This window comes from Gavia stellata, chromosome 12 (assembly GCF_030936135.1).
Source record: "Gavia stellata isolate bGavSte3 chromosome 12, bGavSte3.hap2, whole genome shotgun sequence".
In the NCBI taxonomy this organism is placed as follows: domain Eukaryota; kingdom Metazoa; phylum Chordata; class Aves; order Gaviiformes; family Gaviidae; genus Gavia; species Gavia stellata.
This window is the reverse complement of record NC_082605.1, coordinates 25,453,694-25,597,417: the sequence shown is the minus strand read 5'-3', so window position 1 is coordinate 25,597,417 and position 143,724 is coordinate 25,453,694. Positions and strand designations below refer to the sequence as shown.

Genomic DNA, 143,724 nt, shown 5'->3' with positions numbered 1-143,724 from the left:
TCATGCTCAGTTGCTTTTTTTCAAACTGAACAGATCAGATAGCAGCTAAGCTGGGGGTTCCCAGTTGAGCAGGCCTCTTTATCTTCTGCCACTTGCTTGCAGGTACAAGGAATTAATCAAGAAGTCTGGGAAGACAGACCTGCCAAGATGCCAGCATTGCCTCCCTAACATGCCAGTCTGCATACCTGCCATTGCTCCAGAAGACTGAAAACCAAGGTGATCTGTCTTTAAACCAGGCAAAGATTAACAGGAAAAAACACTCTTGCCCTTTTCTACATAGTGTTGGAAGCATGGAACAGTCTTTCTCCTAGTGCTACCAGCAGAGCCTTCATCCCAAAAAGGAAGTCAGGAAGAGATATGGTCCAAGCCCATAGACCCCAATTGGTCTTTTGGTACTGGGACTGTTATAGGGAAAACATTCCCTGAAAGTAGACAAGAGCAATACATTTCCTCCATGTTTTACAGGATAGGGAGTGTTACTCATTTTCATTGCTTTGTATGACTGGGTATTAATTCCTTCAGAGCATCCCTTCCTTGTTATTAGCCCAATACCTGGGCTTTTATCACCTGTTTCCACAGAGAAGCAATGCTACCTGCATACTCCAGAGCCATTATCTTGTACCAAATGTGTTTTGCTGTCCTCCTGCCTTCCCCATCCCTTGAAATGTGCCAACCCTGTTACACGCTGCCTGAGCTCTGCTTGTGGGAAAGTGGTTTGGGACATTTGCAGGCCATCTTTGCCTTATGAAATAGTTGCTCACATATTCACAGTCCCTATTTGGTTGGTGTCAATATCTATGGGAGTCTTGCCTTTACTCTCCTTAGCTACTGAATCTGGAGATGGCCCCAGATAGGGCCTTTTGGGGCAACAAAGGGACTTTTTTTAATTGATGAGTAGAACTCGAGATTTTGCCATTCCAGCATCAGAACTTAGTAATAGTGGTGGTTTCATTTGCAGTAGCTACAATGTTTGCTTGATGAGCATCAGACAGAGTGGATCTCTATTTTTAATCATTGATGTTAGTGATTTTACTTTTAGTGTAGGTCCTGATTGCTCACAGGAGGCAGAACACTTTGAAAATCAAAAAGTGCATTATTTTTCATCATATTGTTACATTACACCATTATCTAGAGAATGAGTGAGCCATTCAGGAAACTGTTTGTAAAGCTACTGGCCTGACAAAGTTGAGCAGCACTTCACCAGCGTTAAGAAAAGAGCATAAGCATGCACACACTAAGAGAAAGATTCCTTTCTCTCCTCCCCTCCCTCATTCGTACTGATCTGAAAAAGAATGTGATAATGCAGAAATGAACTGTCCTCCTCGTTCTGTGGGGCCAATAGTGATTTGAGCCTAATAGTCCATTGGTTTATTGTTGTAATTCTACTGAAGCCAGAGAAACACTCTCAAACTTTCCTTCAGCTCAACATCACATGTTTTAATACAGCATCTCCATCTGCAGAGGGGGTTTATCATATTTATCTAGCTCAAGAGCAATGATACGAGGCTGACTTGCTTGGAAATGCTACATGGAAAAGGCTACATTTTTATACTATTTGCATTCGTTACTTTTCTTTTATTAACTTCCTCGGCTGGATTGGAGCACTTACAAGAGACAGAGCACTTTGCAAATGCAAGTACATTATTTTTCATCGTATTATTGCATTACACCATTATCTAGAGAGTAAAGTGCACCCTTCGAGATATAACAAGCTGTAATTTCATTGAAGGCTCCCTAGGATTTCTGGACCACAAGAGCAAAGCTGCAGCAATTTAGTCACAGGAGCCATAAAATCAAATTACAACCCCTTTAATACCCAACTGGGGATATGCTATTTCTCCAATATACCCCAGGTTGGATTAAGTGTTTCTGATATGTTGAAACTGGATGGATTGTACCTTTTAAGGACATTTCATGCCTTAGTAACCATTCAGAGCCAACCTTGGCATCACTGTCCTTTCCTGCTCCTTTTACACAGAGGTTGGAACCAAGAGTCTGTTTGGCAATGAAAGGTGTGTTTTCTTTTGCTCCTTAGGAGGCTGTGCTCTACTTTGTGAGCCATGAGGAACAAAAGTGAAGAAGTACTTAGAGAAAATGTTTTCTGCAATTGAAGGTAGCTGCTGACTTCAAGACCTATGGAAGCAAGCCACTTGCTGGCAGAGTTTATGGGAAGTCGGTTTGCTTACAACACAGTGAAAGAATCTCATTGCTCTACAATGAATGCTTCACATTTTGCAGCACTCCTCTTTGCTTTCTTGCTGGTGTTGTAACTGGGCGCATCTCATTCTCACTATGGTCTCTGGATGACTTGTGTGCACTGATGGGTGTGGGATGCAATGCTCAGCTCAGTTGGAAACACAGAAATGTTATGATACCTGGAGCTTGGTTTGAACTCATGGCTGAAACATAAGCAGCTGGCTCACTGGTATAGTAATATGTCATGGCTCTATCTGCATATCAGCATTAGAATAGTTTCTGGTCTGGGATTTTGTAAGTTGTTGTAAGTGGATATTGTCTACCTGGACTTCAGTAAGGCCTTTGACACTGTCTCCCATAAGATCCTCATAGACGTGCTGTAGGTGTATGGGCTGGGTAAGCAGCCAGTGATATGGATTGAAAACTGACTGAATAGCCAGGCCCAGAGGATGGTGATCAGCATCACGGGCTCTAGTCGGAAGCCAGTAACTAGCAGTGTACCTAGGGGTCAATACTCGGTCCAGTCCTGTTTAACACCTGCATTAATGATCTGGATGATCTCTAGCCTTGGAGATATTAAAAAATCATCTGGACATGGTCCTAGCTGGCTCTAGGTGGTCCTGCTTGAGCAGAGAGTTGGACCAGGTGACCTCCAGAGGTCCCTTCCAACCCCAACCATTCTGTGATTCTGCGTTGTTAAGGAAATTTCTTTAATTCCAGCCACTGGACTTTGAGAAAAACAAGCTCTACATTTTATCCCTCTTAAATTGCTTCCAGTGGTGATTGTTTTATTAGGGCACTTTCTGTTTTAACTTCCATCTTACACTGCAGCTCACGAGACTTTCCTTCTGTTGTAAAGCAACATGATTTCACTGGGCTTTTGTTTAACAGACGCCTTGCAGGCTTTTTTTAATGACACTACAGGAACTTTGTGTATCATGTGGGTGTCACACGCCTCCTAGATGTTAGCCATTGCTGAACACAAGAGGGGAAATAGGATGTGAATCTTTTAAACTACTATTTTCTGGTAGAGATACCCCTTTGATTACTTTACCACACATACAGAACATTTTTAAGAAGTCTCATTAATTTTTGATTCCTTCAGCTTCTTCAAACTTCTGCAACCCTTTCTAAGTGAACAGTCTGAGTGTTGCAATTTCTGTCTTGGCAAAACTACCAGCCAGTATGGAAAGAGTCCCCAGATTTCTCATGCAGAGACTGAGCCAAACAAAATCAGTCATAACAACCACCTCCTCTGCATCAGCCCAGTACATAACAGAGCAGGCAGGATACAGAGCACTCTCTGGGAGGTTCTAGAATTTTGTGGAGCACGTTCTTAGTTAGTTACATCCATCAGTAGACGGTTTTCCATCCCTCTCAAGTTACTTCTGTTGACGTAATGACTGAAAGGCTCAACTGATATCTGTAAAATACTTTGGCTTCATGCTTTGCCAGCATAAGTGTCTCCAAAAGCTGCGACGGCAAGGTAAACTGTGAAGGGTTTGGCTGGCTTTTGGCTGGTAAAGGTGAATTCTGAAGGGAATCTGCAGAAAGATGCAGCACTCATTTCATCCTGTCTCCTGGGAAAGATGCTCATCTTTTGTACAGTCTCATTTTTTTTTCTCTCCAGGGGAGGGTCTTCCCATTAAGCAGTCTTTGCTTCAGAAATCCAGCCTCTGTCTCGGTAATTTACAGGTAATAAATCTAAGAGGTAATGAAGAAGCCATAATTATGCACTATAGGGTGCGTGTACAGCACATGCTAGCAGGATTTATGAGCCAGAGTGTTTGCAGACCTTAAATGTTACCTAAGTCCCACCCAGTCCAGGGGAGATGGCTTTTTTGGCTCCCCTCTCCGCAGTGCTTTCTACACATGCAAAGCCACATGGAAACCAGGCTTCATTTACAGCATTTGCAGCATCGCTGGAGCATGAAAAACAAGATGTTGCCCACCTATACTCCATTCTTTTTTGCAGGGTTTTTCCGCTTCATTGAGAAGAAGTTTCAAAGCAAGGAGTGTTTCTTCTGCTCCGTGCCTTGTCCCCACGTGCAGCATTGCAGCATTATCACTACTGTTCCTGTTCTCAGCACAGGTCCTCCATGGGAGGGCAAGGCAATAGAGGTTCAGTAGACCTCTGTGGGGGAAAATGTGTCCCACACAACATATTAACTGGCCCAAACATAGGGGTGTTTCCCAGTATCACCTCACTAATGCTGTCAGTTCCCCAGCAGCACCACCTGCTGCATGGTGGGCAATGCACAGTGTCACATGCTGGAGCATGCGCTCTCCCCAAAGGCTCACGAATAAACAACCCATGTCCAATTATTTTTCCTTGTTGGTCCCAATTTTGTTATATCTGTAGCCAAATTTGTTGTTTCGGACACTGTTACACAGGTAATTGTGGCCTGGTGAGATATTATTGATACAGTTACCTAGATGAAGGTGGCCTTGCATTCCATCTCACTTCTGACCCTATGGTCCATGCTGTTTATATTACATTTCCATTATATGCCTTTTGGAAAGAATTATCTTACTTTAGCCTTGATACCCCTACCTACTACTAATTAAACACAGTCTGCATCCCAGAGCAATAACATAACCTGGTTAGTGCTCACACCATACTTCTGCTCTTGCAGAGTTTTCATTGCACCTCTGGTTCCCATCAGAGGTCTTAGTTAGCTTTGAAGCCTAATATTCCAGTGGACACTCTTGTTCACAACAGCATTGAGAAGTCATCACTCATTAACCGATTGGCATTATTGATTTGGTCCTGCAGTTTCAAGTGATGCAGTAGTTTTGGTTACTTAACCCATGGTGCCATAATAAGCCTTTGTGTTAGAAAATTCTGTAAACAAAGTTCCTAAAGGCTGTTTTACATTGCAAACCCCAAAATAGAGCCATCCAGAATCCCTAATAGCATTTGAAATTATAAACCACAAAGAATCCAGATAGATAAACACATGGACTAACAGGATTTGTGTTGCAGTGTACCTGACATTGCATCCTTGAAAGCAAACAAAACTCCCTTCCCTGAAACTTGAGTTACATAGGTGTGAATTAAAGATATAAATACTAACTGCAAAATTCAATCCCAGTCAGTTTGAATCCAGTTTGCCCATAGCATTTGGTATCTGACATGTTAGACAATTTCACTCTGTGGGTTCAAAGTCCACATCTAACTTAGAGTCCTAACTTCCTGGAGGTCTTTCCTAGGATACAGTACTGCCCTCAACACTGATCTGAGATGACTCGGTCTCTATCTGAATTGGTATTTTGGTCTTGCTGTGTCACGGTTTCCGGTGGAATAGTCTCGGAGAACTTTATCTCCAATATTATCCAGTCTTTCCAGATTTACCCAATTAACAGGTGTCATTTTGCCATGAAAGCACTGACATCACATGTGTATTTGTGAAAATCCTCTTAGTGAACTCCTGACCCCTGTCCTGCTTTCTATACTTCCAAGTTGATGGCCTGTTTTCAATTAAGCCCTGCAGGCTAAGTATTTTTTTCCTCTTTCCCTTTTTTTTAATGGTGAGCTTTGCAGCTCAGCACTTTTTATTCCTGCCATGATAGGAAAAGCAATGTTGTTGTGACTGCTGACATTTTTTGTCAGAGCATGCCAATGCAAGGTTAAAAGATATGCCAAAGCAGCTGCTATTGTATTTGCAAGCAAGGCTCAATGTTCTGCTTTATTTCTTACTTTCAAAGAATGGATACAGTTTCTTCCTGCTCTTGGGCAACTGCTGGTGTGACTAGAATTTGTCAGAGAGCAATAACTTACTTAACCTGAACAGCTTTAAAATTATTCTCCTGTCTTTCTGTATGCATTACCTCATTGCATATTTCAAATGTACATGCCTAATTTTGTGCTTGCATACATGGGTTACTTGGATTATTCTTTACGCATGCAATATTATGCATGAAACTACATTCACTGCATGCATAGAAGAGGTTTGTGCCCATGCAACTGTACACACCCATTACCATATGAGCCCCTAGAGCACAGACACTGGTCGGTGACCAGTCACCTGTCTAAGAGCAGAAAAGAAAAATGTAAAGATTGCTGAATCCAGGAGGCAAAGTCCAATTGAAATAATAGCAGGTAAGTCAGAGAAAAAGAACATACTTGCCAATTTTCAGGGCCTCTTTCTTACCTGTAAGCAACAGAGACTTTGGTTTTCTTTCTCATGTGAGAGACAGGAATTCAAGCCGTAAGTGTTTCCTCCTGCCATTTGGACAAGGCACCGAGTCTGACAACTCACAGGGCAGTGTCAGATGCTCAGTCATCCAGCATCTATTTTCCTAGACATCTCCAGTCCAAGTACCACTGCTTTCCTTGTTCAGCCTAGCAAACCTGACAAGACCACAGCCCAGAGTAGTCTGGCTGTGAAAGAAAAGCTGAAGTCATTAGGAGGTCATTTATTTTCTGAAGATACCTACCTGTGTCTTACTTTTTTTTTCAGTGTTTTTCAGTGGCAGGTACCAAACAAGGGAGTAAGGGAGAAAAGAGGGAGAAAGAGGAAATCAGATATTGTGCTCTCAGCCAAGTAAAAATTTTGGGATGATTGCACTACTCACTGCGACAGAGTAGTAGTGGTAGAGAAGAGTAGAGTAGTGTGTGGTCAAACCCTGTGGGAAGAAACCTCATAGCCCAGCCCCATCTGTCATCATATCAATTGCAATGTTTCTCCCAGGGCCATCTCCCTGGACTTTTATCATCCTCCAGCTGATGGTGCACCTTTTTCTTCAGGCTCTCCTTGGAGAGACTTAACCAAGAGAGCAGCCTAGACTTATAGTTTGTGCCCTTTAGCGTCTCTTTCCATTTGCAACCTCTGGCGCAGTTCGGATCTTACAGTTTTGGCCAAGGCTTGTGTTTATTTAGTTTTTCCCCCTGTGTTTTTGGCAAGGCCCTTCTCTTCACATAAGTGGCTGTGATGCTATTTCAGTGTGTGATTGAAATTGCATGCTTTAGTGTATAAATCAGCTAGATGAGGAAGAAAATGTGTACAGGGAGATTTCTTCTGTGGCACTATCATATGATAGGCATATGAAATGAGAGTGTGACAGAGTGAGAGCACGTCTTCCAGAGCTTTAGATCTCAGTCCATAAGGATAGCAAAGTGCTCATGCTTCAACAGGGGGTTACTGTGTTTCAACAATCAAATTTCATAGAATCATAGAATGGTTTGGGTTGGAAGGAACCCTTAAAGATCATCTAAGTCCAACCCCCCTGCCATGGGCAAAGGCATCTTTCACTAGATCAGGTTGCTCAAAGCCCCATCCAACCTGACCTTGAAAACTTCCAGTGATGGGGCATCCACAACTTCTGTTCCAGTGCCTCACCGCCCTCGTAGTAAGAAATTTCTTTTACCCTTACTAGAAAAAAACCAGTTTTTCCCTACACAAATTTTTGTATTAGTCATCTCGGTGTGAGCAGGGTAGCCCTTCAGTAGACTGATTAAAGCACAAGAGCTTTCGTACTGTGTAGCACCCAAGGAAGCAGTGTGGGTAACGTGCATATAGTCCTACTGACTAGCGACCATAGGAACTGTATAGGAAGAGAAGCTCTGGCACCTGGCCCATGAGTGCACGCTGCCAGAAGGAAGATGCTGGCAGCTTGGGTGTACCCACACAAGGCTTAGGCAGCTGAAGGGCAGCTGTCTTAGAACTCCCATCACCCATGGGGCATGTGACATCAGGATCTTCACTGGGCCCTGTTCCAACTTGTCTGTGAGCCACTTGAGGCTGCAAGGACAGATGGTAGCAGACTAAATGGGGCGTACTCCACTGAGCTCACCCGTACTGCAGGGGATGTTGTCTAAGCTTTGAGATGCTGGGTTCAGTCACTCTACAAATCTGAGAGTTAAACAACTTGAAAACTTCCTTGTCTAACACTGAAGCCAGAATGTTCACTGCAAGTGGTGGCCAAACAGGCCCATGCTCAGCCTACGTTGAACTGCCTGACATCCAAACCCTATAAAGTAACCCCTTGCAAAACACTGGAAATTGTTTGTGACCCATTAAAAAAATCCTTTTTTCTCCTCTCTTTGCCCAGTATCATTCTGAACCCTACCCCCAGACATCTGTTGGTACATGTCAAAGTAATAATTCCCTCATTGTGAGAGCACTGCAAAACTGACCTATATCACATGGATATAGGGAGCCATCTGTAATGTAGCCATGTTTTCTGATGCTGTGCAAGAAGGAATGAAATTGCCCTGTGAATATAAAGGGAATCAGATTCCAGGAGGACGGCAGTCACAAAACAAACTCATGGTTGTTGCTATAAGGCCTCCCTGAAAGCTGATGCTGAATTAAAAGGTACATTTTTCCCAGGTCAGATCAGCAAAGATTTTTCACCATTCTAACCAGAACTGCCCTCCTGAGCTTGTGTTTTTCTCTGTAACAAACTCCCAGGGTAGCTCATGTCCTTTATTCACCATTTCTGGCAATATAGCTGATGCCTGCTGGTGCTTCTGAAATGGTATCCCAGCAGTCAGGCAGGGTTAGTTTCTATAGTGACTGGAGAGTAAAGAACTAAGCTTTAATCTGAATGTAATTTATCAGTCCATTACATTCAATTCACCTGGTTATTTCATGTCTGTCTTCAGTCTGCTACTTGGTTTCTTCCCAGCAACTCCCTATTGAAAGAGCAAAAATTATACAAGGAGAGGACCAAAAAATCCCCACATCTTGGAGGCACAATGGTTCATATCTACAAGGCTGGGGATTCTCATCTTACTGAAGGGCTTGGCTAACAAACTAAGGGTGGCATCATAAGAACTGACCCGGGTAGTGTAAGTAATGTTTTGAGGAAGGCATAGAAAGGTAAATCTAATCCGTCTACAAGCTGGGTTTTTTTCCCCACAGGAATCAAAATCAATTAATAGAAGCACAAAGAGGCCCTCCCCAGTTTCAGCCCTGTGCAAGCTATTTTCTCTGGTGTTTTAGCCCAGCTTTCATCCTCCTACATTCTATTTAGACCCACAGTCTGTCACAGGACTTCCCTGTGCAAATGAGCATTAAGAGCTGTACTGAATGCCACCAGCTCAGAAAAATAACTGCTGTGCTTATTTTGCATTCACTTTGCGCTGGCACAAGCCACTGTGTTGGACAGAAACCAGCGAGGCCCAAAATGTTTTCTCCTGTGCAAGGAGTGAACTGATTTTAAGTTGGCACATTGATCACCTAAAACTCTAGAGCTCTATTACAGTGATAACTCAGATAACTGTCCAAAGCAGAAGTCTCTGTAGTTAAGTGTTGGCTCCTGTCCACAGATACATGTAGGTCTACAGATCTGGATCGTGCATGCACAAAAACATTGTGCTGTCTGGCTTTCAAAGATACTGAGCTCCTTTGGCTTCAGTTGTTCTGAAAAAACAGAGGAGATGCTACAAAGCTATGATAGAAAAGCCATTACCTGAATATCTATTTGTAGATTTGCAATGTTCCGCTGTTTGAATTAGTAAATGTAAAGGGTTTTTTTTAAAATTAATTACACAGTATAAGATCAAACATGTAGAAATATATTGCAGAAAATACTATTAGAAAGTATATAAAGAAGGAATATAATTAATAAGCCAAAACATCAATACCCAGTACCTGCAGAGAGGGATAATTGTACTCTAATTACTTCCTTGGCTACCTGGTTCATCACTTCTGGGTGTTGTCTAAACCCACAGATTTCCTGTGAACTTTTGAATCTGATATTCTTAATCATATTGTAGTTATTAGACTTATGTGTTTAAAGCCAAATTTAATGTCAACTGGAGATCTAACACTAACAATTTGTTGCTTACTTGGATACTTGTTATTAAAAAAAAAAAAGAATTAATAAATATTTTGAATATAAATGCCACCATGTATGCTGTTTGTTTACACTGTATACTCTGTGAAGTTAGCCAACAAAATTCAGCCGGTCAGGTTCACTTGCTGCTTTTGGTCAGTCTCACTTTCTGTTCTCATGTGCTGACACAAGATGCCAGCACTTGGTTATTCAGCTTTGAAAAAGAGGAGAGGTGAAAAATGGTTTAAAGAGAGATTTTCAAAGATCTCTTACCAGTTCTGCAAAGTGTTTTTTAGGAGATAGGGGAAGGGACAAAGTTCCTGTCAGCTTTAAATAAACTGCCCTCGTTTCCTAGATCCTGCAAATCATGCAACGCCCAGCCAGACCTCAGATAACCAATTGTTTATGAAAAGGCGTAAGGCTTATTTGACTACTGAAGCATCAGAGAAGGCAGGTGGTAAGGAGGGAGAGGCCCTTGACAGATGATACATCCATCACACTCCTCACTCCTCAGTGGAGCTCTGTCAGTGGTGCATATTTGCTTTAGTAGGCAACGCTTCAGCATCTCTTTATCTCCTGCCTTTAGGTTTTCTTGGCATGTCAGGATCCATGTCCTCTCTGCACACCCTGTGACTGTAACTTCAAGCGGCAGTGCTTGAATTCAGCAGACAGCTTTTGCCTTCCCTGTACACCCCAATGTGTCGTAGCCAGGCTCTGCTCTAGCTCCATGACACATTACAGTGTGACCTGGGGGAGGGATAGGGTGAGAAGAGGAAAGATAGCTGGGGGTGGTGAAGAAAGGATTTGAGTGGGAAAGATATTGGCTGGTGTTCATTAATTGTTGAGCTTTACGTGAAAAAATGTAAGAAGTAATGAGCACTGGTTTGAAACAAAAGTCAAGTTGTATAAATTCCAACTTTTTTGCAGCTAAATACATTAATTGCATCAGACAAATAGAGATCAAGGCAAATTTTTCATCGAATCAGCTTCCAGAGAGGGTGCAGCCTTCTAAAAATACACAAGCACAGTCACCCTAGATAACATTGCTGTTCAGATGGAGAGAGATGGTCAGGTCAACTGAAGCAGTGTCTTTGAGATCCTGGTCTTTGGTGTCTTCTCAGAGCATTTCATCTAACTCACTGTTAGATGAAAATGATGGTGGAAAACCAGAAGCAGCTGATCAACGAGCCCTTCTGAAATATGTACAATATAGTTTGACTACTCTAGAAGTTTCTGTATGGTCATCATAACCCTAAGTGCTATTCCGTATGGCAAACTAGAGGGTCACAACCCATTTGCAACCTGATACCTGAATGCTTCCTAGAGCGTATTGTTACATAGAGAACCTCAGGGACTGTGCCACCCATCACGGACTTCAAATGGGAGTTCAAATAACCATGTTGTGGGGATCGGAGCAGTGAAACGCCTGTGCTGAGGTACCTGGGGCAGTAGAAGTTACTGCTCAACACAGACAGCGGAGCTCAGACGTGGGAAAGCCGTTCCCTGTGAGGGTGGCAGTGGCTAAAAAAGCAGGGCCTGAAGGGCTCAGTGGGAGAAGGAACAAGAGAGTGGAGAAAACAAACACTTCAAAAAGGTGCGGGGTGGGGCTGAAGACCTCTTGTCCACAGTTCTGGATGCTGGAAGGATGCTTGGGAATTACAAGCAACGCAACCGTTTACTTGCACCACGGCGGTCACTGACGCAGGGCTGCGCGCACCGCTCGGACGCCAGCCCGCACACCGAGCGTGCCAACCGGCAAAGCCCCGGCCGGTGGGGCAGCCCCGGCCGGACCCCGCGGGCCCCGCAGCCTTCCTGGAGGCCGTCTGCGGGAGGGGACTCGCCGCGCCGGGGCTCCCGGCTCCTGCTCAGGGGCACAAACGTAAGCCCGGTGTTTCCCCGGGGAAGGGCTCGCTGAGCCGGCGCCACGGGGCTGCCCATGGCAGAACGCGGGCCGCGGCCTGCGCGCTAACGGGTGCCTCCCTGCAGGCCGCAGGCGGGCCGGCAGGGGCCCGGGCGGGCCTCGCCACCAATCGCAAAGCCGGGCCACGAGAGAGGAACGGGAGCGGACGGCGGCCTCGCACCGCCGACCCCCGAGCAACGCCCCGGCCCCGGCCCCGGCGCGCAGGTGACGTCCCGCCGCTACCGCCCCGGGGCGGAGCGCCGCTGGGGGCGTGGCTTCGCGGCGCAGGGGGGTGTCGGGAGTAGGCGCGCTCTCTCGCCTCGCCCCGCCCTCGCCGGCTGGCGTCGCCGCGCGCGCCCCGCCCCTCGAGGCTGCGCGCTGACGTCGCGCGCGGGGCCGGGGCGAGCGGTCTGGCGGTGCGCGCCGGGATGGAGCAGCCGCCGGCGGCGCTACTCGGGGCGCCTCCGCTCGGCCGGTGAGTGACCCCGCGGGCGGGCCCCGCCTGCCGCAGCGCGGGGAGCGGCCCCGGTGCAGGCTGAGGGCGCCCCTTCCCCCTGCCCGGCCCCGCGGCACGTGGGCAGCGCGGGCGGGGCCGGGGCCGGGGCTGAGGGGGCCTTCTCGGGCCGGGCGGGGCTGGGGCTGAGGGGACCCCCGCGGGCGGGGCCGCGGCTGAGGAGACCCCCCCGCAGGCGCGGCGGCCCCGGCTGCGCGCGTCGCAGGCGGCCTCACCCGCTTCCAGACCTGTTGTTCGGCCGCGCTTTCCCGCCCCGGTTTTCTGTGGCCGGTTCAGAGCCCCCCGGGAGGGGGCCGCGGCCCGGCCGCTCCGGGGCCGCCCGCTCCGGTCGCCCCGCTCCGGCCCGTCGGGGCTCGCGGGCCTAGTTGCCGGGACCGGCGGGGGAGGGGGCGGCGCAGGTGCACCCCGGCGGGGGCGGGGGGCGGAGGGCGGCCCGGCGGGCGGGCGGGCGGGCGCGCCGCCTTCTCGGCAGCGCCGGGGCTGGCGCCCGCCGCCGAGCTGCGCGGAGGCGCTGCCTGAGCCGGTGGAAGGCGAGAAGCCCCCGCAGGCGCCCCGCGCCTCCCGGGAGGCGGTGGGGCCCGGTGCGTGCGTGCAGAAATGTCTGCAGAGCGCTGCCGGTGCGTGGGTCCTTTGTTTTGGAGGAGTCGGCTGCGTCTGACCTTACTGATTTCTAAGATAGCTAAAGTTTGGGTGTATTCACCTATTCCTCCCCACCTTAGCTGTCTTTTATGAGCTAATTAAGACACTAATTAGTCAATTCTGTTGACATGTAAGTGAGCTCCAATTTTGCCGTTCTAACAATGGATTTTCAGAGACAGGCCTTGGAAGTGGAGAAGTTCAGATGTACAGCACTGGCTTCGGAGCTTTACAAGCACCAAAAGTCACGAGGCCTAGAACTGAAACTATTTGTCAGCTTATCTTGTGTGTACAGCTGCTGTCATTGATGATACCAGAAATACCTAGTGTGCGTTAGTAATAAATACTGTGGCCAACAAAGCGCCTGTAGTGGGTTGAGGCATCACTTTCTCGACAAGATTTGATCAGTGAGTAAATTTAAGGAGGCTTCTTGGTGGACAGAAGGTGTAAAGGTATGAACTGAACATATGAAGATTTGAGTGGAAGTGTAGAGGAGGAGGGTGGTAATGTAACTACCACTGCATCAGAAATGGTTTCCGTCAGCCACAAACCTTAAAATCAAATGTTTCTGCAAGGTGGAAGCCCTTAATAACACAGGTCTGAAGTAGTAATGCCCTGAACCTGAGCCAGTGCAAGAGGATCCTCCTGAGTTTGGGGAGCAGGTGGCATGGTCCTTGCTGCTGGTCCTGTCTTAAGTGGGATTAATGAGTTGCAGGTGACTTTGTGTTTAATCACCAGGACGATGCTGTTCTCAGGGTAGATTCTTTTTCCACCTGATAATGTCTGGAGGTGAGGAAAGCCAGGTGTACTAGCCAGGAGGATTGTTCCTTTCTCAGTGCTGGGGCACTCTCTCCCCTCACTCGTCTGGGAACAGTGGGGCCTCCCAGCTTGCGGGGCTCGCACCGCTCAGCGACCTCCACAGCCTCACAGGGTTCCTGTGCCGAATGGACAAGTTCGTTGGAGTATCCCCTGTGTCCAGTTCAGCTGCCTGATAAACCCACCCAACCGATCCGGAAGCCATTCAAAATATGGAAGCAAACTGAAGATGAAGGAAGATCTACTTTGTGTAGATTTTGCATTAGAAATAAATTGGGACTTCAGGCTTTCATGCCATTTAAAAAAAAAAAAGTTTTTTGCCATTAAAAAGTTTGGAGTTCCCCCCACCATGTACCACATGAAAGTTGCTGGGTTTTGTTTTTCAAGCAGGTCTCTGGCATGGTTTGGGCTTTCTCACATCTTATGTAATTACAGCTAAAGATCCAATAATTGAAAGCTGCATCTAATTCAGATAGAAAATAGAAATCTTTTTTTTTTTCTGTGTGTTTAAAGGCATACTTCCTTTAGGAAATGCGTTGTATCTAGCAAGTCAGCTCCTGTTCTGATCCGGTGAATGGTTGGTACCTGTCTGTAAGCTGCTGGTCTTTGTATTGAGCAGGCTGCTGTGACTTGCACTGGTGTTAGACAAACCTTGTATTAGTATCTCGTCTGCTCTTTCAGAGAATTGCTTTTGAACCATTCAAAAATAATTGGTGTGATAATATCTTGGGCTGGGTTTCTAGGGATTTTTGCTTAGACGTCCGGGGGAGGAGTCTTCTCTCCCCACTCACTTCTCTGATGTGTTTTCCCAGCGTGGTGTGTTCTCCTCAGCCCGTTTCATAGCTGTCGTCTTCTGATGAAAGCTGGGCTGTGGGAGCTGGAATCACTGAGTTTAAGCTATTGCTCAGGTGAGCTGACTGAGTGGCTTCCCCTTGATGGACCTGAAGTCTCCTCACCTCTAAAATACGGCTAGTGGGTCTCCCTTATGTCTGTCCTCTAAGGCATTGTGAAAGCTGATTACTCAGCGTGCTTGGATTCTGCGTGATGAAATGGTGCTTACAGAGAAGGTAGTACCCTCTTGATGAGGCTATGAGTTTCTTTAGAACTAATAGGGGACTCATGTTAACTCTCTAGGGCGAGAGAGAGGGTAGTATTTCAGTATTAACAGTAAGACTAGTTAAAGTGGTTTGTGGGCAACCAGCTCTAGGTGGCCCTGCTTGAGCAGGGGATTGGACCAGATGACCTCCAGAGGTCCCTTCCAACCTCAGCCAGTCTGTGATGCTGTGAAATTGGCACAATGTTTAATAGTAGATTAAACCAGTACCTTTGGAAAAAGTGAAGATACGTGAATGAAATGCAATGTGAAGGTGGGAGGCTAGATGTGATTTGTCAGCACTGCTAGAAAGTGAGTAGTCTGCTATGATTTAAATACTTAAATTCTTAAAACCTCTAAACAGTCAAGACACTGGGTGTTGTCACAGCACAGTGAGCTGATTCTTTAAGCTTGAATATAAGCTCCAAATTCTTAAAATTGTTCCTCCAGCCAAGCATGTTAAAATGGTCACAGAAGGAAAAGGAGGGAAGAAGGAAACAAGTGATTGTATGGAGTTAAATGTTTTTTTTTTCAAAATGAAATCTCTTCATACTTTCAGAAGCATTTTATGATAATGCAAATCTAGCTGACCTTTTTTTATTTGTAAAGAAGAATCCTACTGTTGTACTAAAAGTAAAAAACTTGTATCACAATAACATTGAACAGTTTTGATTTGGAACCTAGATCTGCCATACTATGTGAAATGCAAACACAGACTAGAAGGTCTCTGCCCCAAAGAGTTTATGTTTTATTAACTTAAATCCAAATTAAATAAGTTCAGAAGTATGCCAACACTCCTAAATGTTTATGCCGTGCAGGAACTCCCCTAGTATGTACCTTATATCCATGCTGTGTTGGACTTCCATCACCCTCTGTGTTGGTCCTCGTTTTGGACAGCAGCTTAATTCTTTAGTGTGACACTGGTCACACAAGCATTCCCGTGTGAAAATACGTAGTGAACACCAAGGCATCTAATGAGCTGGGAAGTTTTGTCTGAAACAAGGCACTCTGCAGTGTGGCATTGTGTTGTATGCTTTGTTATGATCAAACATTATGTGAATGCTTAGAGAATTTTCCTCCTTGAGATAATGTATTAGGTTAAAGTACTCAGAATATGAGATAACTTCAGAGACTGCTTCTGATTTTAAGTATGTCAAAGCTAGCAGAAACCCAGTATTTCAAATAAGAGTTAATTCTTTTCTCTGAAGGAATCTCTGAATGTGGTGCTGTTTTGTTGCTTATCAGATATTAATGGTGTTTCTTACTATGCTTGTTAATTTTGGCAGGTCTTTCTCCTCTACAGAGAAGCTTTGTTGCCGAGATTTACTCTGAAAATGACCTACACTACTGACTGCAGCGGTCTGCAAATGTAGAAGCTGATAATTCGTATCTCCTTCCCTCCCCTGACTTTCCTGTTTCCCGTGGAATTTATACTTCTAAGTATTTTTAAAATTAGACCTCTCTTGAAGGCATTTGGATTACAACTGTGAGCGTACCTATGCAAAGAGATGAGCTAACCTGAGCAATTTTGAGGTATGTATGCCTACTATGACTTATAACAAATGGGAAAAAAAGGCCATCTGGTTACAGGGTAAAGAGAACTCTAGGCATACATTTTCTAGATTCAGATCGATCTGCACCATTATTCATGGTTTTAGCAATGGAATATACATATGCCCAGTGAGACCGTATGAGCACCAGAATATCCAGTTGGCATTGTGTGGAGGGTGACCTTGTTTGAACCTGCTGTAGGAATATTCAAAAGATTCCTTTCAGAAGAGCTTGTGTTGTATGACCTGAGCCTTCACTGCACACCCATTCAGTTCTTAAATGCCACCAAGGTCTATAGAGATTTTCTTCTTCCAAGCATTTGACAGACATTAAGTAGTCAATGAAATGCACTTGGGAGGCAATGGTGATTTCTCTGTTTGGTTGGATAAAGCATTCAGATGAAGTTAGGAGATACCTGCCTTGAATTGGAAAGCATCTTCAATGAAGGCTAGAAAAGAAGTAGGTCTTGCTTGCCTTCATATGCACAGGTCGTAGCGCAGTGGTCTTTTTGCTTGCAGAAAGCAGCAGTCTCATAGGGCAGTCTGCCTGTAATGTACAAGACTAGCAGAGCTGGGTGGGCTTTGCTTTGTGACTGTGCAGCTTTGTCCCACCTGGGTAACAGAAGATGGAGGACCTTAGCTGTTTAAGAAGTGCAGAAATTCGCCAGCTTGGACAGCTGTATTTTACCTTAAGGCTATTGCATTCTAAACCTGGAATGAGGAAGTCAGCTAACTTCCTCTGTATGGGCTTAGAAGAGGGCAGTGTGCACTGATAACATCTGTTGACTCTCCTTTTGTAAACTCGTGTCCAAGTAGTTTACATGATTATCTTTTCTGTGATATGGGTGTTCACGCTAACACTCCAGGGCAGTGGCAGTCTTATCAATTAATTGTGGGTTACAGTGAAAGGTAGACAAACACATCTCTCTCTTCCAGAAGAATCTGGTTAATCATTAGGCTTTTTTTTTTTAAAAAAGGAAAACTAATGTGCTGAAAGTAGATACCTGAGTGAATCATTCAGCATGCTACATTGCTGTATAGTGTGTATTTAGCAGACACACTTTTCTTAAAAGCTTTTATTCATGAGCTCCAGTGATTCAGGCTGAGATGATACTGGAGGGACACGGATCTAACCTACCTACCTGTCTGGCTTAGTAGCCTGATGTTGTTGTTCCTATAACAGGAAGGCAAAATGGACTGTGTCTGCAATGATAGTGTAAACTACAATTGGCAGTGAAGTGCTGTGATTGAGAAGAGGATCCTTATCTGTACTGCAGTTATTCCTCCTGTCATTCCCCTATAAGCAGAGCTAGGATCAAGGGGTGATAGCTTGGTAAATTTCTCTGTTGCAAGTGGGCAGAACTTAGTGCAGGAAACTTCGAATGTGTTCCTCAGTCTAACCTGGGCATTGTTATTTGGCTGTGGTAGTATACTAGAATAGCACTGGGCAGAAAAGTATTTTTGTTTCCTGTGAGCTGCTTTCATGAAAACTGGAGAAGTGTACCAGAGCTTCAGGAGTGAAAAGGTTTGCTGAGCTGCCCATTATGATCTTAGTGCACGTTTTAGGTAGTGTACCAGCAACTTGGATTCTGTAACCCAACTAGGTGCCTTTTTTCAGTTGTATATAAGGAAATTATGGTCTCTGTGATTCCATCAATTAAAATTGGTGGACATTTCCCAAAAATGCTGCTGTTCTGTGAAAATCGAACAATTCCTGCAGTAGCTCTGAAAACCTGTAAGAATATGTAGATTCCATGTGTCCCTGACTGTATGTCCCTAAGCAAGGTATTAATCTTTATTTCCTCACCTGTAAGATGAGGTTGATCTACCTTTGTAAAACAATCCGTTTCATGAAAAGCATCATTTAAGTGTTGTTTGCAATAACTGCAGTTTCATTATTCAAACTCATGTGACTAAAGATGAATAATAATGTGTGGAGTGGCAAAGAATTTGAGTATAAGATAAAGTTTTCTTTTGATATAAAGAAACGGTCTGAAGGGTGAAACTGTGTACATTGGAGAATGTAGCCCTAAAACCCCCCTACAAGGTGTCTAAAAAGTTTCAAAGAACATTAAAGGCCACTGAGATGTTGAGATGGATGGTAGTGCCATTGATTCAACTTGTGTGATGGGTTATGGTAAGTTTGCAGATGACTACTTACAGTTTCTTCAGAGACAAATTTGGCAAATTTCAGTATTTTTCAGATTTGTATGAACTGATTAGTCTCCCTTAACAAATTCTTTAGTGGCCTGTCTTTGTCTTGGAGTTGTTGGCTGTTATTTTCCTGGAAGCTAGTTGCTATGGTGATTATCCTGTTAGCAAATAAATGTGTTTTTCATGATCTCCAGGTATACTAGTATGGAGAAAAAAGACTGTGCCTTTTCTGCGGCTGAAAGAAGTATGACACCCAGAGAGGCTCAGTGTTTGTAAATCGCTGCCTGTGGGAGAGCACTGAACAACCATCTTATGCTTTAGTGGGTTGTAGCAGTAAGGTGTAGTATCACTTGTCTGTAAAGGAGCAGTGAGAGTGTGTTACCGTGAGTCTAAGGCTGAATAATGGTTAAAATTGGAGAAATGAAAAAAAGAGTGATTTTTGGTCAGGGTCTGTTGTGACTGAACTTACCTGATTCAGGCCAGTAATGGTTGACTGACTAGTAAGGTGAAAGCGTTGGTGGGAAACAGTCCCTTCACGCTGTGTGGTGCTGTGATCCTTCACTGATGGGCTTTCAGTTGGGACATCTCTAGCCCCGCTGTTCAGTGTTCCTGTTGGAGCTGGGGTGCTATTCCTGTTGCACTGCTGTTTGTTTTCAGCTCATTAAAGCAGGGGCAGTGAGATGTGGTCCCAGCTGAACCTGCCTGTGCCAGTGCTGTGCCATGGGAGCCGCAGCTTGCTGCGAAACCCCTGCACATCTGTCTCCTCATATTCCTCCAGAAGTAGGTCTCAAAAGTGGGGTATGCCTGTGTCATTGCTAAGGGAAAGTGGAGGTTGATGTGGCTCGGTGGCTGTTGATTAACATTAAATTTTTTGCTGGGGAAGAGCATGAACTGGATATGTGAGCCTTTTCTTAATGGGAAGAGCTTGGTTAGTTCACGTTGAATACCTATGAGAAGTTTGACTGTTTGGTCTGCAGAGTGTCCTAGGGTAGAGAAGTGAGGGCTTGTCATGTGTGGTGGGGATGGGGAGGCTGTAACAGCTGCTGCTTGTTGGTCTGCAGAGCAGTTTCCATGCTGGTCATGCTTTTGCTGCCAGTGTTGGTTTTCAGATGGTTTGTTGTGCTGAAAGAGTAAGTTTTGGTTCTGGTTTACCAAAGTCCTTTAAATGTTTCAGGTGCAATTCCAGTTTGTGGGAGAAGAAAAAAATCCAAAGTGTTTCTTGGTTTAGTATTGGTTTAACTTGAGACACTCATCAAGGCATTTTCATCTCTAAAAAGAGTCTGGTCTAGTTGGGACAGTCTAAGAAAAGGACTTTTTTTTTTTTTTAAAAAAAGCAAAATTTATGTTTGTGTCACAGATGACTCTCCCAGAGTCGCTTGAGATTTTAGGATCAGCTTGGATTTAACCCCGGTGCCCAAAAGATGCCCGTTCTAACTACTCAACTCTACTAGCTTGGTGAATTCCTCTGGCTTCCTAAAGAAATGTGCCCATTGAGGCTTCTTTTGTTTTGGCATCTGTCACTTGCTGGGGATGCATCCATTTTCATGGTGCATTCCAACAGCTACTGACTTCAGTCCTCCCCTGCTGAAAACGGGCTCTCTCTACTCTTCTCTGAGTGTGCTGTGTGTATTCTCTAGTAAGCTTGCCCAAGGAAGCATTCAAATATTAATGTAAACAGCAAGTCCAAAAAATTCCTGTTTAGAGAAGTCAGATACGTTTTTTGAGTGCTGCTAAAATGAGTTAACAAATTGTTCCAACTTTTTTCCTGGCTCCCCCTGCTCTGGTTCCTAAGCTAGTTTTTCTTTTTAAAATTTAGATCACTTTAAAGAGCAGAGTTAGAGAATTGAGCAGACAACTAGCAGAATAGAGGGGATGGCAACCTTCAGTGGAGGATGTCAAGGGGAGCAACAACCTTTTTGCTTGTTGCCTGCTGCCAATTTGGGCTCATCTGACTGTGCCCTAAGTTACCCTTCATCTGTAAATAGTTTAAAAAGAAATTCCAGGTAATAGGGTACTTCTAGGTCATTAATGGACAAGCATCTTTAATTGTGATGACACAGTTAGTGCTTGTCGTTACGGTTTAGTGATAAAACCTCACAACTGTGGGTATTCGGGTATATAAGGAAATATTTTCATTCATTTTGCGGGAATGTAAGCTTTTAATGAAGTATGCTTTTTATCCAGGAAGTAGAGTCTTCAGCTTTTTATTTCAGCAAAACCATCTAAAAAAAAGGTAGGACTGCAAACTTCCGCCCAAGGGGAGACAAATAACCTGTAATCCAATGACTTTAGCCATTTCTCATTATTTTTGTGCGTGTGTTAGTGGAGATAACAGTAAACCAGCTGAAGGCAGTCTGTAGTTGACTATGGAGCTGTACCAACAGTGAATTTTGGCCTGGTCTCCTCAGGCAGTCTCTGCTGATCACAAAATAAAACAATACACTTGCACAGTGAATCGCTGTAGGCACTGACGGTTGTGAAACTTAAAGGAGGATCTTTACCCCTTTCAATTGGCACTTCAAAAAAAAAAATGCTTATGTTTTAGCAAACTCCAGGAACTGGCAGTGACCCGCTATTGCTGACCCACCTTTTTTGTGCAAGGTTATTAAGGAAGTGCTAAAATAACATGTGTTTTCTGTTCTGTGGTCATGTTATGAGACTTCGAAAAGATAAGCATGTGTTTCAAAACCTTGTTCAGTTGCTTTGAGAATGGCAGCTTTTAGATTGAGAACCACTGTGCTCCACTGACATCTGAGCCTCCACTCTTAATTCATGAGAAAGTCCAGCGGGTGTGTGTGGTCGGTGTAGGAGCTGTAGCCTCATTTACTCCCTCATTAGAAGACAACCAGAGAACATTTGTTGAACAGACCTAGTGCAATGTTAGCTTCTTACTAGCTCTTGCAGATGATGGTAAAAGACAGGATTATTATTGGATGGCACCATTCTTGGGCTGGCAGAATAATTTCATCTGCTCATTGGTGGGTAATATAATTGCACTGTTCCAATACCTAAGCTAGTCTATATAGTTCTCTATAATACTGCAGTTCATGGTGTGCTTATAACATGCATGTCTATATGTTCAGCAGTACTAAAAAAAGCTACTTGATTTCAGAGACCACCGTCAAAACTCAGTACTGTCTTGCATTCTGAGAAGTGTATTTTTGTCCTGTTAGAAAAGATAAAAGGGAATAGTTGTTTGGAGTGATCTTTCTCCATTTGGAGTAGTTCCCCAGATAGGGATCTCTGTTACTGATGAGGTGGCATAAGAAAGCTCATGATTTGGAGGCATCCTTGTATTACAGTTTGGTGGTTTTTTTTCTCATGTATTCATGTTGATTCTCTATCTGAGACGTTTTGTCTCCATGCTTTGCATCAGGATTGTAATCGAGTATAGCTGTTGGTCCTGTTATCCCTGACTGGATGATCTCAAGAGTGGATATCTGCAGTGTTCAATGAGGCTGTGCTTTAAAATAGCAGTTGATGTGGCTGTCTCATGGAACAACGTTCTTGACTCTGTGCCTTTGGCACTTAATGTCATGATGCACCATCAGGTTCTGCTGATTTTTAATGCCTGAAGGAGCACTCTGAAAGAAATCTGAAAAAAGTTCTGTAGCAAGGATCACAATAAATTGCAACTGAACTTATGAATGTCCTTTGGTGGCAGTGAAGAGTAATTGATAGTATTTACCAACAATTTGGTGTGAAAAATGGTATTTACTGAAACTGGGACTTCCTGAACAAGTTTGATCTTAAGCGGACTTGATCTTAAGTTTCAAATAATTTCTTTCAAAACAGAAATGCTGGAGAAGGGAACCTGTTGTGCAATAAAGGCAAAGATTACTAATTTTACTTGTGACCAGATGCAATACTGGTGTGAAAAAGTTCTGCATTTTTTACTCTGGTGGATGAAAGTTCATTTCTTGGGGTTTTGGGATTGGAGTTACTGATATTTTTTTTTTAGAAAAAAATTTGTTGGAAATCCTGTAAACAGCTGCTATCATGGCCTTTCAGTACCCATCATGTAGCTGCATCTGTGCTGCTCAAATTATCTTTGTTCTTCATCTTTTTTTGTTGGGGATGTCACTACAGAAATGTTTATTGTTTGCCACCAGTGCAGCACTTTTAAAATTCTTGTGTAGGTATGGCTGTCTTACAGTGGTAATTGCTAAGGAAGAGCCAACCTGAGATCACACTACTTAGCTGCAAAACTCCCATCTAATATCTCCAGAGACCTTAGAGGAGGCAAAGGTGGCAATGAAAGTAAAGTTTAAAGCCGCAACATCTAAAGGAAGGCTGACACTCCAAAATCTGCAACTGCCCATGCTTGGGAGAGAAATTGAGACTGTGGTGAGCAGGCTGGCTCCTTCCTCCTATTCTAGGTTTAGGAATTTTCTGGCCCCAGTGTGTGAGAGCTAATTTGTTTAAATCTTCATTACCTTCTTTTTTTCCTCTTTTCAGTTTTACCTTTTTTAATCAGTTGGGGAGATAGTCACCTATAAAGGTGTTCAAATATTCGTGACTATTAATGTTTAATTGGAGTCCATCTGGAAGAAGTGATGGAAGGAAAGCTTCCTGAGATTTAAAGCTGAAACGATGTAGGAAACCTTAATCTCAGTCTTCTGAGAGTTCTAAGAAATTAATTGATAACTGAACTGTAGAGGGAAGTCATTAAAGTTTGGCTTGGGATTGGGATTGGCTTAATATGATTGGGAATAGGCTAGAATATGGGCAGCTTGCAATAAAAATGTATATCAAGGGGAAACTTTGGAAGTGAACCACAACTACATAACCAAACATTACCTTATTTTGTCTTTGTGTTCAAATGCTTACCAATTCCTTGCTTGGAATGCTTGGAAAGCATTCACTTAAGTAAACCTCAGGCATTTTATGACTAAATGGACAGACTAATAAGGATTTGTAAGGGTTAAATTACTCTACCTCTGGAAAAAAATAATTCCTATCCTATAAGAAAAGTCTCTGATGGATTTCTTCTAGATGATAACTGTTTTTCCTTAATTTGCCACTACAACTATACTTTTGATGACTTTTAAAGTTAGGAAGACATCAAGATATGTGGCTCAATAAAATAACTGCTGGCTTTCTTGTTGAGGAACATGGGTTCAGACTCTTTGGGAGACAGTGATTGATGTTGCCTCTCCAGACCTCCTGTAGTAAATTTCTGCCCCTCACTGGGGCCTGTCAGGCAGAATGTTCTCTGGAGCTTTAGGTCCTTTGAGCTTGCTACCCATTTGTGTTTATTAGTGTAATTTTGTCGATCTCCAGGACATGGTGAAGAGCCAGAGTAAATAAGTGAGGAACAGCTATAGCAAGTTCTAGACCAAAGATGTCAGAATTAGTAACTGACTTCTCTAAGAGCTCTTCAATTACATAACTGCCATAGCTATGTATTGATGCTATTTTGTTTTTGTTTTTTAAAAAAAAAGTTTGGTAATAGAATTTGAGTAGTGGGAGAAGTCTCTAAAGATACAAAACTCTTGCATATTAATCGATTACACATAAAACATTAATTAAAACCCTTTGTGTGAACTGTTCTGTATCTCTAGCATGAGAGGGAAGTATGAAATGATAGCCTAGGAGAAGTTGTTGTTTAAGAGCGGGTAATTAGAGTGGTGGAAGGGCTGGGTGTTTTCCAAAAAAAACCTGTAGCTGTTTGGCCTGGTCAGTTAAATATGGCTTTTGACAAGTATCTGGTGATTGCTTTCTTCATCTTGGTCTTTACTGGGAAGATGAGCCTTCAAGTATCCCAGATCCCTGTGACAGTGGGAAGGTCCAGAGCAAGAAAGACTCCTTGGTGAAGGAAGACCATGTTAGGAAACACTTAAAACAAGTTCATGGGCATAAGCAGGTCCATGATACCTGATGGGATGCACCCATGAGCACTGAGGGAGCTGGTTGATGTCATTGCAGGGCCACTCGGTTATTGCGGAAAGGCTGTGGTGATTAGGGAGGGTGCCTGCAGACTGGAAGAAAGCAAGTCACCTTCCCATCTCGGTGAAGGTGATGGAACAAATAATACTGGAAACCATTTCCAAGTGTGTTAAGGACAAGGAGGTGACTGGGAGTAGTCAGCATGGCTTTAGGAAGGGGAAATGACGCCTGGCCAGCCTGATAGCCCTCTATGAAGAGATGACTGGATGGTGGATGAGGGGAAAGCAGCGAATGTTGTTTACTTAGAGTTGAGTAAGGCTTTTAACACATTCCCCCATAGCATCCTCATGGACTAAATGAGGAAGTACGGGCAGTTTCCCATCCACCTCAGTGTCCACATACCTAGCCCATACTTCCTCAGTTCGTCTATGAGGTTTGTGGTCAGAGCAGCATGAAGTCCTGGTGGAGGCCAGTCACTAGTGGAGTACCCCAGGGGTTGATACTGAGTCCAGTACTGTTTAACCTCTTCATTGATGGCCTAGATGATGGGGCCAGGTGCACTCTGAGCAAGTTTACAGATAATACAAGATGAAAGTTGATATACCAGATGATTGTGCTGCCATTCATAGGTACCTGGGTAGGCTTGAGAAATAGGCAGACAGGAACCTAATGAAGTTCAACAAAGGAAGTGCGAAGTCCTGCACCTGGGGAGGAACTACCCTATGTAGCAGGTGGTATACCCTATATGGGTGACCCTATATACCAGTATACATGCTGCGGGCCCAACCAGCTAGAAGGCAGGTCTGCAGAAAGCAACCTGGGAGTTCTGGTGGACACCCAAGTTGAACAACGGTTCTGTAAGGAGCCATTAACATGGGTCTTGCTTGGTTTTGGCTCTGGTTATAAGCCTGCATATCCTCAGTGGTAGGGAAACTTCAGCCTTATTTCAAAGAAATCTGTTCTCCCTTTTTGTGCTGCTTTGGGTAAAGATTTTGTGGATTTTTTTTTTTTCATGTGGGCTCTACCATGAACGTGGGAGGAAACATTCTGATTTTGGCTGAGGCTTTAAATGTATGACTACTTGATTCCCATTGGCAAGCAAGTTGTCACGCCCAATTTCTTTATACCAAAATCACCAAGTTAACTCCTGTCTTTGTGCAGTTGGATGTGGAGGTGGATATTGAAGAGCTAGCATATTTGTGTGTGTGGCTGCTTAGTTGTGCTGTGTGTTTGCAATTTGTGTGTGTTCTCTCTAAAAAAGGCATAATTAGATCTATTCAAAGAAAATTACCATAGGTGAGCATCAGTATTTTTATTGCTTGAGTCCAAAAAGTGTAGGCCTTCATGCCTTTTAAAAGCCTTCTGAAGACTAGTCAGCTAAAGTTGAATGCATCTGACCTTGCAGTGAAATACTCATTATGTCTGTGCCAAGAATGGTGATGAAAAGTAAAATGTGGAACAGTGATCATACTTCTGGTATATCAAAACTTGCACTAAAAAGCTCCCATATTAGTGCACAAGCAATAAAATACACCTCAGCGTGCTTGGCATGCACATGTTCCGTGAACAAAGGAGAGAACTCCAACTCCTGCGTGGTAACTGTTGTGCCTCCAGCTAACACTGACTCCGTTTCCAAATGCATGCTGTTGTGCTGTAAAGAGGAGTTGCGGCTATGTTGGGTTCCTTCCTCAGCACCAGAGAAGCCGCCTGGCAGCGTGCCCATGTAGTTCAGGACAGGTACTTCTGACTCTGCTTGGACTGCGTTCCTGAGGCAGAAGGGCTAGTTTGCTGCTATTTCTACCAGGTAGGGTACATATGTACTCAGTTATGTTGTTCCTTGTCTCAAGCTGTGCTTGAGCTACCTGAGACTTGGAGAAGTGGCTATAACGAGTCAAGTTAAAAACACATTATGCCTGTATCCTATTTCTGTTGGCAGCTGGTAGCAGATTCTTAGGAATGAACGTAGGGTAGTCTTTCACTGATAAGTCCTCCCAGCCTCTGTCAGTGGCCTTCAGTGTTAGCTGAAGGACTCCAAGCAGTGTTTAATGGGCAAACTGAACATCTTGTTTGTAGCACTGCAGGGAGGGACTTGCTAATGCTCAATTAGAAAAAGAGAGTCATTTAAACAAACCAGCCCCAGATTAAGGCCATTACTGTTAAACTAATATAATCTTTTAAGAGTTGCACTTAATTAAAAGCTCCCTGGACTAGCTCACTTGAAGAAAGATCAGGAAGGACAATTTTCTTCTGAAGAGCAGGGATGAAACTGTCACATCATGAATATGAAAGACAGTTTGGAAGTGGTAGCGCAATGTAAGCCATCAGTTTGTTAGTCATGTAAATCTCTGATCAGAATTTGTTTACCTTGCCTGTTTTGTGTCACATTTTAAGCAATACTAATTTAATGAGCTGCCAGGTTTTGCAGCCTGCAAGCAGGTTTTTCCAATGACAGTGGTCTTCAGACAGTAGAGCTTTTAATGTATGCTTCTCAACAGCATGGAGGGAATGATCACAAGATGTGTATCGCTGCTTTGAGTCCAATTTTTATGTCTGTAGAGAGTGGTCAAGGTACACTGTTTACAGCAAACGTGTTAAAGATCTGGGTTGCAGTATGGGGATGGTTACCAGTGTTTTGGATTAGCAGACTTTCCCCATTTTGGGACTGAATATGGTTTGAGTTAGTCTTTGTAAACTGTTTAAAGTCAAACTTCTACTTTGTAACTCATCTGATGCTAAATACCAGTGGAAGGCTTACCTAATACCAAGAGCACCTGAATCAATGGGAAAAGCATTGTGATTTTGCTGAGCCAAATGAAAACTTCTTTTGATCTGTCTTTTAGTCTCAGCAAGTTGAGTCAACACTTCTGAAAGATCAAGAATTAGTACTGGTTTTGAGTCATCAGGGGGAGTATTTTACCACTTTGTGCCAGGTTGCTTCTATCTTCTTCTTTCACGAGTCATTGTAAATATGATACTTTCCAAAATTCGGGACTAAAAGCACATGTTAAAATCACACGTAGTGTGGGTTGGTGGTAGATGATATCTTTCTTTATGAGCCTACTAATTTAACTTGCTTTAACCCTCTTACAACTCCAAGCCTGGAATAAACCTTTCTTTTAGAACTAGAGGTGCTAAATCTTGCCAGCTTCTGTGCTGGCAGTGTCACAGATGAATCTGCTAGGAGTTAAAATGAGAGGCCATCTCTTCTGGTTTTTTGTGACTAGCATGCTTGAAAGTCTCTCTGTAATGCCCGAAATAGCTGTAGTGTAACCTTTTGTCTTCCCTTGGAAATGGAATGAAAATACCTGTATTTCCACATTGTGGTTCACTTGTTCCTGACATTTGAGTCAGCTTTGACACATTGAAAGCGGCAGCATCTCCTGGCAGACAGGCAATAAGGATAAGAGCAGCTTTGATCTCTTCCCCCTGGCCCGTTCCTCTCCTGAGAAGGTCCTGCCAAAATGTTTGGCATGGCCTAGTAATGTTGCATTTTTTCCAGAGGCTGGAGAATCTGATCCAGATAATGCAAATGTTAATAGCAGAACTGGATAGTAGGAGTGCAACTGACCACAAAAACATTTGAGATTCTTTAAGGAATTAAATCTGTTCCAGTGAAAGATTTCTTTAAAGAGGGGGAAGGTGAAAGAAACTGAATTACTCCTTTTCACCTTTGCATGTGTAGAATTCATTTGGTATTTGAAGGTAGGCTTTTATTGTTTGGTACTACTCTGAACAGGCTCAATATAGGCTCCTGCCTGTGAGGGAAATACCTCCACAGCTGGTCTTAACCACATTAATGAAACAACTGTGTCTGCTGCGATGAACCCGGAACATATTTCTGGTGCTATATATGCCTGCAATAGTGAAAACTGATGAAGCAGCTTAAAATGGTTTCTTCAAACAATGAACTGTGGCTTGTTTTAACAAACAGAACTCAGCACTTAAAGCTGCATTTTAAATGAGACAAACGCTTACGAGCATAGATTGCTGTAGCAGTTTTTCCTTGTCATGGTCCCCATAAGCCTGGAGCTTTCCTCATCTCTGAGTTGAGAGGGGAGCAGATTGTGCCGATGAGCACGTTTTTTCTGTTTCTTATGCATTTTCTCGAAACATCACATATCTTAATTGTCTTCACCCTCTTGCCATCCTCTGGGCTGTGGGGCTTTTAGCTTCCCTTTGATTTTCCCCTTAGCCTCAGTGAGTGTGCCTCCAGGCAGCTGGGACGGACCCAGCCATTGCTGCCTGTTTTAGACTGCGCACCTGGGACTGATGTGTCCGTGTCACCATTTTCTCTGCCCTGCTCGAGTCCTTGGTAATCACACTGCAATTGCCTGTGACTTTACTGCATGCTGGAATGTAGAGAGTTAAGTCATGTTATTAAAAACCCTGCAACTAATATGCAGATCTTCATTGTTTGTCTACTCAGCTCTGGCTTCAAATTGTGAGTATATGCAGGCGTCTAGTGAAAAATGACTTGTTGCTAATGATAATGTTAGCCAGTACGTCTGTATTGTAATCTGGATCTATTTGTTCCTTATTTCTGTACATGCAGAGCTCTTTTCTTTGTGGAAGACCCAATATTTTGAGTATTTGCTTAATACTTCTTCACTCTTTTCCTTTAGGGAAGGTGGTTTCTCTGTTTACGGAATGTGGTATTTGAACTGTAAAAATGAAATTATTTTTGTTTTGATGAGTCCTTGCTGAAGCTGATGTGAGTTACTGTTTCTCTAGCTGTTGTGGCCATAGTTTCAGATATGAGGTTTTGATAACACCATTTTGGAGTAATTGTGCTCTGCCTCTGTACTGCCTCCCTTCTTTAACATTATCCTAAAGTTGTTAAAACAAACTCTATGGTCAGATTCTTCGCCCAGACCCGTTTTCCTTCAAAGCTGAGTTAATTTTTTTGTTCTGGTTCACATCACAGCCCCAGAAACAGCTGTGCCTACAACAACTAAAATGGTGGTATGTCATGCTGAACTTTTAAGTGCATCACAAAAAAATTTCTAGAAAATGTGTATGATGTATGTAATCACGGATGTTGGCAAATCAGAATGCTGTAGTTAAATCTTTCTTTAACCTTGATCTAGCTTTATTGAAGCACTGGTCGTATGAATTTGATGGAAAATAGCCTGTGTGTAGCCTTTTCCAGGAAAGGATATTTTTAAAGCTGTTTTGGTAGGTTCCAGATACGGTACTGTACGCTATCTATTCATAAGCAAATCAGAAGGTGGCAGCTGGGAGAGATCATGTAGGTATGACATTAACCTTACAAGGGTAAATTTTAGGTTAGGTTCTCTGCTCCAAAAGTCTTACATAACCTTAAGACAGCTTATTGACCTTTCTATATATGTTTGTGTTTGTAACACTGAGTTACTGGAATGTTCAAAAAGGGATGGAAAAGACTTCAGTGGCAATTGGTTATACTGCAAAGCAATAGAAACATTTCTGAAAACCAGTCACTCAACTTTAAGCCACTGCAGTTTCTTAATAAACAAGGAAAATTACCTAATCTTTGATACTTATGTCTATGGTCTTTACACTGTGAACTTCTAACTTTGCAGAAGAACCATTGGTCTTTATATTCACAGCAATCAATGAGCAGTACTTCTTATAGGACAGCAGTAATTTAGAGGTTGCCCAGGGGGGTGGTATTGAAGATGCTTGATTCTGATGTGAGTGTATTAAGGAAGATGTTTCTTAAAGTAATTGGAAGGAGAAAGGGATCTGTTGCTCATTAAGAGAGTGTTTGTTATCTGCTCATCTGCTACTTGAACGCAATTTTCTCTTATCTACAGGATTCATATTTGAGCTTTCAGGAACAAAAAACTGTGCATTAGTTTTGTTGGTCAGCAGTATTAAATATAAAGTTACAGGAAGGAACTCTTTCAACAGGATGTGGATCTGAGAAGAGGCTGATGTTGAAAAATCACCTTCTGGTATGTCTACGAACATGCTACCCTTGCACAGCATGTGAACCATTAATGGATGTAGGGGTAGAAATGGTGAATACATTTTGGTGTGCCAAAGCATAAAATCCTCTGCTGATGAACCCTCTGAAATGACCATTTGTTAATGTGCATGGGGAAGGCGTGGGAAAAGGTGACCCTCCCTCCCCACTTCTGCTCCAGAGAAGAGGAGGATAATTCCTAATGCCTTTTGAGTGACCTCGGGGATCTGCTCCCACCCCTTTTCCTTGCAGCATACTCACCCCTAACAAACAAGTGGATGGACTGTCTAGATCTATTTTAGGCTTGTGAGGATTCTAGGAGAGAGGTTGTACGTTTCATGTTTTGTATGGGTGCAGACATAGTGCCATTTCTGTCCTTGAGTATATTAAAAAATCTTGTTAAGTTGCTCCTTGGTGATGATAGTGTAATTAATACATAAACACGCTGCCAGCCTCTCTGTGTGGTGGAGCGAGTTTTTGTGTTCTTTGGTATTCATACAAGTGAACTGTGGTTTATTGTGTAAGTTGTGGGACTACTAAATGTCAAGTTGATTTATAGTGCATGTGTCAGTTGACTTAAATAATCCTTTTACCAAAAGAATACAGTTGGCTACCTTTATAAAATTCAGCAGCTTGGTATTCTGAGTGTGACTTATTCTTAACTGATACCTATACACATTGCCTTCAAAGGAATCTTGAGTGTTTTGTACCATTATAAAGCGTTTTATTAAAGTACCTTCACCAGTGTTACCCTCAGTGTTTCTCCCCTTCTTCAGCTCTTTGGGTTTTACATTTAGGAAGACATGAGGCACAGAGGCTGACTTGCTCAAGATCTTTTAACAAGACTGACAAAGCTGGTTTAGCCCAGGATGTCCGGTCTCTCAGCCTGTACTTTAGCCACCAAACTGTGTTCCTGCTGAATCTGTGGTATGAGAAGGCAGAGCAAGGATACCAGAGATGGCATCATTCAACTGACTTCTTTCTTGACTTCTAGATAATGTTGGGAATAGGTTGGAGGATTTAGGGAAATTATGAGGCAGAAATCAGTAAAACCTATTGTTACCCTACTATGTTGGTTTTGCTCTGTAATACAGTACAGTTGGCTTAAAAAATAGACTGCAGGTCTCTTGCTTTGCCCTGTGTCCCTTGTTCCTATTAAAGTGGCAGTTTCTCCTCATCTAGTACGGCCTTTCTCGCTGTGTTGAACGTCGTGGACTCCTTATTCGGAGCACTGTGGATTAAATTCAGTGAATTCCTTGGGCATGCCACCTACCACCTCTTACTGTTTCATCAAAAGTAACTGGCTGTGGGCTATTCCCCTTTTCTAACATCTTAGATGCAGAACCTCAACAGAAATTTGGCTTGCTTTACACATACTTGAAGCTGGTTTCTTTTCCTTCCCCTCATCTCTGAGCTGCATTATTCAAGATGCTGAGTCTTTCTGGTTTGTCTTTCAATTTGCTCTTTCAGCCATACTCCATTTACGTTCTTGCATAGAGTACTGTCAGGGTTGTGGCTGGGTGTGGGGCTTTATAGGCATATATCTTGTCCCTGTTTTTTCTTTCGGATTTCACTAGAATTCCAGGAAATCTTTTCTTGGGTGAATTTTGGAGGATGAGGAAGAATCATTATGTCTTGAAAACTACAGTTATCCTTTCCATTTAAAAATAGTATTTTTTTCTGGTCTTTATTAAGTTTTTTCCCTGTATTCTGCCATCTTACCGATATTCTTTGCACTTAGTTCTCGCCCCAGTTCTCCACTCTGACTTTTAAAAAATTTTTCTGTTTTTTTATAATAGCTAAATATAACTGTTTTTCCAGGTATTGGGTAGTCACGCCACTATCCAGTTGTTCTTTTGGGTCAAATTATTTACTCTTTTACTGTTGTTTTCCTCTTTGAATGTTTTCCAAACTGCAGCCCCCTTGAATTTTACACCCATTCTTGTTTCTCACGAGTTCCTCTTTCTGACAGGATTAGCTGTGAACACCCAGAGCTTTCTCTCCTTATTTGCTCTGCTGCTTGTTGCTGCTGAACAATTATGCTTTTAAAATACTGTAATCCTCCTGCGGCTATAAATCACTTGCTAGGGTTCCCAGTTCCCATAATATGTGGTTTTCCAGTGTGTGACTATTGCCCCTCTAGCCTTTCTTGCTAAACTGTTTGCCTTGATACAGAAGCCATTTTGGGATGAGTTTCTGAAAATAATCTGGGATTTCTCAAACTAAGCTGGGCTGTTTCTTAATAAGAATAATTCTTATCCTGAAGCAACTGAAAAATGTTTTTATTCTGCCAAATAAGAGGAATGGGAAGCATCTCCTACCTAAGATCCCTGCTAACTGTGGACTACAACTCTATGAAGAGCTATTAAACTAAGCTGTTTATGGAATAAAACAAATGTGAGGGCTCCTTAGCTAATTGTACTTCAACATTAACGTTAAGGGTTTGAGATATTAAAATACAGCATAAATAATAGGTATTTGAAGTATTCTACAAAAAGGCAGAATCTTTTCTTTTTTCTTTTGTTGAAAATAATTTTTCTTCCCTATTTCTACAGTTCTGTGCTGTTTGTATCTGTAACAAGTACTCCAATTGCAGATAAGGCAGCTCTGAGCTGGGTTTCAGTGGTAACTTCAGAGTTCATGTTATTTATAAATAACTGTGGTTTTGAAGGCACTTCATTAAGCTGATGTGTTTAGAGTAAACTTTTACTTGAATAAAGTTTAACTAAAATCTAATGGGCCAAAGTCTTTCCAGACTTCTGATCTCGATCTTAGATACTTGACAGTTTTTTGAAATTTTTATGTTACGAAGTATTTGATGAAGAAAAATGAAAGAGTGAGAAGAAACTTTTTCTCCCTATAGACGACTTAGCTGTCTAGAGCAAAACAGCACCAGCAATACTTGATTTATTTCTACCCGTCCAAGTTCTCTCTTAATATGTATGTGCAGCATTTGTGCTAAGTAAATGGCTCTGCAATAGAGCCATTACGTATGCAAAAAAGAGAGAAAGATGCTAAGATTGTGTCTGTTCTTTGTACGTACAGGAAGGTGGAGGAATTTTTACTAGCACAGTCCAGTAGCTTTCCAAAGTTTAGAAAAAAATGGAGCTTCTGACAGAAAATGGGAGATTTGATTTGTATGTCAGCGAAGGCTGTGATTCACAAGGGAAGAAATACAAGTAGTTTTCATGACCTTACATCTCAAAGCCCCTCTGTGGGCACTCTGGGGTGGCTCAGAGTGGACTCTGCAGTATAAAGGCTGGGAGTTTGAGTCGAAAGCATCTGTTGACCTACAGGGTGCTGTAGGGCATATCTATGAAGACTTCACTGGCAGAAGCTCTTAATGTTCTTCATAAATAAAAAATAACATTAAAACTAAAAAAAAGAAAAAGACAAGTAGAATGGCTATGAAGTTATGTTAGCGGCACCTCATACGTTAACAATACTTCACACATTGTGCCTAGTTCTCCACTCATACTATTGTAGAAATGTAATTTCTTCTATGTCAAGGTCTTTTTAAAAAATGCATTCATTCATTTTTTTCTAAGTTTTTCATATTTGCTGTCATCACTTTCTTTATATTCTAGCATCCCACTTCAGTGGTTCTGATTAACATTTTCTTTATCTTTGCTGTCTTCTTGGAGGCGGGAATCTGGTGTGTAATAAAATAGTCAAAATGCCCAGGTTGTGCAGAGCCTTGTAGTATTCTTCTGAGTGCTAATGTATTCTGAAGCTTGTATCCCTGTTTTCAAGAACTAGTTGAGTAATGACTTTTGGAAAATCTGGGAGATTTAGCTGTGGTTCGGAACAATATGTGAGTCTGGCTAGAGAAAGGCAGTTGTTGCATCTGCTCTTAGCTGTCCTCTTGTCATCCTCTGTTGTGTTCTTCTAGCAAGCATCTGGCCTTACCTTGGGCTTGTCACAGAAACATTAGACAGATCATCAAAATGCCCTTGAAATACTCTGTTCCCTTCTTTGGGAAAGGAGAGCGAAGCCAGGATGGTGTCCTCGGGCGTGGTGTGCTTTGCCAAGGTTGGACTCAAACCTTTGAATCCTTCACGCTCATTCTGCGTGAAGGCTGTGACTGGATCCGTAACCACGTCTCCATGTAGACTGGTTCAGCATGTAGGTGGTCTGCCACTACAGAAGGGTGCTGCACAGGGATTCTCTCTGTAGAGGACAGGGGTTGGTTTTGTTAGCCTCCTGGCAGAGGTTGCTGTTATGCACAGTAGCAGTTCAGCCAAGGTGACAGAGGCTTCCTTGTGAAATGAACTGAAAGGTACTTCCAAGTGCTCGCAATTCTCACGTCCTGTTAGGTGAATTCCAGATAAACAAGACCTGTGCCCAGAACATTTGAATGACTAAATAGGAGGAGAAAATAAAATCTGTGTGGACCGGTCTGACCTTGCAGGCTAGAGCCCTGAAATCTACCTGTGCTTTCAGTGCATACTGGTGGCCATAAATCCCAAGAGAAAACGTTCCTTCACAAGAACTTCTTGAGTAGCTTGTAAGATTCAGTTTTAACTTCAATTATAGTTGTATCCCTTCAGTTATTTGAAAGAGTTTAAAATAGCCCAGCGTTCAGAGGCACTTGCATTTAAATAAAAAAAAAATCTAGAAGTTGGAACCATGCTGTGTGTTTGTGTACATCTTTCCTCCCATTTCCAAGAATTGCATCTCATACCCAATTTCTTTTGCAGTTTTGTTCAGTGGAGGGACTGCTGTATGTCAGCCATGCTAAAGGGCAAGTGATGGAGGCAAGTACTAGTTTATATATTCAGTTATCTAATATTGTTTTTGCCAGTTTCTCCTTTTGAACTGTTTTGTTTCCCAGTGGTGCTGTGAAATAATTGCACAAATGAAGGACTATATTAGCATGTTCTGGGATGTAATAATGTTATAACATCTGCTCAGTATGACTGTATATGGACTTGTGAATTTTGTCCTTGATGTACTGTATTCTCGTACGAATAAGAAATGCATGTTTTTGAACTTCATGCTATAAAGTACTCCATTTCCTCCCTCAAACAGAATATAAAGATTGTTATAAGTGGGGAAAAAAACAAGCACAAAACTTGAATCCTAATGCAAATAAATGTGCTAATTAATTCTGCTGATTCACAGTTCTTCACATTTATGAGTAGCTTTTTCCCCCAAAGTAGGTATGAGGACAAATAAGTAGTTTTAAGGATCTCTATACCAGGTACACAATTTGAAAAGCTCTTTTCAGGCTCACAACAGACTCATCACATGGAAATATGAACAGACAGATGATCACAAAGCTCCCTATAGGAGCCTCTTAAAGATATGAGTCAGTGTAATTTCAGAAATCAGTCACAGAATACACAGGGGTGGTAGTGACTTGTTTGTGAGTTAACTGTAGCCTGATTTGTTTCAGGTTCACTTGTAAATTGACATAGGGCTAATTTAAGCAGGTTAATGGTTTACAGCAGTTCATGCATGGAACTCTAGTTAGACTGAAGTTGTGTTCTTTAAGATCAGCAGTATTACCAGTGGTAATCTGGATAGAAAGTGTGAGGGACATCAGAAGGATACTGGTTAGAGAGTATATTGGGCATCTTTGATATCAACTGCAGTTTTTCAGTGAGTCCTGACTGGAAAACGAATACTGAGGGAATTAGCTAAAATGAAAAAGGTAGTTATGGGTCAACTGTCAGGTTTGTATTTTATACACCAAGTAATTTTGGGACTCATGCTTTTTAGCCAGTGAGGTTTGTTCACCGAACCATTTGGTCTGTTGGATGAAAAGGAAAATCTAGTTTTGCCTCTTTTTTCCCCAAAACTTAAACTGAGTGGAGACCTGCAATTCAGCTTTCTGGAAAACCTGTTACATGAGAAAAAAGAAATATTAAGAAAGAGCAAGCTCAAAAGTGAAAGCATAATACTAGTCATAAAGGCACTTAAGTCATTTAAGAAAGTGTTAAGTATGTGAAAATACAAGGTGGGTTGCACATTTTTTTAATTCTGCCACACAATTTCTGCATGAATATGGGTAAATATATTATATTTTTCTGGGATGCAGTTTATTACTTTGCATTTCATGTGTTATTTATTAAACTGGCCAATATATTTAGACTCAATGCTTATAACATGTTCAAAATACTGAGGTAAAATCTGTATGATTCCAGTGGTTTGCTTTCTGTAAGTACTGAATTTCATCTTGCCTCAAGCTGATAGCAATGACATTTGAAAAAAAGAGAGTGTGAGGCAGCTCTTCTGATATTTTTGGATGCCAATTTGGAAAGCATTTTGGAATATCTGTTTAACCCTTTGTGTCAGGTTTCAGATGCACAAAATTGAGAGCGCTCTAATTGTAACCTCAATGCATTATGTTTCTGCAGCTGTTTTAAGATAAAAATGAATGCTCTCAAATCCCAATCATATGTTGCATTTCAAATAAAATGTTTTTTAAAGCACAGGCTACTTTCTGCCAAGATTGAGGTAGACCTCTGTGATCTGGTTCCTGTATTTATAGAAGCCTAATCAAAGCTTTCTCCTGCAAGAAAACAATGATCGGCTTCCGAGCATGTGATCTCATGGTGCTGATGTGAAACTCTTTCAGATGCTGTGCCCTTCCTTCCTTCCTCATTCCTTTGCTGTACTTCTCCAATAGCGTGTTGCTATGTAAGTGCTCAGCTGCAATGTCGTATAACCAACTCCTGCCTGAGCCCAGCTGATAGGTAAGGTTGAGATCTCTTGGAGAAAAGCTGCGTGTTTCCTCTCTGATCGAGACTGAGCTACGCATACATGGTGCTGCTCCCTTTCAGATTGGTTGCTTTATCTACTTTTAAAAAGGCATTTTTGCTTTTTCTGAGAACTATGGACAAGACTATGCCAATTGAAACCATTTCACTTGCTTGTTCTTGCTTGAAGACAGATTTTTACATCTAGTTTCCAGTGCCATCAGTGGATGTTGGCAGTAATAACCCATTTCTTACTATTTGGAAATGCGTAACTGATTTGGAAGTGTTCTGTTTTCTTGCATATATTAAATACTGTGAAGTTAGGCATTCTACAGGAAAATCAGATAGGCAGAGCAGACATTACATTTGAAGCACAAAATATCAGATCTTTGTCAAGGAACAAAATTAATTCTGCCAAAGAGACTAACATGCTCTTCAGAAGTTTAACCTCATGTTCTGTTTGATATTATTATGGGCTTGTTCTTGATAAACAAAACCCCACTGGTTTCTCCTTGCTTCTCCCCCTTCTGAACAGCTTTTTTGCCTTTCTTGCTTTCCTATACCCTTTGTGCTGGGCCTTTTCCCCTAGGCAATGAATGACTTGTCCAATACGAGCTTTGGCTTCTGCGTGCAGCCTAGATGCAACTAATACCACATGGAGGGATGCTTGGAAAACTGATACATTTTGTTTTGTTAATGGCATGTTTTGCACATTGGATTTTTTAACCCACTACTTTCTGCATGGATGTATAATAATGACTCTTTTGTTTAACATTAGATAAGCATGAGATCACCGTGGCACAGCTGCATGTGTAGTCACTCTTGAAGCAATTGCACACCTAATTGGCTGACAATCTTGGCATTTTTAAAACAAACACAAGCCTTTTAAAGAGAGGGGACATATTTATGTATGAGTAGTCCAATAAACCTGTTGGGTGTCATCAATGGAGCCCTCTGGTACTGAGCAATTGTGTGATGACCCTGATCCTGGAGGCAAATCCCAAGATCAAGAGACCAAAAAACAACATGAATCAGAGCAAAAATTATCCAAAATAACCCATAATGCTTTGGAGAACATTAATGTCATTGGTCAAGGCTTGAAGCACCTTTTCCAGCATCAGCGCAGGAGGTCGTCAGTTTCTCCGCACGATGTTCAGCAAGCTCAGGCTGATCTGGAGCCTGAAATGGATCTGGAAAGCCAAAGCGTCTGTGCTGAAATTGATGGTGTCTCCACCCACCCCACAGCTCTGAACCGGGTGCTTCAGCAGATCAGAGTGCCACCTAAAATGAAGAGAGGGACGAGCCTGCACAGCAGGCGGGGCAAGGCAGACGCCCCGAAAGGAAGCCCACAGATCAACAGGAGGTCTGCCCAAGATATTCAGTCAGGTCGGCCCAGATCGTCATCTACTACAGATGCTCCCACAAACTTGTCCGTGATGGAGATTGCTTCTTCTATCTATGTAGGTGGAGAGGAGGCCACAGCAGCAGCAGTAAGTTACTCAGATTTACCTTTGGTCTTTATCATCTCCTTGTATGTTTTCTTAAGCCTTTTGAATCTTGTTTTTAAAAGCAAGTTTCTTTCAGCAAACAGTAATGCTACTGTGTTAAAAAGCTTCTTCAGTGGTGAAGCAAAGAGCTTAAAAGATGCAAGCATTAGTCATTTTCTCACATGGCAGGTGGCTTATTTTATATGTGTTTGATCAGTGAAATGAGTTACTTTTGAAACACGTTTGGTTGGTTGGATGGCACACCACAGTCAAACAAGGAGTGATGGGAAGAGCAGCGGCCAGAATAGCCCTCCTTAGCAGCTGTTATTTAGTTCCTGCAACAAAACCTTGCATTTACGTAGATGACTTTTTTCTTCCCCTTGTGTTTTATTGTGTATTTTATAAAAGTGAGGAATTCCAGTTTGAGTGAATGGCGCTGTTGATCTTTTAGGCTGTTGAGAGGCTCTGGGAACACTGGCTGCAGCCTGCAATTGAACTGCAATGCTGGGTTGACTGAATCTGGTTTAGATCAGCCTGGCTACTGTGCTGTTACGGGATCGCTGCTGTCTCTCCTAGTTTGTCTAGCCTGTGTGGAAAAAGCATTTACTGAAATGACAGTCTGTGTTCTGTGACATGTTCTTGCAAAGCTACGCATACCGGCTTCTTGATGGTATCAAGAAATAGTGTTTGTATTTCCATCTCTCTTCTTTCCCAGATCAATGTAGTTGAAGCACTCCCTTTTTTTTTTTTTTAAAAAAACCCCTAGGTTTCTGATTTAACTTGAGCTATAACCTGTGTTTTCTTAAATACAGCCTTTGCAGGCTTGTTGATTGGAGGAGAAACCCTTTGATAAAGATAGGAGGCACTGTGAAACTGATTTCTGGTTTGTATGCTTTTAATTAAAGAGGTTCTGACCACGACTCTTGGACCAAGAGAAACAATCCTGCTAGTGTTTGATGCTGTTGAGATAGCACGGTCCTGAAGCTTACATAGATTTTTTTCGTTACGAAAATTTGTTCTCATATACTGCAGTTTCTCTGATGTTGGCTAGATGACGATGGATTGAGGCCAAATAAGATCTCCTCAGTCATCCGGAGGTTGCCTCACCTTGCCTCTGCAGCAAGTTTGTTCCCTTGTTGTACGTTGTTTTTCTCCCCTTGAAGCCTACTTTGAAATACTCCAAGTGAAAATCTTTTCAGAGTATTTGGTGGTATAATATGCTTTCAGTGTATTTCCCTGATAGTCACCCGGAAATTAGCATATCTTGCATTTATAGATGGTAATTACAAATTATTAGCATAAATTACAATATCATTCTAAGGCAGTGAGTAAAGTTTCCTCTTGGGAGAAGCATTGAGGGAGTTGTCCTGGAGCTGCATCGAAGTTTTTGTGTCTTGCCAATGGTTAAGAGAATAGAAATAATAATAATGTAGTTAGGAAAAGCGTATGCCTTCCTAGGATGGGTTAACTTTGCAGTTGAGCCATGCCAGCTGAGCCATTAAAAGGCCTCAAGAAGAGGCCTCTCAATAGCTTCAGGTTTATTTGCTTACTGGCTCTCTTTTCTTTGCGAGTGACCTCACGATCTTTGTTTCAGGAGAATTTTGGGGAAAGTTGATAGTTTTCCAAGTTTGTACCCAAATCCAGCAACTTAAGTTTATGAAGTAAACTCTGATTTGTTGGTTTAAAACTGTGGTTCCTTTACTTCGTGTATGAGCAGGGATATTGAACAGGCCTCAGCATATTAGGTAAGTAATATGGGAATATCAGAAAAGACCTGGAGTGATGTGTCCTTTCTCCCAGCTGTGTCAGCTGGTCTGATGCAATGTTACCACCTTCACCTAGATCAGTGGTCTCCAAAGTGGGGTGTGCGCAAGACAAGCCATTGGAGCGTGGGACGAAAATATTTTTTGTACCATCAATAAAAAAACAAAGGTTCTTTCAAAAAATTTGTTTAATCTTTCTTTTTTCATTTCTATTTTTGTGTATGTTTTATAATGTACATAATGTATTAGTTCAGTAGTACATGTATATAGTTTATAAATAAATACACATGTATTGGCAGTCTATGCTCAAAAATATTTTACTCACAGCGTTATGCAATCAAAGTTTGGAAACCACTGGCCTGGATGAATTGGGTCACTTGGCAGGAGTGACTGGAAAAATGAGAACTATTAATGTGATAGTGACTGCATTCTGCTACAGCATCTGCTATGTGTGAGAATAAATTTAGGACTCAGTTTTTGGTAGAGATGGCCTTTGATTACCGAGAAGCAGCAACTGTAGCTGTTTTTCCTATTGAGTAGCATGCCATATTGAGAAGTGTTTTCTATGAACGGTGGCTCTTTTCCTACTCAACCAAGTAGTCATCTCAGAGTAGGATGTGAGAGCGGTTCTCGTTGCTGTTTGCCATGTCCTCAGCTGGTACGCCCTGTGACTTGAAGAAAAGGGGCTGTTGAGGCTTTCTCCCCTCCAGATTTAAGAGAGAAGGGAGGGGCCTGGAGTCTGAAAGAAGAAAATGAAATGCATGTGAGGAAAGGCCTTTGCGGGCTAAACCATCCAGAGACTTCTGTGACCGGTTCTCCCTCTGTAGAGTTTACTGAATTTCCATCTGCTTTTTAATATTTGCATATTGCACCATTTTTCTGGCAGACAATACAGATGTATACTATGGGTCTAAAGTGACATAACCAAGGAAATGCTGCCTTGCTTTTTCGTCATGCTTGGGGGAAATACACCTTTGCCTGATGTCTAATTTGGGCATTTCGGTCTGGAGGAGAAGCTTTGTACAACATCTATAGTGTGCCTGAGCTGACCTCAAATTTAGGTTTTGCCCAAGAGGATTTTCCTTTGTGGTAATGAACTGATGGATGTAGTGGGGAGGAAAGGGGGCAGATGGTGAGACTGTTGACCAGCAATCTCTGGATGGAACCTGGAGCATAGCCCTCCGGACTGTGACTATAAGGTAGGCTTTCAAAAGAGCAAGGGTCAAGAGTGGCTGAAGTTCCTGATGTACCTGGACAGAAATGAATCTTTTTCCATTCTCATGTTCCAAAGATTTTTAAATCTGATATACTTGGTGTTTTTAAATGTAGCCTGCTTGCTTACAAACCACTATTGCAAGAAAGCGGCAGCAGCAAACTCCCCTATGCATATGACCAAGAGGGAGGCAATCAGCTGTTCTACAACATACGGGTTTTCCTTTGTAGTGGTACTTGTACCTCTCCAATGTGTGCATGCAGGGTGCCCCCCCCTTTGTCGCGGGGCTGAAGGAAGCTGTGGAAATGAAGTTTGTGCACTTCAGCATAGCTCCCCTCTCTCACATGATCCAGAGCATGCACGCTGCTTTGGGACGTAATACCTCACCCTCCTTAACCTGAGCTCTCAGGTTCCTCTGTTTTAATTTGGAATTGCTTCCTAATGTGCGTTCTGAAAAATATGGGTGCACTTGTAGATAGAATCCAAAGAAACATTTCAGGAATGCGGCAACATTTGTTGATATAGCTCTGAGTTTTGTTGTATTTACTTTTCCATTCTCATTCTGTGTATTTCTTAAAATCTCACTTAATTTTAATTTAGATCACCTAAAAAAAAAAAAAAGAAAAACCTGATGAAAAATAGCTGCACAGAAATAAAAAATGTTGTCTTATATATAAAGTAGAATGAATAAAATCTTGCTTACTGATCACTTCATTTTGTAAAGGTATTTCATTCCTGTAACGTGGAGGTGGAAGACTTGTAATGAATTTACTAGAGTCCTGGCTTTGCCTCGGTTATGTGTGTGCTTCCTTTACTCATAAGCCTATTCCCATTTGTAGGATAGATGGTTCTTAAACAAAGCTTCCTAACTAACAAGACCTTACTTGGGCAGAGGGAAAGAGCTGTTCAGCATGCAGCGACTGATTGAGAAACAAAATAAATAATGCATTTCTTTAATGAGAACAGCAGTGTTGGTGAAAGATTTAAGAGTTTATATCATCTATTCAAGTAAAGAGTGGTACTGCTTTTTACCAACCCATTCAGTCACTTCCAGAAATGTAGCTATGAACTGGGATAGCATTTGTGAAGGCCCTTTGAGTTGCAAAAACAAAGAGTCAGCAGGATTCCAAACCGCTCAGAAAAAGAAATTTTTTATTACAGGTATTTTTATTTAAAATAGTTCATGTTGATGAAGAAGCCAGGGGACCATATGACAAAACAAATTTAGGTATCATGGCAATTCTAAAACTTAATCTCTAAAACCAATCTTCTTGCAAAGAACATTTTTATTTTCTTAAAGAAGTATTTTGTAGCTATGTGTAAAGTTTACCCATTCTTTTGACTGCTGTTAGTTTCACTATTACTCTTACATGTTTTATTTGGTGAACAGACTTAAAATGAGAGCACAGAAATTTTTTTTAACAGGACCAAGTAAAAAACATAGCTAAAGCAGCTCTCGGCTTTCTTAGTTTAGTCAAGTTTTCTAAAGGAAAATGTGTGTTCCTGCTGTTCCTTTAGCATTATTATAATTTCAGTGTTTGTTTATGCTTGATTATTGGCTTTCATTAGATATAATATTCTGCCCAGAGATATGACAAAACAGGAACTTTCTTGATTGTTCATAATCTTAAGTGGGCTCAGAAACCTTGACTGCCCTCAGACTCATCAGCCTTCTCTAAGCAAGCTAGAGGCAAAAGCCTTGCGTTGTATGTGCGACAGTTTACTTCAGAGATTTGACATGCTTGAGTGTGCACTCAAGCTGAGGCAGTGCTGATTTTGGTTGTGCACTTACTTACACATGTAAAATTACAAGATAAATGTGGCCTGTTGTTTAACAGCATTAAATTAATAAATTAAATTCATAAATAATAAATAAATTAATAAATTAAATTCATAAATAATAAAATTAGATGACCTGTTGCTCGCCTTATTCAGCATTCTGCAGTTGTACTTCCACGTGACGTAAATTTTTTTTACTTTTATGAAAAAGACTGTGGTATTAAGTAATCTCAAATATAGTCTTTCCCTGCCCCAGTCCTGCCTGAAACTTTCTCATATCTTCACGGAAGATGGGTGTGTGCATAAATTGTAAATGTATCTCTAACCAGCTTCAGCTATGATCAAAGTTGATTAGTGTCTGAAGGAACATCTGGTTCCTGCCTAGGGATGGTGATATAAACAGGTGCTCTAAATAACCAGGAGAGTAAGGGAGAACAAAAAGTGCTGTGGTTTCCAAACAGTGACTTTCTCTGGTCACTTGATGTGTTTAGATATTCTGGTATATTCAGATATTTTCGGACAAAACCTGAATGCTTCCAGAAGGGGAGGCTGATTTTTTTCAAGAAAGTGTTTGGTTCACAAGTGACCATTAATTTGCTTGTCCCTTGGAAATTATTCATCGAGAGGGCACCACCCACAGCTTGCCCAGATCTCAACTGCTATGGAGAATGAGACCTAAAATTAGGTGGGGATGCTAGTCCCAATCCCTGGAAAAGAAATTATGATGCAGCTGCCTGTGTTCTGTTACTACCTTTTGTCTTTTAGCAGGTGGTCTGCAGGAGGGAGAAAAGGGTTTGCTGGGAGAGTTGGATTCTTTCTTTTCCTAGGAAATTTTGCCAAGTCCAGGTGACATACCCCATTTTCTCTCCCAAGAGCTGGTAACAGCACTGTCTCACAATGTGGCACAAGAATTAGAAGAGTTGTTCAGGAGCTCAGTGCAGCCCTACACCTCAAAAAGTGGGGATTTCTACACCGTCTTCCCCCCCCACCCCAAAAAAAAAAAAAAAAAGAACTTGAAAGACTAAGACTTCTGCAGTATTGCTATGAAATCTACATAATTTTGGGAGCTGTGATAGTCATGTGAGCTATCCTTGACTTAACTTGCATAGGAAACACAGTAAAAACTGGAAACTATAAATGCTGTTTTTTTCACAAAGAGGGACAATGTTGTTTGTTCAATATGCTACGAAAAGTACCATGTTTGTTGCAATGTTAACATAATATCTTGCAGTTATTTCAATCTGAGACATGCTATCTTACCTACAGACATGTGCCATAGCTATTAGGTTTAAAGTGTGTTGATTCCGCTTGAAGTTACAAATTAATTGTAGACACCTTGCAGGTTAAGTGCAGATGATAATACATCTTTAAATAACATATGACATCTTTTACTGACTTTACAGTATAAAGATGTAATTAATTTAAAATTCAACTACACATAGATTTTAAATCACTGATATGATTACTAGCAGAGCTTCTTTGTTTAATTCGGTGAAATCAGGAAAGCATGATGCAGCCATTTGCTAAATCAACCTTATAAGACATCAGTGGTTTTGGCATTTGAGAGGCCAGCTTAACATTCAGTCTGCCACACTGTCATTTTTTACTAAATTAATGAATTGCTAAATTGCTAAAACTATAACTTTGTTCAACAATTTGTTATTGCAAAATTAGTTACAACAAAATTGATGGAGTCAGTAAAGAGCCAGGTAAAATCTGAAATTATTAGAGCCAACATAAATGCAACAGAGATGAAGTGTGAACCCAAACTTTAAACACTGTCTTTAAGTTATAAGACAACTGAAGTTGTTTCACACAGTGTTACTTTAACCCTAAATTTTGCTAATTTATTTCATCTGATCGAGAATTATTTAATGCAGCTTAAGAAATAGAAGTAATTTATTTAAAGTATATGGCAGATAACATTCAGTGATTGGGGCTGAGAGTCCTCTGGACCCCTGGGTTCTACTTGAGTCTGTATGGATTGTGTATACAGCAAACCTTCACTTGATTTTTGTTTGTTTAATGTTCACTTTCTCAAGACTGCCTATTTGTCTCCTTCAGCTCTTCATTATCTTATCTTTTAAATAAGTCTGTTGTCTTTTTTAAAAATAAAACACTACCAATTTTGCTTCTTTGATTTTGGTGTTTGCTGATGACAGTAAAGAAATGGTGACTCCACCTTGTCGCAGCGGGGAGTATTTCCTTTGAAATTCTTTAAGAATTTCATAAATCTAACTATAATTGGAAAAATATCACTGAGCTGCAGCATTGATCCACCTGTGGTGAACATACAGGCTATACAAGCTACAAGGACGGAGAAACAACATATATAATGGAAAAGTTGTGATTTAATAATGACAAAAACTGCATACGATAGGAATTGTAGTCAAGCAATATAATTCTAATTTTTCTGATTCATGTCATCCGTCATCATTTGATCTGCTGGCATCTAGCACAGTCGTGATGTAGCCTGTTTTGGTCTGCAGTAGATGTCTCTCAACTATCATGGAGCTCTTCTGCCCCCATCAGATACTCGGTGGCAAACTGTACAAGGCTGCTTCGAGTGCCTCCCTCCTCCCCTGTTGCCCAGGCGTTCATCTCTACTGCTGTGGTTAGTACTGCTCTTGTAGCAGAAATTCCTGCTCTGCTTTCCCTTCTTTCTTTCTTTTCCTCCCAGTCTTCAGATTTCTGTCGTTTAGAAAAAGTAATGGACATTTTGTTCTCTCTTAATGATTTTGTTGTTGCAGTATGGTACATTGAAATTAGTGGCAGTGGGTTCTGTTAGGAAGACAGCATCCTGTAGCTACTACATAATGCTGCACAGTGTCTGGGGTTATTAAGTCTAAAATTTGCCTGTGACTGCAGAAGATTTTGCTGCATGTAGATGTAGGAAGTCAGCAGACTTGGATTGCTGAGAAATTAGCATTCAGTTATATTTTATTAGAGGCTTGTAAAAGCCTTTGTGGGCTGCTGGAACGGCAGGAGCTTTACCTGCTGCAGATGTGTTTGTGAAGCATGGATGAGCAGGAGCCCTCGTGCTTCTGTCTGGAGTTTACTGCTGAAGCTTAAGACCTGTTAAACACAGAGTTTGTCAGGGGGTGGGATAGTCCCTCCCAGGTACCACACTTCTCAGTGGTTACTATTTTAACTTTGCTTGTAAATGGGTTGATGTTGTAAGTGTTAACTCATGTTTGTATGGTTCTCCAAAATAATAAGTACTGGATGAGCCTGATTCTGTCTGGTGCTGAGATGCTCTGCTTGCAGTGGGAATTAAGGACATTGAGTACTTTGTGGCGTAAGGGAGAGTAAATTCTTAATGATCCTCTGCACACAAAAATATTTTTAGTTCACAGTATTGTTCCATTCTCTGTTCTCTCAATTTGTTGTTGAAATAGAAGGGAAAAATGTTATCCCAAAACCACAGATTGGATTTGTTCTAACACCTCATTTACATACATTTGCATGTATACTAATCCTGCTGCATGTTGTCGGGCTTTGTATAGAAACGGAGGAATAAGATTGTCATAGCATGGAAAATAATGTAATAATTAAAGTCTTACCGAGATACTTCACTTGGTCTTGGATTTCAGGCAGTCTAAATTTAAATATTTTTGCATAAATCTTTTCTTGTAGAGGCAGCCCACTGAGCTGAGAAATCAGGATTATGGTGGTTTGAAAATGATTGAGCCTGCATGGGTCTCATTTTGGTTTACTGTACTTTCAGAGCTTTTTGTGGGGTAATGAGTTACATGTGAAGACATGGACAAACAGAACAATATTCAGGTTCCAGAGATACAAAAGTAGTGGTACTTTGGTGAGAAATTGTCTCCGCATGAACTTTTATCAGTGCCGTGAAGGTAATGACAATGCCCAACCACTGCGTTCCATTGCGTTGCAACCAATGCCTCTGCAGTCAGTTCTGGTGATGGTTCCCTGAAGGCTGATGATTGCTTTCATAAAGGGACAGGGATTTCTGAACGATGTCCTGCTCCCTTCCCTGTTGGCAGGAAAATGTGTGGGAGTGAATGATCAACAATAAAGGCAAGTGTTACCCTGAAGTCTTACAATAATTTCAGTAGAAATAAAAGCGCTTCAGGCACTTTCAGGCAATAACTACGCCTGCAGTTCTGAGTGGCCACCTTTGCAGAAGGTGCAGTGCAATGACCTGAGTAGGTCTTTCCCTCGGGACAGGGGAGGTGTGCTTGATGCATCCATTTCACCTGCCTCCCTGTCCATGCCCGCCCCCCCCCGTCAGTTGTTATAGCCTCCTGTTTGACATTTGAAACATTATTGGCATGCTATATCTGGATAATAAATATACTTTAACCAGTCACTTTCTTCAAGTTAGATGAGCAATGAGCAGAAGCATGGCAAAGAGCCAGTAGGTGATCAAAAAAGTAGCAATGGGATATGGGAGGAATAAAGTCAGGATTACCTCAAAGAAACAAAACCATTAAGAGTTTTAAAATAGCAGAACAGAAAAATGGAGGGAAATCACCCTCTCTTTAATTGAAAGAAGAGTAAAAGACCTATCCACTCCTAGAAGGACTGGCATTTGTCTAGACTTCCACGCTGGAAAAATGAAGCCTTCTGACGTTGTTAGGGTTTTATAGAAAAAGTACAAAATCAATCTTACTGAAATAGAAATCATTACAAATGTGCAACACCTTGGGGTTTTTTACCACTGAAATCCTTATATGGTTTGCTGTCATCTGGACTTACATGCCAAGCATTGGTGTTAGACAGAGCAACGTGGTAGTGAGGTCAGTTTGTTCATTCAGGGTTTCTGTACAGTGATTTGTTTTGGAATGCGCGGTGGAAGCCCTTGGCTAACACCTTCTGGTATCACTGAGAAGGCAGACCAACCTGAATTTATTTAGTATCAAATTGTTTAGTGGATTTGCAGCTTTTTGCCTCCATAGGCCCAAACATTTCCAGGTTGCCATTTGCTTGCCTCAGGGTTACAGGAATTACAGGAAAAAGGATTTGCTCTCCTGCAGCGAGATCCCTGTAGGGCAGCTTTCCAAGGCACCTCTCACTTCACTTCTGCTGCGTCCTGATGGGACTTCTGTGTCCTCATCCTCTTTACAGTTTTGATGATCAGTTTTCATAAATATTTCAAATCTCTTTGGATTTTGGTTAACAGCTTAAATCTGTTCTGTTACTGTCCACATTTTAAAAAATGACTACATATGCTTCTAGAATAACAGTTTCCAGTCTTCAGTTTGCAGACCCCTCAATATTTTCTAGTGATGATGTGGACCCCATGAGTATCAAAAACCTACTAACAGTAAGCTTGCTTTTCTTAGTTACTTCCAATGACTGTTTTCAAGTAGCACACTGGTCTACAAATTACATACTGACGTAAACAAGGTAGCATATTCAACTGCACCACCCTTTCAGTATATGTAGTAGAGTTGTGGAAGAATGAACAGTTTCCCTCCAACTGCAAATAGTCTTTTAAAGCAGTGATTTATTTGCCAGAAACATTGTTCACAAATTCTTTTGTCCTAAACACCATGCAACATACCTGGGACAACCACCTGTGAAAAGACAAACGATGAAGTTTTTTATAACATTAAAACCACGTGGGAAGTCTGCTGTGGCTATAAACAATATGTCTTAGATCTATAAAGGATCACTTAAACTTTAACTCATTTCCCCAAAGAACAAGCAGTCTTCTTAACATCATACTGTAGTGTTTGCTCTCCCATGCAACTTAAGTAGGTGGTAAACATTTCTGAAATTTTTTCCTAACTGATCCTGAGTAAAACATTTTGTAGCTTTGGCTGTAAAGGACTGTTCTTATACTGAAAATAATACTTGTCATATAAATAGATCAGGTTAGTCACAAGTGCTTCTGGAGAAAATCTATGTGACTTTACTTCCAGTACCTGCAGCTGAATCATGTTAAAACAGCACTAATCTTGCACTCCCTTACTGTAAAGGGAGAGCTTTTACTCATTTGGGAGGGTAAAGCAGGAGTTACTGTATCCTGACAGTGAGGCGTGCAAGAACCTGGATGAATTGGTGTGCGAGGAGCATTTCAGGACAACAATAATTTGTTCTCTGTCTTACAACTGGTGCTGCAAGCACCTTGAGCTACAGATTTGGGCTTCCAGCAAATCTGAATGGACAGCTGTGTGCTGCGCGTAAGTGTGACTAATGCAGCTCCAGCCCTTGTGATAGCGAACGCTGTTCTCCTCCCTCAGCAGGAAAGCGCAACCTGATGTTCATGCTTTGTATGGGGATAGGGTTGCGTTGTTTGCATCTTGCAACAAGATAAGATACTGGCAGGTCACTGTAATGGCTTAAGTGCAGATTGAGATAGGTCAGGAGTAGGCTGAGGATTGTTTCACAAGCTCAGAAATTAATCTTCAGTTGCTTAATTGCTCTGAAAGACCATGCTGTACCAGGCGCTGCTTCTCCCTGACTGGTAACAGTAACCTTTGTGAAGCACAAGAGTAGCGTTAGACTCGAAGTCTTGTTTATGAACAAAGAAGTTGCACATTACATATACGGAGAGCCAAGAATTTAATGTTAGTATAATTGAAATTTTAAGGGTCTGATCATTATTAGTCTAGATCTAATTGTTACAGAAAAATAAATAATAATAAAGCTGTTAAAATGGTTATTCACACACTTCTTAGTTTATAACCCCTTTCTCTGGGTTATGCTCACCCTTCCTCTGCTCCTCTGCGTGCTACAGTTGGTGATTTCATTCTGGTCAGGGTGGAGGTGCCTGGGTGTTACAGCAGGCTGTCAACATCTGGAGTCCTTCACTGGTAGGAATTCAGTGTTCAGGTCGATGGTTTCTTCTTCCTCACCCTTGGATGCACTTGGGGTATTTTTTTATGTGTTCACAAACACATGTTTAGACCTTTTTCTTTCTTTATTGGTCTGCAGCTCCGTGTGCATCCAAATTTACTACGTATGGTGCCTTTTCTGTATATCACATACTGTTTCTTTGTTGCCCCCCTCCCCTTTTTTTTCCCCCTCTAAAACAGCTTTCTGCAGCTCCACATCTACATTTCTTTAACTGACCGTTGGCAAGTTGTTTATAGCTGTGAGGCTTCCAGTGTTAAGCCTGTGCCCATCTCTTACCAATCCGTACTTGCACTCCTCTGTGTCGCATCCTACACCTCCACTTGTCGCAGCCTCTCCTGTTGTGATGTGGGCTTGTATTTCATTACACTACATCAGTATTACGGAGCTATAAGTATCTTGTTCCATGCAGAAAAATCCACTTGCTACTGCTATCTATATAAATCTATATAAAACTATGGTTGTACCTCATGATGATAAACAGAAGTGAAGCAGATTAGTCATAGACACCTGGGCAGTTGGGGAAATCTCTGTCGCAGCTAATCCAAATGAAACAAAGCTGCAAGCGGGTCAAGAAAATATCTGACAGAGCAAGCCTCAGTCCTGAGGCATTGCAAATTCACCACGAAGCCTGCAGCACGTTACTAGCGATGGCAATACTGTGTTATAGGGCTACACAGTGACTGTAGGAACTCTACAACTCTCTGTTTTTTTGTTTAACTGTTAATTATCAGCCATACATCTTCTGCTGACATTGTTCAGAGTCATTATAAAGGAAGCTGTGGAGACATGTATATGCTGTAACTGGTAGCAGAGCTACTGGAGCTGTGTAACCAATACTTTTGACAGGTTCGCGTCTTCCAGATTAGAATACCAGCCAAGATCATCCCCAGATCTCCCTTAGGACGGGAGTCAAATTTTAATAAAATGGTGATTTGAGCAATTAGGAAATGCGCTGAACCAACTTTATCCACATTATCTTTAACTCTGGTGATGTCACCAAATGCTTTGTTTGCCTGTTGTTCACTCTAGCAACACTGTATATGATAGTTACTGTGCTAGTATCGAATTCCATGGCAACTCAAAAACATTTTAAGTAATTTCTAATTGCAGGATTGACTGTGATATGTATGTATCTTACTATTTTTGCAAAGCTGTCATGAGTGCTTTCTGAAGCTTCCTGAAACTGCTGTTCTGTGATTATTCTGTTACTTAGTTGGAAATTAATGTTAAAATAATACATCTTCAGCATTTCCCTTGCAGTAGCGCTTATACCTCTATTTGCTATTTTTTTGAATGGAAAAGAAGTGGGTGTTGGAGAGGAGTGGTGTCAGTGGTATCACAACATTTCTGCCAGGGCGCTCATAGCAAGTAGGGCTTGTGGCATCTCTGTGTTATATATATATGCCTTGTGCTGTTTGCAGCCAGAGATCCTGAATAAGAGAGCTAATCTAATCTCTTGATCCCATGGTGTGCAAGAAGGAAGGAGATTTTACTGGGGTACATTCAGGTATTTTACAAAGATGGGGAAGGCTGTGACTTTACTGATGAGAAGTGGAGAGTTGCCGTACTCGGGCAGGAAACTGGTGCTAGCTGGGAACAGAAATATGGTCCCTGGTAAAACTTTTTCTTTTAGCTTGAAGTAATTTTTACTTCCAGTTTAAAAAAAAAAAATAAATCTAAGCAGTGCTATGTACATGTCCCACTTTCTGCCAGCATTGAATGTATGCAGGGCAGATGAGTCTTACCCGAAGTAAGACAGCCTAAAATAAAGCGGACAAGGAAGCCTGAATTAGCAGTGTTTGGTACTCTGAGTGAAGCAACGAGATGAAAGTGTCTCACGGCAGCAGCAGCCTCTGTTGTCCTGAAAGCCACGACGCCGGGTAAGGGAAGTAGGTTTGTTTTCCACGCAATCACTACCTTTATTTGTGAACTGGGTTGGTTCTGTGTTGCTGTTTGAGACTTTCTTAGTTGGGGGTGACGTCTTTTATATGTGAGAGTGTTCTGGTGATCCTTAAATGTGAAGGGCTTTGACAGGAAAAGGTACTTGAGGTGGTTTGGTGGGGAGGCGGGTGCGGTGGTTACTTACAGCGCCTCGGTGCCTCTCGCCCTTCGTGCGGGACGGGTGTCCCCCGTCACCCTACCGCTCACGCAGCGGTGGCATCTGGAAAGCCAAACCGCACCAGATGTGCCTGTGAGGTGCCGCTGGTTCCCGTTCAGGGCTTTTTCGTGGCAGCAACACTTCAAGTCAACAGAGGGAGCTGTGACTTTTCCAAAAACGGACACCGGGACAGCGCACTTGATCGTCCTGAAAACCGAGCGGTTGGAGCTACTAAATTGGCCTTCGGAGATACCGCTTATTGTCCGTGCAACGGTTGAGAGAGAATTATCTTAACACAACAACGAAATCAAATGTTTTCTGGAAAATACAAGTGATTATGAAAGTAGTTTAAATAACCCAGAAGAAAAATACTGAAACACTTGAGTCTAATTTTGTTTTCCTAAAGCATCTTATACCCTGTTGTATGCAGAAAACTGTGGGCTGATAGTAACAAATTTCAAACGTATAGGTGTCTTTAAAAATATTCTATTTTATTTTGAAATATATGTAAAATAAACTGAAAGGGTTGATCCTGAGAATCTGCATGCTTGAATACCTGATAATTTTATCTTCCAAACTTTTTTCAGTAAGAAAATTCCTCTGCTGTTGGTTACTCCAACAGGTCCTTCTGTAAGAGGTTATCAGTAACACATCTACCTATTCATTTAAATTTATAAAGGATTGATATAACCTTATGTAAGGGTATTAATATAACCTTATATAATGCTAAAAAAAATTTAAAACACCTGTGCATTTGATGTAAAAGTAAAAAGCTGTAGAAGATCTCAACGAGAGGGATATTAAACAAAACATTCAATTCTTACTGAGCATTTTTAAAAAGAAATGTCGTCATAAGTCATTATATTTTGTACTAAAAAAAAATAATTCTGATTGTTTTGTATTCTCCTGAAAGGATATCAGACAGAGGTAGTAAGTAGTTCATTAGGTCAAGTTCATTCTGAATTTGAAAATAAAATTTGGTGGCTTTTACTAAAACCTGAATTTTCTCCATCCTGAATGTGGTAAGAAAATAAATAGCTTTTCTTGTTTGGAGAACAGACTTAGGGTTTGGGAGAGGGACTGTGTAGAAATAAGAACTGTATATGGTAAGCTGCTGTTTTCATGGAAAGCGTTGGTGAATTTCCAACACTGCTGAATTACTTTTTTTAGACTTATTTCCAAGATCATAGTAATGTCCCCTCAGAAATGGTTTAGACATTAGAAACAGGACAGTGTTGGCCGCTCCTGGGGATGTGTGCCACTGGCCTCTCACGAGCCATACAGACTGGGAAGGGTCGAGCTGTGCGTAAAGCATCCTGCGTGCTACAGGCCCCATCTCTTTCAGTGCGTGTGTTTAAAGTTGGGCATGTAAGTACTGCCAGGTTGTTCTGCAGAACATCCTCTGCGGGAGGAAGAGACGTTGCTCTCTTGAGAAGCAGTACAGCGAAGAGGAACGCGGAGGAAGGACAGGTGGCTGTTTCAGTTGTGGACAGCTCTTCCCACCCAGGGAATGTGAGTGCCTTGCTTTTGTTTGGCTGTAGGTTGCGGCGGGCAGCGACTTAGCCCTCAGAAAGCCAGTGACAAAAGTGTTGGTGAAAGGGGGGTTGCTGCTGGCACTGCATCATATTTGATCAAACTATTGAATTGGGGAGATTGCTATTCTTTTCAAGAAATAGTATTATGATTGATAAATGGTATGGATGCCTGAGTAGGTTTGTTTAACTGATAAAAATTGTAACCAAAGCTTTTTTTTTAAGAAAATAATCTGTACAAAGACAGAGGTGCTGATGTATGCAGGAGACTGTTGGGCATTGTGTTGCCATTGGGAAGAGCCAGTGTACGGCACAGCCCTGTGCTGCAGAAGGCTGATTTGCACAGAGCCTTGTCAGGGCCCTCTGAAAGGATCTGAACATGCCAACTCCACAAACAGAAGCAGCATTTGATCACTTGAGTCTATGGGCATTTGGTCACTTTAGTGCATTTTCTCAATCCAACTGAAATCTTTCTGTTTTTATAACTTTTAAAAATCTCAAATCGCTAAATGGTTGCTGGATGAGATTGTCTTGACTGCTCCTTGTAATTAAAAGTCATGTGTTTTCTGCAGACAGTCAGAACCATTTATGCTGCTGACCTGGCCAAGGTCTTTTTTTTTTTTTAACGTTCTCCTCCTCTAAGTTCCACTTGCGGTGTTTCTATCGCAAGAGGAGCAAATTGAGTTTTTGGCCTAGCTGTGTAGAAGTGCTGCTCTGCATAGAACAACGGAGGCATTTCGCCGCAGAGGTGGCTACACTTTATAGTGTGTGGATTGATTCACATAAAAGCAATGTGACTGTGAAGTATAACCTGGCAGCAGTTTCTCTTGTAATCCCGTTGTCTGTGGAATGTGCCATTCACTTGGTTACAAGTCCTGCCTGTGTGGGAACAAGTTCCTAGAACTGCAGACGTACAGTGGGATAATTCCAAACCAGTAGCACCGAGTGGAGCCTCCCATTAAGTTAAGGCAGTGCTGCAGTCAGGGTCCCTGCCTTTGTTTCTGCCAGGGTTGATTACACAGCACATGCTTGCTTTTATGCTCCTTTTGGCTAGACTTGTTGGCAAAGCTCTTAATAAGGCCCTAAATTCTACTGCAAGCATTTTGGACTTGTGTAAACTAGGAGAAGAGAGTACACCCTCTTGCACAAACCTTAATTGCATCGTCTTTGTTTAACATAGAAGTGCTGCTACTAAAAATTTACTGTTTCAGCTGTAAACTAAGCAGATGGTTGTAACAACCCCCCAATTTATTTAAAAAAAAAAAAAAAAGGCAGGGAGAAAATTTTGGTTTCTTCAGGAGGACAAGGCTTCTTGAAGTTTTAAAACCATAAAGACAATACCTTGGCTGGAAATAGATTAAAACTATGGAAGTGTCATGTGTGGACATCATGTTGATAAATGACACTAGAGTGTCTGTACACATAGCATAAATATAACATATTTCCTGATTTCTTTTTTCTACCCTTCCTTCCCTTTACTTTACACAACTTACTGTTTGTTGCTTATAACCACATTCTATACCGGTTTGCATATAGAAAGCTTTCTGTTACTTCACTACTTTTACTTTTCAATATTTGCTAAATATTCAGATGTAATTGATTGTCTATATATTACACATTTATGTATATTTCTACATCTGTATATAATTTAATGCCATTGCCTCTAGGAATTCTGATGCAGTAAGCTGTTTAGAATATCTCTTCCGAAGTTTGGTATGTCTAAATCTTTCACATTACTTCTTTAGTCTGTGGCTTTAGAAGTACTCTATATTATAGGCAGCTTTGGAAGTGTTAGCATCATGAGAGATTATTTTGGATGGTTAAAGTGTTTTATGTTCCTGAATAGAGAGAGAAGAATTCAGCAATTAATCTATTACAGAGGAATAAATTGCTGTAGGAAGGTAATACTAGGGGACTAAGGAAAAAAATGCATGTGTCTCTGCGTAAGAGTAGGAGCCATTCATTAACTATGCAGATCATAAAAATCAGTTTGGAAATGCTGAGTGTGAGGCCTCGGCTACGGAGGCAAAGGCGAATGTCGCTGTCATCAGTTTTGCTAATCTACCAGTTCCATCTCAGTCTGTGGATTAAATTTCAGCCAGCTGGCTCCTTTCCCTTACCAATATCTCTGTCTCACGCAGACTCTGAGCCATGTGGCCTGATGGGGAAAAGAGATCTGGGTGTCCATGAACAAACTGAGGCACTATGTGCCCGAAGCGTTGGACAGAGGAGGTACCAGGTAGTCCTTGGGACTTTTGGCACCGAGCCCTGAGGGCGGGAGGGTCATTACCTAGAGCCGACCATATCTACTGTCAGACAGCGTGGAAACAGGAATGTTTAGATGCAGCAGATAAAACGGCAGGGTGGACCAGCCTTCCCTGGCTGCCCTTGTTCCAGTGTTTTGTTCTGATGCAGTTGTGGAGGGAGTTTGTCTCCCATGCTGCATTACTGACTCTTTGACTGCGCTTCCTTCAGAAGCCGTCTGACTGGTCATTGGGTTCCCAAATAAAATACAGAAATCCTAGGTGTATCTTTGAACAGACAGAAAAGAGCAGGAGACAATGGGGAGAGACTTCTTTTGGAGAAGCTATTTTCAGCCCCGGGAGGATGTTGTCACAGGAATGCTGACAAGCCTGGTGGTCTCAACAGCAGTGTGTGGCAGCTTTCCAGACATGGAGACTGTTCAAGATGGTATAGATTTCCTGCAGTAGGAATTGAATGGTGTGCACAAGGCCTCTGAATATAGTCAAACTGCAGAACAAGCAGTACTGACCCAGTTCAGAGACGAGAATGATGCAGCTGCTAGATGCAGAATCTCCTGAGCATCTGGTATGTGCTCCGCCAGCATGAGGAGGTTTTTCTAGTGTCTCCATCCCATCGGTTTCCTTTGCTGTCAGCTCTACATGGTCATTATAAAATTGAGGCCTGGTAACTGGGTAATGTACTATCTATGTATTTCCAAGAAAAGTGAGTATTTTGAAAAGGAGTCCAGGTTCTGGCAGGGAACACTTCCTCTGTACAGAACACATTTCTGCATTTTGAAACCTCTGAGTTACCACTGACAGGGCAGAATGCTACCAAATAATGCTCTCGTGTCACAGCTGGGGTTTTTAGTGCTGAAGTATGCATCTATGGATGTTACTTTTGGATGACAGTTATAAAATAAACACCTCTGTTTAATCTTTTTGTAACTTTCCCATCAAGTTCTATTTAGAGAACCACACTGACCCTTCTCATAACCCTTCATGGCCCAACCGCAAATGTCTCCTCTCTCTCTAGCCTCCAAGTCATTTGATGACTTTAAAAATAGGCTAAAACCATTTTTCCTTAACAAGGCAAATATTCTGGCCTAAGTCACCTTCATTTTTCTCCAAGACTATGCAACCATGCACAGCAGTGAAGCGTATTTTCCCAGTACATACCATAGAGAGTAGTTTTGTATGGAGTCAGTGCACAACTGACTTCTAACAGCTGGGTGCATGCCATAGCCATAGCATGCCATGGGATCCAGGTTCCTTGATTTGTCATAGCTGGAGCATGCCATGGGATCCTTTTGGCCACTGCGCCAGGGCTTCCTTCCCGTTGAAACTAAGGTCTGAGGAGAGTGCTGGTGAGCAGTGGAGTGCTGGATAATCCAGCCTGCCCTGATATGGAGTCAAAACTCAGCTGGGACATGCTCTGGCCCCAAGAGTTGGGAGCTATTCCTCATTACAGTAGTTTTGCTCAAAGACTAGAGTTACTCGGAAAATATTTTCCTGTGTAGGTAAGTCCATGTACTGAAGGGATCAACGCTATAGCCATTTAAACGTAATGCAAAAAGGAGCCCTCGCTCTTGGATTCGTGTTGCAATTCTGTGTCTGAGTTGTACTGTAAAAATTGTACATGATGTATAAGTTCTCAGAGTGAATGCTGAGGATGCAGACAAATGTTACACGAGTATGTCGGCCCCCAGTCATTTAATAATGGATGGATAAATTAGCAGAAAGGGAACAAAAGCATGTAGTTTTGGAGGTGTTCAGCATCAAACCAGACATTTCCTGAGTTCAGCAGCTGTTCTGAAGCAGCTGTAACCTTGCAGTGTAGGGTACAACTTCAGGCTTGAGTTTGACATACATTTAAGTTCAGGTCTTGCCTGTTTGCCTTCTCTGTCAGCCCAAACATCTGAGAGTTAAGTACGTGGTGCTGCTCCGGATGTTGTGTTCTGCTTTCGCTCAGATGAGCAATCTCCCTATCTTGTTGTGAGCATACAGGTCAAGTCACTTGTCTGATGGTAGTCACCCGATGCCTTTCCGTGATTTTCCACTATATGCCCAGAAAACTTCCAGTACTTCCCTGTGAAAGAATACTACAGTGGATCTGTTCACTGCAGCATATGATGCTGAGATAGATGCCATCAGGTCCTAGCTGTATGAGGCACATGTGATACCGTAGTCAAATGTGTGTGCATTTGCATCACGGCTACTTAGGCTCTGGTTAGACTAAGTCTGCAACAGTGATGCAGTTATGATTTTTTTCAAATTTTATTTTTTTCTTGCAATATCAAATACTTCTAAATTTCCTGCTGCTTTAAAGTTTCAGGATGTGCCCAACGTGTGATAGAAAACATAGCAAATCACTGCCTGATGCATTGATTTTATTTGCCTCTTTAAGGCTAAAAATACCCACACATTCATTAAAGTAACTTTTCTTGTGGCTGAGTGTGAAAACATCCTGGTTTGCATTGGTCTGCAAAATATAGATTATGGATGTAGTCAGGATAGAGAAATGCTGCAATTACAAGTTAGCACTGCATTCACAGAGCATTCAGATGGTGGTTCTGGTGGTGGTGCAGAATGCGCTTTGTGGGTTGAGCAGTAATAGTCAGTTGTGAGTACTTCCGCCACCCCGAGCAGACTTTCTGATCTGATTCCATGTTGTTTCTGAGTTGCATAACGACAGCTTATTTAAGGTTTAAGTTTTACTAGTCAATCAGGCTGTGTAGTTGGCACTGAATAACTGCTTCTGTTGTAGATGATGGGAGCAAATGAGCTGAATGCTGTTTGAACAGTAAGCTTTTGTTTAATTAGAGTTGGAATATGAAATCTTTCATGGCAGGTGGTTAGCTTAATCTCTGCCATCCAACAACATTATCCATGCTGGTGACATGTCTTCTTTGGATGTCCTAAGTCAAATAACATATAAACGGGAAGGATTAATTTATGTGGTTTTAAAACTGTGACACAGAAACAAGAAGGTCGAAGCAATCAAATAGAGGGAAAGTTTCGATATTCGTATGAACGAATTCCTGTGTTTTCTGTAGTGAAAAATATTTGTCTACATATTATGGGCAAAGCATGCCTGTAACTTTGTCTCCAACATGAAAGCAATTTCTGAATAGCATTTCACATTCACTGAGGTGTGGTTTCTTTTTAACTTCATTTTGAATAATTGCTTTTGAAAAACTGGAATTGAAGTCTTTATCCATCACGTTAAAATGTCGATCTAGTACTAAAGCAACTCCACAGTGTCTATGGCCAGTATTGCGAGCAGCGGGCAAAAAGGAAGGCAGAATGTTTTTTACATCGTCTACAAAAGTCTGGCCTCTATCAGTAGTGTTTTAGTTCAGACAGTGCATTTTTTAGGCTTTTTGTCGTTAAGGACTGTCAAACAATACAAAAACAAAAGACTGTGAGGGAGCATGCATTGTTCCTCTTATCTCTGTACAGAAGACAGTGCACCACATTGCAGCAGCAGGCTGGTGGTACTGAAAATAAAGCACACGTGCTTTGCCTTTGAACAGAGGAAGGGCTGTATCAGCTGCTGCGATGCGGTAGTGCCCAGCGTCCCTTTGTACTAGAAGGCACCAGCAGCGTTAATGAGAAGAACTAGCTGTTAGAAGGGTTATCGTGCTGCTTAGAAATGTAATTTTTTCCTACAGTGTCCAGGACTATACCCATTTTCACCATTTAACAACTCCAGTGCAACTTTTTACGCCTTGTTGTCTTCCATGCCAGGCAGAACTCAGCTGACCGGGTATTCAGCAGACGCAAACCACCTTAGCCGTGAAGACTTAAACTTGCTATTGAACCCTGCATGTAAAGATAAAAAGGGACGGACAGCCGTGAAGATCATCTGCTTGCAGAACAAATACACCTGCAAGTCAGTCACAGAAGTCTGTTAGTATTAACAAAAATCTAAGACAAAGAGAAGTGCCGCAGGAGTTGCGTCTAGTATTTATGAAGCCTGCCTGCTGACTTGAGCCTTTTGCATGGCATGTGATCATTTTACAAAAGTTTTTTATCTTCTCACGTGGTGACTGAATGGAAGACTAACCTCGCTCTTGAACCTTGGTTGTGTGCATTACAGCACGGTAACACCCTTCTCCACACAGGAGGCTGAAAAATGTATTCTGGGAGGCAAATTTTACAGAAGAGTACTTTGGGATAGGGTCTGGTGGTCTAAACTCCAAAGCCTTTTCTAGTATACTACTTTAACACAGACACCAAGTCTGGAAAGTCAGTATGTCTTTGCTTAAGTCATATGTTATTAAGCTACGTAGGTGTGTGTGTAACCATCTCGGGTAGCCTCACGACCTCGTTTCTATTGCTAAATGGGGCTAGGACAGGTATTTGAGAATTATGGAGGTAGAAGTGACATTTTACTGGCATTCTCAAACAGTTGGCATTTGCAAAGTTTCATGCTTGCTGAATTCAGGATGATGCTTTGAAACCAGCCTCCCCACTTCTTTCAAACAGAAACGTAGAAAATCTCCATCAGTTTTCAGGTGTCTGACTCTCTGGATTGCACCTAAATCCGGATATAACGCATGTGCAATGGCTTGTATGCCATTTTTTTTTTAATTTTGTGTAGGAGGAGGAATGGAGAATGCAGGAGATGTCTTTGAACGTCTTAAATTTATTTATTTATTTATTGTATGTGGAAAGAAGTAGGAAAGCATTCCTGTTGGCTTTTGTTCTTCAGAATTTCATATCTCTTCAAAGTGTCACTATTTTTTGTTCAAATGTACTTGATGTTTTCACTTTAAGTATTGCCGTACTGCTTCGGTGGATCGTGGTGGGAAAGCTCCTGCTATGAGTGCATTCCAGAAAGGCTCAGAGTGAGGTGAGAAGTCTGTATGGGAGGGGCCTGAGGGGTATTTTGACATCCAGAGCAGGAGCATGCACTGGTTTTAAGTTGGAGCAACAGAAAGAAATGAGAGCAAAATCGCCGACAGGAGACAATTACAAAAGGGCTTGGCAGTAAAATCCTAAGTAGTCCAAAATGAAAATGCTGAGACAGGACTACATGAGAAATTGACTTATTTCCAGAGATTTTGAGCTCCTCATTGTGTTTGGGGGTTTTGGTTTCCCTCGTCCTTCTATGAACATCTGGGCAGATGGCTGAGCCAATTCATTGAGATCTGGACCTCTGTCTGAATGGCACAACTTGGAAACGCGCAGGTCCTTGCTGCTGGTTTCTTGAAACCCCTTAAGAGCATTGCTACAGATATTGTAGCAAACTAATGGAGTCCTGTAATCCCCTTTTCTGTGTGAAGATAATACCGTATCCATCACTCACAAATACTGGAAGGGGAGAAAGAACAATTTAAGGATTCAAAAGCCACTCCTGTAAAGACCTCTGAAGGAATGAAAGCGTACCTGACTACTTCACCATAGATCTTTATTGCGTATTTGTGGTGGGAGTAGAGAAATATTTTCTTCGAGTATTTTCTGGTGATTGCAGCAGGGTCTTCTGTGCTGATTCCCACAGAAGAACTAGACCTCACGCGCTGTAATGTGCGAAGGCAACTATAGCGCTGCACAGGGCACGGGTGGAGCCTGGCCCAGTCAGGGACCTTTTCCTTTGACTCCTTTTGGTGCAGGCCGTCTGTGCCCCCTGGGAGTTGCAGCTTGTTTCTACTGCGCCCTGCACTCGCAGCCTTGGATGGGTTGGAGCCGCGTTGTTCCGCGCGCCGTACAAACGCTGGGCGAGCGTGATGCTTCCGTTGGAAAGCACGTGTCGGTAGCCGCTGCCGTGCGAACCGTGCTGCGGCAGCTGTCGGGAGGGCTCTGCCGCGGGCAGCGGCACCCCCCGGGCCTCCCTCCCGCGCCCGCTCCGCGGGTCAGAGCGGGGGACGGGGGGGCGTGCAGGGGACCCCCCCCGTCCCGTCCCGAAGAGGGAAAGGCCGCGCTGCTGGAAAAGCATCGAGGCTGGGGTAACCCTTCGCTGGGGGTACCGGGCTACCCCGGCGTCCTTCCTCCGGCGCCGGCAGGGCCGCGCCCCGGCCGCCTCGCCGGCGAGCTGCGGAGGCGCGGCCGCGCTTCCCGGGGCCCGCTCCCCCGGCCGCGGCCCGGCCCTGCCGACACGGGCGGGCCCGCGTCCGGAGCGGCGGGCAGGGCGGGCGCGGCGCCCCGCGGCTGCCCGGGGACGGAGCCCATTCCCGGCACCTCCGGGCCCCGGGCCGCGCTCGGCCCGTCCCTGCCCGCAGCCGGCCGGCCCGCACCGCGGCGGGCGGGGGCCCGGCTCTGCTGCGCGGGGCGCGGCTCTGGCCCGCGGGGGCGGGAGCAGCGTTCGACCGACTCCCCGTGGGGCCGGGCCTTCCCGGCTGCCGCCCCGGGGGCTGCGGGGCGGGCGGGGGTGCGGGTGCCCGCCCCCCGCAGCGGCGGCGGGGAGCGCCCCGCCCGCCCGCGCCCCCCTCGGCTGCCCCGCCCCGCCCCGCCCCGCCCTCGGGGCGCCCCTGCACAAGGAAGAGCCCCAGGTTTGCGGGCGGGGGGGCCCCCCGGTGCCTGCCGGCGGCCCGAGGATGCGCTGCCTCGGCTGATTGCAGCCGGCTGCCGCCCTGCTCCCTCCATGCCCCGCTGCGGACCGCTTTGTCCGAGGACCGAGGCAGACCATGGTCCAGCGCTTCAGCCTCAGGAGGCAGCTCTCTAAGGTGGGTCGCGTCCGCAGCCGCGCCGACCGCCGCCTTCTTGGCTGTCGGCGAGACCGCTGCTCGCCCGAGGTGGGCGAGTCCGCGGGGAGGAGGCAGCTCCGTCTTTTGTTCTTGCCTCTTGGAGACACAAAGGGGTTCTGTTTGCTGTTGGGCTTTTTGGTGTTTTAAGGCAGACTGTCTGTTAGTAGGTACAGGTTTTGTTCCTCGAAGAGCGCAATTACCGTGTGGGGTTTTGGGGAGGCTGCAGCTTCCTTGCTCGGTTTAGTCTCGGGACTGAAAGAAGGGGGTGTGTGAAAAGGGGGAGCAGAACTAACAGTTGTGCCGATATGCGGATGTACAAGATAGTTGCCTGTGACGGTTACTTAAACATGTGCTTTATACTGGCTAGAATGCCTTTAGTTGTCAGGAATATGCGTTGTCCCAGTGACACACCTGCAAAAACAGGAGGAAAGCTTACCCTCCTCTCTTTGAAGTGCTCAGCAGCGCTTGCTCTTAATACAGTATTTAAGAACAAAGGAGTTGCTGTGAACAGGTTTTGCTGTTTAATAATTACAAGCGTTCTAACTCATTTCAAGAAGCTGCTTTAGAGGAGAGAATAGTTAATCCATGCGGTCATGCAGTTTTGTCACTGAATCAATCCAATGCATGTAGTTTGAAAAACATTTGGAAGAAATCAATCCATGAATAAAAGCGAGGCTGCATAGTGCACTACAGGTAAGAACACTTCTGCAGAGCTGCCAGCACAGCCCTGTTCTTGCATCTAGCCATTCCCATTGAGCAGGCTTGACTCTGGACATAGGAATTACAGTATTAATTAATTTAATTCATGCTTAAATGGCAAGCTGAATTTTCAGTTTACATTTAGGCCCCCCCCCCATACGTGTGTGTGTGTGTGTGTGTGTGTTTGTAAAGGTTTTTAAATTAATTAATCAAAATTTTAAAATGCTGATGACAGCATTTAAAATTGGTCAGAAATCACATCCTGCAGACTGTCTTGGGAAAAGCTATGGCTTTGCAATAAGTTGGTATCTTTCTTATTTATTTGTGATTTCTTGAGTATCTCCTCATCCTAAAGAAACTGATGTGGCCATTTCAAGGGGGTGTGAAAAGTGAAACTTGCATTTTTTTAACCGTTTACCGTGTTCCATGTCAGGAGCCATGCCTGCAAGCAGTAGAATTCTCCACAGGCATTACAGAGTTTAATCTTCTCCTCAAAAGAGACTTGGTCTAGTTAGTAGTTTGACTTCGTATCTAAGCTCTGTTTATATGGGGCAGCCAAAATAGCTTTAAATGAACTCCTTTGGATAACCATTTTAATTCTTGTTTATCAAGGCGGGCGGGGTCGTTTGGAATAATGTTTATACTTATTTTTTCCTATAGGAGAACCGTTTCCAATTTGTTTTTCTAGATTTCTCCGTTTTTGTGTTGTTTGACACAATTGTGTCTTGCACTGAATTAGCTCTGGTTCTGTCAAGCCTGCTTTAAACAATTGTCTAGCCTTGACAGCTTCTCTTAGCTTCTTAACTTACTTGTTTTAATTGTAAAAGATGCAAAACTTTTACAGTATGATGACCTGAAGGAAAAAATGAGAGCTTGCTCTGTATTTACCAAAACAAAAAGTGTACTTGTATGAAGGAACAGTCAAAACAGATTGTGTTTATCTGGGTTTGTATGTAGGATGAGAACTTCATCTCCCTGCCTCCTTGCTGCACTTGAGAATGGGATTGGGAAGTCCCTTTGTGTTTGAGTCTTTGGGGGGCAGGGCGGAAGGGGTAGCAGATGGTGTTATAAAGCCCTCTGTCATCTACTGGAGGGAAACTATAGAAAAGACACAGAATTTTGCTAATATATTTATCAGCCAAAATGTAGTGACTGCCAGGCTATATAAAATAAAGCAGTACTTTATTAGTATTTCTTGTGCAAAAGTTTTGATTCTTTCATCGTTGCTGACTTAGACCTCAAAGTTGGCAAACATCTGTGTAGGACTTGGAGCACTTGCTCCCAGGTTGTTTTCACTTCTTGGGTGAAATAGGACGTTATTAAATGGTGTGCCTGTGTTATGCAGCTGCAAGGTCAAAATTCCAGTTTCTAACCACATTTAATGGTGGAGGCTTCAAACAGAATGTGACTGTGCAGATTTGAGAGCTACAAACTGAAAAATGGTGCCGCTAGTGCATATAAAACGTGAGTAAGGAAAATGTAGGGCTTCACGCAGGAAGGAAAAATATGGCTTCGGGATACAGGGTTTAGCCTCAAATAGCTGGTTTCCCTTTCCAACATGGCTATTTGCACTGCATGGCTTTGATCAAATCCTTTAAGCTCTCCCAGTTTCTGTCTTACTTCTATGAATGGTCTTAATGCCTTTCTCTTATTTACATAATGGCTGTCAAATTGGAAACACTGTTCTGGGGAGAGCTGTATAAGCATTTAACCGTACACTAACTTAGGAAATGGTTGCGTTTGATAACCCATTTGTATCAGGAATTTCGTCAAGTGGACGTGGACCTATCTTCAGGTGTTAATTCTTATTTCACATATACTGAATCAGTATTTCACAGAATCACTAAGGTTGGATGAGACCTGTAAGATCATCAAGTCCAACCACCAACCCAACCCCACCACGCCCACTAAACCATGTCCCGCAGTGCCACGTCCACACGTTCCTTGAACACTTCCAGTGATCGTCACTCCACCACCTCCCTGGGCAGCCTCTTCCAGTGCTTCACCGCTCTCTCAGGAAAGAAATTTTTCCTAATATCCAGCCTGAACCTCCCCTGGCGCAACTTGAGACCATTTCCTCTTGTCCTGTCGCTAGTTACACCTCCCCACAACCCCCTTTCAGGTAATTGTAGAGGGCGATAATTTGTGGGTTACTGCTTGGATTCTGTGTTAGTTTGCCAACTTAAATGTCTGTAACTGTTAAAAATTTGAGTCATAAATTATTGCACCTTTACTGTTAAGACTTACAAGCAAAATACTTGATGGCTTTTGGATTGGTTCAACAAACGTCTTCTCCAGGCCAAACTCAGATTGTTCACTTTGTTTCCCCTGCTTTTTTTTTTCCTCTCCTCCCTAAATATCCAAAGTGTTTTCCAAGTATTTTGGTTCAAACCACTCTTCATCTTGTACTGTTTGGAAATCATTGGAGAGCCTGCAATTACTGTCACCCAAGACCTCAAGAAGTGCTGTTGCTGCTGTATTATGTTTAGTTGGGGAATTGCCTCACTCTTGGAGTGGTAGTACGAAACTGTATCCAACTTTTACTCAGCTTGACTTTGTCCAGATGTTTTAGCTGGGTTTATGAAAGGAAGATAACAGAGATAAATTGAACTTATTTGAGGAAGTTCTTCTAAGTTAAAATGCATACCCTTTCTTTTAAAGGTTCTGCTCTCCCAGAAGAGATTCAGATGAGCCAAATAGTGCTGAAGTGTTGACCAGAAAAGGCCACGTTCAATTTAAAGAAAGAAAAGGCCAAAAGAAGTATTTTGTTGTGAACTGCGATGATACTCAGTTCACTTAACCAGCACATTAAATGTTAAAAATTTTGGACTGGACTGTTTTGCTCTTAAGTACTATATGGGTTTATTAGCATCTGAACTGTCTCTCTGTTATCGCTGATGTGCATTGAGTTTATTTATGGGAGAGGAACTTCAGTGGATTATGCTGAAATAGCCTTGGAATACTTTTACATGAGCTACAAGAAATTCCCGCTAGCCTGTCTAAAGGTTATAGCAGGTGAATGTGCTATTGTGCTGATAGCACTCTGCACTCCTCCTTGTCATTGATACAGGTAAGGTTTCTTCCAGCAGTGCCTACTTGGCTTCCTCTAGGTCATGCTTCTCTTGCATCACATTTGATCTCGGGCAGATATGACCCAGCACTTGATATCATACCCCAAGTGATTTGCTCTTCTTCAGCTCTGTTTGTTACCCAGTGTTGATGGATCGTTTCCTTCATTCTTTATGCTGCTGACCTTGTATTTTTGTGGGTGTATGGTCATCAGCGGGAGTCTCTATCCACAGATAGAAATTGTTTGGTAAAGATGAATGTAGTAAAAATAACTTTTTTAGCAATCTAAATTTACTATGAACAGATACGGACTAATATATAATATTAAAGCAATTAACCCCTTAAGACTGTGACCCTTAAACTGTCGTGTAAAGACGGCGCTGTGCAGAATCATGCTGTATGGGATTCAAGAACTGTTTGTCTCAGAACAAAAAAGGTAAATAATGGTCTTTGCTAAGTTTTGTGGATTTCCAGAGCATATTACTTGAATTGTTCATGGCTATATCCTTCTTTTTTGTGTCTGCCTCTGTCTTGAGGAGAGAAGGTCCCTAAAGAAGCTTGTAATGCAAAATAAAATTAACTCTGTCTTTTCTCAAGTCAGTAAAACAGTTACGCAGGAAATTAAAAGTAGAGTGACTTGGTATTTCTGAGCTCCAGGGCCAGTTGTTGTGTGGCTGTTTCCCGTCTATCTGTGTTCTACATAGAAAAAAATGCATTCATTGATAAGATCTGCTGTTAGAGGTGCTCAGCTTTTGAGAGTTTTTCCTATCTGGAGTAAGCTCATTTTTACAGCAGCATGTTTTATTGGTGGACCGTTGCCAAACATCAAGAAATATCAGGCTGTGCTAACCAGTTTATCAGTGCAGAGCTCTCCTAATATTCAGTATTCAAAGGAGAATTTACGTTTAGCGAAGATAAGGTGCCGCTTGCACTTTTATAGCTAAAATGATCAAAAAGTGGATGCTTCTCTCTGTTTGGCCTACTTGATTTTTATGATATATAGCATCAAAAATCCTAGTTATGTTCAGAGTGCATCTCTTCACTATTAAAATATATAAAATAATAGCTTCCATTTGAGTTCTCAGGAAAACTGTTCATAGAGCTGGTATGTAATGTAGCTTGGCTACTGTTAATAGTGGGGGAGAGTGAGAAGTAAGAGGAGGGTTTGGAAATCTGATGCATTTCAACTCTATTTCTCATGTTTAATAGAGCAAGAGAGAAACAGTTTTTTCCATGGCTCTTCCAATTCTGCACTGCTCACAGAACTGAAGTAACACCATTGTACCCATGGCTGAGCAAAGTTGGCTGGATGGTTTGATCTAATGGGATCTTCAGGGGGTAGAAGAACACATAAGTTACCACATCAGTTGCTCAGTGGTAGATTACCTTTAGATTACCTTTTTCTTGGGGTAGTTGTGATGCAGCTTGAAGCAACTTGCTGCTTGGGGGAAATGCTAGAAGGTCGTTCACCTTTCGAGCCGGCTTTCTGGTACGCTGCAAGGCTGTGCCTGGCATACCTCACCAAACTCATGTATGAGCACTCCCTCGGCTCAGGTGGGGGATTACCTTATCGCTGTCAGTGCAAGGGCAGTTACTCAGAAGTCTCCTGTTGCTCCTAATGGAAAGGCAGCTTTGCTTGTGTTGGCCATTTTGAGTGCCCTGTTGTAGTCAAGCCAACTGGAGCACCTCAGTGTATTACTTCTCACATTACTTAGTTTTGAATCTTTTCCTGCATGGATACTTTGTAAGGTTTACTGGGCAGAAGGCTTGTCCAGACAAAGCTGAGAGGTGGTGGGATGTAAACAGGTCTCCAAGAATTGCTGGCCATGATGGCGTTCAATGAGTACTGGCAGTAATTAGAAATACCATGAACTTTTCTAGACAAGTTGGCTCCCTCAGGAAGGGAGTGAGCGTCCACTGCATCATCTTGCTCATAGAAACGTGTGGGAAAATGTTGCCGAGCTATCACCTTCGTCTTACAAAAGGAAAATGAGCTTCTGGCACTGTTTTAAGAAGTAGGAGCAACAGGTTTCATGAGGAGTTTGTCCTGTCTCAGTGTAACAGCTGCATGAATGCCATGACAGTGCGGAAGTTAAATAGACTTGAAGCATATTCCCACATTGGTAATTAACAGGGTATGTGAGCCTATACCTGCAGAGATATTAGAGGTAGGACTAGGGACTTCTCTTTATGAAAAAACATTACTAATAATCCAACGAATTACCCATATACATGCCAGCTGGGGCTCTGGTGAATTGCATGTGATGGTTTATTGCTAAATAGACGTATGATGTTAAAGGATGTAAACACAGACTGCAGATGGAATGCAGCTTACATAAATGCATCTTTCCTTTTAATAATGAAATTCCACAGCTCGTGGCAGGTTGCTCTGCAGAATATCATCATACTTTATAATAGGTGTTTACATGGGGCTGGATAGCAATAACAATTGGAATTTCCTACCAGCAGTGATCAAAGGAAGCACTACAAGTGTTGGCATCTTAACTCTGAATTAGTTACCTTCAGGGTAACCTTTCTAGAGATTTTGTCTTGTGTAGTATTTGCCCCTTTCCCCTCAATTCCCTGGGATAAACCAGCTGGCTTCTTCCTCAGCCAGTGTTTCTTCAGAGGCCGAGAAGAGTTTGCTCTCATTTTGCAAATCTTTCCATTCTGGATGTGACAGTCAATGATAAAAATGTATATGTAAACTAGGTCCTTTTCAGAAAGGACAGAAAAACTTTTATGCTGGAGTAAGGCCTCAGAAGTTTAGGGGAAATGAAATAACGGGAGCAAGAGAACTTGAGTTAGTTTTCAACATTCACGTGACATCCAGTTTGGGACTCCCTGTCTTGACAAAGAATGCGACAACGACCTCCAAAATAATTCTTATCGGAGATAAATTGTAAACACTTGTGTCAGGTGAGCAGAGAAACAGTTTCATTCAGAGGATTTTGGTTGTTCAAAGATGGGATTTGCCTGTTCTGTCGGTACAGTCTGCTCAGTTTTCCCAAAGGCATCCCTTGGAGGCGGCTGTGTCTGCTGTGAGTGTTGCAGTCCTGTTCCTACCAGACTGTAACTGCATCATAACGCACTTCCATGATGGGCACATGAGCACCTGACTTTAATAAAAATTCTAGAATATCTTTTCACACCATGATTTTCATGTTTGGGATTATATTTAAGATAAATTGACAGGTAGCAGGGCTCCTCCATGAGTTATCTCTCCATTAAACTGACTTCTGCCTTGGGGGCTATTATTCCAGCTTCGCTCAAGGTAAATGCAGTCTTTGTTTCAAGAAGAGAAAGATGCTCAGCATGGTGTGGTTTTGACTGTAGACTTTTTATTTTTTTTCCCTTGCCTTGACATCATGTGCCTGGTGTTTTAGGATTATAAAAAGTCCACATTTACAGTCTGTTTCCCACCCCTGCCCACACCGTGCTGTTGGTAGGGCTGGTGCCCCCTGCTCGTCGGCGCAGCTCGGCTTTGCTCCCCCCAGGCTCCGGCACGGGTGCTGCTCTGGGAGCTACTCCTGGGGCGCAGGCGGCCGCAGCTCCGGCGTGGGCAGCTGAGGACTGGGGAAGCGCCAGCCCGCGGCGCAGCCAGCGTGGTTGAGCTCTGCGCCACCGGCACATCTGCGCCAGGCGTCACCCGCCCAGCGGGGCCTGCGGCGAGCGTGCACGTGCTGCCCTGGGTGTCCGTAGGAATCGCTGGTGGCCAGGTCTGTGCAAGAAAATACATTGACGCTGGCAGTCCTAAGTGGGTTAGCAGCTGAGATGTTTCCAGGGAAAAATGGTTAAAAGCTTTCATGGCTCAGAGTAAATGATAGGGCAGAGCTTCCCTTCGGTTTGACCATCCAAAGGGAGTCCAGAATGCCAAGGTAACCCCTCCGCAAGGCCACAAAACGCTGGTGTTAGTAAGAGGCCAGGGATGTTCCTTTGTTGTAAGTGCCCGCTGAGCTGCGGATGGTATGGCGGCACTCAGCGGTCTGAGAATGCAGCAATGTTGCTGCGGGACTGGCGGGCTCAATAAATCTCTCTTGTAGCATCTGTCTCCATTGGAGTTTGGCTGAAAAATGAAATTCTTCTTCAGAGCAGCCTCTCTGTCTCTTTGCAGACCCCTTACTAAATAAAGCATGTGTGGGAAAAGCACACAGATGACGCAGTGGGCAGGCTGTGCATGCAGGGCTGAAACACAGGGCTGCCCCATGTGCCACCGCGGCGTGCGCAGGCACGCGCTCCGCTGCGGCCCCCCCGGGACACTTGACAAGTGTCTGCACTTCTGCAGGGGTGGTTTGGTGTTTTAAAATTTGGTCTGATGGAATACTAAGGGATGACAGAACAGACTTTTTCCCTGACTACTGAATCCGCTGTAACTGTCACTCTTATCCCCTCGGCCCTCTGGGGTTCGTAAGAACACAGGACACCTCCTTTCTCCACAGGCGGTAGTTACTGGATGACCTGTTTCTTCGTGTGAAAGTTCACAGCCCTACAGTGTGTTAGCTCTTAATTAAAGAGAAGAGGACAAGCATGTTCCATGGCAACTACAAATTAGCAGAACCTTGCAAGTGACCTTTCTTGCCTGCTTTTTGTTTATTATTTCTAAATGTGGTTTTGTATCTTTTGTGTCTTAGAAAATATTTGTTTTTCTAACACCTGATTGAGATGTTACAATAAGTAAAATACTAATCCCAGTGCTGCATGCTTGCAGTTTAACTTTCCTTGTGTTTGGATTGATTCTTCTCATCCCATCCCATCCTTAAACAGGTCTTCCAGGTTCTAAAACCAATCTCCCTGCAAAATTCACAACAAGAGGAAATCAGGGCCAATCTCATGAAATAACTTGGTCCATACTGATGTTACGTAAATTTTAAATCAGTGGAAGTTTTTGTTGCTATACAATGAAGTTGTATGTGCAGTTCAGACTACTCACTTCAGAGGCGGTGTGTCTGAATAGCCCATCTTTTGAAGTCAGAAATTAATTCATTTGAAAATGTAGTCTAAGTTCCAGGACACTTTGATAGACATTGACAGGAAAACTAGAGGAGCAAGGTGGGGGGTTTTTTTAACTTAAGACGCAATTTGGATACTACTGAGATCAGCTGGTATTTGAATAGGGAATTCAGGTTAGCAAACATTCCCCTCTTGAATTGTGAGCTTTGATACTATTTAAAATAGACAGGAAAAATTGCTAAGGAAATGAAGCAAGGGTCTAATCCTTCAAAGAATTGCTATGAACATTTTAGTATATATTAAAAAAGAAAATTGTATTTAGATTTGAAATCAGAGTAATAAAATGTTTCAGCAACACGTTATAAGTAGTATCATTTGGCTTTTTTGATAGGGCATTCAAAGGGCACATATTTAGCAAGAACGGAGTCCAAGATCACAGGAATGCGAACTGCAAAGTTTTACTACAAGGGTTTTATTTAGTTGGGTTTTTTTTTTTAAGTGCTGTTGGTAAACACTCAACTGCAGAAAAATATTTTCTCCATGTTATCTGCACGTGTCATACGTCATACTTAACTCTCAGAAGCCTACAAGCACCGATGTTGCATTTGGAAAATCCATAACTAGTAGAAGTTTCAATTCTAGAATCGCTAACTACTCCGAAAGAAAATGAAATTTGAAGGAGTGCTTAAATTAGCATGGGATAGCCTTTATGCAGGCACATTTTTTTGCTTGCTCAAGTATGTCTGCCTTGGGGGAGCACTGAAACCCACTGCCTACACCATCGACATGGAAGGACCCAGGATCCTGTTGGTGATGAGCAAAAGCTTACAGGGGAAATAAATATTTCTATCATTGGAAATAAATTATTTCAGCCTGATGACGTTGGCAATGGGACAATAGCAGCTGAGGAAATGAAAAGCTTCGAGTTGGTTTGGAGGAGGTGTTTCACTGGAGGCTGGATTGCGAAGCATGTGAAATATTAGGGCAGAACTGTTGCCCGTAGGTCTTCAGTATTCGGGACTACTGTTTTGGAATGGGACTAAAGTTTCTAACAACTTTCTCTATTTAAATCAGCTTTTAGTTGGGGTGTGTTCTTTCTTTCAGTGAAATGTAGGTTGCCTTTCTCCTTACGCTAAAGACCACCCTCCCCCCCCAAAAAAAAAAAAAAAAAAAGAGGAGAGGCATTCCTCCGCTTTTTATACACAAAGCATTAATTTCAGTAGGAGTTGGGCATGCCTTGGGATCAGGCCTGTTAAGCTCAAAAATAATAGTGTATTGCAGAGGCGTGGAAACTGAGAGTCCTGGAATTGAGTAGGGAAATTATGTCTTAGTCATAGTTATTATGTGGTAGGATAAAGTGCTATGAATTTAAATACTTGTCAGATTTGGAGCTCTTCTCGTATTTGTTTAGTGCTTTCAATATTAATGTTCTGGATAAAATAGTTGCTTAATTAAGGTAATGTATTGGCAATACTCTGATAACTTGATCTGGTCCATCCTTCAGTCTTTTCATTGGGTTACATAGGAGTTCATTTAATTTGGAATTTAATTTTTTTCCCCCTAAAATGCTGTTTAATACCAGCTACAGAAGTTCAGAGGTACACTGTAGCCTCCATACATTACATAAAATTATACTTTTTGTACCATGACGGAGCTGAAGAGAGAACATCGTTTGTACATAGACTGCCAGAAATAAATGGTTGCGTAAAATACGAGATACTAAGCACTCAGAATGAGTCATTTCAAAAATTAGATAGTCCACTGAACAGGTAGAAAAGGTTGGGGATTATCCAAACAATTTAGCTAATCAGTAGTGAAGAAAGAATTTCTCACTGGACAAATGAGTCTTTATGCATGTTCTTTCACTGGTGTCTTGCTTTTAGAGTCAGGGAGATGTCCCAGCCTAAAAAGTCGCGGATGCCACAGTGAAAATCTACATCTCTTGATCCCTGCTGTACTAAGGGGAATACAGCTCTTTTTGAACACATGGTTAATTCTGCAAGAGAGGAGGCTGTGTTCCAGCTTCTCCTGCCATTTCATCCTGTCACGTCTCTAGCTAATCAGATGTACCTCAGACACCATCTGTAACCAGCAGATATATATTCCTTATATATATATCGTAAGTTTGAGCAACTAGCACATTATTCAGCTGAATACTGTTTTTCATTCCCTTTGATGTAGCTTTCATCTAGCCATCCCGATCTGACTACCAAAACTGCTACCAAAGAGCAAAGACGTTTGAACTTTACACATAATTAAAGAATTAAAAGATAATAATAAGCTGGATGAAAAAGGCCTCCTGGTTCTGTAGTATCATTCAAGCCATTTTCTTCTAGCATTTTAATAGTAAGCAGTATGCATTTGAAAGACTGTTGTAACTATGTTTTGTTGCTGGGCCTGAAATGTTGAAGCTTTCAATGCTTTCTTGATGCTTGAGAATGCATGTACTATTGATCGACTTTAACTTCGCTTTTCTGATATTTTTCGTAAGTGGATATATGAATATTTGCCTGGCGTGGAGTACTCTTTTTGATGGCTTCATTGCTGCGAAGGGAGAGGTACAGAGGGTGGGGGAAGCGGGTGTCTGTGACCATCAGTGGAGAACTTCTCACATCCAGGGTGGTTCTGCAGTTACAACACTGGCTAACTCATCACCCAGAAAGGCAACGATTGCATTCCAGGGTTGAACCTTGGATGGCTAAGGCTCGGTATAAAACCAGACGTGGAAGGAATTCCAAGGTTTCTTTATCGTTTTTGGGTCTGTGGTATCTTGAAGATTTCTAAGGCAGCCCATTGTTGAGACTGGCAGTTTGACCTGTGTCATACACTTAAATCAATCACAGTATGTTGCAACCGTACACAGCCTCTAGGCAGTCTAATTAAAGCTCTAGCATTCATTAAGAGAAAACCCTAGGCATTCTTTACCAAGATTAGATTAGTATGGGGTTTGAAAATACTGTGTGATAACTTGCAATACTGAATGTAATAGTTATCTATAGGAATTCCACACAGTTCTCTTAAATCCAGATACTACACGGAATGGAATCCCCACAAGATGACGCATTTTTCACATGTTAGTGGAGGGCAAACTTCTTTTATAAACCTTATTTTTTTCCATAAAAGGTACATGCTGGTGGTTTGTTACATCCAGAGATGGAGCACTTTCAGAGCACAGCTTAACAGTCTGGTGATAGCATTTGAAGAAAGAAAACATTAGTTATTTCAATAAAATCTGCAGACTTGCAATCCACTACACGTTAACTTTATTTTCTACATTTGTCCATCTACACTGCTGCAGAAAACTTGCTGCAGTTGCAGCCACGGTGGTACTTGTTTGCCAGGCAGGAAGCTGAAAAGAGCTGGTCTCCTGCCAGCCAGCATCGCTGCGAAGAAGCAGCATTGGTGAGAGGCCTTGTAAAGTTATCCTGACGCTCTGCCTAAAGGTGGGATCTCCAGGAACACCATTAACGTATTTCTGTTGCTAAACACCACTTTTGAAAAATATTACAATCCCTCAAACAGGGTGGAAACCTCCACGTATTCCAGTGAAGGTGACTTGAGTGGTGCGTGAACTAGCGAAACACCTGATGGGCAGAGCTCCGCGGCTCAGGATGCGAGCTGCCGAGCCTGGTGTTCTCCGCATCCCCATCTGGCAGGGAAGAAGCTGTTGGGTTTCCTGCTTTTGTCTGGTTCCGCACTGCGGGGATTCTCATTTACACAGACACCGTCAGGGGCTCAATGCATGTGGCGGTAGGTGGAAGATCGTTAACGTGACCACTGTTCCTCCTAGCTGTCTGTTTCTTTTCTGAACAGTTACAGGTACGGTGTTGCTTTTAGTTGACATAGCAGCCCTTCCATAGCTGATCTCTCACATCTTTGAAATCAAAAAGTAGGCTGTTGGTGTCGTTAGCAGATGCCTTTTTAAAAGCCAAATCAAAAGTTCAAATATCCACAGCCAGGGAGCAGTATTCAAAATGAATTTGATTGATATTGGCCCTGCAGCAGAGCAGCAGTGCTCTCTTGTGCCTGGCAAGTGATGCCATGCTGCTGATTGTTCAGCCTGCGGACATCGTCCAAGCTAAGGCATGACGTTCCTAGTCTTCGAGGGAGAGAATGCGAATACATGTTAAAACTGCCATATAACAGCCATTGTAAATTAAAACCAGTTGGGTTTCAGGCTCACTAACAGTAGTTCTACAATAGCCAGGTTCAGAGGAGGAGAATAAAACCATCTGTTTCAGAGAATGCTTAAAAAAAGATCAAAGTGATTTTTAAATGTACGCTTCTTTATATAAGCATTTAATAAAGAAATAATGGTGGGGTACATTGTGTCTTAGAGATAAAAATGATGAATAGAAGCGGCTTGGTATCATGCTTTGTCTGTGAATTAATTGGTTGCCATTGCTTCTTGAACATTAACCCAGCTCACTTAGGAACTCTGCCAGGCGGGGCTTTGGGTTCAGCGTGCTCTGTGTGTCTCATCTCAAGCACAGGGGTTTAGGGCTGGTCAGTTAAATGCTTCCAGCTTCAGCTCTTGCAGGCAGCTTGCTGCTGTTGCATGGTCCAATCCCCTCTACACCTGAAAAGCCAAGTAGGCTTCGCTGAGGTTTTGCCATTAGCTCGTTCTGGTGGTTTAGTGAGCTGATAATTAACTGAGGATTAATGCATCAGCAGGTGGCTCTAGTCTTTGTTTCTTTAGTTTTCTGAAATGGATTCAAGCCTGGTAAGTATGCTTGGTGGTGGGGAATGAGTTTGGCTACTCTTGCTTATATCTGGGATGCTCAGAGAACTGGTTCCCCAGAGGGGAAATAAATACTCTGTTAATACTCAGTTAAATACAGAGTACTCTGTAATCTCTTTGCAACCCAATAGCGTGTTGTCTTGAAGAGCTATTTGGGACTATTAACAACTGGCTGGTCTCTTGTATTGTTCAGGACTAAAAAACAGTGTTTCTAATCTTTTTGCCCTTAATTATCCTAGATTGGTTGTTTCAGATATACTTGTGGATGCTGCAGTCACTCTTCTAATTGTGGTGACTAAATGTGGTCTTTTGTTGCTTGTTTTTTCCCTTTTCCTCCCAAATAATCAGATGGATAGATGGATTTTTACAAAAGCAGCTCAATTCACATTTGCTTAAAATTTCCATCCAAATACACCAATACTTTCTAAATCTAGAAGCAGGCAGATGAGACTGGGACTGTTGATCGACAGCCGGCTGAAGATGAGCCAGCAGTGTGCCCAGGTGGCCAAGAAGGCCAACAGCATCCTGGCCTGTATCAGAAATAGTGTGGGCAGCAGGAGCAGGGAGGTGATCGTGCCCCTGTACTCGGCGCTGGTGAGGCCACACCTCGAATACTGTGTTCAGTGTTGGGCCCCTCACTACGAGAAGGACACTGAGGTGCTGGAGCGTGTCCAGAGAAGGGCGACAGAGCTGGTGAGGGGTCTGGAGCACAAGTCTGATGCGGAGCGGCTGAGGGAGCTGGGGTTGTTCAGTCTGGAGAAGAGGAGGCTGAGGGGAGACCTCATCGCTCTCTACAACTGCCTGAAAGGGGGTTGTGGGGAGGTGGGTGTTGGTCTCTTCTCCCAAGTGACAATTGATAGGACCAGAGGAAATGGCCTCAAGTTGCGCCAGGGGAGGTTCAGGCTGGATATTAGGAAAAATTTCTTCACTGAAAGGGTTGTCAGACACTGGAACAAGCTGCCTAGGGAGGTGGTGGAGTCCCCATCCCTGGAGGTATTTAAAAGACGTGTGGATGAGGCACTTAGGGACATGGTTTAGCGGTGGACTTAGCAGTGTTAGGTTTACTGTTGGACTTGATGATCTTAAAGGTCTTTTCCAAGCTAAACGATTCTCTGATTCTATGCACTGGCTCTGACCCCACCCTGATAGAGGGCTTTCTAGCATTGGATCAAAAGCTGCTGATTCAGCACCCTCTATTTTATCAAGGCAGTGAGAAAAAAAGTATCCAACTGCATTGAGACAGCTCAGCAAAAGTCATCTTTGAGTTATTGATCAACCAGTGGTGTAGGAATTAAAATCCTACTGATGTCTTGGTTACAGTTCAGGCTATTTATGGGGAAGAGTTTCTTTTGCAAAGATAGGAAGAAGAAAGCTGTCTTTTTCATGCCCCTCCAGTGTTGCTCATAAGTTAGTTCAGGCTGGAAGGCATCTCTGGAGTTCAGCTGTCCAGTGAACTGCTCAAAGCAGGGCTATCTTCAGCATTAGATACTTAGTTCTCTTTCAAATCTGTGACGCAGCAGATAAGCTCCCACACTTACTAATCAGCTGTGAAATTCCAAAGGAGACCAGGAATGAAGATGTCTCTCTTATGTCAGACAGTCGGTGATTTCACACATTTAGGTAAAATTCCCTGTTCATGGAAGGTGCTTTTGCCACTTTTTCATGAGTAAGGCTCTCTTCAGAACCACCTTACTGGCACAAAGGAGAGGGATCAAAAAGCTTCCCTGAGTGATTGCTGTTTATGAACTTACTGCGGCACTGGCTATAGCAAACTTCTGGGGTGCTCCCCTTAATGAATTACCTTCTGGTAAGATGGAGTGTGGGTCTACCATGCAGTTATGTTTTCATAGTTCAGTCAGCCACTTTTCCTCTTAACACCTGCATCTCTTCCTCCCCCTCCACTTTCTCTGAAACTGTTGGGCTCTTAATGCAAAGGACTTCTCAAAGCAGGACTCCTTTTGCAATTTAGCATTTAGCACCTGTAGAAGCAGGCATTGCACATCTTTTATTCATGTCTCACCTATGATGATGAGGCACGTTGCAGGTAGCTTCCCTGAGGTTTGACTGTGCAGCACCTGTGCTGGAGCTTGATCAGAGCAAGCTATGAATTGAGTACTCTGCTTCAGTCAGACAGGAGGAAAATGAAATGCTGCTATCTTCAGCCTTACAAGCTTTAACCCAGTTTCTTGCTGAGATATACCAATTCTTATTAGAGGAGTGTTTTCTTCCTATACGTTTTGACAATTTGTAATCCTTAGGAGCTAATATTGTATTGAGAGTCTTATTCTGTGCTGTATTAAACATCCTGACTGGATCTCTTATCGTTCAAGCAATTGCTGAAAAATCACAAACCTTTTTAACTTTCAGGTCACTTACTCAAAACGGGCCCGGTTCACAGGGGACTGGAAGTCTGCTGCAACCTGGGCACTGCTTAGACTTGCACAAAAAACGGTGTGAAAAGGTATTAGAAACCAGAGAGGTCGTCCAGCATCATGAGCTGATTTGGTTTACATGGAAGTGGAAGATTAAATACATTAAGCATGTTTTAATCGGATGCATCTAATGAAGATGCAGAGCGGCTAATACTCTCTGTGCCTGGTAACTTCCTGTGTGTATGTTTCTCTTCTGTTTTGATTTAGAAGCTGGCAGAGGCTTTACTCTTTGTTTTTCTTGGTGATACTTCTGGAAATCTTCCTTTCAGTAAGGAGTTCTGTGGGTATTCTTAATGATCAGAAGCCCTGTAGTCCACAGGTGAAGAAACCACCCTGGCTTCCCCAGGGGACAACGGAGAACTGGTGTCACAGCCAGCACTGAAATCAGGTGCAGCTGCAGAAGACAAGGGAAAGCAAAAGAAATGGCTTGATAAAGAAGTCGGTAGGCATCTAGCAGAAATATGATGTGGACAGACATTACATAGTCAAGTATGATGTCTGCCAACAGAAATTAACCTATTAAAATCTCCTGAAGAAACTGGAACTGCCACAGGGGTGTTGGAGTAGGTCAGTGATTAGAGTCTTTGGGCAATCACAGTTTTGACTGAAACTATGAACTGTGGAACTGCAGCTGACAGGTTATGTACCTTTCTGTCTTAATGGCCTTGAGCAGATGGCTTTAAATTGTCGTGCTTCAGTTTCGCTGTCTCCGAGACCAACTGACCGCACCGCGGGAGACGCATGTTCCCCTGCTGCTGCTTCTCTTTCCTCCAAACAGTATCCTGCTAAGAAGCTTAGTGTTGGCTGCACTTGTTTTCACACACTCGTGGACTGCAAGCTAACTATTAACTGAAGCTCAGACATAGTCTTAGCAAGGCTTTGTATTCATAACATTTAGACAAGTATCTACCCCCCTTCCCATTTCCAAGGGTAAAGAAAAAAAATTACCTGACGTTTTGTGTTAAACTGCTTTTGTGCAGCAGTGTCTTGAGTGTTAAACACGTATTCTCCAGTGTTCTTTGTCTGTACCTTCTTTGCCACATAACTTCTAAAGCAGTCTTCTCTTTGAAGGGAATATTTATGCTAAGTGACTTTTGAGTGACTGTCTGCTGTAATCCACAAACAGGCAAATCCACTTCAGTACTGCTGTTTGTGTTAACGCAGCCGAAAGAAGCAGCCCAGAACTTTGACACAGAAAAGGTCTTACCTGGGGCACACATGATCCCTATCTGGATTGTGGGAGCACAGTGACATTCAGATATAGGACTTTTTCTTTTCTTCCTTTTAACCTATAAATAACATCAAAGTATTTTATTAGCAGGGAAGAATGAGGCCATGGCACCCACCTCTACACTGACAGCTACACTCGCTATTAAAGCTTCAAGAAAATGCCTTGCAGCATTAGTATTTCTTACTGCTAGGCAAGGTCAGTGGTTTTCTTCCTGCTCTGCGGTATGTCTTGCTGTTTCTCCCTCTCTATCCGTCTATCTCTCTGCTGAAAGTTAATTGTGGTTGGACATATCCTGTTTAAAAACAAAACAAGAAACATAGTTGAAAGGGGAGAAATAATAATGGGCTTAAGGGTTTAAATCACATTGATTTTTAACGTAACCACATGCATGCTTGAGCCCATTTTTTAATGAATCTTGATACTCAGAATAGCAGAACATAAATTTCAAGGAACATCCTCTCTGTATTTTGGTATCCTAACTCCTTGACTGTTGGAAACAGTATGAAATCATGGGAACCTGAGCTCATTTACTGTACTTTGAAAGTAACTAATATGTATGTTCAGCATTCTACTGAAATTCTCTGAGCTTTTCTGCCCACCAAAAAGAAGATAAAGTTTTTAAGTAGTCTAGCCTGTAACAAACAGAGAGCTGATAAATGGACTGCCATGCTTTATAAAGAGACTTGGTCCATACTAGCACATGCTGACTTCTCTTGGTATCTGGCCAATTTTGACTAAAGCTAGAATAGAAAACCTGTCTTCATTATGCCATGTAGACAAACTTGACAAAAATTTGGACTTATGTATATGCAGTTGCACCAGCATTTTGCTTTATAAGTACACTCCACACCTCTGTCCCTCCCCGTAACTCTTTTCACTTTTATCAGAATTCTTGCGTTCCACACAAATTTCATTTCTGAATGCTGCTGCTGTTCTCTGAGAACCCTGAGATTTGGGCCAAATGCTCTTCCAGGCAGGAGGTAGCACGGAACAACACATACTCCACTGCACTCCAGGTTCCTGCTATTCTTAAAACTCCTGGACCACCTTTACTGTCCTTTGAGGAATTTTAGTGTTATGCCCAGGGAGCGTTTGTTTATGTGCGGTGCCACCGTGCATTGCTTCAGATGTAGCAGGAGCTGGCGAGTCAGCTGGGCTGTGTATGTGAGCATGCGCTTGTGTATTTATGCGTGTACATTAACGTCTAATGCTCATGCCAAACTTTTTTTAAAAATAGCTTTCATCATAACCTAATACACTGGTTGTGTGAGGTCACACAATTGCGTTTTTTCGTAAGTATCTGTCCATACTGCTTTTGGTCTTCTAGGAAACTGAAATACATGTGGTTTTGGCCCAAACAGCAAATACGAGATGCATTTCAGTTTTAATTTAGGAAATTGCTGTGAAGTGTCATAGGGTGCTTCGTCTTCCTAGAGCCAGCCTAACCACAGGAGTATTTGCCACGAACGGGAGCAAACCCCTTCTTCCCCCTTACTTAAGCCTGTGTGCTGTTACAGCTGCCCTTGGGTTGGATCTAGCGATTGTGCAACTGTGGGGAGTCCGTTCAGCTGGTTTATCCAGGGGAGGACAAACCGTGCTGAGAAGGGGGAAGAAGGGAGGACAGTTCTCCCTTGGATCAGCCGCCGGAGCCAGCTCACTGTGCCGTGAGCATCTGACGGGAGGGGACCAGCAGGAATGTGTGGAAGACAGTGTGTGGAGGAAGGGACTGGGAGCACCCCTTTCAGTGGCAGTTTTCTGTTAGACCTGAAACACCACCTTAAAAAAATTGGTAGTGGTGGTTATTTTGGAGGCTGAGGAAATAGAGGCATGCTGCTACATGTGGCATTTCTCGCTTGCAGGGTGCTGCTGAAAGGACAGTGGATTTTGTCCTTGGTTTGCGTGATCAGCAAAATTGACCTTACAGGAATCTTTAAACAAATTGTTTCTTTAAATTAGTTTGTGGCTGCTATCAAAATGTTGATCCTTTATTAATATTCAGTGACTCATATCATAGGCACATGATAGGCTTTGGAGCGTGTTGGTTTGTGCTAAGAGTAGAGATGAAGAAGAAAATGCTGCTTTCCATGCCAGCAGTGAGCGAAAAAGCTAAAGACTATGCTAAGAAATCATTGTGCCGTTTTAGACTTGAAATAATGGTGTCCAAAAAGGCCAGGCAAGGAACTCTCGTTGACCGCTGCAGTTCACTCACAGTTCATGTAATGTGAGTGCATCTCCCGTTTATTCATAGCTTGATGAAGAGTCCCTGAAAACGTGTTCTTTCTCCAGCGCAATGTTGAAGGCTTGCAGGACTCGGGAGGGACTCGGACGCCACCGGAGTTTTGTGGCTTTGATGTTACAGGTTTCTCAAAACAAATGCCTGTTGTGTGGTCAGCTGGCAAAAATAGAAAGCTAGTTGCTGCAGGTTTTTGGTTTCAGAAATCATCAGCTATCATTAAGCTGTTTTCCACACTGAACATAATATAAACATCTTCTTTAAAAAGAAACCCTTCCTACATAAAGAGTACAGCTATAGGTCTGGTCTGGTTTGGAGGGATACTCATTCTTCCTTTACAAATTTTCTTAAAGCCATTGAGATTTGTTGACCTTTTCTAGTCCTTCACTAACTACTTAATTTCTACATATTCTTCCAGAGTTTTCTTACGTAAAATACCATGAGAAGGTCTTAATTCACTGTGTGGGAAAAATTTCGGTGGTGAACTATGAGGGACAGTAGGTCAACTTTAGTATTTTATTTTCGGTCTGTACTGGTGGATTTCTTGTCCATCTGTATTGATGGAGGCAGGAGAACTGTGAAGATTCAGAGAGTATCCTCTTACATGAGCCTAGACCTACGCCTTTTGTTAGATATTTAAAGTCCAGGACTGTGCTATGTTTCATATTATCTTGCTTAATATTACTAAAATTCAGTATGCACTGGACTTTACTGATATGTATGCAAAAATATGGTCTCCTCTTTGAATATTTTTAGTATTAGACTATCCAAACCGAGCAAGAGTACAAATGGTGGCTCCCCAAAAATGGTAAATGATACTAAGTGATTGTCTTTTGTGTATCTGAAATACTGAACCTGGATTATAGGCATATAGATCATCTAATTTCCTCAGGAAATCCGAAATTTGGTACTGCTGCTCAGAAATGTAGAAAATGGACCTTGCTACAGATGTCACTGGAGAGTCGCTGGAAATTAGTCAGACAGATGTTTATCCCACTTGTTAAACTTTGAAATTGTATGCTTTCAGAATCTTCTTGTCTGGCAAAATAAATGTACCTTGGGTAAGTAAAAATCATGAGTTCAAATGAATGGAATTATTGTAGATTCGTAGTATGAGTGTGAAAACCAGAGGACAGCCGTTTGCAGGCACTCCCCTGACAATGCCTTTCTCCAGTAATCCTGCTGTTATAGGTTCATGCTACAAATAATTTTCTACGGTGTTTGGTTCTCTTTGCTCTCTTGAGAAATTACCTCAGTCTGCATGAATTTACACCCGAAGAATACACTTTACACTTGGTGAAGTAGCTGCATGCAGCCGTTTCGTGGAACGGGTCCTGTTACTGCTGCCACAGTCCTGCACTGTAGATCCTCTACTGGTTGCAATGTAGTTTCCTCATCAGTTGAGCTGGAAATGTTCCATCCCTCATGCCTCAATCCCTAAAAACACTGGATGAGTGGGGGGAGAGACTAAATAAGAGTTCTTAATTATCTGCCACAATTGCATGCTTTCGTATCTTTGGCATGCAGTCTCCTTCCCTTCTCTCCCTGGTTTGGTGTTTTTCTCTGTAGCTGTTGGGTTCAGCTGCCTTCCAGAGGAGTAGTTAACTAGACAGATGAGCCTCCCAATGTGTGTTGGAGTGATGTAGTTACTTTATTTTTCTTCATCTTCTCCAGCCCAAACACCCTTCCTGCCGTCTCTCTCCCATAGCAGTATTTTGAGGTATGGTTTATTTTCTGGTGCTATTTGGTTACATATTCCAGATACTATTTAACAGAGCCTTGTGCCATTTACGTAGCTATTTCATCTTCCAGTTAAATGAGGAGGGGAAAAAACCTCAACCCAAACGTTCAGTTCTATCAGTTTCTTATTTGTCGGTAATAAAGCTACTCTGAAATGTTTAGAGAGATTTTAAAATTAGAAAGTTCAAAGTTAGACTTGTTAGCAAACTGAGGGGGAAGACCTTTAGGTTCTTCTACTGTTCTGGTCTCAACAGAGCAGACTTACATCTGGTAATGTTTGTCGTCTTCTGTCTTTAATCTAATTAGGGAAAGACTCAGAACTCTGCTGCGGTAGATTTACTAATCTGGCATTTAATTTCTAAAGAAGCTGGTATTTTTACATGCTTTGGTATATGGTGCTGTGCGTTGTCTTCCTGGCAATGTCTGCCTGAGTCTACACCTGTGCTGCAGACTATAATTACGTGTAGGGGAAGTAGAAGCCCGCACAAAATTGCCTTGGTCAGCAAGCTTCATGCAAGTGAATGAAATGATTATACTAATTTTGACGTGTGAAGTTTGGTATGAAAATTCAACTTTAAAGTAATTTATTCCTTATTCTGCTGTGTTGTTTCCATAGTAGTTCTTCAGGATTAGATGTACTCTCATTCTCCTGAGCAGTGTTGCTGTTGCTCAAGTTGATGGTTGAGTTGCTAGCTGGTATGGGCTGGATTTTTTTTTTTTTATTAAAACTTCTTTGTAAGCTGGGTTAAATGTATGTATTGGTGAAAATAGGGTAATGGAAGGGATAAATTTTAATGCTGCTCTCAATGCTTTTAACTAAAGAAGCTCTTGCGTTTAGTTAGTGTGGACAGACTAGTCTGTAAGTAATTTTTTGCTGACGTTGATTGTCTGCGTCATATTGTTTGCGGAGTTGCTTGTATAATTGGCCCTGCTGTGTCGATGCTCATGGAGCTGGGATCAGGTTCTTGCTGACAGCTGTACAGGATTGGATTACCAAAGAGATCATGCGCCCTGGCACGGGTCGGGGAGCTTGGCTTTCCCTCCTGGGGTAGGGCGGCCCTGCAGCTGAAGGCTCATTCCCACAGGCCCTGACTGCTCGGATTTGGAAGGAAAACGCACCTCTCCTGCCGGTGTAGGATAGAGAATGCGAGAATGGTTAGTGAGGCTGGGGGAAAACCGGGGAGAAAAGAGACCAAAGTGCCAGCTCATCTACTTGCATACAATCTAGGTGTAGAAGCCAAGAAGCTCTGACCAATCTGGCTTATGATGAACAATTAGTGAAATTCGTGCAGCTTTACAGTACCAGCACTTTATTTGGCATGTCTGCATTCTCCTGACTATGGTGCATTAAACCTGATTGTTCAGGCTGTTGTGTAGTTTCTGGATACCATCCCTGAGTTCTTGTCACAGTTCATCTGATGGACAATTTTTAGTACACTTGGACATTGTCAAGGATCATCCTCCTCTTACCTGATCATGCCCTGGCCCTTCATGATCAGGTTTCATTGACAGTGTTTGTTTCAAGATGTTTTTGTTGATCCAACCATCTGGAATGTAAGCTTTGTATTTTTTTCTTAACTGTATATAATTAATGGTTTTAGGTAAAGGGCAATTTGACATTATTTAACTTCAAAGTTTATAGAGAAAAAGTGTTTAAAGTATTAAGATTTGTTGAAGGGCGTATATGTATACTATGTATGCTGAAGACTTTGTAAGTTTGGATGGTTCAATGCTGCAAAGGCAGCATTTAGCTATTACACTGTCATTTACCACCCGAGTAGTCATGTACTGTCTCCTCCAGAGAAAAAGTAGCAGCACAGATGAGATGATCTCTGTTCTTTACCACTGAAATGTTGCCATACAGTTGAATGGCATAACAACGCTCCACAAGGAACTGGTTAGTACTGTCTGCTAGTCTGATGTCCGCTTACGGTAGAGCTTCTTCAGTGTCCTAAGACTGTTTTCTTCACAGTTGATCGTGCTCTGTAGACATTAATGTCATGGGGTCAGTAAAGTTCATTATTGGTAAATGATGATCTGGTGGCTGGATTCATTTGGCAGTAGATCCAAAATTATGTATACTGAAGAATTTAAAATGCATCCCAGAAGTTGCAGAATCACAGAATCACTGGAGTTGGAAGGGACATCTGGAGATTGTCTAGTCCAATCCCCCTGCCCAAGGCCGGGGCAGCTAAAGCAGGTTGCCCCAGGACCATGGCCGGGGTTTTGACTGACTCCGGAGGTGGAGTCTGGGCAACCCGCTGCAGCGTTTGATCACCCTTGCAGTAAAAAACTTGGTGGGTTTTTTCGTTTGATTTCAAGTGCCTGCTGTGCATCTTTTATAACTTCACAGTGAACAGCTTCAGCACAGACAAATATTTTAAGATACTTGCTCTCCTTTCAGGACTTAAACTTTCTTTGAAAATGGCAGTTGATTTAATGCTGTAGCCCAGGAATCCCGCTGGACTGAGACTTTGAGGAACAGAATTTTGATGATAACATGGATCGTAAGGAAGATGCAGAGCCCTTTGTGCCCTCATAGACTGAAAATGGTTACTGGGATAGCAGGGGAGTAGGAGCAAATACTTCAAGTGAAAAAGTACATAACTCTGTATAGCTGTTCCCCCAGGAGGCCTGCAATAAAAGTAAATAACCGTTCAGTACTTCATGTAGTACGTTCCAGTGAGTATGTGAAAGAAGGGAGTTTTCTGAAGTTTCTCTAAGTAGAGATGAAATGCTAAGAAGATTTGAAAAGAGAAACTCAGCTTGGTTCTGTGAAATACAAGCAGTTTGCGCAATAGGCAGGGTCTATGTTACTGTGAAGACTGCATTTTGCATGTAGCTCTTTCAAAACTGTACATACACTTTTTTAAAAAAATCTCACTGTGCGTCAGCTACTACCTGTCACTCTGTCTAGCCACATGTTTCAGGTTACTGAGGATTACCAGTTTAGAGTTTCTTCTGCTTCCTTCTGAGTAAACCTGATTTCTGGATTAAATGACTGCCCTGTTCCAGGAGGTAATTACCTGAAAGATTAAATAGCTTGTGTGTAGAGAATGGTGCTGATGTCTTGGCAGCCATGGTAGTATTTCAGCTAGAGGCTTGCTGCACAGTACTATAAATCTTATTTCTATTAATTTCATTGCTGAAAAATTAGCAAACAGTATTTATATCACATTTTATAGAAAGGACAGTAAATTGCATTAGATACTTCGTTATGCCATGGAGAAGCAACACTTAATTATTTAAGTGGCTCAGTGGGTATTTTGACTGAAACTCCGTCTGCCAATGCAGAAGTTGCTTCTATTTTTAACAACATGAGACAGCCTTCTGCAGTTATTCAGCAGAGTTGCTTCTGAGAGGGTATTTTCACGCGTGACTTTTGACTGTCTCCTGGGGGAGGTTTGTGCGTGATCTTCTGTGTATACTCCCTGTTGTCTTACAACAAAGCTGAGCTGTCTTCAGCTAATCAATGACAGTTTTCATTAAAAGTATGTGGAAAAACTCCAGTCAGGAAGCAGAAAACAACTAGGTACTTTCAGAAAAGTTTTATTGCCTACTTTGAAGCCAGGTTTTTGAATGGGGGGAGTCGTTAAGCAGCTAGAGTTGGTACAACGAGAAGGCAGGACTCCGTCGCTGCTTTGTTTGTGCATGGCTCCCTTTCACGAGATGGATGCCGAAGGTTGCACAGCTGGAAAACTGAGAGTGCTTTTGGTGGAATTCGTAACTATCCTCTTTTAACTGCCAAACATTAGTCCAAATAAGCGGGGTTAATGAAAAATACTCTGCTGTAACTGTTTGGTTATCTGGGGTGATTTTACTGAAAGGTCAGTGGGCGACTCCAGAAGCAGCTGTGAGCAAGATGGTGTTACGGAGCTGGGGACGGCACGGCAGATGCTGCCAGGAGGGAGCGTGCCTCCGCCAGCTGAGGCAGACGCTGCCTTTGCCATTTGGTTTATAAGCTATTGATTAGAAGTAATGGGGGCTTAAGATTTTCTCTATGAGCAAATTCCCGTAGCAACAAATTCTGCTTCAGCACCAGTTCAATGTTTGTATGTTTGTGTTCTGTTCATGGCACTGCCATGCAGCCACAAAACCTTTTGGAGCAGCACGTGCCAAGGGCGTTCGTGGGCACGTGGAGCAGCCACGGGCTCGAGTGGGGTTTTAGAAGCACCCCTTGCTAGTGGGCAGCGACTGTGGCATCCCGGTCAGGCTGGTGGTGGCCTGGCATGACTCCGTGCAGCTTTAACACTGCTTACCAGCGGTTTGGAGAGGTGACCTCATCTGTGTGGGCTCATTGTGACCCAGGTGGGACCTCATCATCTGCCTGAGTAGTCATCAATACTAAATACTAGGCAGAGCCTGTACAGTAAATTGAGAGTAAGAATGAATTAACATGTATTGGGATTGATGCATTATTACAGTAAACCCTAGAAATGTACCAACCTGAGTTAGACCAAAGCTTCCTTAATTAATTGTTACGGATTTTTTTAGAACATGCTTTGAGTTGACCCAGACTGAGACATCTGAAATTTTCTAATTTTAATTAGAAAAAAGAAAGAAAAAGAGGTGGGCACAAGAAAAGACTTACCTTCCAAATATTCAGCAGTAGAAAAGCTTAACCCAGTTTGAGGGAAAGGAATAACATGATAATTCTGGTGCATTGTGGGATTATCAACAATCCTTCCACTACGGTGGCTTCTGCAAAGGTTCACACTCTCAGTATGGATTTAGAGCATGCCAGTCCTAAAACCACCTAAACCACCTAAAACCACCTAAACCCACTTGCTGAGCAAGAAGATGGGACAAGGTACCCTTTAAAAACCGATCGTACTTACTGATGCGTTGCTATAAGAACAAAAGGTGTGCTCACTGGCTAAACTTGAAATCCGTTTATTTCCCAAAACTGTAAACCCAAGTGAGGTAGCAGTTAAGTCAGAAAACCAAGCTTGTGGTTTTTTGTTGAGGGAAGTGGAAGGAAGAGCAGAAGAATTGTCATTTTTAAGCCCATCTTCTGTTGTTACCAATTTTTAAAATATTCCCGCAGTTCTTGCACCTTTTTCATTTTCCTGCCTTTAAACAAGGCCTTTGCTGGTGTCGCTATTGAGCTGGGCTGCTAAGCAAAAGCAGAAATCAGGTGGGTGGGAGTAGTTGGCAGATGGGCACTGGAGGCTGAATCCTGGAGGGCCACACTTAGGGCAGCTTGTAACAGAGCAGACTTCCCCTGAAACAGGATCATCATAAACTTGTCAGACTACTATTAAGTAGATGGTTATTACAGATCCAGAGAATATACTAATGTAGATTATCCAAGTTTGTGGCCTGAAAAACTGTGAGGGAAATACACAGTGTGGTGTCTCGTAGTATCCACCTCTGCTTTCCTTGAATGAATACAGTGCAGGCAACCAGGCTGATTAGCAATTAACAGAACATAATTCGTGCCTGGTGAATACATTAACTTCTCTTAAAAATAACTTTCTTTTTAAGGATAGATCTGTTAGGAATAGATGGCGAACAGTTGCCTGACTGCAGAGCAGTAAGCTATGATGGAACTTCTCTCACTTCGCCTTCCCCAGAAGAATAAATTGTCTCACCACCCAACAGTTTCCCAAAACATGAAGGGTATGCTTGCTGTGCTTACTCAAGGCATAAAGTAAAAGCCTCATCTTGACATGCCTTCCCCAGGGGGCTTGTTCACACCATCAGACTTGCTCGAGATCCATTCTGCCCCTCGTGCCTCGTGGATTTGCGCTTGGCACAGGAGAGCAGGAGGAAGGCTCCCTACCTGCTTCCCAGAAGAACCTCGCTCTCTGTCCCGCCAGGGAGGGACAGACGAGATGCGTCGTGTCTTTTAGCCATGTTTCCCGTCTGGCAGCTCCTTCTACTTTTCTCTGGGCATCCTGGCTGTGACAGGGCGCCCCAAAGCTGCGCAGGGGGCACTGGCCAGGTGACGCTGTTTCATTTGTCTCACCTGGGACTGTGCAGTGCACAAGGCTTCCACGTCGTCTTCAGCAGGGCAGGTTTTGAATTTGTCTGCAGTTAGCTCCTTAACTTGTAATAGGAGTCTGAACATCCTCCTGTGGCAGGTTACAGAGGAAGAGATTTTGAGGTTATGCCTTCCCAGAGCTGTAGGAGAGGTGTGAAGTGTGTCATTCACCCCAGCAGTCGTCTTGATGAAAGAAAATGTGAGGTGTTTTTCTGTTCGAGACTACGTTGCATTTTTGTTTGGTTGGTTTATAAAATAAACTTCCAAGACCATTGCCAGCAGATGTATTTTGCTTTTTGGTTTTATTATTCTCCAGAAAACAAGACTCTCGCTTCAGATGTGTTCCTGACAGGGTCAGCAATGAAGTATTTTTAGCAAGCTTGGTAACTCTTCCGCAGTGCCTTCATGCCTCGCTTGTTCAGAGCTGCAGTTGCTTTCTCAAACATGCATTCGGGGCTTCTGCCAACACACCCAGGGTACCACTGCTTCGTATTACAAGGTCCTGCTTTGTCAGGGCAGAATTCAGCCTGGCGGGGCTGGGGCTGGTCTCCACTAACGCAACTGCGGTACAGCATGTTCGGCCGGCGGAGGGGCGCTGGGGTTAGACTGCATGCTTCCCTCGCTGCGCACCCAGCATGGAGGGCTCGCTGCCTGCCTCCGAAATCGTACGTCTTGTGGCTTTCTCCTTTCTCGGATGTCAGCGGTATTAGGGTTGTGCACGCGGCTGGTTTGCTAGGAAGAGACCTGGGTCACTGGTGAATGCCCAGGCTCAGCGTTTTCGTTAGCTGCTGCTGCTGCAGTTTGCTTTTTAAAAATCAGTCTGCGAGCTGCTGCCTATTGCAACACCGAAGGGGTGAAATCGAGTATCTTCTGTCCGTCCTCTCATGAGACTGGGGTAGATTTTTTTTTCTCTGCTGTGGCTCTGTAGTAAGCAATGTTTGTGGCCCAGCTTGGGCTCAATATTAAAATAAGGAAAACTGCTTGCCCTGCTGAGGTGGTGTTTGTCTTTTAAGTGTTTGATCTGGTCTTACTGTGGGGGTAAAGATTTTGTGTTGAAAGGTTCCCTGTGAATGCGAAGAATCTGTGGTTTGAATGGTTTAGTGATTGGAAAAGATTTCTAATACCAGAAGTCTGTGTCTTTTGGGCTTATGGTTAGGGCTGCTCCAGTTAACGGTAAGTGATTTCTTCCAGGGAGCTTTGAGGCCAGGCTTCCTCGTCCCCCACAAAGTATTCTGGAATTTGTCCCAAACAGCACAGAATGTAGAGAATCTGTCAAAGGTGCCGTGTACAGATTTAGAGAACAGCAGGGAATGTGAACAGCAGAGGAAACGTGGCTGAGATCAACTTGTAATAAAGTTTAGAATCTCTTTAGCATTTAATGATTGTGTTTTATCAGGACAGTAAGGCAGTTCTAGGAAACTCCCTGTTCTTCACGACAGAAATGCACTTTTTTGAAAGTCTGCGTGCATATCCTAGTTTCCCTAGAAATATTTTGGGTGACTTTAAAATCACGAAGTGCTTCATTAAGAAAGCAATGGTTAACCCCATAGTGGTTCCCTTCCCCTGATCCAGAGAAATTTCGTCAATCCTTGGATTTCTGGTAGCATTAGCACTGGTTTTACCTCCCCGTTGACGCTGTGGTGCTGTGCTTAGCTAACTTTCTGCCTTGCGCTCACTCTTGTGAATGCCGGCTTTGTTGGAAGCAGGTTCTGCTTCGCTTTGGGATCTGCTGGTCGGTGGGGCGGGGGACCTTCCTCCGAGGTTACGGCAGGTCAGTCCGGGCTGCCGCGCGTACCCGAAGAGCTGGGGGAGCGGCTGCAAGTCAATGGCGCTCCGTAGGAACGAAAATGGGAGAATGACATACTGTGTTTGGCCCGCATACGCTCATTCCCAGAGGACAGAGCTGCATTGTTGGGACAAAGAAAAGTGAAAATACTAAAAGCATTCAAACTATTTTCTTTTTATTTGGGGAGCTTTTTTCTTTTGTGGAGCTCTGCTAAGTGGCCAGACCAGCATGTAGAGCCACTGACAGAATTTGAAGGTGAGCTGAGAGTAGAAAGAAAATCTTGGCTTGTGTGGTTTTTGCTTTTTTGCAACTTACAAGGAAGGAGTGTTATATTTTTCTAGGAGACATTACAAAGCTAGGCTAAGATGCCTGGAGAACTAGTACAAAAGATAAGTGACGACTGATCTATTTAAAAGGAGAAAATATTTTTAGTCAATCTTTTTTTGTGGTGCATATTCCGTTTCAATGAGTAATACTTTGGGTTTTAAAAATTCAGCTTTCTTCTGTCGTCAGTTTAGCTGCAAGTATCTGGGTCTTCAATACCTCTCCAACAAAGCCAGGAAAGATCAGATTTTCTGCTATTCATATTCCTACAGTTTAAGGAAATGTGGGTTAAAGGGAAGAGTTTTTGTAGCGGAAAGGACGTTACGTGTGTTCTTTTATAAGCTGTCAATGGAAAAAATAGCACAGTGTTACATATTTAAAAAACTTTTTTGTAGGTCATCTGCAAGGAAGAATTACGTATTTGTTGTTGAAAACAATTTTGAGTTGTGGGAGTTTCTTTTTTTATAAAACAGAATAGTGGGTGTTTGGGTTTTTCTGGGTTTGTTTTCGTGCATTTGTCTTTTTTTTTTTTTTTTTTTTTTTTTTTAAATACTGTTTTGACATTCTACTTTCACCAAGGCCACCAAGAAGTATTGACCCAGGACAGTGACTTATTGTTCAGGATGATTTGTCATTGCTGTTCAGGATGCTACAGCTTCCTCACATTAACCAAGCTATTAAATTAGCAGGATATTATCAATTGGAAGCTTCATTGTTATCGTTAACCCAGAGAAGATAGCTGTTAAAATAGCCAGGGCAAGCAGTGGTTCATATTTTTACAGAACTAGGGTCATATCCTGAACAATTTAATTGCTAGTCAGGTTTCCCTGTACTGTGAATGAAATCTTTAAAAAAAAAAAAAAACAAACCACCACAACAGTCTTAAAACAATGAGAGGGCAGCAGGGGAAAGGGAAGTTCTGGAGAGAGAAAAACCCTCATAAGCACACCTTCACAATGGGGCATTGAAATTTGGGAGAAAAGAACTGAAATTAACCCAAAGTCAAATGTCTGGAGCATATGGCTGGAGTGTCAGGAAGCAGAAGAGGATGCCTGTGGGAGAAGGGCTCGGGCCGGTGGGGATGGGGTTCAGGACGAGTCAGCAGAAGCACTTGGGGCATTGGTGTCAGCTCTGCTTCCCAGAGGCTGGTTGTTGGGCTGAGGACACGCTCTCGTGTTGGGAACTGGGGTTTAGCAAATTGACAGAAGCAGCGCAGTAGTTCAGAGGGGAAGCAGTGTGCAGATCCAGCTTTCAGAAGGAGCAAAACTGAGCCGAGGATGAAGCTTCTCAATGATGATGCAGTACAGTAGGTTCAAGGAAAGTTGCCCGTGAGTTTTGACTGTAAGGGTGAAGGTAGAGGTGCTCTCAAGGCTAACACTAGGTAAGAGAGCTTCTGGAAGAAGAGCATTGTGTAGAAGGACAGAAACAACACATTTGTAAGGTGTCCAAATGCATAAAGCAACACCAAAAGTCAGTACTGGCAATGGGTGTAATGTGGGAGACAAACCAGGGAAAAAAAGTTAAAGACAGTGGTATCTTCCTGAGCAGTCCATAGTATTAAAAGATTTTTAGTCAAATAAATTAAAGAGAAATGCAAAAGCAAATGCTTCCTGCTTTATCAAGAACTCGATTCCAAAGACAACATCAATTTAGCCATTTCTTCTCCATCAATAATGCATCAGTTTGTATTTAAGGTCACATACACTATAACCCGTAGACCAGTATTTATTTGGAAAGGAAGAGGATGATAATTTGGGGAAGACTGATGGAGAAGGCTAATATAACCTGAAAATACTGAAACACAAAAGCTAGTTTCCATGATAGCCACCTGCCTTTAGTTTGTGGGAAGGGACAGAATTTCCTGCTTTTTATCAGCGAGTTGAGCTTGAACACATCTTGAGAGCATGTGATCGTTTTACAGCGCTCTGCCCACATACAGCAAAGGGCTACGAAGATGATTAGGGGACTGGAACATGAGGACAGGCTGAGGGACCTGGGTCTTGTTAGTCTGGAGAAGAGAAGACTGAGGGGGGATCTTATTAGTGCTTATCAATACTGAAGGGGTGGGTGCCAGGAGGATGGGGCCAGTCTTTTTTCAGTGGTGTCCAGTGACAGGACGAGAGGTAATGGGCACAAACTTGGTCATAGGGAGTTCCATCTAAACATGAGGAGGAGCTTCCTTCCTCTGAGGGTGGCAGAGCACTGGAACAGGCTGCCCGGAGAGGTTGTGGAGTCTCCTCTGGAGATATTCGAAACTCGCCTGGACGCATTCCTGTGCACCCTGCTCTGGGTGACCCTGCTTGGCGGGGCGTTGGACTAGATGATCTCCAGAGGTTCCTTCCAACCCCTGTCAGTCTGTCATTCTGTGTGGTGTAATTTTGTAAGCTTCTGGATAGGATCACCATGAGCAAAGATTATCAGAGCTCGTGACTTTTGGATTGATCAGTCAATGAAGTCGCTCAAATTATTATTCTGTTCTTTAAAGAAAGGAATAAATAGGGATTGTTGTGTGCCAGCCACTGACTTCGGCAGCCTCTTGCACATCATGAACCCAGAGCACACACAGAAACGGAATCCTTATTTTGTTCAATACTCACTCTGAAACCTGCAAGAGAAACAACATTTTCTTTTGTCTGAATTCATCCATGTAATCAGTGGCCCTCTTCATAGTTGGCATTCACGTCTTGGTTTTGTATTCTGGAATAAAGGAGCCTTCTCTGGAGTGTATTCACATCTTATTTGTGGCTCATGGGGAATCTGCTTTCCTCCACGCCCAGCCTGTTGTGACATTATTAGTGCTAACTATGTAACTTAAGAGTTTACTTCATAAATCATATTATGCAAATCTGATAGATGGGCTTGCTGAATTTTATGGGCTGCTATCAGTGAGTTTCATTCACTTTTCCAGTTTTAGGATTTTTGTAGAAGTTCTGCAAGTTCCAAATATAGCTTCAGATTTTCAGTTATACTGTGACTTTCATCTGATTTCATGGCAGAAGAGCATTCGGAAGCAAACAACAGAAAGAAAGAAAAGAAAAGTGTACTGCTTTCCAGGAGAAGTACAACTGTAAATGACTGTGGACATGAAGCTCCTTTAGAAATCAAGAAGCATGTTGTGAGATCATCTTTCACTTTTGAGCTGGGAGGAGAGCTATCAAATTCAATCTATCCAAGCCATTTTAATGCATGTAAGACCTCAGATATATTCTTGAGTTAACAAATTAGTCTATGCAGCTAAGCTGTAATAACCCATTATGTCACGTGCTTATTGCACACTTCAAGCTTATTGCAAGGTGGGAACAAAATCTTAAATCTTGATCTACAGACTTCAGGTTCAGGCAGATGCATCCTGCCTCGCAACGTGTTTTCAAATACTGTGATTAACACACAGCAACTCAGGATGTCAATATGGGTTCTTTGTTGACACTTTAAGGAAAGTCAGGTCACTGAATGGTAAAAACTAAACCACCAAGACAGTTGCTGAAGGATGAGAAGATGCTTTTTGTGAGTTCTTTTTTTTCTTTTTTTTTTCTCTTTTCTAATATTTTAATAAGAAGAAAGTGTGAGAGGGTAAAGTTTGGTAGTTCAAAAGTCTTTAACAGTGTGATAACCAGAAATATCAATTTGATACATAGATATCTAATAAATCTGAAAGCTGACAAGGGAAATTTTGTTTAAAGGAAATGAAAGCGATTTCAGCCACAGCTGTTTGCCTTTCCAAGTTGTTGTTGGGGGAAACATAGTGTTAAGAGTAGAAGAAATGTTTTTTGGGGGGGTGGGTGTATTCTGTATCAGTTAGACTTATTTTGGACACTGTGGTGATGTTCATGCCAGCAGTACTGAGAAATGAAACACCAAGCCTACTTGGAAATTTTCCATTTCATCACTATGCAGTTTTTAGGTTGCAGCTTTATTGGTAAACTTAGTCCTTTACACAGACTGGGCGTTTTGCCTTGATTGAGGTTTCTGCTGAACGAGAGTGATGTTACATAGTATGCTAAAAGTCTTTATATTGTATTTTACCATCTCAGGAAGAAAGAAGATAATTTTTTATATGCAGATTTCTAACAGGTTAACCATTTCATTGCTTATTAAAAAAAAAAAAGACTAATTCATTGATATTAAAAAAAAAAAAGACTAAAACCATTTAAAGACCATCACCCATTTACTGATCAGGTATATTACACCTTAGGCTGTGTCTAAAATTGGAACTGGACTAGGAATGCTAGAATTTTACATTTGGGCCCATTTCAGGAAAACCAGAGCTGTTGAAAGTAGATATGCACAGAATGAATGACACTATCGAGACACTCTTTACGCTGTCCTGTATACAGTGGTGGCTGTAGTGTGGCTCGTGGAGGCTAGTGGCAGCCTGTTGTGGTTTCGTGGAGACAGGGAATAGCAGCGTAAGGTGCCCTCAAAACTAAGTGCTGTGTCTTGTCAGCAGCCAGGTGCTTCAAGCCCGGTCTGCTATGACCTCCTGGTAAGAGCAGGAGTAGTCCTGGAAGCACACCTTCTCCTGTCTGCAGGCACGGCTTGGTAGTTACTCCTGGGTGAATGTTACTCTTGGATCAGTGCGGCCAGTGAGATAGGAGAAGATGGGATTTGGCTGTCAGAGCCGCAGGTGTTGGACTGTTTTGCCTAACAAAAAGGCCCAATGAAGATGAAAAGTAGAAGATAAAAAACATCTGTTAAGAGGAAATTTTTGTGGCTTGAGTATGTAGGAGTTTCATAGACTTGAAGAATAAGCAGAGGAGCAGTTCAGAGTGTCAGTGTTAAACTCTGGAGCAGTGGTCAGAGCTAGGATAGAGCATTACGCTGAAAAATGATAATGGGTGCCAGCAGCTGCCTTCCTGATCTGTTAGCTGGTGCGAGCGGGTTGAAGACAGCGGGTCTGTTCAGGACAGATGTTGGAAGCTCAGTGCCTCTTCGCACGACCCCTCTCATTCAGCACCATCAAGAGAAAGTGCCCCAAAGTCTGAAACTGATTGCAGCTAGTGATCAAAGATTGCTGTGGGGATGAGCAGAAACGCCACCAGTTTCGTTGCTGGACCATGTTTACCTTTGGCCAGCTCAGCGCGGCGCGGGGCAGCGGGGCTCCGGCTGGCGGGGGCCCTCCCATTGGAAAACGGGACCCCGCCGTGCTCAGTGGTGCAGTTCGGTGGCCTGTAGTGGTTCACCATTGGTGACAGCAGAGCAAACAGAACTGTGCTGTTACACACGCGCAGGTTTATGAGCAAATTCTAAGCAATACCCTAGAGGGATATGGGGGTTTATTGCCCAGTACGACAACTTGTACCTTAGTGACGTAACGTGTAAATGTTCACTGTTTCAGGATTTTTCTAGATGTGGGGTGTTGACATAGAGGTGGGTGTGACAGCAGAACAGCTGGGTGTGCCGGCCCCGGGCCGGGCCAGGCTCCGGAAGCTTCTCTGGTGGCACGAGGGGCTGGGAGCTGCCAGCCGTGCAGTGCCCCAGGCTCGCCCAGAGCGTCGCCAGCGTGTGCACCACCTCTGCTGTGGAGAAACGGGAGGTAATGCGAGGGTCTGCCTTCTGCCTGTCAGGATCGTACGTCAAAAACAGGTAGTGGACACCCGCACCAACAGCTACAGCTGCCCAAAGAGGATTGTTGTTAGCTGCTATCAACCGTAAGGTCACAGCAGAAAAAAGTAATAGCTGAGAAGCGTGTAGTGTTGGGAGACCTGAAGGCTTCTTTATCCTGATCCTGCACTCTTGTTCGAGGGGGACTGAGCCCCTCTCTTCCAGAGCCGCCTTCTTTCTGAAGGCCTGTCCCTTGCTGTTGTCCCCCGGCAGCTGGCGGAGAAAGCGCACAAGCCTAGAGCGGTCCCTTCTTGCTGTAGGTCACAGGTCTGCAGAAGGTTAACTTTGTTTTCCCTTTGCTTTCCCCAGTGGCTAAAGTGGAGTGTATCCCAGATGGCCGTGAAGCAGCAGCAGTCAGTGGATCCCCTGACCGCTAATTCTGCGCTGAGGCGCAGGCAGTCATCTTGCATTTGTCGGTTTTTCCTGTACGTGGAAAAGTTGAAAGGAGGCTGAGGATAGGTGACTTTCTTCCCCTTCCAGAGGGTGTGAAAGGCTGCCTCCATGCTGTCTGTGTGCAAGGGCACTGTAGCCCCTGGGCTGTCACTGGCGACTGATCCATGCCAGTGTCCGGGCACAAGCTAGTTCACACAGCTAAGGGCTAACGTCCTTGCGAGAAATGAGCCACATCGCAGCACTGTGCCAGGGCTACCCCTCAGCACCCTGTGGCACGCTGCTGCCCGTGCTATTTTTGTGTGCCTTCCGACACGACGTGCTGAGAGCCCTCCCAAGTACGCAGCATAATACTGGGGGAGCGCGTTGGCTACCCTGGGAAGTGACGTGAGAGACTCTGAGCATGGAGACCTGCTGGGCAACGTCAAAGGGCTGACCCGGCAGTGACTGGCCAGAGCAGACCTTGGTCAGTGTGACTCTGGATCTCCAGACGTTTTTCTCGGAGGAACCGTTTGGCCTCCTCGGGAATGCAGTAACAGGCATGTAAGTGTAGACCAGGGGGAACACACAGCCTGTAGCTAGACAGGATCGGGCTCCAATGACAGCACAGATACACCGAGAGGGATGGACAGTTGGTTTCTCGTAAGGAAGAAAAAAGAAGGTCAGCCATTTCTATTCAAGAGCAGCAAACTTGTGACTTGATCTTATACCCTCAAGCTAGAATTCTCTTTTGTACCAAGACCTCCTTTGCTTTAGTGGGATTTAGTGCAGTTTTGCACGTCCTTTGGACGGAAGTCTTTAAAGTTCCATTCTATGTTTGGAAGTGGATCTTAATCAGTACTAACAAATCAGTAAAGTGAGGTTTTGGATCATCGCATGAATAGCTGTAATAGACAAGCTCAGCAAAAACTTTTTAAAGTCTCTCCACACTAGGTTATAAATATTGAGAAGCCCTTTTCTAAATGGACATCGTTTTAACCATGTATGCAAATCTGGACTAGTAGCAATTTGGCAGGCAGCAACCAGATTTCTCTCGTGGTTACTGTGGGAAAGTTGATTTGATGCAGCAGTAATCAGGCGACTGCCCTTGGAGCACGTCCTTGAAGGCGATAGCCTCCTGAAGGATGATCTGCCGGTGCGTACACAGGTTCCCGCTCCAGCCTGGTCCACGGAGCCATCTGCTGGCTAATACCGGCTCCGGCTCCGGCTCCGGATTGACATTTGGTTGTGCTTCAGTTTTGAGCTGCATCATCACAGCCTGCCATGGTCTCCTCCTCGAGATTCAGGGTGTTGGTACGGTGTGCTAGACTGGTTATAAAAAGTGCCATCAAGACGGCCGCACTTCACATCCGGGCTACGGATGCAGTGTTTCTGGACTAACCGTTCTCTCTTTCTCTCATTATTAAGCGTTAGTAGAAGCATTTTGCATACTTCTGGAAAGGTGTGTGGGGAAAGGAAGGGCCGTTTTCCTTACAGTGATTAAAACCGGGGTAAGAAACTGCAAACTAACAAGGAAAGCGAGTCCTATACAGAACATCCTTTGAGTGACATCTAAAAAAGGCAAATACGGTCAAAACTAACTTTATCCCAGTGGGTGTGTACAGAGGAGGGGGACTCCAGTTCTGTGCAGTGACTTTGAAGTCTAGGAGCTTAAATTAGAAGGTAAATGTTAAATAATGCATTAACTTAAAGTGTTTCTGATCCAAATGGTACCTTACACCATTAGATTATTGCAGCTTTTATAGTAACACACGGTTTTGTAATTTGTATACGCCAGCAAGAACATTAAGGTGGCTTTAGCCCTTGTCCCTGGGCAGTAAGCATGGGAACATACTGCCGACTTTCAGTTTTGGGAGCTAATATGGATCAGCCCAGATATCTGTGATTAGGCCTTCTTGCAGCTGTACAGAAACTTACTAATCACCACGTAATTAACCAGAAAGCCTTATGCAAGATGCCTCATATCACTGAAATTATTGATCCAGAAGTAGCATTTGATTATTAACTCTTCACTGGCAATACAAACTTCTAGTCAATAAAGGCAAATCTTGTGGCTTTGAATTTTCAGTAATCTGTGTTCATTTTAAGGCGTTATGGTAGCAAGTCATTTAACTTTTCCACCTGTTTACTTAAGTCAAATATTGTAAATTAATTAACTGTGTGGATACTCTTACATCCTGTTAGTATGCGTTGGTAAGTTTAGAGGGTATAAATCTTATTACTAAGTGTTGCCCTTTCTAGGAGTTCTGTAAATTTACCAAAATTATGAATTCGAAGTTAACTGTAACCGATTTCTGTATCTGGACAAAACTTAGAAGTGAACATCCAGTTCTTTGAGAGCTCTTAGTTATTTAATATCACAAATTGCAGAAACATGCAAAGATTCAACTAGGTTTTAAAATAAAATTATTTTGAAACTCCATTAGTTCCTTCCACTACTTGCCAAAGTTTGATTTCATGGTTTTCTATCTGCACTGAGACAGTGGAAGATGTCAATACTTCCTACCAAGAGACAACCTTGTTCAGCTTGAAGTGCTTATAAGGTTGTCAGCAGCTGCAAAAAGGGCACAAAACCTGGGCTGAAATGGCTTATTAGATTGCATTCTCAGCATTAATTGTCAGTAGTTGGCTTTCTGAGATCTTTAGCTGAAGGCTTAGTGCTTTACCAGTTGTGAAGAGAAAGAGCAGGTAATACGGCCCATTTTAAACCTTCACCACAAACTATCATTGTGTTGTGTCATTTTATACTAAAGATATCTTTTATTTGTCCGACCAACAAGATTTTGAAGTTGGTGGTTTTTAAGGGGGATCCTCCTTGCCCTGAAGCCCTCATGCTTTGAAAGCAGTAGTAGTAGCTTTTAAAAAGGTTAGGGAGAAAGGTTTCCTTTCCTGAAAGATAATACCGGTTTGTGGGTCCCGAAGTTTTGTTGAGCACAACAGATGAGGTCCCTTTCTCTTTCCTATTTTTCTTTCCTCTTCTGTATATTATCAAGCTGATATTTTCAGTGTGGCTAAGATCCCTTTCACCCAAGTACAAGGAAGACTACTCGGAAAACAAGGACCTGCAAATAAGCAGTGATGCAACCCCAGTCAATGATAGCCATCGTAGAGGCTGTAAGACAGGAAAACTTTGCTGTTCACCATTGTGTCATGCAGCACTTCCCAAACTGAGGAGAAACGTTTTAAAGAGATGAGTCATGTGTCTGTTGCAGCTCCCAGCATTAAGGATCCCATTTACCTTGACTTAGAAAAAGCCACCAAACTGAACTGTTCTTCAGAAACAAGCTAATGAACAGGGAGGGAGGATGACGTTTTTTGTTGATGGATTCAAGTGCCATATCAAGAATAAGGTTTGCAGTCTTAGTAAGAGGTGCAAGCTAGTCCCTGAAGATCCGTATTTCTAGGGAGCCCCTGTTTTGGTTAAGGAGTTGAACTGCTTGAGCATCTTCCTGCCTGCTGCCTGTCCAAACACAGTCCTTTGGAGCTGAAGTGATCTTTAAGTACACTGTGAAGCAGGTGTTTTGTACTCCTTGTATAAAAACACGGTCATTTTGGATTTGTCTAGGGGGGATTTCCTAGTTTAGTTAGAAGAAAGCTGAGCCTGTTGTGTTCAAGCGGATCAGAAGAATTATGAATTCTTTGGACTTTAGAAAGAATGTTTTCTTTCTGAAGTCCTGAAAGTGAGTTGACTGATGATGAGAGCACAGTCCCAGTTGAACTCTGGCAATGTTTGCTGATTTTGATGAGCTTTGGTTTTAGTCCATGTGCTCCATGCTTAGCTGCTGACACATACCTCTTCAGCTGAACTGGCAGAAAAACTGCACTAGACAATATAGATTATTAATAATTTTACTATTTTATAATTGCAAGTGGATAAAGCTAATGTATATGCTGTACAGTTCACATGTGTTCTGATAAATACTCATGTCTAGCTTGGATATGAAAAAGTATTTACAATGTACAACCACAGATTTAGTCAGGCACAAAAAGTACATGATGAAGAAACTGATTTAACGTAAAAAGCTATCACTTGTGTGACTATCAAGAGTTAAGAAAATAAAAACCTAACATACACATCCATGCAAAAGCTGCTGCATAATGCCTTTCAAAAATGTATTGTCTGCCAAGCAAGTCCTTCTGTCTTTCGGTTTTAATAAGCAATTGTTCCTTTGCTTCTCCCCTTCCCTCCTTCTCCTCATGTGCACTTGTGTGTGCACACTTCCCTTCCTTCATTACCGTGCATACATACACACCCTGGCTTTCTGCTCGCTCATCTCTCTCCGACCCTGCCTGCTGGTGATGACTAGTTAATCGTCTGGCACTCGTTGCGCACAGGGCAGTCGTGTGTAGCATTTACCCGTGGACCGTGCTTCCTCCGGTGGCCAGCTTTCTGCCTTCAGCTGCATCGGCTCTTTCATCCTACGCAACTGTGTAATTCCACTTTCCTTGGAGGGGAGGGCTGAAGCTGCATCATCCGTATGTAAATGGCTGGCTAACGCTTACATTTAGAAGAGATGCTCTATCTGAAGTTTCAGTCTTGAAACTATTGGGAGTGCCGCAGTGACAGAAGCAGGTTCCTCAGCTGGCTTTTTGTAATTAGCATGCAGGATTTGTCAGCTGGACACCTGTTCAAGTGCCCCCTTTGAGGGCAGTCAGAGGTGGAAATTTTTCCCTGATATAAACTAACTTAAAGTTTTCCCTCTCTATAACTACACTTGGAAGTGTGAAAAATTTCTTGATGTGTAAAGAGGCAGAAGTTGTATTGCAGGAGTCCTTGCATACCTGGAAGCTCATGAGTTTGTCTTGGTCTAACCCCATTTTTAGTAAGACCTGTCTTATACTTGAGTTTGTTTGCCCTGCATTTGTCTATGTACGGACTTGAAAGAGTCTGTCACCTGTGAGAGTCTTCTAGCCTGTTCTGACGTTTGGGATTGGTTTTGTCTGCATTTTGATGCAGAAGAGGAGATGAAATCATTTGGGCATCAGAGAAGGGTGAGTCTGGATTTCCGCCCCCCCCCCATCTATTATGTTGGTCATGGGATGTCTTGATGTCTAATCTAATATTTGTAATTTGATGTGCTGATACCAGGTGCTTGCACTTTATCGCCTTGTAATTTGGTTCGTACCACTTGTTTGGCTTTCCAGCTCTCCTCCCTCTTACCTGTCATCCTCCACTTGGAGAACCTGATTCAGAAGGTTCAAAGCAGATCTTGATTCCATGCGCCTTGCAGTTCTTCTGTACCCAGAAACAGAGAGTGAAAGGGGCTGATACTCCCAACTTACTCTACTTCTATTGAAGTGCTGTGTGCAAGCGCTAGGTTGGCCTCTTAGTAATCCTTCCTGAATCACTAAGAAGCAGGACCTGTACAAGTATAAAGCCTACGTCTGAATAGGTATTCCAAACCCAGGATCTTAATTAATGACTAGTTTTGGTACTGGTTTAAACCAAAACAAAACAAAGACTGTATGTTTCCTTTGCCACAGATTACTGAAGGTTCTGGTTTGCACTTGCTGAATTCACGGCTCAGCCTCTGTTTCTTCAAATGTTCCTCTCCGATTTTATGTAGCTTTGTATTAAATGGGGTGATCCGGTTTCTGCTGCACGAGAAGGCTGTGCCAGGTTAAGCTCTGAGAAGGATATGGTTTTAGCACTAGCGCGCAGGGTTTGAGCACATGCTTGCTTTTCCCACTTACCTCTGCTGTGTGTCTGTTGTACCTGCTATTCCAGTGTCTTTACGTGCAGTGGTCTCAAAAGCAAGTAACTGAGTTTAGAAATCCAAACCATAAAGCTTTAGAAACAGCAATGTCCCAAGCTTGACAGGACAAAGTTGTATCATATATATCACATAAACTAGCAAACTTTGAATCTGATTTTTCTCTTAAATGTGCCCACGGCACTGTGGGCCTCGGATCACTTGAAATGCTGCTGAGGGCACACCTGGTGCACCGGCAGTACCGGTGTTGAGCCGCGCTCTCCCAGATGCCTGGTTTCAGCAGCGAGCGGGTTAATCCTGCGGCGGGGCTGCGTGCAGGGTGGCAGGGCGGCAGGTCCCGGGGGTGGCAGGGCGGCCACCCTGTGCCCGGCTGTGCCCCCACGGTGCCCAGCCCCGGTCCTGAGCCCTCTGCTCCTGGGGTCTGTCGAGGACTTGGAGCCAAATCGAGGCTGTCCTGCTGGGGTGCTGGCCCAGTTTTCTTCTGGTAATTATAGTCTGCCTTTTTAGACTCCTCTGCTGTTACAGTTTCAGGGTTTTGTCTTCCTCTAGCTGTTACTTTCGTGTCCTCGTTTTCCCGGTTTCACTGATGCAGACTGTACTGTTCAGTTGTAGCTGTGAGGAGTGTGCCAACACTGGCTTCTCTTCCCATCAGCTGGATGTGCACCTCGGGCGTTCGAAAGAGGCATTTCACATGTGAAATGCTCTACGTGGGGGAGAGGGTGTGGAGGTCGACTTTTCTCCACAGTCTAAGCACCACTTTAGGGAACAGCACAGTGAAGGAATGGTCACAACTCAGTTCTTGAATTTTCTACCAGTTTCTCACTCTCTCACTTAAGTATTTTGCATTACTTAATATTTGGCAGCATTCAGATTTCCCCAAATATATGGATCTAGCCCCTACTGTATTTTTTCCCTAAACTTCTTGGTTTTAAGGGGTCTTGGAAAGCATTTTCGTCTTGTTGTTATAGGGGTCATATGAGCATCTAATCTCCATAAGTTTTTAAGCTGCATCAAAGCTCATTTGCCTTTTTTTTTTTCTTTCTTTTCTTTTCTCCCCCCGCCCCATCCCTCCTCTCTCCAGTTTTACTAAGTAACTTCAGGAAAGAAATGCTGTAGAATGCAAACGAGCTGCCCATCGCTGCACCTCCCTTGCTGCTGGTGCAGCGGGGGAACTCGCTGGCAGAGGCCGCGGGAAGGTGCAGGGAGACCGCCCGGAGCAGCGAAGGGTGCTCGGTGCCCCCGTCCCTTCCCTGCCGTTCTCCGTGCCATCTCAACTTACGAGGCTTTTTCTCTTCTTGGCTTGGACACCTGGGAACGTCTGTGTCCCCCCGCGTTACTGAGGCTTGATCCCATCATCTGGCTTCTGCTGTGGTAGTCGCTGTCTTCTGCCGTGCAAGGCTTTCGGAGAACCGAGGCGAGGGCGGCAGCGTCACGAGAGTCGTCGCAGCAGTGAGACTTCCGCAGGCTCACGGCTGGGTTGCAACTTGCCAGAGTTGTTTGAATTTTGTTTGCACAGAAGAGTAGCTGTTGGCGCTCTTTTTATGATGTTTCTATTTCTTTGTGGGTATAGAAGTCTACTTTTAACAGCACGGAACATCAGCGCGCTGTTGCCATGCTTTGGGAGTGTAACAAAACTTACTGAAGAAAACATGCATTCCTCTTTGATGAGTGAAACTGATTTCTCTTAATGGAGGTGATATTCAGCCTGGTAGGTTGGTTTTGGTTTTATTGGGCTGTAAAGCTTGTGGAGGCTGTATGATTGTGGAGGCTGTATGATTGTATTAAATAGAATAATGAGCATATTTTAATGTATTTTCATGGGTCTGTATGTTACTTTATATGGTGAAATGATCTATCTGAATAGCAGTAGAATTCCTGTGAATCAAGCTGGGTTGTACCCAATGTAAAATGGTTCCTAAATAAGGCTAATGACATTCTGTACAAGAAATTTCACCTCCCTTCCCTTTCACCGCTGTTAGAAGGGATCTGCTATCATTAGTAGATAAAAGGTCTTAGAAATCTGGAGGTTTCTCAGTACAGATACTGTTTTTCAAGAGTGAAATTCTGCGGTAAGAATGTAAACCAGTTCCTTGAAAAAGTGAATTGTGACTTTTTTTTTTTTTTAAATTTCTTGTCATTGTGATGGATTGCAGTGCAAAATCTAGTGTGTGCCCTGAACTTGCACAAATATAGAAATTGTTTCAGTTTCTGTATTTAGCCTGGACAGGTTTAAAAATAACAGAGATTTCTCACTAGACTCTTGCAACAGGGTGGATGCCTTTTGGCCTGGTTCTTGCTTCTACTTGGTCTGGAGCACAGCTGATAAAGTCAGAAGTTATCTGGCAGACGTGCAGCGCAGTGCAGCGTTGTGCAATGCAGTGCAGTGCATTGTTGTAAAACTCTTCTGCATGCCCTGGATGACGGGCTGATTTCAAAGATTTTGCAGATGTGGGGTGGGATCCTCATTTGGTATAGGTCAGTGAGTAACACCAACGTTCCTTTTTAAAAGCCTTCTTTACAACAGCTTTGCTAGATTGGATTCTGTGTGCCATTTGTTAGAGCAGTGCTCTTGTGATCAGGGAGTCTCAATAGCTAATATTCCCATAAGGTAATCAATTTTCAGAGATCCTCTTACCATTTAACCCTGGGAATACCCACAGAGAAATGGTAATAGAAACGTCAGTTGCATTAGATTTCCTGTACTTTCTGGTTTTTGCAATCATTTTCATGGCACTACATTGCAGTTTTGAATATATCATAATATGGTAAATAATGTTGTTTTCATTTTCATTCACATTCTGTCCATGTTTCTGCTTCAGTTACTGCAGTAGTGCTTCCTGGGGCCTCTTTACCTAACACACAGACCTGCTGAACAAGCAATGGCTTTGAGGCAACTTATGTTGTAGCAATGCGTTACAGAATGGGATTAGGAGCAGACGTTACTGATAGAGCAATGCTGGTACTTGTTGCTGCATGTTCATGCTAAGCAAAATGACAGTAAACTCTCCACTGCAGAACCCAGATCTATACCAGAGACTGGTGCGACGTGTTACGATTTGGTGACTGCGTGCAGCCCAGTTGCAGAATTGCACCATGTACTGTTTTGACTGCCACCGTCCTTTTTCCTTTCCCTTCGTACTTTGCCCTTCATGTTCTGTTCTCTAGCATCACAAAATGCTTTTGTGAATGTTATCGTTTAATATCTCCACACCAACACGGCTTGTCTTCTGCATGAATCAGACTTTATTGTTCTTTTTCTATGTAATGTTTTCATTCTCGATTCCTGTTCTAAATGCCCCTTACAATATACTTGCTCTTTCATTATAATGCGTTTCCAGAAATGCTACCTGACACACCAGTATAATTTAAGACAATGGGGTTTTTTAGATGTTTTTCCTCTAACCCTGGTTCCTACAGAACACGTTTTCAGGTTTCAATTCCTCTTTTTTCTCTTTTTTCCTAGTGGAGACTGAATTTTGCTCTCAGTATTATTTTCTTCCACATTGTCCATGTTTTGAGTCAGTAAAGAGTTTTCTCCTTGGTTACACTGCCGAAATTTATATTTTATGAGTTAACATGTCAATGGAGAATTTCTTCACATCGAATTGGATTGGACTTTGGAAAGCAACTTGGGGTCAAACTTGTGCATTACCTGTGCATTACTGCAAGTTAAGAGCATGATTTTTAAAAAAACCCAAACCTAGTACATCCAACTACAGTAATGCCTGTCAGAGCCTCTTTGTCTGGCTCAAAGGGACAGACAGAAAGGAAAAATTGGAAGTTATGTCCTTGTATCCATGCTGGCTGCGAACATGCTGCTTGGCTAACACCGTAGAAAACTTCTAAAAGCCCCCTTTCCTTCTGTGGGTTTTGGCGGTTTCTGGCATTTTAGCCTTGGGAGCACCTTACGTTCTCTGAACTAGTGGTTCTGAAGATCTCAAACTTAGGTTATATATGGCTTGGCTTTGTGATCCTCTGTCTCTATCCTAGGTGAGTAATAGTATTTGCTACAAACAGGAACTATCAGTGAGACGGGGGAGAAGAGCAAGGGGAGACGCAGCCATGAGGTGAGGGAGGCTTTTTAAAAATGAGTCTGAAGGAGCAGGGCTTGATGGCGTAGGGGTGCTGTGGGTCAGAGCTGTCACAAACAGGGTGATGAGCCTTTGCTTTCTATCTCCTAAATTTGACAGTAAACCACCTTTTCTTTGACAAGGAGGTCGAGGGTAGTGGTTGGGAGGTGGTGAGGTTTCTTCTTGCACCAGTGACAGCTGCGGTTAAAATGCTGTTGCTGGCTCTGTTTTGTACTTGAGTCCTTACATGACAATTAGTTTCTAATTAGAGTTTCAGCCTTCCAGGAGATCACATTAATTGTCTGAAAATTTTGTTTAGTGATTTTTTTAAATAGCAGTGTTTCAATGGTGCTGTAAATAAAGCATATAGTTTATAGGTGGGTTTATGTCTCGCTGTGCATCTTTGAATCTCCATTTTTAATGCTGCTTGAATCTTGCTACCAGTGCATGGTTTTGTGTATGCTGAGGAATGCGTATGTCGCCTTGATTCTATTGATTTGCTCCCAATTTGGCCGTCTCTTATCCTGTCCCCTTTTTTTGGCTCAAAGGTGCAGTTTTAAAAATAGTGTCGGGCGGTGAACGCAGAATGGAAAGCCCTGTAGCTTTAAATCCTGCGGTCCTGGCCCCTCTCTGCGTCTGAAGCAGATTCTCCCGGCTGAAGGAGAGGTGCATAGCCCGCCTGTGAGCTCTGAGCCTAACTGTTGGTTTGCATCAGCAGCCCAGGAGCTCGGCACACAGCGATGCTTGTTTTGGCAGAGGCGCCCTGTTTGCACAGCGAGCGCCCGGAGCCCTCTCAGTCTGGCAGATGGATGGAGCCGGGTAGGCAGCGCGGGCGGCTGCCCGAGCAGTACCTAGCACTGGGGCCAGGGCTGCAGATGGCCACGCGGTGATGTTTATGTGGTGCTGCTGTACCTGCCTGTGCTGTGAACGGGACTTCTGTGAGCCTGTCAAGGTGAGAAGATCGTGGGGCATCCCCAGAGCAGCAGTAGTTATCTTATCTGGCTGGTTTGTTTAAATCTCCAGCAGAACTTGACCTCATTTTGTGGCATCAGCCATGGAAACGCTGCGTTTTCCTCAAGGCACTGCTGTTGAATTTCTGTGGCTGCTTTTTTATATAGCTTTTCTTCACTTCGGAATCTGGGGAGTACGAAAAAGGCTCCTCTCTGAGTGAGTGTTGCTATCTATAAACCAGATCAAATGTGGTGCTGCTTTTTGGGGTTTTCTGGTTTTGTTGTTTTGGGGTTTGGCTTGTATTACGCAATGAACGATGAAAGAAGGGGCTAGTAAGTACAGCCCTATGTCAGAGAGAGATGTTTGGATTGGTAGCTTTTTAAATGTGACCTCTTGTTTTGCTGTTTTAGCTGTGCAAAATGTATTTTCAGAAAGAAGTAAACAAACTGCAGAATCGTATTTTTCCTCCAGGTAAAAAAAGAGTAAGCGCATACTGCTTTCCATGGAGTCGGTGACCTTCAGAAATGAATAAGTACTTTTGTTTCATTTAGCTGTGTAGCTAGACATTGCCCTTTGACAAGTCTGAGTTCACAGTAAGCTGTATTTCCCCCCCACATTTGGTAAATATTGAAGAGAGACAGTAAGGGCTTTGACACTCTGATCTCCAATGCAAAATTGAAAATATTTCTCTTTGAGTTGTTGCAGTTAGCTCTCCAGTGCATTGTGGCTCCAGTGTTTGGAGAAGAAAGAAATATGGGATCCAGACTCTTTTTTGCCGTTTGCCTTTGCTATAGATGAATGTTTGCCTAGGGTTTGTTATCATCTGCAGAAGACATGGTTGAGAAATTGCGTAGTGTTACTGTTGTGTTTGAAGGATATATGTCTAATCGCATTTATTCAATAGAGTCATTATTTTCCTTTGGGAAGATCTGGATCTCCTATACTGGGACATGTACTTTTTCTCACTGCATTTATCAGTCTTCATAATAAAAGTGACACACAGGTGGCTCTTGGGAACAGCTCTGTTAGAAATGCAGAGTAGAAGTGGTACAGACCGCTGAGGTAGAGGCCAGTAAGAAAGGAGGGGTTTATTTATATTCCACATTCCAGGTTGATAGATCTGCATGCTTTGCACTTGGCATGGGTAACATCAGGCTAATACCTCACCTCCTGAGAGCTGGAAAGAGGAGTGAGCATGGGATACCATCTTCTGTGCTCTCTAAATCAGGTACGGGCAGTTCTGCTGTCAGGGTAGCCTGAGCTTTTCACCTTGTGTTGTGGAGGTGCTGCTGCAGTAAGATTTGTCTCGAGACGGAGTTCGAGATGAGGCTTCTCGCTTTTTACAAGAATGCTGAAAGCAACATAGTGATTTTGGTATTTAGTTAATTCAGTGTTTGCTAGCGATTTCTAGGCATGTGCCCTGTTCCCTTAATCTGCTGGATATTCGTCATCCCTTGAATGCACCTTTCTCTTTGATGTCTCATTGCTTAGTGTTTTCTTCTTCCAGGTTTCTGAAGGCACACGTGTGTCTGCAGCCCCGGGGAGCGTGCGTGTTCTTGTGCTGTAGTGACTGCCCTTGCCTACATTGCTTCTCCTTGTCCTTGACAAGCTAAGTTTGCCACTTTGAGCAATCTTACGGATTTAGCTGGTGCTAATGTGGGAGCACCCTGCAGCACTTGGAGCTAAAAGGCAAGCTATGTTTGAACAGGAAAGGAATCTCTGAAGCCAGCTCTATCGCATAGCTTTCTGGCAAGTGTAGTATTAGCTGATGTACTATGTGTGTGTTACATTAGAAGGGCTTTAAATAAGGGAACAATATGTCAAGAAATGCTATACAGAAATGACAAAGTAGTATGTTCACAGGAAACATGAATCCTGCTGTTTTGAAATATTTTGCTTTTTGTATAAACTGTTGATTGGATCAGCTGCTTCCAGGATGAATTTTGGTTACAGTCACACTCTGCGTTATACCTGGAGAAAATACTACAACTAAAAATAAATAAAAAGAAGTGAAGTAAGTGTAGAAGTGCAGTTGCTGTGCTTATGTGCAGGAGGAGCCTTTTAGACTAAATACTTGGAGATGACTTGCTTGTTAAACTTCAACAGCGAAAAATCTCCTGAAAAGGGGGGAAATCCTTGCTCTCGCATGTGGCTATTCTGTGCAGAGTGATCACGCAGACATTTGTTCTCCCAGACTCCAGACCCAGTTTGCTCCATTGCTTTGCAAATTTAACTTGCAATCTGAAAATTAAAGTCTGTTCTTTACAAATGAATATGTGAGATGCAATAATAATCTGTATTTATCAGATAGCAGCTTGAAGCATAAATAACCCTCAAACTACTCTCTGGGAAGTGTTAACAATCATTTTGTCTCTAACGTAATGAGATGTGATTCGGACATACTCGTGAAAGCAGAATGAGGTTGTTTGGTTATTTAAAAAAAAAAAAAAAAACAAAACAAAAAACCCCCAAATCCTGTCATTTTACATACTCTCTGATAAAAGCTTCTGTAAACTTGTTTCCAAATCCACCCTCTCCTCCCAGTTCCTATACTTAATTTTTGTTCAGGTTGACCTCATTTCCTATCCTTATTATTGTAACTTCTGGCCTGATTGGCAGTCCCCCCCTTGATTAAAAATCTGCAGCTGCTAAAATAAACATCCATGAATGTTATTTGGGACGTACCTTTTGCTGTGTCATCCTTTTTCACCTCAAAAATCAAGTTCCTGCAAGCCCTTGTGTATAATTCAGTTCTTTCCTATTTTTCCATTGAGATTGTTTTATTCATTCCCTTGGACTTGCCTTACCCATAATGTCAGTGTTACTGCCCAGTTTATTCAACCAGCACCGCTGATTTTCTTCTTGACTTGTCTGTAGCTTTGGAAGACCATTACTGAACTGGACCACCGAGCCTTACTCTTTTGCATTCAAAAATATCTTTTCTCAAGGTTTCAGAAGTTTGAGGTCAAGAAGGTAAGGTCTTCGGCAGCAACTGGGTTTTTAGAAAGAATTAAAGGAGCCAGAGACGACATCTTCAGGGAGATGTTACACTGTGTTATGTCAGCCCCCTTCTGTCTGAGGGGCGTAAATAAATACTTGTGGGCAGAGCTGGTGCCTCGTCCTGCAGGTCTCCATCCCGTCTGAGGAAACCGCTTGTGTGGTGTTCTTTGCCTCAGCCCACTGCTCCTGGCTGACCGGCAGTCAGGGATGCATCTGCATGAACCGCAGGTGGGAAGGGTTAAAGTCAGCTTTGTAGCTTCAGTTACCTCTTAACCAGTTAGTAAGTGATAGCATTTACTTCCCGAGAGGCATCATGCCCCAGGCAGGTAGATTCAAACAGGGGGAACGTGTAGAGCCCGCCAAGCTCTGCCACGCTGGAAGCGCTGCGGGGAACGCCCATGATGAGCAATTGTACTGTACTAACAGACGCTTCCCTGAAGCTCCCCGGTGGAATAGGTTACGTCGGTTGTGACGGATGCCGCGTGCCGTTCTTTCTGATACAGCAAGTACGATGTCACGTGGCAGCAGCGTCTTCCACTGTTCCACCCGCCCCCCAGCGACTGCCGAAGTTGAAGTATTGGTCTCCTTTGGAGATTGCTGCTGCTGACAGATACGAGGAAAATACGGCTGCTTGCTTTATAGCTAAACTCTGTTTCTGGCACTTGAAGCAGCATGTGAAGTCACGGCTCCATTTCATATTGAATTAGGTGACAAGGCCGTGGGAGAGTCACGCTGCGGCTGGCCTTACCAGATACCAAGCTGTGGGTGAGGGTTTGTATGCGTACCTCAGGCCGTAGCTTGATGCCTCTTTCTTTTGGCACCAGTGCCAAATTAAGCAGTCCCGGGTCACTTTTCCCTCCTGTAGCGTTCCTGCAGTGTGTGGAGCCTTACGGTGAACCAGGTTTGGGAACTTAGTAAGAATAAAAACATCTCCAAGTCGCTCATCGCTGGGTTATTCCTCATGCGGGCCAGCCCCCAGGGTAGCTCGCACCTCGGCCCCGCAGGGGGTTGTTGCTCTTTCTGTCCCCCGCTGTGCCAGTGCAAAGTTAGGCAGGGAGCTGCTTACCTTGGCACCACCGCCAAAGGGAATGCTGAATAGCACGCGAGTCTCTCGAGCATATTGTAAAGCGTTGCTCTGTCGTGGTCACCGACTAGCCCTTCCGTCCCTTGTTAGCTATCTGCCATATCTTCCACTTTCTGCAGCGTGAGGACGTGCTGGTCGTGCGGGAATGCTGGGAACCACATGCGTGGCTCTGGGTTGGCAGATGTACCATGAGTGCACACGTGTTGTAGTAATCATCGCTCATGATTGTTTAACTACTGTGAGTAAGGTACAAAGCCATTTCCTCTCAGTGTTACCAGTGGTGGTTCCTTGTCTAGCTGTTACCTTAGGCAGGCAAAGGGATCGTATTGGAATTTTTTCTTGTATTTTTTTCAGGGTCATTTTTCATTTTTGTTTCCTCACGGTGTTTTTTTTCCATAGCCAGGATGATCTTCCCACCATTTTGAGGGTTAATTGCCCACAGGCAAAGGCCATTTATCTCTTTTAGAAACCCCAGTTACAATCTAAGCAATGAGCTGTACTATGAAAAATAGACAGCAAGACTTCCTTGAGCTGTCCATCTGTTTGTATGCTTTCCTTAGCCAGTTTTGGTTTTGATTTGGATTTAGGAGCGTAACAGGGACAGCTCAAAACAGTTGCTGGCAATGATGACCAGCAGTGTCTGTGGGTATGTAGGTGGAAGCCTGTTAAAATGCAAAGCTGCTATAATTTCTGAACATTCAGTCGGCCAATAAAATTTTGCAGGACAACTGCACAGTGTGTCACGAGGAATCACACTGGACCTGTTCTTTGTTTCTCTTTTGTATTCTTCTTGGCAGTAAAGGCAAGGCAGATGTTAGGTAGTGCAGGAGCATGTATGCTTACTGGCCGCTTGCTGAGGGAAGGTGGATTCTTAAGTGAATCCTCACGTGAGTGGACTGTTGTGTTTCTAGGGATGGTTCAGTGCAGCAGTATTTGGACCTTCTGTCTGTATTTAATCGAGAGGTGAAAGAACAGAAGTCTTCTCCCTTACATATGCTATTACACAGGATTTGCACTGATACAAACACGCAATTTGAAATAAATAGTGAACCAAAGAGTTGGTAGTGTGGCAGTGTTGCAGCAGACGGGTGAAGAGGGTTACGGGTCCAAGTTTTTATTACAGATATATCCACAAATGTAATACGTGGGTGTGGAATCTCCATCCCTGGAGATATTCAACAGCCTCCCGGACATGGTCCTGGACAGGGGGCCCTGCCTGAGCAGGGGGTTGGACCAGGGGACCTCCAGAGGTCCCTTCCAACCTCAGCCAGTCTGTGATTCTGTAACATCCTCTAAAAAGCAAAGCATTAGAAAAAGCTACCTCAACCGTAGGTCGTAAATAGCTTATTGCATCTCCCAGGTGGGTCAGGCAGAGTAATTTCTATTAACTTTTTTGTTTACTTTGGGGCCCACGATAGATTTTGCAGTATGCTATGTCTTTATCATATCCAGTAGGACACTACACGCTGTCTACTCACGGGACAGTAGGGTTGATATCACCTTGACTCATGTTAAAGAATCATGTGCTGCAGGTGTCATGCAGCGAGGTGACTTCTGGCTGTTGATTGCATTTAATTGAATACGTTGAAGGTAACTTACAGTAATTTGTGATGTTTAAATATCTCTTCCTTGTACCTCACAGGGATCCTGTGCATGGCTTTCATGCAAAAGTGCATTTAGATGGTTTAATGCAGATCTATAAGGATACTGAGGTGTAATGGCCTCAGCACATTTTTTGCACAATACAAATACTGAAGTAGAGAGAAATGAGGAAAAATGCAGGGCCAAAATGAGAAATTACAGTGTAATTTCAAGACACTGAGGTTAACAGCCCTGTCCCTGTATCAAGAGTTGTGGTTTTTCTATAGCCATCGGTTGTCAGGCTCTCAGTTTCGTACCTCTTAAAAAGACAGCTCTTCTTGAAGTGCAGGACTTGTGGAACTAATGTGAATTTGGGGTTGTTACTAATTCAGTGGAAACTGCAGCAGCTTGATTCTGCTTCATGTGACACCTGGTTTGTTGAGCAGATGTTTGTGTACTAGTGTTTAAGTCACTCCTGCATGAAAGCAGTAAAAGGTATTCTCCTTAAGCCTCCTTTGATGCCTCAAAATAAGAAATACTGCCAAGAACATGTTGGGATGGAAACAAGAAAATTAAAGCTAAATTTGAGAATCATGCATTTTAAGTAATCTCAAGCCCCCTTTTGTACAGGTATCTTCCTACTCACAAAATTTGTTGAATCTAAAGGGACTTGATCCTGAACATTGTCAAGATATACTTTCTCTAAATCTTCTGCTTAGTGCAGTTTGCCATCTTTCTGCTTTTAGAAGGAAAAATAATATACGGTATTCCACATTGACAAATATACAGGAATAAGTCCATTGGAAACGTGAGAATTTACCAAGGTCTATTCACCCAGCTATGGTTTGCAAAACCTCCTTTCCCCTGGCATTTGGGTTCTCCATCAGCAGCAGACCATAAGCAACTGGTCAAGTGAAATATTTTCCAAAATAATTTTGGTCCTATCTTTATAGTAGTACTGTCCATTTTCAAAACCCACTGTTCTGTGTGGGTTTTGGTTGGTTTGGTTTTTTTTTTCTGCGAAGAGCTTTCTCAAGCACTTTTATTTTTCACTGTTTTGTTTATTTGCATTAATTTGTGGTGGGTTCCCCCCCCCCTAAAAATGTCATATAAAGGTACCTTAAAACAACTTGTCAGTTTGGAGTTCAGAAGCACTGCTCAGCAGACGAGGGCAGGAAGTAAATAATTCTGTATCCAGCTGAAAGTGTAAGGAGACTTGAGGGAAGTGAAAAGTAATTACCTCTATCGAGCATTCAGTTAGTAGTTCCAATAAATACAGGGCGTGTTCTGGGAATACAAAGAGCAAGCAGTCAGGCCCTCGCTTCTTCTCTCGGATCAGAGAGGGCACTCCACGTACCTCCCGTGTCGCCTGAGGTCTCGGGATGTGCTGGTCGGCGGGACATGCGTTCCGCAGGGCGGTGGGTGAGCTGGTCCCAGCCTCGCGGGGGTCCGAGGGAGCGGGGCCTGGGGGGCTGTGGGGCAGAGACGCGCCTTTGGGCCCCGTAACTCTGCAGACGTCTTCAGACATGTAGGACGCTCTGGTTTTTTTCTCCCCTCCAATTTTTATTCCCCTAAGGTGTTAATTAGAGATCTTATTTACTAATGAACTAACTGTCTTGTATCTGTCATCGGAGACTGCAGGTCTCCGCTGCTGTGCGTGCCTGAGGCAGGAGACCATCTGCCCACCCGGTGTGGAGGCGTTGGCCGTGTCGCCGAGCCTCGGCTGCTCCTCGTGCCTGTCCCCGCACCTGCAGCAAACCGTCTTGGCCAGCCGCGCGCTAGCGATGCCCTTAATGAGGGGCGTTTCCGAACAGGAAGTCTAAAACTTCGGCTTTCCATGAGTCTCCTGAATTTTTCTGCTTGTATCACTGTATTGCCGTCAGCACAGTGGGGAAAAAGAAACAAAACAACTTCTGAATTTTTTCGTGGTTAGTGTCCACTGCCACCCGGGGTGCTCAGTCACCGGGAAGCGTGAGTAATCCAGGTATCTCAGGCACTGTTAGCTGCCTTCCGGGGCTGCTCTCCACGGTTGTCATTCTCAGCTCCCCTGTCTCACCTTGCCCTATATATTTTTATGCCAAGTAACATGACGCTTTGTCAGTCACATTTTTAAAGCTCCAAATAAGGGAGGAGGAAGCTGGAGCTGAGCAGTCTCCTTACAGTAGGCTTGCTCTGAATTCTGCTGTTTGCTTCAGCCAGCTGCCCTGGTTGTTTAAAAAAAACAATCCATCTTCTTGGTGAATGACTCTGTGGTATGTGCATTTACTGAAGTACTTTTAGAAGGGTGAAACTCCTTTATAGGAACCGTTGTGTTCAATCTTCTGCAATGCCAAAAGGCAAAATCAGGTTCTTTTTGGGCTGTGTGTTGCAGAATAGATACATAGAAAAACTTTTACAGGAGGGAAAGCCTGACAGTGTTGAAAGTGCTAGGAATTTGATAAGATCTTGGGGGGGGGAAGCATAAGGTCCTCACGTGGTTTCGTTCGGTTCATGGCATAATGCCGAAGCAGGTTTCAGTATACCGCCTGGTAGGAGGTCATGCAGGTTTGCTCTACATGGACTGACTCGATATACTGGAAATTTGTATTGCAAGGGAGACTGACTAATTGAATTGTAATCCCTATTTTTATACAAACATTGACCATTACAGGATTTAATTTACCAGCATCTTTTCAAGACACATTGCCAGTCATCTTAAATCAATAATATGTCACCAGCATTTCCCAGGGACCCAGTTTGTGCTGAGTCTTCCCTTTCTAAAGCCTTGTCAATATGGAGAAAGTACTTAAATTATCCCACTTCTGTTCCAGAATAGCACTTTGTACAGCCATTCGCTTTTTAATTGGAAAAAACCCTTCTTGTTATTCCAGAATAATATCCACACAGCTGGTAATTATAAAGTAATTATCCCGACATGGTTTATTCTGCTGTAGCTGTTCTGGTTTATTTTCTGTCATAGGTATAGGAAGATAACCTGAGGGGATATGCTGAAGTCAGTTGACTTTAAAAGGGGGGAAAGAGAAAGTTTCTACAAAATTTTTCTCTCGCAAAACTCCTGTCAAAGAGGAAGAGTGTACTATCAGTGTAATTCATAGTAATTACCCACACACACACACTGATTAGACCCAAGTGGGAGTAAATTAAGCCAATAGAAACTTCATTGCAAAGTAGTGTTGAAGTCCCGTTAGTCTATGACACTGAAATGTGCAAATGTCAGCTCAGAGCGAATCTGTGCTGTGGAAGAGCTGACAGACTAACACGATCAGCAGTTGTTTGGTTCTGGGACGCTGGGTCAGTCCCACTCTTGCTCACCTTTACCACTGCCCAGTATAAAAGTATTTATTTATGGGGAAAAAAAAAAGAGTATTTCAAATTACTTTTGGAAAAATTTGCATCAAATTTGTGATTTTTTTTTTTTTTTTTCATCTGCCATTAATACTAAAATTTCCTTCCTCTGGAGTAGATACAGATTGTTACAAATGAATTGATAGGGTTTTTGAGAAGCCAGCTTGTTTTGTAAGGCAATTAAGAGGAGTAATAAGATTGTATCAGTGTGCTGACTAGAAAAGTCTACGCTGTGCTGCTTTACGGTTTACGGCAAGTTGGCAAAGCGGTAAATCGAGCTGTGCGTTGTTGATCTGTAGACAAGGAATTAAGCAGTTATGCCAGGGGGAGTTGGTTGACACTCTCTAGGTCAGGCAGGATCTTTGTTTCCTTCTAGACTGTAGGAAGAAATCAGATCAGCGACAGTCCTAGGAAAACAGTAATGAGGTTACAAATTCCAAGAAGAGGTATCTTATCCTCCAAAATACACTTGTCCCTACATCTCAGGGACAGCACATTCTCTCTACAGTACTGATGTCATGCATATTGTTGGTGCCACTGATTAATATGAATTCTCAGCACTGATTTCCCATTAATCTATCCAGAGACTCAGGGCTTCTACAACTAAACCCACCTAAGCGAGCAGTTGGTATCTCTGCAGTCACTACAGACTGACAACTGATACTCTGTGGTTTCCAGCAACTGAACTCCTCTAGAAAATAAACCGGTTGAGTTTTCCATATGCCTAATTGTTTTTCCTACTGATGCGATGGCAAACGGAGAACCTCAGCGTAAAGCGGGGGGAAGGAGCCCGGCTGACCCTGCTTGGCGCTAGCGGGTGTTGCTGCAGCACGTGGCCGTGCTGCCCGTCTACTGCGGGGTGTTAAGGTTGTTGCATTAAGTACCAAGTATTGGAACTAGAGAGAGGGATACCATTACCTCTAACAGCATTTTCCGTTTTGTTTTAGCAAGACAAACGTGGAAATGTGTTCTGCGTTTGGGGAGGAAGCTATGAGTTAGCTGGTAGCTGTCGAAATGGAATAATCTGGGGCGCTGCCCGGTGTTCAAATCAAGCTGCTGGGTCCCGGGAGGAATGGAAATGCGTACCGTTGAACGTGTCTGCTGAACGTGTAGGGCGTGAATCACAGCCTCTTTGTCCAGCATGCTGCGGGGCTGTTTGCTGCCTCTGCAGAAGCCAAAACGCGTGTTTGGCTGCGCGTGGTTTAAAGCCGATTTCTCTTCGGCGGCCGCCAAGGGCAGCGGCGCCCAGGATGGTTTCCGGGCCTTCCCCTGCCCGGTGCTGCCGGCCCGCACCGAACGCCGCAGCGCGCGCGGGAGGGGCGCTGGCGGCGGGACGCGGCAGCGCAGCGGCTCGTGGCTGATCGCGCCCCGAGGAGGGCCCCCCCGCTCTGGCCCGCGGCGGGCTGAGGGCCCCGGGCGCCGCCCCCAGCAGCGCCCCCTGCCTTCCCCGCGGCCGCCGCCCCTCCCCCGTGCGGAAGCCGCCCTGCCGCGCGGGGGCGCTCCCGGCGGCCGCCTGTTGCTCTGCGGCCCGCGGTCGGCGTTTGCCCGGCCGGGCCGGCGGGAGCTCGGCGCCGCCCCGGGGGCCGCAGCGGGGGCCGGCCGAGGCGCGGCCGAGCCGGGCGGAGGCTGGCCCCGGCCGCGGTTACCGGCGGCAGGGCGGGGGACGGGCTGCCGCCCGGTGGGCGCCTGGCCCAGCCGGAGAAAGGCCTCCCTCCCGGGGCGGGGCGCCCTTCGTGGGGCCGGGGGCGTGCGGGGCCGCTCTGCCCCGAGGCGGCTCCGGCGCGGGGCGGGCGCGGCGCCTTTAAGGGGCGGGGCCGGGCGGGGCCGGGCCCAGGTGGGTGCGGCGGCGGCGCCGCCATGCGGGCGCCCGGCGGGAGCCATGCACTGGGAGCGGGCGCTGCTGCTCCGCCGGGCCAAGGTACCGCGGGGCGGGCGAGGGGGCTCCGCGGGCTCGCCTCGGCCGGAGGACCCGCGGCGGCGCCGACCGCGGGGCTGAGCGGGCTGGTCCCGCGGCGGCTCGGCCCTCGCTGACCCGGGGCGTTCAGGGCGCGGACGGCCCGAGGAGGGCGAGTGTGGCGGGGCGGCCGGCCCGCCCTTCCTCCGGCCGAGGGGAGACCGCGGCCTTCGTTTTGGTTACTTCGTGCGGTTCGTTTGGGCTGGAAGAGTGCTCGCCTCCCTTCGGGCTGGAAAGGGGGCTTGTCCTTTGAAGCTTGCTGCTGGTTGCCTTCTGCTGGGAGGCACCTGCTCGCAGGGGGTGTCGCTTGCAGCGGGCACGGCGGGCCTGGCAGCGGAGCAGGGCACGTTTGCCGAGGCCTGAGGGGCTCTTTATTTCTGTTTCAAGCACTGACCTCAGTAGATCTTTTCTCTTCTGGCAAGTTTGGTTATTGCTCGCTTTCATACAAACAGGTGAAGCGCTGGGAATGACTTGGGTGTGCCGTATACTTGATGTGTGTGGCTTTTGCTCTTTCACGGTTACCTTCTCTGTCTTTTTGCTCGCCAGCTGATAGAGCTACTGCCTTATACCAAAACTTGAGAGAACTCAGCCTGACAAACTTGGGTGCCCTGTCTTGCTTTGTGCTTGAGTTTTTGGTTGTTTGAGGTCATTAAGTTCGCTTAAGTATGAGGGGGTTTGCTTTTTTCTCGGCTTTTACTAGAGGTCTGTAAAGCACGTGAAGCTCAGTTGATTGATACGGTACCCTGGCCAGCTGAGAAGAGGCGCATTTTCGCAGAATTACATCTGCTTGTCGAGTTGGTTGGCACAAAGAAGGAAAGGTTTTATATTAGCGAAGCTGGCGATTAGCACTTACATTTTTCTCTCTCCTTGCCTAGATCGAGCGATTGGAAGTCAGCAGCTTAGCACAGACCTCCAGTGCAGTGGCCTCAAGCACCGATGGCAGCATCAATGCAGACTCTGTTGATGGGACCCCAGATCCTCAGCGTACAAAAGTGGCTATCACACATCTGCAACAGAAGATACTGAAGTTGACCGAGCAGATCAAAATCGAACAAACAGCCCGTGATGACAACGTGGCAGAGTACCTGAAACTGGCCAACAATGCAGACAAGCAGCAAAGCGCCCGCATTAAGCAAGTGTTTGAGAAGAAAAATCAAAAGTCAGCCCAGACCATCTTGCAGCTGCAGAAGAAACTGGAACATTACCATCGAAAGCTGCGAGAGATTGAACAGAATGGGATCCCTCGGCAGCCGAAGGATGTCTTCAGGGATATGCATCAGGGTTTGAAAGATGTTGGAGCAAAAGTCACTGGCTTCAGTGAGGGAGTAGTAGACAGTGTAAAAGGTGGGCTTTCCAGTTTCTCCCAAGCCACGCATTCAGCAGCAGGAGCTGTGGTTTCCAAACCCCGGGAGATTGCCTCCCTCATAAGGAACAAGTTCGGGAGCGCAGACAACATTGCTAATCTGAAAGACTCCTTAGATGAAGGCCAGGAAGATGGGACAGGAGGCAAGGCTCTAGGTGTTATTCAGAACTTTCAGTCAAGCCCAAAATATGGCAGTGAAGAGGATTGCTCCAGTGCCACATCGGGCTCAGTGGGAGCCAACAGCACAACAGGGGGCCCCGTGGGAGCCTCTAGCTCCAAAACAAACACTCTGGATATGCAGAGCTCAGGGTTTGATGCAATACTGCATGAGATTCAAGAAATTCGAGAGACACAGGCAAGACTGGAAGAATCATTTGAGGACCTTAAGGTTCGCTATCAGAGGGATTACTCATTAATAATGCAGACTCTGCAGGAGGAGCGGTACAGGTATGTACTTCTGTACTTTGTTTCAGAATTAAATATTGTCAGTTGCAGAGCACCAGAGTCCTTCCTGGATAGTACTACTTGGCAGGCTGTTCCCAGCAGCCTGGTTCAGATGGGCAGTTCTGCGGTCTTCTCGTGGTTTCGCCCTCCCAGCTTTGTCTTTTGTAAATATTGTTATCTTGCTGCTCATCTCCCTTTCCGTACAAGAAAGAAATAGCAAGGAAGAAGGTTATTTCATAGTGTTTTCAAGATAAAAAGTCAAGCCAAAGAGGTTTAGAGAGCTGTCCCAAAAGGCCAGGAGTACATTGATGCAGGTACTGTTATCCAGACAGCGCTTTGCCCTGCAAAAATCCTGCGAACGTTGGGGTCAAGACGAGAGGCAGGGAACTACGTGTGGACGGTCCCTGCCTTCTCCAACACTCAGATCCGTACCTACCAGAGAAAGGACTATCTAGCTGTCTTAGGGCTCTCCAAAAAGACATGATCTTGCCCATGTGCAAGAACTAGGATATTCCCTTCCCTTCTGTGCTCATTCCCTTCCCTTCTGTGCTCAGCCCCACATTGGCAGGATTCAGTGAAAGGAAGTTAAATTAAATGTCAGATATTGGCAGTGCTTTTGTCATGGAAGTCATGTGGCTCTGGAAGTGGGTAACCTGTGTTTCCATCAGCCTTCCCCTCGCTGGAAGGAATGGAAGGGCGGAGGAGCTGCTGCAGTACTGCCAGTCCCTGGTCAGGTCACAGGTGAGAGATGACGGTGGCTTCAGGGAGGCAGCCTGACAGTATGGTATGGCAGCCAGCTCCTCCCACCACTCTGAGGCTACCCCCACCTCCCCACTGAGGAAAGCAACCCATGGAGAGGTGCTGAGGGAACGCTTTCCCTTCCTCTTCCTTGCTGGGTGGGAGAGAACTTTAAGCAGGCTGCCCCGTGCTGTCCAGCAGAATGTCTTGTGTCTTCCCTGTCACACACTGGGAGCAAGGGCTCGTCCCCAGGCTCCGGAGGGAAGACTTACCAGCTGCCCTTCTGCAGCTGTTCAGGACACTGCAGTCTAAATCAACGGCATTCTTAAACTGCGTTTTTTAAACTTTTTAAATAACAAATGCAAGGGGCCCAAGTCCTTGTTCTGATGGAGGACAGCAGGCTTTAGGTTGCTTATGGTAATGAGGTTGCTTATGGTAATGAGGTTGCTTATGGTAATGAGGTTGCTTATGGTAATGAGGTTGCTTATGGTAATGAGGTTGCTTATGGCCTTCGTTGCTTCGGCCAGGCTGTGAAGCATAACCTGTGAGGCTCAGCAGAGCTGCTGGGTGTGGGGACAGGCTTTCTGAAGTACCGTGTGCTGCTTGCTGCATTGGTTTGCACAGTGCAACATGGAGTTGCCCTACAGCTCTTTAGACATGCTGGTGCCAGATCGTTGGAAAAACATTTGAAAAGGCTTAGCCTGCTAGGATCTTGTAGAGACAGCAAGCTTTCTGTGTGCTTTGCAAAGCTTGGATAGACAAAGCCAGACCAACACTACTTTCTAATCCCGCTTTGCAACAATCAGTGATTTGACCAAAACCGGCGCCCAGCACAGCAACTTTGGTTCCTAGTGCCTCATTGTCATGAAGTCACATAACGAAGCGATGTGAAGTTTGATCTTCCGCTCCCCAGCAGAGAGGGGTCCTGTTGTCTGTTGCTGTGTAGGTTGTTGTTTCACACATACAGCAGCAGCTATTCATGGTCGAATGCTATATGCAAGCACAGTACAACTGAAGGAGTGGCCTGAAAATACAATAGCAGACCTTGGGGACTGATGTATGTTGTCAGCTAAACTGGATAGTTATTCCCTGAAACCATTTAGCAAGGTTCACGTAGGTCCTCATACTAGTGCCATATGAAGTCATATCTGTCGTGTGCCGTTAACCTTTACTGAGTGCTCCCCTGAGGTGAGCCCAGGGCCTCACCACTAACCAAGGCAATCTGGAGTAAAAAGCTTGCAGGAGAATCTGTATTAGGCTTATAAAGGCTTAAAAAGATAGTAATTTAGACCTGCCATTTGGAATGTTGATGCAAATTAATTAAAGGTGTGATCTTTAAAGAGGACCAGTTAAACCACACTAAGTGTCCTTGCCTCTGCAGGCTTTCAGAGGTGACCAGGTAACTGCATGATCTGCAAGGAGCTCATGGGTTAATCACAGTGAGATTAATACCTTATTTTACAAATCTAGATTCTTGTTTGATAGCTTCTGTATTTTAAAACATCATGAAGATAAAGGCCAACATCACCCTGAGAACTGGAAGGTTACGTGGTGTGTCCGAGGGCAGAGGGGATGCTGCTGCCTTGGCGGGGAGGGCTGGCACCTGCTCTTCCGACTAGGAAACCCTCTCATTCGTCAGCTCTCTCCAGAAAAAATTAAAAGATGGGAATAGACATTGTGGTTTGAAGCTGGGAGGCTGGGGATTCAAATTAATCATAACTGGCTTTAAAAGCTATAAATGCCTCATAACTCTGCTCTATTTCTGGGAAGCTTTCAAAAACACGCACTCACTTCAGTTAGAGCTTAAGAAGTATTTTGGAGAAGCCTTTGCTTGTAGGACAACACTGAGTATTTGTATCGTACCTGGAAGTTGGAACAAAGCATGTGCCATGACATTTACTCACTGGGTCTTGGTCTATTTCCTCTTTCTTAGATGTTCTACTTTTTTGCAAGTTCTGATCTTTTTTTCCTTGCATGGTCGTGCAGTTTCTGTTTATTGGCCATGGCTTGCCTCGCAGGTTTTCCATGACCTCCTCAATCTCCTCCCTCCCTCTCCTTACTTCCAGATCTTGCCTATCAATCTGTGTAGCTGCTGGTTTGCTAACTGGCTCCAGGGCAGGGACTTGCTGGTGCAGTTGCTCCAGTTCTCCTGCCCTGGTGCTGCAGGGTGCCCGGGCTGGCCTGGCGGCACCTCGGCAAGGCCGGGGCGGGCTGTGCTGCCCTGCCCGCCTGCTGGCAGCACGTGCTGGCCCCGGAGCACCACGTCGCTCCGCCGGGGCTGAGTCATCGAGGAAGGAAGATTCTGGCAGCGCCTTGGCCGTCATTGTGTTTCTTCTGCACTGGGAGCAGGCGCTGAAATAGGCTGTTGCTTATCTCATCAGTTGGAAGGTGGTGGTTGTTTACTGATATGAGCAGGGACTTTCTGTGCTATTGAGACTGAAATAAAGTTCCTGCTGAGGATTTTCATCTTGCGTGTCCCTTTAGGAACCTGTTTGTACGCAGTGAAATCATGACCTCACGTATTTGGAGTGTGGCCAGTCCGAGGGTTTGGGTTTCTTCTCAAGCCCAGCATCCTTGAAAAGGGCATTTAGGTCTCCCACGCTCCCGTCAGGAGAAATCCATCAGGCAAAATGCTAGACACTGGTGCTTTCATCTATCTGATTTTTGCTGTAGTCTAATTGTTGGACTTCAGTCTGTTCTCATGATTTAATTTAAAATAGATCAAGCATGCTAAACCTGTGAGAAGGGTTGAAGAGGCCTTTCTGGAGTGTGGCTGGGCAGCGAAGGCAGCATGCTGGGTCAGGTGGATCCTCACCCAGCCATGAAAGCACTGAAGCGTCCCTGCAAAGCTGTTGTCTTCCACCGGGGGAGGTTCAGAGCTGGAAGGACAGCATGATGTGGGCACCGAGAGCAGCTCATGCTCCCTCGGGAGAAAGCTCTGTCCCTCATGTATTGTCTAGATAGAAGACTTGGAGTATATTGCAAATAGATATTGCTTCTAGCTATTACTCTGCTGTTGAGAGCAGTGTGTTCAGTAGCATAAAAATAAAGATCAGATGAGATTTTGTATGACGTAGTTATAAAATAAGAGCTCCATCTTGAGAGATGCTTGAAGAGAGGTATTAAGCTCTGTTCACAGTGTATGGTGAAGATCTTTTAGCATCAGTTTGGTCAGAGTTCGTTTACTTGCCAGAGCACTTACTGAGTGCAGATAAAATGTCTTTATCATCATGTCTCTCCCTTACGTACACTGTTAGCCATGTATTTTGCAGCTATTACTTTAAAATGCCTTAAAGCTCTTAAAAAAGATGAGGTGGTCATAATTGTGTTTCATAGCCTTTTTCAAATCAGTTCCCTGATTCCTGAACAGCGAGCCTCAGAAAATGTGTGGAAATCTGACATGGCTTTTTTAAATGAAATGTTCCCATATCCCGGACTTCAGCCGAGCACCCCAGCAGTATGCTGGGTGTCTTCCATATGAACATCTCTGATGATGAGTTACTTGTGACAGTTGGCACTAGGCTGTTATACAGAAGAGTTTCTGTGCTGGAGCTTGTTAATCTAGAGGCTAGTAATTTTAAGGGGAAATTTCACATTTTAGCTAGTGAAAAAATAATTCTTGGACTCTAATGAGGCATTTTCCGTACCTGAAATAAAGTGGGATTTGATCGTTCAAGGCACTGCTATGTTCACAGAGAAGTTTAGAGTCTGTTGCATAGGCACTGGCACTCATACGTTAGAGAGGGAAGTGTGAGTATAATCTTAACCCTCTTGACAGGTGTCCTGTCCCTTTTATTTTTGTAATACCTCTGAGTTAAATGTGAACCATCCTTCAATATGAAAACACTGGCTTCGGGCTCTGTAAGTCGCATGAACCCCTCTTAGCTTTTCAAATTTGAACACCAGTAGAAAACAGCAGGAAAAAAAAATTATTTTCTAAATTGTAGATAATGAGACAAGGAGTGAAAAGGAGATGAATGGAGGAAGTGTAATTTAAAAAATAAGTCTGGGTAGGTTGGGGGTTTTTTATGATTTTTTTTTTTTTTTTTTTTAAAAAACAAACCAATTTCAGCAGTTGCCTAACACACCAGTTTATGAAAGTTCGGATGATTCTTGATTGCAAACTGCAAAAGCTCTGGGGTCGAGCAGGGAAACGAAGTGTGGTTTGGAACAAGCTGGTAGTCCTGCATTCAGGACAGGGAGAATTGGAGCCAACCCTTTTGCTAATCATGTTATGCTTAAACTCTTAACTATACGGATTTGCAGGGTTTCCTTATGTTTCCTGTAGATTGAGGTAGTTTTGAAGTTAGTAAAATACAATTGTTTCTTGTTGGAGAACAGGATTTAAGCTGCCTGACAACAGCTGTTTTATGAAGGGCATTGATGTGGGAGGAGGTTAAAAGACATAATCATGATATTTTCAGAAATGTTTAAGTCCCTTTTTGTGTGATAAACCCACTGGAGACTTTCGTAATATATTATCAAACTGAATATATTTCAAGTAATTTCTGCTGCCTTTGGGACTTAGAGTGGGTTTAGTTGTGATTTCTTGGTTGCTGGCAAGTTGGTTTTTTTTAAGTTGGGTGGGAACAAATGGCAGTATTAATTATCCAGGCTCCTTCTTTATTAGCCAGTCTTCACATGGCTATTCCCTTGTTTACAGCTTGTTCTTCTTGGGAAACCAGTTCTCTTGTGTGTCCTGTCTCAGTTGCACAGCTATTGTGGCACCTTTCTGGGCTGAGCCATGTCATCTGGTGGTTGTCTTAGTCTCACTGCTGGTTGACCACATGTGTTTAATTGTTGGAAATTGTCATGCTATGTCTGACTCCTTAGTTTAAAGCAATATTGCATTGGGAATGTAAATGAAAATTATCTTCAGACTTCTCAATTAAAACCAAAACCCCAAGACTATTTTTAAAGGCTAGCTTGTGCCTACAGATTCTGAATATTTAGCTTGTGAAATACTAAAAATCTTGGAAAAAAAAAAAACCCAGAAGCTCGATTTTTGTCTTAGTTTCAGAACTTGTAATTAAATTCTTCATTCTAGATAAATACTGTTTATTCATTTTATGCGCGTGTGTGTGTGTATAAGCTAAATTCAAATGGAGTCAGAGGGGAACTGAAATTAAAACAAGGAATTATCTCTGTGTTGAATTCCTTAGAAATGTCTCAGTTATTGGTATCAAGGGTCAGATGATAAAGAGCTATATGGTAAGCTTTTTCCATGCTGTTAGGATGAGAAGACAGTCAGTGGAAATTAGAGTGGAAAAACCCCAACGGCCACAATAGTGGTACCCATACCTTAGTTACCATCAGAGCTGTTGCTCGTAATGAACTAAGAATGAGAAACTAGCGGGAAGCATGGTGGAAGAGGATGGGGTGGATGGTGCCCAACTTGCTGCTCCCAACCCTTGAGCTGTGGCCTAGCTCTCCATGTATGTTTACCTTTTGGAAGTAATACAAACACTTGCCTGATTTTAAAAGGGTATTGAAGCGCGAGTTGCTTGTAAATTTGGACTTGAAATTCCAAAAATGAAGTGCTACATACAAATGCAAAGTGTACCTAATGTATTTTGAAAGTGCTAAAATAACATTATGGAGCTATCATTTAAGTCAATTTAAAACTCCCTCAATGAGAAACAAAACTGTATCTCTCAGAATTGTTGTAACTCAGTTTTTTGGGCAGCCCTCTTTCTCAGGACTGCTCCCAGTCCATTCACCAGTAGCAAACTGAAAAATAAGCCTGCAAGTTAATGATTCAGGGGCCCTCCTTATAAATAATATTATGGTCTTTGCTAGTTAAGCTGAATCATTCATGAGAGATAAAGAAAAAATAAGTCGAAGATATCCATGTGACCTCACATGTAAAGATCAGACAGGACTGTCATGTTCTCTGAGGTATCGGTCACATTTAATTTCTGTGTCACGTTTATGCCTGTTACTGTTCCGAGTGTGGATGAAAATGCTTGAGAGCTTACGGTATTAGAAGGGAACTGTTCGGTTTACACAGAAGTTTGGGGAATAACTTACTCTATTCTACTTCTGTCCTTGATTTCTTGCATCCCTTGACAGTTGTCATTTAACCACTCCGTGTGTTTTTCCCCAGGATAGAAATAGGATTAACATTACCTTACCTGGTAGAAAGGATTTCCTTAATTCCCAGTGAGAGGGCCTTACGTTGTAATGTGTGCTTTTGTAATGACCATGGTAGCCACACTAGTTTTCAGTAAAAAGTCTGTGATGTTCATTGCTTGTTACTGGTGTAGTTTTGCTGTCCTAATTAGAGCTACTGTACCATGTATATCATTTCTAGATGTGAAAGACTTGAAGAGCAGCTAAATGACCTGACTGAGCTCCACCAGAATGAGATCCTCAATTTAAAACAGGAGCTGGCCAGCATGGAGGAGAAAATTGCCTATCAGTCTTATGAGCGAGCCCGGGACATCCAGGTGGGTGACAGAAACAAGGACACTCAAGTCCTGTCTTCTACCTGCTCTTTCTGTAACTCATTCACTTTTGAAATACTTCTGTGATCCAATATTTGGTTTTAATCCTTGTAGCTTTACTGCTAAACTGCATATTGACGAGTTCTGAACGGGGCCTTTATCCATCTCTGGCCCTCGGGTATCTCTCCAAGTAACTTCTGTTGTAAAGAAGGGCTGTGCCCATGTACCAGCAGGCAGGTTCATCTGCAGAGAGAGCTTGCTAGTTGGTCCAGAGCAGAGTTGTTAATTAAGTTGTAGCAAACTGGAAACCTGCATCCACTTTTTGAATAGGGTTTTGTGGGGTATTAGAAACTAATGGGCCATGACCTGAACACTTTTTTTTACAGTTGCATTCCCAGTAAACTGACCCTAGGGTGTGTTTCTGTGTCACTGATTTTAGAGCAATGATCACATATGTCTAAGGAAAAATAGTTTTGTGTATTTACTGCATTGAGTCAGGAAACAATTCTTTCTGTTGGTTTTGCCCAAATAGGGAGGTATTTTTAAAAGAGGAGTTTCTTTCAATATGTAAAAGACCAAAGCTATGGAAACAGATTATGGAGTTGGAGGGCCTTCCTCCAAGCAGAAGACCTGGGAAATGATCTGAGCAGCCGCTAAACCTTATAAAGGCAGGCCTATTCAGAAACAGATCTGTTGTCCATTTTAAGTACTTGTGCTATTTTTAGCAGGCATCTCAGTTTTGATCACTGACAAGGGATACCTATAACGTGAGGAAGAATTGTAGGTCAAAGTTCTCCCTCTTTCACACCCCCAAGGAGCTTCAGCCAGGTGATTTCCTCTGGAGACAGAGCAGGCTGTGCTTTTGGCACACTTGTAGATCCAGCAGCAAGTCCAGTTGAGTGAATGTCCTTCCAGGTTGCTTGTCGTTAGAGGAGGCTGATCAGTTTTGCCCTGTACTTTCAGGGACCATAACTGAAGAGAAGCCTTCATGTTTCATTGATCTCCACCGACATGATGCAATGACAGAGAAATGTAACAGGTGACAATGACCTTTAAGTTAAGGTTAAAATAAATTAGTGTCTGTGGAAAGTGGTGCCATGGCCTCCTACAGGGTAAACAGGAGGCTTTACCTTGGGGGAGTGTTACAATGCTCAGGTTTTGTTCTCCTCTCTGACTTAACATGGCAGGAAGAAGTAATGTTGAAAACTTAAATTGAAGTGGGGATTTCTCAATAGCTTTTTTTAATCTTCATTTTATGATTCAGCGCTTTTAGTGTAAACTTGCAAATTGGGACAGACTATTTCTCAGCATTACTGGGGAAAAGGTAAGTGTTAAGTTTTCTTGCATGAAAAACTAGTTAAGACCATGGGCTGATGTTGCAGAGGAACAGTGACAGAGCCCAGTCTGTAGACAAGGAGTCCTGGTTCCTAGTTCAGTGATCAGTCTGAGAGAGACTGCTGCTTGCTGCAGACTTCTAGATGTTACCTTTTGGCACACTTGTAGATCCAGCAGCAAGTCCAGTTGGCCTTTAGGTCTGAGAAAAGCAACTCTGAGGGAGGATTAATGGAAAAATTGTAACTTTTTATCTCCAAAACCAGAAATGTCTCATTGCATTAATTGTCTTAAAAACTCTCCTCCTTATCCCTAGCCCACCTGCTGCATGTCACCAGTGTTGTACTGCACGTTGGGTTGGTCCACTTGAGATTCAGCATGGTGAAAAGGTCTGAAAACAATCACCCCCAAGTCAACGGTGCTTTAGAGATGTTGTTTTGCACAGGATAGTCTTCTCCTTCCATGTACTTTTGCTTTGCCTCTTCCTAGAGGCAGTTTCATAAATCTCATGCTTCTTATCCTCCTCCTAGACATCTCCTTTCTCCAATCTTGGCACTGTTGCCTGGAGCTATGCCAATGCCACAGCTTGCTGCAGTCTGGAGGAGATCTTCCTCCTGTGACACCAGCTGTGCAGTCCCAGCCCTGGTGCTCCCCAAACCTTTCCCTGAGTTCATTCAGCTCACTAAGGAAACAGAATGCCACCAAGCCTTTTTAGTTAGTTATTTTTGTTGACTTAGTTTTCTGCCAGGTTGACTAGAGAATCAGTTGGGCTCGCAGAGGGTTGGATAAGCACAAGCCACTGCAAGGAAGATGATGGAAATGGGAGGCTCTGGGAATGCGCCTCCCAGAAGAGGAAGAGAAGGAGGAGTGCTGGCTGGACACAGCACCTTTGTGTGACCAGCTCAGTGGTCTCTTGAAACCAAAGCTGAAGTGAGCAGCTCACGGGGGACCCCCCACCCCTTTCTGGACAAAGGCTGTCTGATTGCTGAGGGCTGTCAGCATCCTCCTCCGTCCGGGTCTGATGGCGGGGCAGGAAGGATGGTAAGGTCTCAGGTGACCACTGCACCACGTGCAGGGACAGGCAGCTGACGGTGCAAAGTGGCAGCTGAAGTGTGTGTTTTAACAAAGCCTGACTTCTACCGAGCCTGTCATCTCTGTTGAGACTCTCTGCTACAAATGAGATGACGTGGTGTGTTACAGACAGCAGTACGTAGTTAACGAGGGCTCTTCACCCTCAGTCACATGAAATGGCACAGCTTCCTCTACTCCCGCTGCGGGGTATGAAATCAGTGTAGTGACTCATGTCCTGCAGGAGGTGCGTAATGCACGAGGAGGGTGGCCCTGGTCTGGCCCAGTCGGTAAGGTAAGAGCTGTGGGCTGTCAGCGCTGGGGTGGACTTGTGGGGCGCTGGCAACCCAGCGGTGTGTTCTTACCGACAGGAGGCGCTGGAAGCATGCCAGACCCGCATCTCCAAGATGGAGCTGCAGCAGCAGCAGCAGCAAGTGGTGCAGCTGGAGGGGCTGGAGAACGCCACGGCCAGGAACCTGCTGGGGAAGTTCATCAACATCCTCCTGGCTGTCATGGCTGTCCTCCTCGTCTTCGTCTCCACTGTGGCCAACTGCGTCGTGCCCCTCATGAAGACTCGCAATAGGACGTTCAGCACTTTATTTATAGTGGTTTTCATTGCCTTTTTGTGGAAGCACTGGGATGCCATCACCGGCTACTTGGAACGGTTCTTGTCTCCCCCCAGATGATGGTGGCAGGAATTGGCTGCGTCGCCCTCATCCCGGCGCTCTCGGTGAGCAAGCGTGGCAAAGATTAGTCAGCAACTACTCTGCTGAAGTTTTAAAGTGTCCGAGTGAATTTGTTTACATTTAGAATAACGTTTTTTCTCTGCGAGATGCATTGCAATAGTATTTTTTAGATTTTATTGAAGAACTCTTTTTGGCGAGAATCCTGGATAATTTTTATGTAGCATGGTTCTCTTTGGATGCAAATCTTAAGATTCTTTAAAGTGTACAAAAGAAATAAATAAAATACAGAAATTTGGAGCATACCAACGGGCAATTTAAATTGTGGCTTGAACTACTGTACTAAACCTGTCAGGAAGAAGAGAATGTGATGAGCTTAAGATAAGCGAAGCTAAATGTAGTGCACAGCCTTGAATTGATGGTACCACAGCAAACCTATAACACTAAACTTTTACTGTGAAGTCTGCTCACATTCCATGTCCAAATGTATGCGTTCAGAGTGGTTTATTTCCTTAACAAGAGAAAAACAACAACGTGTGGATCTCTTTCCCAGCTCAGCATCTGGGTTCACCGTTTGTGCTAACCTGACTTACAATAACTTTCTATAAGGCTGGCTAACTTTGCTAAGTATATGAAGCGGAAGCCTCATGCCATACACAGTAACTGCACAGTTGTGCTACAGTATTTTGAAGTAGTCCTTGAAATACTTATCTTTAAGCAGAAGCCCTTGGTCGCACTTTTAAGGTTTTTTTTATATATGTATATTCACAGATTTAAAAAAAATCCGAACAGCATACTTGAAGAGTGTAATACTCAAACTCTCAGTGCTTCCTTATTGTTTCTAATAGGATTTTTTTATTATAATTATTATTATTATTATTGGGGGTTTTTTTGGAAGGGGTTGGGAGGGTCATTACGTTGGTTTTTTTTTTTCCTTTTAAATAAATAAGTGATGTTTTTAAATGAAGAAATGCGTGAATAATTGTGAGCCGTCTCGTCCTGAAACAGTTTTGAGGAGGGCAGAGAGTAGTTTCTAGTGCCAGCCTGTCTGGAGCACAGCGCTATTCATATGCCATTTATCTGTCCTCCTGAGCATACAGATGCAGCATCATGAAAAACATCTATCTTCTCCACACATTTTTGTCATGCAAGGCTTTTTTTTTCTTTCTCCAGACGGGACAGAGAGTATGTTTATATTTCTCATTTCCATGTCATCTCTCATTCCTGGCCTCAGAATAAGAATAAGGAATTTCTCTTCATCCCTTCCTAGGGAAAAGACAGGTTCTTTTGAGGAAAGAAATACTGAATCAACAGTACACTTAAAAGAATGGTTGTCTCAGAAATATCTCTCATTTAATTTTTAAGTAATCCCGTAAAAAGTGAAACCAAAGTTTTCCTCCTGTCAGGCTCTGGTAAGATCATTCGTGTGTCTGTGTAGAGATCATTTTTGTACACTGTATCTGTGTGGTGTGCCATAGAGAGCATTCTCTTCTTCAGCCATCGGGGCAAGTACTTGGTGTAGATACCTTTTCAAAGCTCTAAAGGAAATGTCAGCTTCAAATGTAACTCTCGGGTCCTAGCAACATGCTATTGCTGGTGACCTGTTAATACTGGCAGGCAGGCTGCACGTCCAAGGAACCTGCGTTCATTCTATGCTGTTTTTTTAACTGGTGTCCCTTTCACTGTAACAAAGCCAAGATTCAACTTCTTTCTCCATGAAATCCAAAAAGACTCCAGGATTCTCTTTCAAAACCATTTATGGTGTTTAGTTAGATCTTACTGTTTTCCTTCATTCCAGGCTTAAGTTCTTTCTAGGAACCAAATGTTGCCCAAGTGACCTAAATCACTTGAAATTATACATATATGGAACATGTACATCTCATACATATGTACACACAGAAGCCTAGGTCTTTGTGCTATGGTGCAAATGCTGGGTTCTGAGAAATTCCCTCAAACTAGGTTAACAGCCTTGAGGGTCTTCTGATTGCCAGCAGAGGCAAGCCCTCCACCATCCAACCATCCTTCTTCCTTCAAAGATTCTATTTTTTTCCATAGTCACAGGAAACTCAGGTACCCCTCTCCCCAGGGATCCCAGCACGCCTTTCTTTGTCACCATGTGCACTAATCTGCTCCTGTCCTACTTAAAACATAAATTGCCAATTGCAACTGACTCAAGCCAAAAAATAATCATGCTTTCCACAGAGTTGCAGACAGAGCAAAGACTGCATAAACATTGCCTCCCTAGACCATGCTGCTAGCTGCAGCGAAACTCTATTCTGTTTACCACCCTTCTCTGGCTGATCCAAATTATGTGGGTAACTATCATCTTTCCATTATGTAGTTTTTGTCAGAAACAGAGGTGTGAATAACAGTAAGAACTGATTTGGCACATAATTGAAAGGCTTTGTTGACTTTATTTCTGAAACCTGGCCTTGCACCCCTGTTTTTCTGAGTTTTGATCACACTAGAATTGCTCATGGTAGGTTTTTATGTGGTCAAAGCAGGAAGGAGTTGAAAGCCAATGGATCTGGACACTCAGTGCCACTTGTCCATAGTATTTGAAGGAAGTGTTTGTCCCTCTTCTTTATATCCTGATTTCATTTAGTGTCTCAACTCTGTGTCGTCTTCAGTAAATACCAGTTGTTAATTTGTTAGAAGGCACAGGCTTAATAGAAACTTATCACCTCAAAACTGTTTGGTGAAGGCCATTTACATATGGTTCTGGACAACGTCTGTCTGTGTGTCTGTCTCTTCTCTCTCTCGACAGTTTCTTCCATTCCAGAAAGTTGTCTGCAGTAATGCCATATATGATGCTGCATCCACTTCTCATATCCTAACACAACTGCCATGTGTTTTGCCTTTTGCATTAAGCAGAACGTTTTGGGGTTTTTCTCCCTCTTCAGTTTGAAGGTCTGTGATGATTTCTCATAGCTTAACAATGATTATATTGTTGGAAATGTGATTCTAGCTTTAAAGCTCCCTTTCCTTGTAAGTGGTTGTGTTTGCTTTCTTGACGAAGCATTTCTGGATGACACGTAGAAGACAGTTTCCGCCATGGATGTGAGTGTGTGTGTGAGTACCTTTTATCAGCCTTCCTTATGGATGTAAACTGTTTAGTGACCATCTCTGAGTTGCAGAATGTTTCCCAAAACATTTCATATTCAGAGTTGAAACGATTCCGAAATTGCTTAGATATGTTTAGCACATATCAACTTGGCATATAAAAAGGGAAGAATACAATGGACTGTGTTAGTTCAAAAAGCAGCAGCTCTTCATGGAAATTCTATGGTTCAAATGAAGTTCACCTGTTTCCCCCATTTGCTTTCTCAATGTAAAGAAGAAAGAAAATCTTGATGCAAAAAAATTTACGATTTTAAATTTTATAAAATTATCTTTTCTCTCAGCCTCATTAGTTTAGTTTAATGATACTGAGCATGCTCACAGCAATTATTTCATTGGTTTATTCCAATCCCGTGAGTTCTTAGGGTCTGATCAGATTGTTGAGTTCTGTACATGTTGCACTGGGACAGAAAAGCACTGTCTTTCAGCTTTGAAAATATGCATTTTTTTTTTAATTAAAAAAGCAGCATTATAACAAAAGAAGCCAAGCTACAATGGGGTTCAAGATTGGGTAGTTTTGCCAGTTTTTAAGTGAATTCTGAATGTGGCTAAAGAGTTAAAAACCCTGTGTGTCTGTGTTGTGTATGCCAGGTGGTATAGTAGTAGGCAATTGACTTAGCTGTAAGTGTGTTTTAAAAGTGTAAAAAAAATAAACAGAAAAACTCACTTGCACGGGTTGAAAAGTACAGAAATGACACTTGTGAACGTAACACTGTAGTTTATAGATCTTAAGCTGCTAATTGTTGAGAGAGATTTACATTTGTCTTGTCTGATTGTCGCAGATTTATCTGTGACACTTTTACTGTATATAAAAAACTTTAAATAAAGACCTCAGCTATTAACACTGGCCTAATTCACATGTTTCCAAAGGGACGGGGCAGGGGAGGGGGTGGTCAAGAGGAACAAGAGGGGTGTGTTAAAACTGTGCTGAGCCCTAATAGCTTAAAATTTGAGCAAATTCTCCATAGATCTGATCATCAAACTTCATCCTATAATCAGCCGTACACCACCTGGGCATGGCGAGAATACATTGGCTGCATTGTTTGGTCTCTGCGGGCAGAGGATGAGGAAGAGCAGCACTGCATTCTTCCTCATCCTTTTCCTTCCAATCCACCTGGAGTCTGGGACAGCCTCTCTGCAGGGTCACCACCATGCCCACAGATGCCTGACCTGTTTGTGTGGCTCGCACATCACGGCATTTCTCCGCCCTCCGTACCTGCAGTGCTGTAAGCCTCAATTTGGAGGTGGGTAGAGTTAGATGAGATGACTTGCCCAAGAGGTGCCTGGCTTTGAAGAACCAGGAGTTGATCCTGTATTTTCCACCTCTGAGCAGGTCTGTAATCTGGACTGCCTCGGCTGAGAAGGGGTGGGGGCGGGCTCTTGCTTCTTTGGACTTTTTCCTTGCTAGGATTGCAGGATCAGCTCTGTGCTGAGCAGCATATGCAGAGCAAGGTGCAATTCTAGCCTCGCCTGTATTTCTCACGTGGATCTCATGACGCAGCAGCTGCAGGCCCCAGCTCAGCTTTGACGAGGAAGAATTCAGCTGGTAGGGCAGCATTCACTAACCAAAGTCCACTCCCTCTCCACATGGCAGTTGTGTTAGGCGAGACCCTATATGATGTTCATTGGGCCACCACTCTAAACATAAGTATTTTGTCTACCGAGTTTCATAGAAGAATTTCTGAATTCTTTAGTATTTGTGCAAGCTGGAAGTGAGCAGATTCCTCACTGACATGGAGAAAAATACTTGTTCCTCTTGGTTTTTGGTCATGTGGCCTTGAGAACACTGAACCTAAAAGGGAATGCCAACAACTTTTTTAAGAGAAGGGACTGAGTTATGTTCTCTGTTTTCACGAAAAGATACAAGTGCTGTAAAACCAGCAAGAGATCAAAAAGCAAAAGCAGCTCTTTGCAGTGATTTTCTCCCCATGGTCTTCCCCACAACGAGAATTACAGCAGATTATGGGTGAAGCAAGCGCATGGGGTGGCTTTTGCTAGAGCTGTCTGGCTCAAGATAGGACATGGGTGCTGGTGGTGAAGTTCAATGTTTCTGCGTTCTTTTGGGGTGGTCACCTGATAGGTGCTGGTTGGACTCAGTGTGGTCAGTGGCTCAGGATCAACAAGGTGGCATGATGACCGAGGGTGAAAGCAGTGGCCTTCTACTCCCACGTCAACAGTTTTAATCCCATCATTTAGAGGAGTAGGAGTCATTACTCAGCTTTTTGGTTAGTCTGTGGGAAGTGGTTTGATAGCCTCCACCCAGGTCCTGGGGGACAAACAGGGATGTGGCAAGGGTATGGCTATGCTGGGTTGCCACAGTGGGGGCGAAGAATTGGCTGATCTTCCTCACTGGAGCAGTTGTTCTCCCAGGTCAAATCGCAACATGTTGATATGTTGATAGTGGAAATTTGGGCAAACAGACAGCTCCCTACCACAAGACATCTGTCTTCCAGTTGTTTCTTAACAAGCACTAAATCCACTTTCTCCTTTAAAAGACAGTGTTGGTTAGTGGTTTGTTGGCCTCAGTGGAGCCTCCCCCACTGACTGGAGTTCAGCAGAAATGGGAAGTGGGTTTTCTGCTGCCTGAGTTAACAAATGGAACATCCCTGGGCAAACCAGCTCTGCTGAGTGGTTCATTCCCTAGCCAGATCCCCTCTGAACTTAGGAATAAGAGTCACCGTGTATGCATACTCTGCCTTTGTACCAGCCTTGTGCCAGCTGTGGCCCAAAGGGGCAAAATAGGGAATGCTGATGCAAAATAGACCACTGCCTGAGAAGAGAAGAACAGGATGGGAAGCTGTGGTGTGTTTTCAGCCTCCCTCCACGGTGCAGGTTTGCCTGTAGCCCTGCCTGTGCACAGCTGATACTCGCCTTGCAATCAACGGGTCTGAAGGAGTTCAGAAGTTCCTCCACTACATGCACAAAAGCACTTAAATCCTGCAGGGGTTAACTATCAGGTATCTGCTGTGACAGCCTCGAGGACATCCCTGTCTCCAATTTCATTGTTTGAAGAAAACTTTTATGCCTAACACTAGCTATGATACGTAGGGAGTGGAGCCCTAAGAAATGACCCACGAGCCTGTCTGGCCAGCACAGAGAAGTGTGTGTGACACCACATTGCTCCATCTGCTCACTGGGCTCCTTGTTGCCAGCTGGTTCGGGCATTGCTGCCACACCTTTGGTCACCCACATGTTTCTCCAGCCCTTTAATGTGAACACAAGCTCTGGATCAAGACAACTCCCATTCATCCTTGGTCTTGCTGAAAATGTCACTTGAGGGGAGACTGCTGACACAGGTGAGTGGACTGAGGCGGAGGGAGCTTTTTGGTTTGCTCGGGGAAGGAACCGTGGACCAGGAAGCACAGCTCATCCTCCTCTCAGGCACACCCTGAGAGCTAAGTGGGGTAGTCAGGAAATGAACGTCCTGCTTACATGGGGGAGGGATCTGGAGAAGAGAACAGGGATCATATGAGAGCAAGTCACGTTTCACTGGTGGAGCGCTCTTCGGCAGAAAACATCTCCAAGGAAATAGCATCCCTCTGATCCTCCTGCTCTCTGTCTCGTGCATCCTGAGGTGGTTACTATGCTCAGCATGGGTATAACAGCGCTCTCCCAGACTGCTCAGGAACTTTGGTTACGTTCCTTCCCAAAACGTTCTTTTGAAAGATCTTCCGCTTATTTCAAATTGGCTCTGCTCCAGCGTTGGTCACATCTGCATTTCCCTCCCTCAGTGGAAATAGACTGTAACGTAAGTATCAGCTGGCATTCCCTAAATATCAGCTGGCATTCCGTCTGTCCCATCCATCCCTTTCCCAGCTGGGAAAGGCTGCTGATTGCTGGGAGGGGCTGGACTGCCTGTGTGCAGCCGGAGCCCCGGATGCCCCGAGTCCGAAAAGGCGGTCCAGGAGGTGGCTGGGCCCAAACATCCCCAACCTGCGAGTGCGGGGCTGGCAGCTGGGGAGGCGAGCTCCAAGCCTGCAGATACATCATGCAGAGAAACAAACGGCCCCTCTGAACGACGAGAGCCCCGTTTTCTCCCGGGAAGTCCGGCAGGGCAGCCGGGAGGCAGGCGGAGGCCCTCCCCACGGCGCAGGGCGCCGGCCCGGGGCACCGGGGCTCCTCACGGCACGCTGCTGCCAGAGGGCCCTTCGCGGGGCTAATGCAGGGATGTAATCTGAGCCACGCTCATCTAAATCGGTTTAATTACAGGGGATTAACTAAAAGATTTTAATGGCTCCAATCTCATTTACGATAATCTAAGGAACGCCTGCCCCAGCAAAAACCCTCACCGAAGCCCTCCCGCGGGACCGGCGGCGCCGGCGCCCACCGCCCCCTCCTGCCGCCGAGGCTGCGCGGGGCCCGCCCGCGGCCGCTTCCCGGGGGAGCGGGGACCGAGCTGCCCCGCGGGCCCTGCCGCCCCCCGCCCCCGGCCCAGCCGGGCCGACGGCCTGAGGGGACGGGCTGCCCGCGGCCCCGCCCCGCCCGGCCTCTGCCGCCAGCTGGCGGCGGTAGCAGGGACTGCGCACGCGCGCCGCCCGCGCCGCCCGCGGTCTCTGGCGACACCTGGCGGCGACGTGGCGCCGCAGCCCTGCAGCGCGGCGGGCCCGGCCCGCGCCCCGGGCCTCGGCCCTGGGCCCGATCCCGGCCGGGCGCTGGGAGGCGCTGGGCCGCGGGGGCAGCAGGGCCGTCGGCCCGGCGGCTTCCATCTGCGTCCTGGGGAAACGCGCCAGTGCCCCTCGCGGCCGCCCTCCCGCCTCGCACGGGAGGGGACGTGAGGCAGCGGGGACGTGCCGCAGCCCCGGCTGGGGCCGGGCCCCGGCGTGGCCTGGTCCCGCCAGCCCCCGCTTTGAACAGGGGCTGCTCCCTGGGCGAGGCCTGCGGGCGGAGGGAGAAGCCCCCCCAGGGGTTTCCTGCCCTGCCAGGCATATGACGTCCTGAAGCAGAAGGGCTGGGAGCCATGGCCCGGATCCGGCCGCTGCGGGCTAGATTCTGCTCTGGGCCGAGGGAGCGAGGATGGGGGCGGCAGGCCAGGCCCCAGGAGGGCGGCTGGCCTGGCTGGGGCGTGGGACGGGCCGGTGCCCCCAGAGCCCGGGGCAGGCGCTGACCATCGCCAAGCAGAGCAGACCAGAGCAGCCACCTGGGCTGGGAGCCCCTTGGCAGCGATGCCAAGGGCTGAGGCAGGGCAGCAACCTCGTCTGTCCCACCGCAGCTGCGCTGTTTGCCCGCTGCATCCCGGCACCCCACCATGCCACTGGGCTGCATCTCGCTGACCAGCAACGGGAGGATGCGCAGAGGGCGTGGGAATGGCCACGAGGAGCAGCCCTGGGCGCTTGCACAGCCCAGCTTGCCCCATGTGCAGGCAAAGCCATTGTGTTCCCCAGCACAACTGTCTTCTCTGGTTTGTCATTGCTGTTTCTCCCAGAGCAGCATTGGGGAATGAGAGGTGACATGGAGACCGCAACCCACTCAGTGACACAAACACCTTGCCAATGTTGCCATGGGCTCCGGAGCATCCCTGCCATACCAATGTCCCAGCCTCTCTTCTCTGTAGTTGGGCCACAGGCAACAACTGCAGCAGCACACCAAAGACCCTGAGCTCTTCCCATTGCATGGGACCCCTCTGCCCCATGGCTTGGGGTCACTACAGAAGTAACTCAAGGGTTATTATCACTTGAATCCACCCCTGTATCCGATGTTGGCCCAGGGGAGGAATAGCCTCTCCACGCTCAGGCTCAGCAGTCCCTCTCCGGATCCTGCATGCACATTTGCCAGCACAGCATCCAGGCCTGCGGTCAGCTCTGATGTCTGCACGGAAAGGGATCGTGTGGCCACAGACCGTGGCTCTGCAATGCATCATTGCCCCGGCCCTGGAGAGAGCTATTCCAAGGCATAATTGTTTATGGCACATGTTGATGGCTCTCAAACCAGCTTTCGTGTAAGGCTGAATGCTCTACTTCTGTTCTGTTAAGCATGGCTGGTTCTGTGATTACAGTGAAAAGCAGTCATTTATCTGATCTGGAGCTTTCCTCTCCTCTCCTCAAAGTGGGGCTGTAGTCTATGAAAATTTGGTGGCATGCTCCTCCCTGCTTCATCCTCCATAGCCAGCATGCCCGTCAGGCTCTGTTGGGCACACAGGTCTGACCCCTGCCACTGCCTCTCTTGTTCCTGTTTGTGGTACAGTGTGTGTTTGCTGGAAGTCCTGGCCCTCGAGGCTTGGTGTCCCCTCTGGCTCCTGAACATGTTGTCCTGGTTGCTGACCTGCCTCAGCAGCAGAGGGGAGCCACGCTGACCAACGGTCCCCAAGGACCTGCCTCAGCCCTGCTCTGGTGGGGCTGTGTGTCCAGCAGCAGAGATCACACACAAAGGTGTCTTTTCTCTGATGCATGGTAGGCTCCTAATAAAAAAAGAAGGGGAAAACATCATATGGGATTTGGAGGTTGTCTGGGGACAGGACAGAGAAAGTGCAGGAACAATGGCCACATTGATAAATTCCCCATTTCCTGACAACAGCCAGGGAAGAAGGGACCTCTGCAGTGGCAGCGCTGCAGAGTGGCGGGGGCTGGAGGTGGTGGCTGGGCCAGCTTTGTGGGCAGATGGCCCACAGGGCATGCAGGCACACAGCACTGCAGGCAGAGCTGGCAGGGACAAGCTGCCTGCTCCCCCTGGGGTGAGATAAGCCTGCAGAGGTTCAGCCTGAATACGCTCTCCCCTGTTAGCAACATGCCCATTGTCTTTCTGCCACATCCCCCTCCTAAGCGCTGCTTACAGCTGGCACCTTTTGCCAAGTGCGGTTAATTACTGGGGACAGGATGTGGACACAGCCAACACTGGGGAGGGCATGATGTGCAGAGCGAGCGATGCCCGTGATGTGGGAACAGGGCATGGCTGTGAGCTCGTAAAAGCAAGGTACTGACCAGGAAATGTCTTTTAACTGGGCTGCTAAAAATCTTTCCCCCTCTCCCCATCAGCAAACAGAAATCTGGGGCTCTGCTGTCCTGGACACTCTTGTGTGGTTCTGGCATATGGACAGTCACAGGAACTGCCCATGTTGCCCCACACAGTGATTCACCAACTCAAAGAGTGAGCCGGAATGTCCCGTCTGACCCCGAACGACTCAGGTCCTTCTGTGGGGCCATGGGGGAACAGCCCAGCCCCATAGCATGTTGCCTGGAAAGCCTGTGAGCAGAGGCTTGAGCCTGGGGCTGAGACTCAGTGGCGCTGGGGATGGTGGCTTGCGACAGGGCTTGCTGCTGGCACGGCCAGATCTTCGCAAAGTGCCGTGGTGGTGAAGCCATTGCTGCCGCAGGCGTTCGCAAGGAGGCCTGGAGCCAGCTGCTGTAGAGTGCTGATACACGGGGGAACGTCTGCTTTTCCTCTCCACTGTGCTGGCTGATAAGCACAAAGTGTATGAAGAGGGGAGGGAAAGATGGACTTGCCCAGTCTTCACGTCTGATATGGAAACACGGGCAAGGCATGGTTTGCAGGTCAAGATAATAGCTCTTGCTATGCTAACCTAAACATGTTTTACACACAGACGTAGCAGTGAGCAGGAGTGATAATGGCAGCGGAGTAGATAAATTGCTGCTATCTGGGTTACAAAAGGGCTTTTATTTAATTACGCTCAATTCGCTTCCTCTGCCTCTGGATTCCTGCACTCTCGGCACAGGGCTCACCAGTGCCTGCCGCCCAGAGGCAGCAGCAGGCAGCAAGGCAGCGGGTGCCCACGCCCCGGGGGCCTGCCCTGACATTGCTGGGGGGGTGGTCAGAGCAGCCTCACGCTGGCGTCAAGCCAGAGCTCAGTGCAGTGGTGCCGTAGGACCCCTCACGCGCCAGCCAGCTTCCTGGGGGACTGTGTGTGGGTGAAGCCCGTGCCCCTTCCAGCTGGGTTGGCTCAAGCCCCACGCTGATTTTATTGCGGCTGCGGCACCTGGCAGAGCTGGCACACGCTCCGCCGCCTTCTGTTTTTAAGGTGTCCCTTTGAGTGCGTGCCTGGGGTAGCTGCTGCCCCCACGTATCTTGTTGGGGTGATGGTGAGGCTCAGCTGGTGGGAGAATGCTGCGACCCCTCCAAGACAGAGGCATCCAGAAGAGTCATGGGTCCGGGGACAGCCAAGGCCAGCTGAGACCATGAAGGTCCTCCCAGCTGCACCACCCAGACTAGAAGGCTTCACGCTGGAGTTTCCCCTTGCTGAGGTGTCTCCCCCTGACAAGACCAGTGACAGGGCGGGAGGAGGTCCGTCCAGGGTGCCCCTGCATAGCCAGAGAGCCAGCGGCCCTGCTGGGGCCCCTGGCACTGAGTCGGCCACCGGCAGCTCACAGACCCAGTGGGGGAGTGGGGACACAGCACAGGCGCCCCTGAGTGCCTCCCCCCAGTGATGCCAGGCAGGGTCACATCCAGGCTCAAGGCGCAGACTGAGGACTAGGAAAGTCCTGATGGCCGGGCGGCCGGGCAGCCCCGGGGCTCACTGCCCACCCCACTGGCAGCAGCAGTCGAGGCCCCGCTGCACGAGCCCAGTTTTGCTCCCGGAGGCTGGGGGTCTGGTGCTGGGCCCCAGCCAGGGGACTCACCCCGTGGGTGTGGGCTTTGGGCAGGGAGTGGGGGCAGAGGAGAGCAGGAACTAGCTGTTTTTTCTCACCACACTTCCCATTTCCGCCACTTGTGGCCATCCCTGCAGTCCAAAGCCAGATCATAGCTTTTAAAGGTGCTGTCTTCTCTTCTCTATTAGCACGCTTCAGCTCTGACTCACTTCCTTTCCCACCGCTGCTCGTCCTTGGCAAATGCTGAAGGATGTCCCTCTGTGAGCTCCCATCCAGGAGGCCAGGGGAGCGGC

The 143,724-nt window shown here is 44.2% G+C and overlaps 1 protein-coding gene across 4 annotated transcripts; it reads left to right on the top strand.

Annotated features, from left to right (window-relative positions):
* The first annotated feature begins 38,128 nt into the window (after positions 1–38,128).
* Positions 38,129–132,623, top strand: TMCC1 (transmembrane and coiled-coil domain family 1). Of its 4 annotated transcripts, none has more exons than XM_059823155.1 (5): positions 38,129–38,648; positions 119,638–119,678; positions 120,576–121,510; positions 128,559–128,694; positions 131,463–132,623. In XM_059823155.1, exons 1-5 carry the CDS (start codon positions 38,129–38,131, stop codon positions 131,775–131,777), a joined length of 1,947 nt encoding a protein of 648 aa, XP_059679138.1. In that variant the 3' UTR covers positions 131,778–132,623. The 4 variants fall into 4 exon arrangements, with proteins under 4 accessions (XP_059679138.1, XP_059679139.1, XP_059679137.1 ...); XM_059823156.1 differs by lacking the exon at positions 119,638–119,678 and adding an exon at positions 39,123–39,125 and having other exon boundaries at positions 38,129–38,674; XM_059823154.1 differs by lacking the exon at positions 119,638–119,678 and having other exon boundaries at positions 38,129–38,671.
* Positions 132,624–143,724: the final 11,101 nt, after the last annotated feature.

Excerpts from the sequence above, each read along its gene's own strand:
- TMCC1 (XM_059823155.1), top strand. The coding sequence starts at position 38,129 with ATGGAGCCCTCTGGTACTGAGCAATTGTGTGATGACCCTGATCCTGGA. Across the intron at positions 38,649-119,637 it reads TGCTTCTTCTATCTATGTAG|CGGGCGCTGCTGCTCCGCCG; the intron begins GTGGAGAGGAGG and ends ATGCACTGGGAG. Across the intron at positions 121,511-128,558 it reads CTGCAGGAGGAGCGGTACAG|ATGTGAAAGACTTGAAGAGC; the intron begins GTATGTACTTCT and ends TATCATTTCTAG.